This window comes from Anopheles moucheti, chromosome 3 (genome assembly GCF_943734755.1).
Source record: "Anopheles moucheti chromosome 3, idAnoMoucSN_F20_07, whole genome shotgun sequence".
Classification (NCBI taxonomy): domain Eukaryota; kingdom Metazoa; phylum Arthropoda; class Insecta; order Diptera; family Culicidae; genus Anopheles; species Anopheles moucheti.
The window spans coordinates 4,017,200-4,159,222 of record NC_069141.1 but is presented as its reverse complement, the minus strand read 5'-3'; the positions used below and the strand labels follow the sequence as shown (position 1 = coordinate 4,159,222).

General features: G+C 42.9%; 12 protein-coding genes and 2 long non-coding RNA genes across 23 annotated transcripts; 6 read left to right on the top strand and 8 right to left on the bottom strand.

Annotated features, from left to right (window-relative positions):
- Nucleotides 1-33,944: 33,944 nt before the first annotated feature.
- LOC128301757 (protein PALS2) lies at nt 33,945-61,023 on the bottom strand. Of its 5 annotated transcripts, XM_053038381.1 has the most exons (10): nt 55,342-55,380; nt 54,026-54,101; nt 49,981-50,102; nt 36,985-37,677; nt 36,087-36,344; nt 35,803-36,013; nt 35,564-35,734; nt 35,330-35,493; nt 35,071-35,145; nt 33,945-34,965 (listed from the first exon to the last, which is right to left on the bottom strand). In XM_053038381.1, the coding sequence occupies exons 2-10, from the start codon at nt 54,066-54,068 to the stop codon at nt 34,789-34,791; spliced, it is 1,914 nt and encodes a 637-aa protein (XP_052894341.1). In that variant the 5' UTR covers nt 54,069-54,101; nt 55,342-55,380; the 3' UTR covers nt 33,945-34,788. The 5 variants fall into 5 exon arrangements, with proteins under 5 accessions (XP_052894341.1, XP_052894339.1, XP_052894340.1 ...); XM_053038379.1 differs by lacking the exons at nt 54,026-54,101; nt 55,342-55,380 and adding an exon at nt 60,546-61,023; XM_053038380.1 differs by lacking the exon at nt 55,342-55,380 and having other exon boundaries at nt 54,026-54,143.
- On the bottom strand, nt 41,246-46,005 carry LOC128301759 (uncharacterized). Its single transcript, XM_053038384.1, has 2 exons — nt 45,500-46,005; nt 41,246-42,494 (listed from the first exon to the last, which is right to left on the bottom strand). The coding sequence occupies exon 2, from the start codon at nt 42,455-42,457 to the stop codon at nt 41,669-41,671; it is 789 nt and encodes a 262-aa protein (XP_052894344.1). The 5' UTR covers nt 42,458-42,494; nt 45,500-46,005; the 3' UTR covers nt 41,246-41,668.
- Nucleotides 61,024-63,535: 2,512 nt separating the features above from the next.
- Nucleotides 63,536-70,302, top strand: LOC128301746 (enhancer of mRNA-decapping protein 4 homolog). 2 transcript variants are annotated; one of them, XM_053038364.1, is made up of 9 exons: nt 63,536-63,665; nt 63,738-63,943; nt 64,024-65,664; nt 66,270-66,884; nt 66,983-67,282; nt 67,358-68,460; nt 68,543-68,708; nt 68,785-69,322; nt 69,403-70,302. In XM_053038364.1, exons 1-9 carry the CDS (start codon nt 63,613-63,615, stop codon nt 69,590-69,592), a joined length of 4,812 nt encoding a protein of 1,603 aa, XP_052894324.1. In that variant the 5' UTR covers nt 63,536-63,612; the 3' UTR covers nt 69,593-70,302. The 2 variants fall into 2 exon arrangements, with proteins under 2 accessions (XP_052894324.1, XP_052894325.1); XM_053038365.1 differs by lacking the exon at nt 66,270-66,884.
- A 90-nt stretch (nt 70,303-70,392) lies between these two features.
- LOC128301748 (rRNA-processing protein UTP23 homolog) lies at nt 70,393-71,336 on the bottom strand. The gene is made up of 2 exons (XM_053038367.1): nt 71,161-71,336; nt 70,393-71,083 (listed from the first exon to the last, which is right to left on the bottom strand). Exons 1-2 carry the CDS (start codon nt 71,278-71,280, stop codon nt 70,406-70,408), a joined length of 798 nt encoding a protein of 265 aa, XP_052894327.1. The 5' UTR covers nt 71,281-71,336; the 3' UTR covers nt 70,393-70,405.
- Nucleotides 71,337-71,800: 464 nt separating this feature from the next.
- LOC128301747 (uncharacterized) lies at nt 71,801-77,668 on the bottom strand. The gene is made up of 3 exons (XM_053038366.1): nt 77,643-77,668; nt 73,863-74,677; nt 71,801-73,421 (listed from the first exon to the last, which is right to left on the bottom strand). Exons 1-3 carry the CDS (start codon nt 77,666-77,668, stop codon nt 72,163-72,165), a joined length of 2,100 nt encoding a protein of 699 aa, XP_052894326.1. The 3' UTR covers nt 71,801-72,162.
- Nucleotides 77,669-79,490: 1,822 nt separating this feature from the next.
- On the bottom strand, nt 79,491-81,382 carry LOC128301224 (dnaJ homolog shv). The gene is made up of 3 exons (XM_053037597.1): nt 81,062-81,382; nt 80,120-80,985; nt 79,491-80,050 (listed from the first exon to the last, which is right to left on the bottom strand). Exons 1-3 carry the CDS (start codon nt 81,208-81,210, stop codon nt 79,986-79,988), a joined length of 1,080 nt encoding a protein of 359 aa, XP_052893557.1. The 5' UTR covers nt 81,211-81,382; the 3' UTR covers nt 79,491-79,985.
- Nucleotides 81,383-82,045: 663 nt separating this feature from the next.
- Nucleotides 82,046-92,632, top strand: LOC128301754 (uncharacterized). Its single transcript, XM_053038376.1, has 5 exons — nt 82,046-82,093; nt 89,831-90,345; nt 90,415-90,599; nt 90,672-91,146; nt 91,904-92,632. Exons 1-5 carry the CDS (start codon nt 82,046-82,048, stop codon nt 92,463-92,465), a joined length of 1,785 nt encoding a protein of 594 aa, XP_052894336.1. The 3' UTR covers nt 92,466-92,632.
- Nucleotides 92,633-96,241: 3,609 nt separating this feature from the next.
- On the bottom strand, nt 96,242-97,984 carry LOC128304602 (uncharacterized). 2 transcript variants are annotated; one of them, XR_008287414.1, is made up of 5 exons: nt 97,865-97,984; nt 97,377-97,497; nt 97,043-97,105; nt 96,656-96,741; nt 96,242-96,459 (listed from the first exon to the last, which is right to left on the bottom strand). It is a non-coding gene; the product is annotated as an uncharacterized LOC128304602 (long non-coding RNA). The 2 variants fall into 2 exon arrangements; XR_008287415.1 differs by having other exon boundaries at nt 96,656-96,737.
- A 3,279-nt stretch (nt 97,985-101,263) lies between these two features.
- On the bottom strand, nt 101,264-103,567 carry LOC128300186 (40S ribosomal protein S5). 2 transcript variants are annotated; one of them, XM_053036166.1, is made up of 5 exons: nt 103,473-103,567; nt 102,675-102,876; nt 102,214-102,552; nt 101,833-101,931; nt 101,264-101,650 (listed from the first exon to the last, which is right to left on the bottom strand). In XM_053036166.1, the coding sequence occupies exons 2-5, from the start codon at nt 102,870-102,872 to the stop codon at nt 101,582-101,584; spliced, it is 705 nt and encodes a 234-aa protein (XP_052892126.1). In that variant the 5' UTR covers nt 102,873-102,876; nt 103,473-103,567; the 3' UTR covers nt 101,264-101,581. The 2 variants fall into 2 exon arrangements, with proteins under 2 accessions (XP_052892126.1, XP_052892127.1); XM_053036167.1 differs by lacking the exon at nt 103,473-103,567 and having other exon boundaries at nt 102,675-102,788; nt 102,837-102,872.
- A 332-nt stretch (nt 103,568-103,899) lies between these two features.
- Nucleotides 103,900-105,562, top strand: LOC128304615 (cilia- and flagella-associated protein 53-like). The gene is made up of 5 exons (XM_053041821.1): nt 103,900-104,029; nt 104,092-104,144; nt 104,196-104,372; nt 104,452-104,614; nt 104,681-105,562. The coding sequence occupies exons 1-5, from the start codon at nt 103,982-103,984 to the stop codon at nt 105,560-105,562; spliced, it is 1,323 nt and encodes a 440-aa protein (XP_052897781.1). The 5' UTR covers nt 103,900-103,981.
- Nucleotides 105,563-105,815: 253 nt separating this feature from the next.
- LOC128300852 (peptidylprolyl isomerase domain and WD repeat-containing protein 1) lies at nt 105,816-108,426 on the top strand. Its single transcript, XM_053037071.1, has 7 exons — nt 105,816-106,042; nt 106,114-106,501; nt 106,565-107,204; nt 107,269-107,378; nt 107,444-107,562; nt 107,799-108,139; nt 108,243-108,426. Exons 1-7 carry the CDS (start codon nt 105,850-105,852, stop codon nt 108,384-108,386), a joined length of 1,935 nt encoding a protein of 644 aa, XP_052893031.1. The 5' UTR covers nt 105,816-105,849; the 3' UTR covers nt 108,387-108,426.
- Nucleotides 108,244-111,351, bottom strand: LOC128300853 (uncharacterized). 3 transcript variants are annotated; one of them, XM_053037074.1, is made up of 5 exons: nt 111,282-111,351; nt 110,102-110,264; nt 108,813-108,873; nt 108,656-108,751; nt 108,244-108,584 (listed from the first exon to the last, which is right to left on the bottom strand). In XM_053037074.1, exons 2-5 carry the CDS (start codon nt 110,162-110,164, stop codon nt 108,487-108,489), a joined length of 318 nt encoding a protein of 105 aa, XP_052893034.1. In that variant the 5' UTR covers nt 110,165-110,264; nt 111,282-111,351; the 3' UTR covers nt 108,244-108,486. The 3 variants fall into 3 exon arrangements, with proteins under 3 accessions (XP_052893034.1, XP_052893032.1, XP_052893033.1); XM_053037072.1 differs by having other exon boundaries at nt 110,659-111,291; XM_053037073.1 differs by having other exon boundaries at nt 110,102-110,231; nt 110,659-111,291.
- A 1,976-nt stretch (nt 111,352-113,327) lies between these two features.
- LOC128305299 (uncharacterized) lies at nt 113,328-133,106 on the top strand. The gene is made up of 3 exons (XR_008287455.1): nt 113,328-113,429; nt 114,644-114,846; nt 132,982-133,106. It is a non-coding gene; the product is annotated as an uncharacterized LOC128305299 (long non-coding RNA).
- Nucleotides 133,107-133,171: 65 nt separating this feature from the next.
- LOC128302028 (uncharacterized) lies at nt 133,172-141,655 on the top strand. The gene is made up of 5 exons (XM_053038741.1): nt 133,172-133,368; nt 133,705-133,775; nt 137,803-137,965; nt 138,341-138,645; nt 140,394-141,655. Exons 1-5 carry the CDS (start codon nt 133,349-133,351, stop codon nt 141,206-141,208), a joined length of 1,374 nt encoding a protein of 457 aa, XP_052894701.1. The 5' UTR covers nt 133,172-133,348; the 3' UTR covers nt 141,209-141,655.
- Nucleotides 141,656-142,023: the final 368 nt, after the last annotated feature.

Below are 142,023 nucleotides of genomic sequence, written 5' to 3'. Positions count from 1 at the left end.
ATTACAGAGTATCTTACGCTCTCGGCAACTGTAGTGCAACCTCCGCCCAACCGTCCGACCTACCAGGCCAACAGGTAAAAAGCAAACGCACTGCCGAGTGGGTTGCACTTTCGCTTCAGAGGATTTATTTATTCAATTTTCTAATACTTCATCGTCGAGCTCCTTATCGCACGGCTCGGCACGGCTTCCGGCGATGGAAAGGATGCGAAAAGGTCTTGTCTGTTTGGCAGAGAGGAATTGAAGAGGTTCATTGTTTGTGCAAGTAGGCAGATCGTGTCGGTTCAGCCAAGATATGTCTGCTTGGAAGAGTTGTTTGGCCACAATGAACCTGCAAAGTGCATTATTCCTATGTTTAATGAGCGTTTAATGGAGTCTAGAGGGATTAAGTGTCAATTACAACGGTTCCTGTGCTGGCGAGAGTTTAAATGTGTGATTTCTAACATGAAACATTTTCTTTGCGTCAAGTCTTATGCGCATTAATACTACAGCAGCTTTAAATAGTTTTAACACACCATTGCATCGTTTGCACCAATTGAAAGCCATTTCCACCAAATAATATCTCGATTTAGAGCTTTTCAAAAGACTGTTGATTAAAATGAGGTTCATCCTGCGATCAACTCATTGGGAAAAGTTTCTGCAGTGCCAGTTTTCATCCATTTCAAACCGCTTCAGTACCGTCTCAAATCGTCACGTGACGAATAGTGGCTTATAGTCCGGTTTCTAATTTTCGGCAGTCACAAAAATGCATCGCCTCACCTTCTCTAAAGCCGTTCAACTCAAACCTTTTTGACAAGTGCAATGCATGGGTAGGCATCACTCGGTACGTGTTTGGTATAACGATTGTGTCTAAAAGGTCTAAAGCGACCGGAGAGAGATATTTTCGAACCTTTTATTTTTCTCCAAAATGCATCCTTCACCACCGAACGTGATTGCTGGCGAAACTTCTGGGTTAGCAAAGCCCGGAATAATGATACGAAATGAAAACGATAAAGTTGCACCACCATCATGCATGCATCCGGTTGCATGTTGCGCAGGGATGGTGTGTGGTTGCGATTTTAATCATTTTAAATTGCAAATTAGATCCGCGATAGTGCACGGGACGTGTTTTGGCACCTGTGAGAGTTTGTCTTTTTCCGGGAAGGCGTGAGCTGGTGCTTAATTAAATCAAGAATTTGTCGTTTGTAAACATTGCTTTCCCAGACATTTGTTAGAAAAGTCATTGAGCAAACAGCAACAGCGTTTTTATCTGTCTCAACCATAGTGTTTAAATGACAAAATATCCTAATATCCGATTATAATTATTAATGACAGCTGGATTATTAATTCAACATCTGTTGCATCACGGCTGTTATTCGGGAAAGTTTTCAGATACACCTCTTTAGCATTTTAATAAGATTCAAAACATCAATGCTCCAAAAAGTGAGAACAAGAGCGCCCGGCAGGACAACCCAAAGAATGCAAATATCATCATCGTACACCTTGCATAAAAATGAGGGAAGCTTGTTCACAGCTTGTAACACAGCTGCTTACAACTACGTTACCTGTCACCCTCAGTCTCGACGCAAAATGGACGCGAATGCCGGCCAAATAATTTACATTTCGATGTTAAGCATCAGACGGCGAATTGGTCAGCTGGAAAAACTTCAAAAAAAAAAAGTCACATCGCCATTTCGAAACGATTTTGAAACTGTATTTAATTACCATATTTCCATCGTAAATAGAGCAAGCAGCTAGGCCGCGTGGTTGACCATAAGTAACTAAATCCTATCTTGCGTGGGAACAGCTTTCCACCTGTTGAATTTAATTTATTGTTAAGGCCAAATATTGGCTTGCAAAAAAAAAATCAGCAATCTATGCTGTATTTTCCTTCATTTAAAATATACATAAACTTCTGTATAAAACCATGAACCTAATACCATGAATGATACCTAATGAATGAAGGCTAATACAATTTATTTCTTTTGTTGTTCTATAACTCTTTTAAGACACTGCAAAAATAGACTGTGTGATTCAACTCAAGCACTCAGCGTCTTTATCGAGTTTACTCTTTTCATTCTTCCCATGGAAACTTTCAGACAAGCTATCTTCGTCCTTAGCGTGACACGTGTCATTGACCAAAAGGCTGAATAGTGCTTGCTGACAGAAAGATCCAAAAGTACATTCTCAGGAACTTTTTTGCTTTTCCTTCCTTACGGTACTTTACGGTCCTTTATCAGTCCCTTGAGTCATACACTCGACAGCTTCTAACAACTTCTAATCCCTTGATGTCCCTAGTGGCATGACCCGTGAAGGGAACATATGCTCGTTTCATCTTCATCAATCCCTTCCGGTTGTCCACTGATAGCATATGTTTCATTTTGTTACATTCTTCCAACAAATATAACGATGTTTTTGTCGTCCGCTTTGAAGGTACATAATCCAATCAAAATACCTTTCCACTCGTTTGTATCGACAGCATACCGATCGGAACTCAATTGAGCAGTGATTCCCCGGGATACAACAGAACGTAAATAATGGACAAATGGAAGATGTTAAACGCTGAGGTAAAAACTTGAGATAAAGCGAAACATAATACTGTGATTTGTCTTTAAATTGGTATATTCGAAAACCAATTGGTCCGATGGAAAATTAGTATATAGAATGTTATAGCATAGAGTAAATATTCCATTGAAATTATTCTTTTTTTTTCCCTTAATAATATCGAATTAATCGAACTAATACCCTTGACTTTCACGAATTATAACACAAATCCCTGCAACAGGCACATTACAACTTAATTAACACAATTACCAATCGTTATACGCCACGCGTTCTGATGATTGCGAAATCATGAACACGTTGAATTCCGATTGTCACATTTTAATATAATCACAAAAGCTTACGCTAATTAGCTCGGCTTTATTGAATTTACCGACGATAATCATTTGCACGCACCAATGCCAATGCTTTCATCGCGGTGTTCTGCAATTGTTTTTAATCTATCAACGCTGCATAATTACATGAGGAGTTGTATGAATGATATCATGATCAATAAAACCGATCGTGACGGCTGCCGAAATTGTTTCTTGTTCCAGCACATGCAGAATAATTTATTTGATAAAATAATTAATATTTGATTATTCTAGAATAAAACAAATTAAGTTCATAAATCAACTACCACAGCCTAGAACTTTCTTACTTACTGTTAATATCACTCATCGAAACCCGAATCACAACTAAGGTGACTTTTTATTTGACATCTCAATAGGAAAAAAAGAAAGTTATGCGCTTTGTTAAAGCATTTAAAGTTTACATTTAATTAAATTTCCTTAATTGTACTCTGAAGTTTTTAGCTTTAAACGATTTTTCACTAGTTTTAAAATAACTGTGGGATACAATTTTCGTATGAAAGAACAACATGTAACTTATGAAAGCACACCCTAACTAAAACGTGCTCTCATCGATGCAAGGTTGCAACACACTCTTCAGATGTTGAAGATAAACGCTCACACGAACAATTTGTCCACACGAAATCGGAACAAAAAGGTTCATCCATACAATGGCCATTCTCCCATACAATGTTCCCGAAAGCGTTACGATGTTTCTTTCTAAGCGTTTCTTATGACGGATGATCCTTATTAAAGCACCTACTTTTTGTATTGAAGGTTTCACCCAAACCATTTGGGGATATTTATTCCAAAGGTGTTGTGCTGAACGATTGCAGTCGTATACTACCCATCCCATATGGAATCTTTAAGGAGAGATAAACATATTTTTTAACCAAGAAAGACAACTTTGCTTCGTTTTTCCCGCAAACGAATCAATACGTTTATGATGTTACCAATAAAATCAATATCTGTTATAAGCTTATTTATGTTAAACAAAAGAATATTAATAGGGTCTTGAATGCTTTACCGAACATCCTAGACTGATGGTACTGATGGTATCGATGCTATCATGAACAGCATTAAAGGTTCCAAATTGATAATAAACATGCTCTTAGACATCATAAAAACTATCACCAATGCAGTAACCAATATTATTCAGCAATAGATATATTGATATTTATTTTTCATTTTCAAGTGACGGTTGGTATAAAGTTACATTTAAAGCATGGGACCGTTTTTTTCGAACAGATTCTTCTGAGTGGTTTGAATGTATGACATATACGATGTATAAGGATACCGTCACCTTTAAGACATGTTTAACCTAGTGAAATCCATAAAACTATATTGCAATGCCATATCACCTTACGGCTCTTACTTTGCTACAGGGTAAAATCTTTTCTCTACTTGCCTCCCTCCTGAAAAACACAATAACAATTTTTAATATTTCCTTTCACAGCGCAAGATAAACAACAAACGAAAAGAAAACCCTCTACAATAGCGGTGCGCGCATCCTGTCGATGCGGGAGAATTAACACTATCCATGGCGATAAATAAAGACAGACCATAAACGGCCATCTCCCTATAAAGTGTCTATTAAATTGAAAAACCATGTTCCTGTACTAATCCCACCGTCGGTCATACGGTTGGTTTGACCCCGAAGGAAAGTAAACCGAACCCGTAAACGTTGCTTACAAATCGGCCACCTTTAAGGGCACCGACCGTTCCCTCCGGTGGGTGCTAAAATGTAACCATAAAACACAGATATTTCTATATTTTCCGTTCTTTTTTTCGCCTTCTTTTTAATGTTGCCCCCTCTGCTGTGTGGTGAGCCGGCAAAAATGCTTGACGACCATGTAACGGTGGGCAGATTACAGCTAAAGCCAATCTCTCCATGGTGGCATTTTTTTACCATTTATTTTTTTGTTTTAGTAGGTCACTTGGAAGCTAAAAGCCGTAAACGTCTTAAAACCGTCTGCAATAACAGAGGACCAGATAGATGGAACAGCAACGTACCCGAGCCGTGTACCTCCCATGGTCCTTGGGTTGTTGGTCATGTAGGTGGGCGGATTTTAAGGATGCATACATTTTTTAGTTCGCATTTCTTCATGTTGCACGTTGTTCATTTCCTTTCGCAGCTGTTTGGATAGGGATTGTGTGATGCAATACAAAATAAACAAAAATATGCTTACAAATGCCTTGTCGGTATTGGTGTTGCATTAATGCGGGTGGAATTGCATTAAAAAACTGGTTGCCCTTTTATCGAAGCCAGTTTTTGATCCTTAGTAAACATACGAGTAGAATGATGCATATATAATGCATATATTATTCTAATTCAAGTCATCTGAAATGAACACAAACACTCTTATGAAAAACATGTAAATAAATGGAGACGCCTAGTGTTTTATAGAAATATGACAGCCGATAGTTACTTTTTAACACAAAATATTACTTGCAGTCCTTGCACATGAGTTTTTATAACATGAAAAAAATAGTTCATGGGAGAGTGTGGTAAAATCAACGGAGGATTCCATTCCGTTAAATAAAACGCAAAAAGGTCATACATTCTGTTACATTCCTGTGCGGTAATAAATACATGCTGTAAGCAACCGCAATACAATAGCGCATTTCATGCAGTCGAATTGAAAAAAAAAAGATCACAAGCAGACGGGAAATGAGAATTTAAACGAAATCAATCTACATACAAATCCTGGAGAGATTGAAAAGCGGTTCCATGTTGCTTCCATGACTGAAGCACTGCATGAGTTGAACCAGAGCAAAACCGACAGTCTCTAACTTGACAATACAAAAAACTCAAGTACTGGGTTTCGAAAAGCTATTCCTTTCTCAGAAGAATGATAAAGCTCCATTTTTGCACTAGGAACTCAGCTTGCAAGCAGTTAAGGCATTTTTATACATTTTTCTTTTGTTGCATAGCTGCTTGACTTTGAAGCTGTCATTTCTGAAGACTAATTCTACCGCATAAAACTCATTCGAATTAAGATTGAAATATGAAATATACTAAATTTCTTAAATTAAAATAGACGTAAATCTAAATGTTGTGCATGATACGCACAACGTAATTTATCTCACTTTGCTAACCTATTTTTGTAATATTTATACTTTTTTAGTTTTACGATTAATGTTTACCTTCAAAGTAAGAGAAAATGTTTAAAACAAACCCATCGTACTAATACATCGTTTGTGCAAGCTAAAGATCGAAAGTAACCAAGGGAGTTATCGCTTTTGTTCAAGCTTTTGTAAATACGAACGCAATACAATTTTCGAATTGTAAACATGTACGGTTGGATACGATTGAATGGCAAAGGTCTCTGTTTCCTTTCTCACTTCTCTCCAATCAGTTTCAATCTAATTTAAAGGAAATTGATTTCCAACATTTGCTTCACTCACATCCATCGCGCTAACAAACGCGCGCGATAGCTGTAGCCCGTCTCACCGTCCCTATTACTTCCGGGTGTCACTGACTAACGTTAACCCCAATCGGAGCGATAAGTTAACGATTTCTTGGCGAACTTCCGTTTTTTTCTTCGTTTTCGTCTTTATTTTTGATTCGCTCCAAAGTTCTGGCGCTGAATCCGGCAGGTGAAACCTTATCGATGTGTGTATCCGGTCGTGTCTTGCTGGTTTTTGCTGTCAGCTAGACAGATGACACGACTGATACACGGTGAAAGATGATCTACCCACATTCATCGCACGCTCCGGTTACAGCCTTCAGTCGATAAACTCTCAAATCCATCATCCGGTAGAAAGGTTTCATTTCCTGCTGTTGAGTGACTTCTGCTGGGGGTAGGCGGTCTTCGCACTGTAAAGTACCTCTTTGGTAAGCACGATCAGTTTGCATTACCTTGCGTTTTATTATGCATGGTGCAAAATGATGATGGGCACAATAACAATAAACAAGCCAAATTTCCCACCGCTCCTGGTCGATAAAGTTTCCTTTCCTTCACAACCGTTTTGTCGTTTCTTCTTAACAACGAATGTTCTCAAGTACGTATATGATTGATGCGAGATTTGGAGCTAAAACAAAAGTACATCAGTAAATCTTCTATAAACTGCCATGCTCAAGAATACTCTTGATTGATGGCACATTGTTGATGTTTTAATTTGAAAAGCAACGCACTTTTCCATTGCAATAGCTTAAATATTTATCGTTTCTAGTACCACATCGAAATCTTTAACGGTTAAGCTCCTATTCAAGAATTTTTAGCAAATTTTCTGAATAATAAATACACCAACGATAGTTCAATTCCCCTGAAAGGTACAGCGCAACCGCATCATCCAACCAAGTCACGTAACAAGTCAAGATCCTTGTCCCAAGCCACCGGTTGAACACACAACAGAAACCGTATGGTGTGAGCTGCAGATTCAATAGATTCGCCAATGTCTGAAGCATCAATCGGATTTGATGAAAAACTTCAAACTTGTTGAGTGACTCTAGCTTTTGTGCTTGTGTGTGTATGTATGTGCGTGCTGTGCAGTAGATCGTCCCAATGGTCATAGAATTTTACTCTTTCGAGATAACGTAAGAACGTTATCCCTCGTGCCGCATACTCTGTGCGGTATTTTTCATGTGGTTTTGCTCCGATTGAATACTAAACAGAGCCCCAGAGACATGGTATACATGAATGTATGACGTTTATCCAAGGAGTTTATTCGATCGGTTTCTTTTATGTAAGTCTGGAAAAGCGTTTGTGCTCAATTAGGAAAATTCAAGTGAAGGCAGTTGCATCCATAGGCAGTTGTTTACATAAAAATTAATTTCGAATATATTATTCGCAGTAAAATCTCCATTTAACCTTACTGTAGGAATTTCGGCATTATGTAACATATGTTCTGAAAATATGAATAGAAATGAAAAGTCACATCACACAACATTCACCGAATAAATATTTTCCGGAAGCAGTCCAGTCATATCCACATTCGGGTCCAATGTTTACCTGCAAATACTGTGGTTGTATGAGAGTGAAGAATAAATATTTGCACAATTTTCTTTCTACTGCAAACAAATCCCAACCTAAGACCACACCAAAAGGGCTGGACGATTCCCATATAAGAAAACCATTATTGACATCTTTTCAGTTGCTCCCAAATAAAACACGATTTAAAATAAAATCTCTACCGATGTTAGCATATTCCTAAAATAATATTGTGGTAAAATAATACAATGTCTCTTTATTAAATTTCATTAATTTTTTCTCTGTTCTTGGCGTATCGATCTACTAGGTCATGCCAGCTATTTTTGCCACACTACACTTATTTTACCACGTAGCCAGATAGTTGGTCTTTGCTACGGGGAATCGGTTTGGATAGGGTTTTGGTTCGGTCCGTTCGTGTGAAGACCGACGCCGCTACCATCATGCGGTTGCCGGTCATTTACCTTGATTAAGCATCATCATAATCATACACCAGCCTCAATTTCCCATCGAATGCCGTATTAAACGCCATCAGACGCAACATATTGAGATACGAAATACGTAAAAACGTGTTCAGTTTTGCAGGAAAATTTATATATGTAAAATAATGTATGTTCGTGGTTTACATTCAGAATAGGTAAACAAGTCAGACTACCCAGAAAATCCAAATTTCGCGGAAAAAAGCAATTAATTTTTGGTTATCATATATATTGGCCTCTGTTCAATTTTGTCCTCTGTTTTCCTGTGCATGTTATCTTATTATATATCTTACTCATTTTGCAGTGTGTTTCTCCAAATTCGTAAATTTTGTTTATATGTTTTGCCTTTTTCGCTCCTTTTTTATGCTTGCTGCTGTAGCATAAAATGATCCACAAATCGAAAACCCTCCGGGGGGTCTTTTCCTTTGAAGGCTGTGACTGCACAACAAACTTTAATGAACTTAATAATAACTCGTAGCGAACGACTAACTTTTAATCACTTGCCACTTCAAACCCTTCCAGCCGGGCATGTACTGTATCTTCATTTTCCGATGAGCATCTTGTCATCTCGTCCATTTCTTTCAAACATTCTCCTCCGGCGGCACCTTATTGCACACCTTCGAACAAAAGCTCTCCGCTTTCATTAACCGCTCACCGGTACCGCTTGTCCACCACGAAATCCTCACCTACTCGTACCCCTATTAGTACGGTCCTTCTATCACACCTGATATCCTTGGGCCTTCCTGGAAGCAACACCATCATCTTCGATCACAATTAAACCTAATTGATGGGAAAGTGTCGTCCGTCGTTTTTCGGTGCGTCAATTTCACTTCGGTTCGGGACCGGCAATGATGATCTAGTTACGTTCCCTGCCCACCACTATCTTTACCCCTTACCTTTTGTTAGCTTCGATCGGTGCCTTCAGGTGCGTTGCTTACGACGGCAAGCAAACAGTAATGTATAAAAGCAAAAATAATAACCCGGTACCGTTCTGTCCATGGACGTTCTTCGTTCGATACCCGTGAATTGCTTTCTCTGCTTTTAAGCAACCTTTTACTCGCACTTAATGAAAATGAGTAAGCAATAGGGTTGTCCGGGGAAGGCACTAAGATGCGTAAACATAAGAAAGCTCCGTGATAACATTTTATGGCAATGACCCATAGACTGTCCATTAAAGCTCCAATGGATCCAGCTCATATTTTCCATTGCACCGAACTTCTATGCGAGGTGTAAAGATTTTTTAAATTTTTTACTCAACATGACATCTTTTAATTTAATTAACACAAAATCATGACCCATGTTCTCTGACAAGCCGCAACAAAAACTGCAACGTTGTAACGAAAAGTCAGACCAAGCGGTTTCGTAACCTCATGTTAGAGATAGCTTTTAATGCATGTCGATTACGGTGCGACCAATTCTTGTTAAGGATCGAACATGTGGGCAACGATGTACGTGCGATGCTCTTTACATACCAAGAATCGAGCAAAGTTTTTCCAGTCTGAATGAAAGTCAATTTATCAAATTGAACACACCCTCAACTGCACTGCACTTCTGCATTCACTATTACCATCCGTCATGTTCCTTCCGTTCGCAAGCATACGAGATTTTGCTCGTGTTTTGGATCCTGGTTTTTTTTTTCTTCACAAGCGTACCAAATCTCTTTTCATTCCCTAAAAGCTACGGCACGAAACGATGGTCCGACTTTTTCAAAAACACACCGGTACGGAGGGAGGACTTGTGCGAACAGGGGCGAAATTCCTAAAGACCTCATTCATCTGCCGAACACACCCGTCCTTGATTGATGGAGCAGAAACGTGTTTACTACTTTGCACCCGTCAGACGCTGTGTACAAAAATTTCCATCATCAACATTCCAGACGGTAACGCTGGGATGCTGTGAAAGCCGGGGGAACACTATTCCAGCGCGGAGTTTAAGTTCAGTGTACCCAGTACTGAGACGACTAGAAACATTTCTCACCAAAGTCAACCTTCTGGAGTAGTAGCGCCGTAGTAGTCAATGGTACCCCAGTCCTACTACAACACATCTGCTTATTCATAATCACAGACATCGCACCGACTGGTTGGGCTTGCGATGGCTGGGGACGAGGTGTACGACCATTAGACAGGTGCAACACAAATGTTTCTCTTCACAACAACTCGCAGGTGCGCCTGTTCGCTTACAGTACGGTGGAAAGATCCCGAAACTATTTATTAATGCTATTAGAGCTAGCTGCATAGAATCTCAACCAACTCGTGCAGGCGAAAACGAGAACTTGGAACATTCAAGCGAAGAAGCTGAATGTTGCTAAACTTGTTTATGTAAATTAGTCTTATCCATTGCAACTCTGCTATAGTAGCAAAACGATTAAATCTAAACTCCTCGACAGTAGAAACCTTCCGAACTATTCGAAGAGCTACTCTGAATATTTCTTTAAACAACCGAATTTAAGAAGACCTTGCTTCTTAATAATTAATAATTTAGCCAAAACTGTATGTGGTATTTATTTAAACATAATAACTTCAAAACGAAGCCCTTCATACGCGTTTACTTTACGTCGTACCACAAGTAACCAAATTCACGGGCACTATTATTTATGTCCGATCCGTGCGTTCAATAAACAACACGTATCGCGTGATATTCTAGACGCCATTTCAGCAACAAGCTACTCAACGTCAGGTGTCAGCCATAAATTCATTATGAAGTCACCGTTACGCGTGTTCTCCCGGCCCGGATGTTGCCAACCTGAACCCATCCCGTTCGCCCGTGCACTTCGCTATCGTTGCGTACCGTTGCATCGATGCGTGTCACTTTTGATTACCGGGAATATTATAACATTACCACCAGCCAATGAGTGACAAATTGTAGCACTTCAGAGCGTTTTTGGCCAGAAGGTTTCCAACGGGCCCGTCCACCTAGCCCATGATCCGCCGGCCCGAGCTTAATTTCACACGAACCGTACACACGCGCATGCACAAGGGTTCGTCGTGTCCTTTCCAGTCGAGATTAAATGTACTGCTCTCTACCTATGATGAGTACACAGAAATGCTTTTTGCTATTTAGTAGTTGGTTGAAATGTAATCACATAAACGAATGCGACCCGTCACACGTGCAGGAGATTAATTATGCCATCTGAAGATGGACGCACATTACCTCGTAATGTCATTTGCCACAATTACAGTGCTGGATTTTGGAAACCTTACAGCACGTTCGCAGCGCCCTGTAAGGAAACCTTTTAATCCTTCTGTCGTTACGTTTTTTATGATAGCACTTACAAGCTTTCTATTTGGGTTCGTTTCTGAGAATATGGAATGCTGAAGAAGACGAATGATCTGTGTGGTGCTTTAATTACTAGAGAGTATCTAATGAAAACCTGCAATGCTAACATGTTTACTTGAAGAAATTGTCTGTATGTGATGTGAAATATTTCATATTTATTATCATATCGATACTTTCTTTCGATAAGCTGTTAAATAAATTCCTACATTAAACATCGTTGCCCATCAAATATCATAATGTTTGCTTCTTCACAAGATTTTAAATCTACATTTAGAACCCTGATTTCTACTTCACGTGTTATATTAATCTGCTTTTTATTTGCATGGGATCACCAAAGGCAAACAACCACAAAACGAAAACGATCAAATGTAGCTTGTAGTAGGATCGCACCGCTGCATTCCTTACCAGGTACCAGGCGTCTCCATTCCCGAACGGACCATTGACATTGTTCACATTTTCTTGAGCAATCCAACATGCCGACAGGTGCGGAAATGCGTTGATGTGGAAAGTAAATGCACATAATAAACTGTGCTTCGAACAAATATACCTGTTGCTGTTAATTTATTTCCGCTCGATTTACCACCGTGCTGGCTATAACCCAGCCACGTGATGTTATTTCTTTCACCTGATGACTACTGAAGCGTGTAGGAACGATAATGGATTGTTTTCGAAATGTTAGATTTTCACCAGAAAAATTGCTTATTAATACCTAATCCTCTTAAGAACACTGTTTGGCTATTTTCTGTATCCGAACCGCAGCGTATAACCATGCAAACATGAAAAGAAAAACAGAAGCTTAGAAGTCAACCGGCTAGTGTACCGTCTGCCAACAGACAAACTGTCTGGCATCGGATGATGGCCGGTCATGCCGAAGTCATTGGTTTTTAGTTGGCCGCTCTATCTGGGCTTATAGTATTTCCTAACCTCCGGTCAAACCATAATCCTCCATCAGCAGACTGGCCCTCTGCTAGGTCTGCAGTGCAGCATTGCGTGTTCAGTGTCGCTTGTAGAAAAGATAGTCAATCAGCTTTGCAGCGTTTGCCAGTGGCAATGATTAGAATTGTCTGTGCTTAGTGGCTAGGGTGTAGCTCGGATTTAGCCGTAGATTATCTGTCGTTTGGGCCAATGGTGTATGATTCCCAGACGCATCTGAGACTATGTTCGTGTGAAAGAAGGATATATTTGCTTGCTTTATCATTGCATCTAGACTTGAAAAGCGTTTGTATCCAATTTGAAATGATTACATTCCTTTCAAAATTGTTAATCTTATGTGTAATGCTTTTGGTGCAATTTTGCCTAACACAAAAACTGTATGAAAAGTTCTACAAAGCGGAGACAGCGCAATTCCCTCACTTGCTTCAATTGTCAGCTTACAAAAGGATGACACTAATGCTTTATGACAGCGCACATAACTCATGCACGAGTCGTGAGATACAACTTCAACAATATGAGTTCAATGAATCATGATTTATGCTTTCAACCCTTATGAACAATAGTGTCCTTTTAATTTTCAAATGAAAAAAAAGTATAATTGCAGTGAATTGTAGAAGAGTTTATCCCATTTTATATCCTTTTACTCAATTTAATGTTCAGAACATTTTCTTTATTTAAACCAAACCCCTCTTCCAATTGCACGACCAAACTGTAGCACTAAATTACGCACGCGTTTTGCAAATCCAATATATCAGACACACCTCTTTTGTTTTGTTGGCTCCGTTTTATTCGAGGGAAAATGTTTTATCGCACCAATATCATAATCATACACGCGAGTCGCTGAAGCGACGCGCTACGCACAGATAATAATACCAAACAATTGGCCCAAATCAAGCATCATCAAATTACCTTCACTTCCACGAATGTTCCCACGACTTCATCGCCAATGAAATGCTCACTCCCTTAACTTGCAGGCTAAACTCTGCAAGATAAGCACACACAATCGAAGTTGTACAAACTTCCTGGGGGCTCCCGCACCGTTCCGGTTCCCGCAACGGAACCAATCAATCTCGGCACCGCTCGTGGGGCCAAATGTGTTGGGCCACGGAAGTAGCAATCTAAACAGCCGGGACCCCGGACCCGGAGAAATCCAATCAATAAATCAAATCGAGATACACTTATCCTGCCCTCCGCGCGTTTGCGTTCGAATCATAAATCTCACCTTTTTTTCTCTCGGCACGATACTCGGGTGCCTCCATTTTGAAGCAGGCAAAGAAAAATAGCAAACTCCGCTTACAAAACACTAGGGTAGGGTGCGGGAAAACGGATACGCGGAAGAAAGGGAGTGGAAAATGGACTCGTTTTTCCCGTTCGTTTCCGATTCGCTCTGCATGAGGTACTTAACTTGCAGCAATCGTTGCTGATAAAGTTGGCTTAGAGGATAACTAAGAAGACGGAAATAGGATTGCTGGAATGCTCCCTGGAGGAACGTTTCCGGACGATCCAATAACGGTGCTGTACAGCGGAAGCAATTCAATTGGATGGGTGGAAAGGGATCGTCAACTCGTCAGCCATCGGCATCGTGTGTTGCAAAACTATCATTATAATCTATTGTCTCCGCCCGTGTTGACAGAAAAGATCCTTTATCACTGTTTATCGTTGCTATTCCTTTTTTGCATTGTTATCTAGTGTCTCTAGGCGATAGATGGAACTTCTGTCATAATGGAGCATCTGTACGGTGGACTTTAAAAAACAAAATATTCAAACAAGCTGTTTACTATTCATTGACATTCTATAGTTACGATGCCTACACGCGAAAAGACAACATTAGTAAAGCTGCAAGACATACAAAGCAATAAATCAGGGTCCTTTTGCAACATTTGCTTCAGCTACACCTGGAAATCACAATAGACGACAAATTCCCGGATAGATCATGATCTCAACGATGGAAGGGATCTCACTTCTTACGTGACGTACTGACATACAATAGGTAGAGCAAACAAATGTGGTGTGTATTTGTGAAGTGAACACCCAACTGACTCCTTCAGGATTGGATTGAGCATCAACTCTGATCCTCAAGAACATCAACATCATATCTTGATACGTCCGGTAGTCCTCGCGTCATTTTCGAGCAGGAAATGCTCCGGCGTGAGGCTCGACTGAACGCGGAACTACACATGACCGAAACTTGTCCAGGAGCCACTAGCTCTTCTTTGAGCAACGAACTAGATGAGCTGTTTGAAGGAGGAGACATTCTGACAGTGGCCAGCAGTGAAAGTGTATGCAGGACTCATGACCTATCTACAACATGGCAATCAGTTCATCTCCATGGGCGGACCGGTGATGTACATAGTAGAGGCGCCGACCTTAACGTGTTACATAAAGTTATATATCCTAGTTATGTGTAAATATAACCAAAGAAGGCAAACAAGCCTAAGAGCTGTTGAGGTGCACAAAATCAGAAGAAGAATTGCTGGTGCGTTAATTCTCTGATGTCTTTATGGCCACTACATAACGACAGAATAAACATACAATTTCAACGAAGCCACGGCAAAATATAAGCCTTCTACTCTCCGTACAGTTCACAACTAATCGATTCACAGGCAATCGATTGCCGAGAAAACACACTCGGAAAAACTATTGCCGTACGAGCCACTTGATTGAAAGTGAAAACCAACAGCATAACGTCAGCCTCACTTTCCACACGTTAACAACATTTTTCCTCCTTTTATTAGGTCTCATCCGAAAACCGTACCAACAAACCACCAACAACCAAACCGAACGAAACAACCTACAACAATCTTCCACCTTCACTTTGCTGAAGGCCACCTTTGGTGACCGCACAAGAAATGGGCTCCCAAACAAGTTGGCAAGTGAATTACGAGCACCGAAATTGGGAACGAATGGCAATGCTCTCCCGGGTCTCGGGGGCCACAAATGGAAAACTTTTCAACGCACATAAAAAAAGATAAAGTTTCCCGGTTTTTGCCGACGATGTACGGGAAGAAGCTTCATTTCCGCCCATCAGTACCTTTTTTTTTTCTTTCTCTCAGGACACTTTTTGATGAAAACTTATAGCTTATTTAACTTCTTCGCACTTTTTTATTCAACCGCTCACGCTGGAGTGACACTTCGTTGTTGGTTTTGTTGTTCGTTCTTGTGGTTGTGCGTGCTTTCCTGTGTTTCAACAGCTTTTTCTTTTCTTTCTGCTCATTTCGGTCATCCATTTCGTCACCTTACTAACGCAATAGACCACATGGGACAATTTGAAGCCTCAGCATCATCAGTGTCACACGGTTTGGCTCCTATCGGCCGGGAAAGCCATCAAGTAATTTATGAATTAATATAACCACGAGACCATGATCGCAATGAACCTGTTGCGGACCTACCCGTCGTTACAACCGCTACCCACACCATGGGACAATTCATCGTTATCACCATTACCGGGCACTACCGGGCCACCGAGCCGGAAGCCCGTTACGGCGAATGCTGTAAGTTGTTTATCGTAACTTTCCCACCAGCACCGGGCTCGGGTTGGAAATGGAAATCAAACGGGATAAGGATTTATCATTCCCTTCTCAAGGGCCGGTATAAATTCGGGCATCACAGTTTAGCAAAATGGAAAAGCATAATTTCTTGTTTATAGTCCCAAAGCAAATGATTAGGGCACTAGAAACTGCTGAAAGAAGAAGAAGAAATAAAGAAAATACATTTTAAATTTATATTTCAAGAAGCAAAAAAACAACACTTTATTATTCATGATGCCATCGGGCTCGGTTTAATCACAAATCAAGAGAAATTACTGTTCATTTGGTAAATCCACAAATCTTCAGAGAACAAGAATCCTCTGAAAAACTTGTTAATTTTCTCTATTTTATCAGTGTTATCAGCAATTCTTTAACACATTACAACCTTTCGAAAAACAAATGTATTTTTCTAGTATTTCTTCGCCAATTGCCACACTACTTCCATCGCTAATGAGTTTGGCGTGAATCAACTATAGCTACAGTTGTTCATAATACGGATGAAAAAAAAAACACTCCTATCGAGAATTGCCCCATTTCGGGCGTATTGTGAAGTCGTTCCTTAATGCCAGCGGCACCCTTTTACGACCTGTAAATGTACTTTGAGAAAAACTATAAATTCAGCACACTTGAGCGCTATTTTATCACCATTCTCTATGAAACACCTGCTTACACTCGGTTCAATTGCTCTTGCTTTCCTTTGATGCCTTCAAACACAGCCCAAGACCCTTTCGCTGGCACCTTTTATCTTCACACTAATGCAGCAAAAGAAAACTCGCGTCACGCGGTAAACACCATCTCGTTCATCTCGCACCGTTGCAAGGGATGTAAACGGAAGAACTGGGACTAAAAGTTCATCAATATTAAATTTGGTTTATGTAAATTGATGAAAAAAAAACGCATAAAAGGGTATTATTTTACACTAAATATTATTGATGTCTGTACTCTGTGGATGGATTAGACTCTACAAGTACTTAGAGATGCAAGTGTTTAAACTTATATTGCAAGCTCAGTAAGCGCAGTATCGGTAGGCGATTCCTTCTTACTGGTAAGCGATTTGAAAGCCACTTTTAACAATACCGATCGCAAAATGTCACCGTACCGGTATGTATAAAAGACAACCACCGCTCAAAGCTCTCACGCATTTGCAAAGTTTTATTGCGACTGCTTCCGAACAATCGCTTGCACGTTTGGTTTTTGTCATAAATTTTATCAAAGTTTCACCATCAATGTGCGAAGCGGCAAAACATACACGCACACACCTACACGCCCACACAACTCAATGGCAAATTCCCCCTGCAGCATGTGAGCGGACACAACTTGAGAAAGGTAAAGTTAGACCACTAGTAGCGGCAGCTGCCGAAGCTGTTGTCCACCTGGGAAACACCGGGGAAACAAGTATGTTTGATTTTTTTGTTGTTGTTTTGCTTAGTTTCATTGCCTACCTGACCGGAAATGTTGTACCTTTAAATGCTTTTCCACAAAAAAAGCAAACGAAAACTTTTTTATCGCTTCACTCCTTATCCTTTACCGGTTTATCTTGGGCCCCACTGATCGTGGCGCAAACTTTCCCAGAATGTGGCTGAAAATGAAATTGAATAACTTTGTTAAAACTTTGATCTCTTGTGAGCGGTGGGTCCAAAATTAGGTCGAGGTTTTACCGACGCGAAATTTTCCCCACCCTAGCCCTCATTCCTACACCTTAAACATTGCCAGATACACGGGGCTAGAGCACCTTCACACAGGACAGTACAAAACACTAGCCAATTCGGTAATGTTTGTAAAAGTGGGAAAGATCTTGCAAAGGGGGGAAGAAAACATGTAGGTACGGAGAAGGAAAAAGACTTACGGGGCAAGTTTCTAAGGGTGCTACTTTACCATTTTACTATCCTAATCGTTGAGCTTCCAGTACGGTGTAGCTTATTAGCCTAAATGTCTCACCAAGGGGAAAGCGCATTCCTGTCAGCATGAGATAGCCGGCTGGACAAACCGAAATTAATGTTAATTGCCCAAAGTTTTGCAGAATGTACACAAACACACTAACACACTTACACCCGACACCAAGCGAACCATCTTAATTGTGGACACGAGAGTGAGGAATAATCGTAGACACCCGATGTGTACAAGTGACAATAAGTTGGACGGTGGAAAACATTATGATAATGCGCTATGATTAGTTGGTCACTGTTGGAAAAGAAGCACGAAACGAGATCATTTTCTCGTCAAAGTACTGCGCCAAAAGTATCTCCATTATGCAAAACTAGGATTATCACAATCAATTAGAGCCGATAAAGCCGTGCCCGTAATGGAAACAGCGCCTTCTAATTACTTTCCGAGCACTGTCCAAACTGCACTTAAATGGTGCGAGTCTTACGTTTTGAATATTACTTGTACGAGCATTCTTGGGGATTTATTTTTTTTTTCGTTATCCAACTCACGCCACAAGTCATGCTAACGATCGGGGTACTATCTTTCAATGCGTTCATCCGACACGATGAGCAAGTGCAATTTTAGAGCATCGTCGCCGCATAAATGTCAACTCTATTCGCCATGGCACACTTGTGCAAAGCCTGACAACCGAGACAGTTGAGCGTATTCGGTCTAACGCTTCATCTGCTAGAAGATGAACCGCCTCGTGAGACTCATTCCAGGAAAGCATCTTGAGAGCATCACGCCTTCTGCGTACTTCGGAAAAACTTTCAACAATCCTTCCGCCAACACGCCTGGCCCAACCGCCAGCAAGCTGCAAAACAGTTTCTGCGGAACAATTACGATGATGGTTCCAAATAATGCAACAGCTTCACTGCCATACACTCGGCGTGGCTTGGTGGCTTTTCATAATGGATTAAGAACACGGCACGAAGTTTCGTTCGTTTCGGGAGTGTTTCCATGGTGGGAGAGATTGTACTCCGGGGGGTTGTGGAAAAGCTCGTTCGAAACTGCTGTTTTGAGCTGAAGTTAAAATGCTCTGAATTTGTAATTAAATGGCAAACGGCTTGATGGATCTCGCTAGCCACTTCCGGCCAAAGCGTTCCAGGATTAAGCGTACCATCGCTGTTTTTTCTAAATTCAATCATTACTGCTCGTTTATATCCCCTTTACTGTCTATTCGCTACTGTTATGGATTTCCCACGCTAGCAAGACAAAGCATCGCCATTTTCCCTTTCGTCTTTCAAATTAACTGATGATTAAAGAAGGATATTTGCTGCAACCGATTACTACGTGAGCGTATTTTTTTCTTTCTTTTCTTGTGTGTGAAGGATTGCTGGTTTTCCCCTCTTAAACATAAAAATAATATTTAACTATTCACTTCATTACGAATTGGTCACTAATCGGCCTACAAATAAACGGTCAACAACGCTAAAAAACCATAAAATTTTTAAAAAAAATTGAAAAGTACAATACAAGCATACTTTTAGACGAAAACTTTAATATCCAAAAATACACAGTCACGCACCAAACTAAACAAAACAGGCCGTACCGTCCGCAAACCACAAGCGGACATATTGTTTTGTTTCCACTGTTTACGCCTCCACAAAACGGAGTAAACGGGAACCATTTTTCGGTCTTTTGCCCCCGTTTTATGCTACCCGGGCGTAGGTGTTGGACGTGCAAAACGGAACCATATTTATGCCGTGCATGAATAAATAATGCACCCTCTTTCTTTTACGAAAACGGTTCTACCCTTTAGCAACTTCTAAATATGGGCACCCGTTTTTCATCTGACTTTCATTCCGCTTTGCAATCTCGTGGTGCCACATACACACCGGGTCAAAACGTGAGCACTAAACCACCATATATCCGTATGGAGGCGGCCATGGTGACACCAACACACTAGCGCACACATACCCACGTATACACATGCCACTACGTGCCTCGCTGGCTTTCTCTTTCCGTTCGGCATCGTGCGTCGGTTGTAAATGCAAACTCTGATTAATAAATAGGACGCTTCCTCTACGCCCGGTCCGGATGCATAGTGCCCCGTCACCCCCCGTTGGGTGGGTGTTTGTTGGAAGATTTGGATGGGTGTTTTGTGTGGAATTAGGATTAACAGGCAAATACTTGACCCTTTTGTTGGTAGAAAGATCAAATGGGCAGTGCCTACTTGGTTTTGTAGGGGAGTTAATGCTAAACACAGCGAGCTTTCGTTGCCTGAAGCCATTCAGATTAGGCTTAAATAAATAGAATTTTGACAAAAAAGCTAAAACATCAGCTTAAATTATTAGCATAAGCTTCGCTCAATGTTACTGTAAATATGAGGACAACTCTTTATTCTTTAATTCCAAATGTTTCATTCTATCTTATTAGCTTTGGACACCTTTCTAATGCTAGTTTTATGTTGATTCAATGTTTTCCTGTACATATTTTGCATAAAGCAACCAATTATCCATAAAGCACGGAACTAAAATACTAAAAAACTACCATCACCATGAAGTTTACACTCTTGTTGGCCGCGCACCAGGCAAATCTCAGTGCAACCTAATCCAACAAGCTGCCTTTATTATATTCAATCTTATTTCACTAAGTGGCCCCCTGGAAAGATTCGCCGGAAGAAACAGCGGCTGTTTTAAACTTCCATCCTTGCATCGTATTCAAATTTAAAAACAATCTGTGGTTCAGTAGAGGGCAAACTTTTGCTGGCACTCGTACTCCTGGCTCACAGCACACATAACGTGTGGAACCCGTCGCGATGCATGCCCGACGTCATGTTGCATAGCATCAACCTCACATGCTGCTGTCTTTCAAAGGCTGTCAGGCGTAGGGAAAACTTTCACATTCAACTATTGTGCTGCACATTTTTGTTCTGGTTTTTGGCTGAATACCTTATCAGATAACGTGCATCGTGCCTGCAATTGGGTGCACTTCATCGGTTAAGAGGCCCAATGTGCTTGTGATGCAATTAAAAATGTTATGCAAACTCATCAAAACCCTAACTTTCCAATGCACATTACTGCATATGAATTTAACAATTTACGTTAGTGTTTACCCTAAAAAAAAGGAGAAAAAGTAACCTTCCGCTTCTAACCAATATACGTCAGCTGCCACACTCGCACAGCTTCCACATTTGCGGCAAAACGAGCTTTATCAAACCAATGCAACGCAGGGCTTACGTTCTTACGTTTCAAGCGTTCTCATCATAAAACCGATCTGCCACGTAAGACGAAATGCTCGCTTGCTCACCCTATCGCTGCAAATCGGTTTAAAAATAATTACCAATTACATTATCTCTCCCTGCACGTACGAACCGGGAACCGGGCCTCGAAACCACAACATGCTCCCAGCGCGGCACAGCATCATACTTTCATAGTTTCCACACGAAGAAACAATTTATTGCCCCTTGGCTTAGTTGCTGCCAGCCTGCCCTCTTCAGCGTTCCTCACCCACAGCCAAACAAAAAGTGCTGTACGTGCTCAACAACCACTGTTTTGTTTCGAAAAAGAATGCACAAACATCCGTCCAGTAAAACTAAAGCAACCGGAATGATTGTAACGTACACCGCATTGCAATTACGATATGGATACAGGCGAGCAAGTGTGCGAGCGAATGAGGTTGTATGTATGTGTGAAGAGGAAACCCTCTTCGGTATGTGCAGCAGCATACTTTTGTGGTTCGGTACCAGCTGAACTTTCGCGCGGCCAAATGCAATTTTCAGCTGAAAAATTAACACTCAATTAAGCTTTGGCTATGAATTTTATTACACCCGTACAGATTGCGGGCATTACAAATGCAGCTAGATTTCGAGTGCAGAAAACATAGAGCGTAATAGAAAATTCGGAATTGCTCACAAATCAAAAGGTTAAGTGGGGAAAGTAAGAAATAAGTGTCAAATGAGATTTTCATTGTTGTACAGCTTTACATCTTACAAACCAGAAATTGCGATGACAGTATAGCAGTGCAGATGTCCAGCATTTTTTATATAATTCCATAGCAACAAAACGATCGTATGCATAAATATGCGTAAATACTATTGACGGCTTTGTTATTTTACGAGCTACTAGGCGTCTCCATTTCGTTCACTCCCTGTACTATACCGACGCAATGATGCATTGTTTAGCACTAAACAATAACCAGCAGATGTCCAGCATTCTTTACATAATTCCATAGCAACAAAACGATCGAACAAGTAATAACATCAAAGATCCTTTGCATCCAAAAAGCGTAATATACAAATTATATAGGCAAACGGATTGCATACTTTGAGGCGTTTAAAAATCAAATTTTCCTGAGTCTATAGTAAGAGACGTAAATCGTATATGTAATTAAATTGAAACACAACGGTGATTGTTAGGAACCTTACCAACATCAGCTCTACCCAAACTTAATTTTAAATCATTCCTGCAACGACCTCATTATTTTAGAACCAAGATCAACTTCAAAAGCAACCTCTAATTACGTTCTACGTCGCTTTTAATTTTAATTGCACATTAATTCACAGACCATTATTGCATCTTTTGTAAGCGGACTCGCATCACGCAATGATTCTCACCATTGTTTTAGTATCGCATGTTAGTACTATATCCTTCTCTGCCTTCATAGTTCATGAAAAAAAAAATAGAAGAGTAACCTCATTTCCTTTCCTCATGTAACAGTCAACGCTTCCGAAATACCCCATCAACCTCACTTTAGGTTCATCAAGAAACACACTACCAATCCAAATCGAATTAAAAAAAAGCAAACGGCAACATCTCACCTTTTCGCGGTAATTTATCTGATCGCGATTAATTTTCTCATTAAATCATTCACAGTGTCTGTTTACGGCGAAAGACTCACCGGGTTTTTTTTTCTTCCCACGGAGCGGAAACTCAAGCAAGCCTGACGATGATACGATGATACGGCCATCGAAACGCTGCTTGAATTGCAACAATGTACGCTGGCGAGCCCTCGCCCTCGAGTCCAACAGCGTGTTCCAATATAACCCCCAACCCCTACCGATCGATGTGCCCTTGCCGTTGAAGATCCTCTTTCATGTGCTCGTCACGGATTTGTCGTGACGGTTCGTAAAATTCAATTAACTGGCCCCGTTGCGTTTCCCGGTGCTCCTTCGATGCCAGAAACACTGGATGCCTTCGGTGTCGGTTGCCTGAGCTGGCAAGCAGGATGCTCAATGATGAAGAACCGACGATGGTTGCTCATTTCATTCCGGAGGGCCATTTTGACGAAACTAATTGAATGTCGCGCGAGTTCAATAAGGCACAATTTCAATTGAATTTGGTGAGAAAACGGTCCCCCGGTGTGGAATGTATGAAAAGTGTCAGGCACAGTCGTTTCTATTTTCGCAATATTCGCGATTGATTTTAATGCATTTGCGAATTCCCTCTCACGGTTGTGCGTTTGATGGGATATACATTGAATAGGTTTTTGTCTTACTTCTGCTAGCTATCATTTCGCTTCTGCTTCTTGCTGGTAAAGGTTGTCTTCTTCGAATTAGTGGGATAAGAACCAAACGATTTGTTGGACACTAGGTTGAACATACTAGGGACATTGATAAAAATGAAATAAATAGTAGTGGAAATTGTAGTTTGATCTCGTTCGTTTGTTTAGAGTCATTTCACTTAGACAGGATGACATGAAACAAACGTCCTCCTGGTTTTGTTTTTACTCAACTGTTGGATTTGTTTGCAAATCTCTGTTTTACCATTTAAAAAATAGAAAACATACGCATAACATACACAAAATGTTCTCCTGCCTTGATTGCTGCCAGCCAACAACTAAACTGCTGTTTCAAAGTGCAGTTTTTGTTTCAACATGCAAAAAAAACACAGCCAAACATTCGTAGTATTAATTGATATCAATAAAACATCCCCGACCGGGCTCAGCAACATCAGCAAGTGCAATAACTATTCATCATCACCGGTACGTGACCATTGTAGGCATTCGGGAACGATTTCTAACATGTTCCAATTTCAATGTTATGTTTCAATGCAAAACCGACCAGAACAGCCATTGCTGGGAGATCAAACGGAGTGCAGAAATGAAGGGGGGATGTATCCAGACAGTCCAGTGTTGCAATAAATTCATTTTATCTCTAACGAGTTATGTTTAAATGTGTGCTGTCTTTTTTCTATGTTTTGATTTGTTGAATAGAGCTGAAAAATGCAAAAAAAAAACTGTGTTGTGTCAGTGTTTAACCTATTAAATGAATCCATGGGTGGCTAGAATAAGGGTTTGTGTCATATTATTGCGTTCAAACAGGCAAGCCATATAGCATTTGTAAATATAACTTTATTCAAGGTGTTGTTTGTTGACATTGTTAAAAATGTTTATATATTGCAAATTCCTACAAAGCAGAAAATAAATTACCTCGGGAAATATCACATTCAAGAAATTTCCTATATCTTATTTTATATCATGGTTTTATTTTACAAATGTTGCAATCAAATTTGTAATGGAGTTAACAATAATAAAACATTCATTACAGCCGGCTATGCGGTACTTATTCAAAATTGATGCAATTTTCCCTTCAATCGCACAGTAAGTTTTCACAACTGTCATACGTGACGGCACTATGAACAATAAAGTTTCTATCTCTACCCTAAAGCGTCTACTTACCCCGAGACAGGGTAACTTTGCTACGTCACCTATTACGATCTACTTTCAAGAATAAAAATGCGGCCATTAAAATGAAATACGACGGAGTATGCATCTCCTTGCTAAACACAAAAAGTGTCATCAAAACGAACCAAGATATATTAGACCAGCTATATTAACCTTAACGCCTTTGTTATGATTTCACATTGAACAAGAACAAACTTAATCGTTTAGAACTTTGTGTGAAAACAACTATTAAAGATCTAAACAAACATAAAACCACGTATGCGTAAATACTATTGACGGCTTTGTTATTTTACGAGCTACTAGGCGTCTCCATTTCGTTCACTCCCTGTACTATACCGACGCAATGATTTCACGACTGCCACCTGCAAAACCGGATGTTACCCATCTTTAATGGGTTCCGGTTACGCATAGCGCGTATGCATTGGTTGTCCCTAGTAGATGAAACCATTTGGGCTTCAATTTAATTTCTACACGCTAATGGAAAGCTCAACTTATTGCGCAGTTGTAAAACTCATACATTGTTTAGCACCGAACAATAACCCTTAAAGCATTCGTTGAACGTCCAAACTCTATACTTTCTTCTTATTCTTCTCTCTCTCTCTCTCTCTCTCTCTCTCTCTCTCTCTTTCTCCCTCTTTATCTCTCGCTTTTACACTGTTTACTACACGCAAGTGAGTTCAACAAATTTCTGCGAAAACAAACAGCGCGTTACCCCAGCTATTACTCTAAATGTGTGCTAAATGAGCTCGTTACTGCTTTCGGCTGTCTCTCACTCACTCACTCACTTCATGCTAGCACAGAAAATAATGAGCTTTTTCCGTGTCTTGTGTAGTGTGTTTTCGCTTCTGTTTGCGGTAACCTCTTCCTGTCAGCTGAATGAAACTCAATCAACTACAGCCCTAACAGCCCCTAACGCAGCCAGTGATTAACACCCGAAATAGGTCAGTTCGAGGCGTCTTGACAGATTGCTTCTTTCTCGCAAACTTTCCACGCACTGGACTGCGTTGACAGCTCATCAATAAGTAATCCCCACCCCCTGTTTGGCTCTCTCGCTGGCTCCCCTATTGGACATCTTAATCATTGGATTCTTTCATTGCGACGATTCACGATTCCACCGGATCCCGAACGACGGGGATTCATTTTGAAGAAATCTTTTGTGAAGTTTTCACTTCCCGAAAACCATCAGGTTTAGACGTTCTACTGTTGTTATGATGTCTTAAAAAAATGACAGCTGTCAAGGAAGACCATTTTTGTGATCAACTTTATAATTGTTTCACCACCGTGACAAGTTGACACTTACTTTCACAAAAAAAACGCACGAAAAAAAATGCCACAAATTATTCAAGCGGTTAAATGGTGTGAAGGATAAACTTTTCGCATGACAATTCGATCCTACAGTAGACGTGATGTGAAGATCTGCGCTTTCCCAAAATCATTGGACTGACCTCAATTGGTGTCAACCGATCATTTATGGGTTTATGCAATTAACTGAATAATTGATGATTCAAGCTTTTCGTTGATGATGATCGATCGATTGAATTGATTTCACATCCATCCGTGGCCACTCTCTACTGTAATTGGGGTTCGATTTATTGTCCCTATAAAAGGAAAAAATGGATTCGGGTAATGACGATAAGCTATGATTCGAAAGTCAGAGATTGTTGTAGTGGCATTTAAATCATTTAATCATGTTTAATCGATTTCATCGCGCTAACGCTCCACCGTGCCTTTGATCAATACTTCATAGCTATTAAAAATAATTATATTCTGCAATATGAATCCAGAGTACTTAAAATTATTTTATAAGTAGAAACGGAACATATAAGTAGTTATACTTCCTCAATTTATTTTTACCTAATTCAACAAAATTACACTTTGTTGAAATGTTTCAACAAACACTACCAAAAGCCTCGGTGCCCTATTTTAGCGGTTATTCTAACAGTATCAAAAACCACTTGCAATGATGCCTACATCGAAATGCTTTACCCTTGTATTGCGTTGTTCTGCTGAATGTTTTTTTTTTTATTTTCCCTATCCATTTCAAACACTCTCTTCATACCATAAACTAGACTTAACTACAACGGAATGTAACTACATTTTCCATTTCCGTTCACGAACTCAATCACAGATCCGAATGTGAACGATGTACGCCACGGCACTACCAAACATTGTTCCGCGATTACCCACAATGAAAATTGAACCAATCAAACATGTTTACATACGCTACTTCAACTGACAGCCTGTGGAGTAGTGGAAGGGATGAGTGAAATTCCTACCAATATCCAAACATGTGCTTTGTGAGATGAAACGAAATTTGGTGAAAAAATATTGGAAATTGATACCTCTTTGCTTCGTGTTTTTTGCTCACAATCCAAACTATCACCTTAACATGACGTATCTGATGTAACGATAAGTGTCTATAATGTCATGAAACTACTGAATAAATGGTTTACATATTTTAGTATAAAGCTTTTTTATTCCGCAATAAGCACTCCGTATACCGTGTATCTCGGGGATTATCGGTGCATACATTTTTTAATTAATAAATAATACCATTGTGTTTCCCAATGTGTACAATGTGTTTCCCAACTAATTAATGCATGTAAACACGAACTAGCTTATAGGAAACAAAACTAATCCTCATGACCATAATGTGGCTTACGAACGAATTCCGCTAATATAGTCAGAGATTCGGAACAGCACCAATTCCATTTACAACCTAGTAAACTTGTGCTTTACCGTGCAGAACACTACCTACTTCCTGGAAACTTGGAAGTGATTACAATCAACCTAATATCCCATCGGTTAAGCTGATTCCAACCCTCAACGAACGCAACGGCGAACCCAACTGCATGGACGAAAGCGACGGCTAAACTGCATCATTAATTCCAATCCTAGCACGGTACCGGCTACCGTCCGATACGGGACGTTGCAGTTTGACGCTAGGAGTAATTTTCCGACAAACAAAATCCATTCGATCGTAACGCACACCTTTTAGCTTGGGGTTGGGAAAATGGCGCTACCATCCATAACCGAACCACATGCTGCTGGTCAGCGTTCCAAACAGCATCCCTAGTTTCGCCGAATGCGTTCGTACTAATTCTTCCGAACTCCCGAAACAATTCCCCACTCTTACTGTGGGCGCGTTGTACCACAGGTGAACTTTTTTAGAGCATTGTCTTGCTACCCTATTGCGCGCAGTTCGGTTCGATACGCGTTCAATTTCCACCTCGCCCCAAAAAAAAAACTACAGGAAACACAACCAAAAACACACAGCCAGCTGCATCGCAGGAAGGCTAAAAGCATCCAGTTTGGTCGGAATTTGTGCATCACTGCCGCGTGAATGCAATTCGTGCACCACACATCCAAAGGGCTTTCGGTTCTGTGGTTGCGACAGTTTTGCGTTCCACTGATTCACCATTGATGGTGCACGGTTCACAGCGGGAGAATGGATCGAAATGATGTTGTTCGAGAAATGAATGGAAAATTGTTATAAGAGCTAGTTGCATTGTTTATAGCTTTGTGTTATGTTTTTAGTAGTGCTCGAAATGATCATACAGTTTAATCTTACTCCAAAATACAATGCAATTTTAACAATTCGTTTGAAATTCAATTTAAAACAACAACGTCCTCTTACTCTGCTATAACCCGTCAGCCAACGTAACATAAATCGATTAGTTCCTGACATTGCATCTATAGCACCTTTATTAAAAAATTCCAACAGAAATACCTGGTACAATACCGTGTTCAATCGTACCGAAATTAGTACGTGCTTCATTGGAAGTTATCCACATCCCACCATCCTTCATTTCCCGCTGTACCACGCATAACTTGTACGATTTCCCGCGGTTTCACTATTAATCGTATCCGACTGCTTGAAGCTACCCGCTGCATTCGTGGGATGCATTCGGCACATTTATAAAAGGCGACCACCTGGGGCGATATGGTGGTGTGAAAGAGATAAAAAAGCTGCATGACTCTATGCTAACCGTTTGACTTCGTGTGTGATGACATGGACAAGAATTTATTGACACCAACGATGAAAAAATCAACCGAGAGAGAGTTTTGTTTTGCCTTTTAATATTGCATTATGTTTGTGGGATTGACTATAAAACAGTACATCAAGTCAATTTGTGTGAACCCGAACAAAATAGCAGTAGAATGCTGGGAAACCGTCATTTAAGCAATTTGCTGTAACTGCTTGTTTCGTTGAATAAAATATATCGCACCGTTATCCATTTTCATTCACCGCCCCAAAAAAGGCGTTTAATAAAATGGGATTTTGTGGTCTCGGAAGCCCCCAATTTAGAAGACACTCCCCATCTATTCCATCAATAGACAACCCAAATCGTTTCCCAACCCGACATCGTTGACTAGTTTCCGTTTCGTACGGGCAGTGCCGATCATTTTTCTTCCATCTCGACCAATTGTTACCGTTGGCCATTGCCGGTATCAAAAACTCCAGCCCCTCGTTCATTTATATGATTATTGATGGTGACGAATGATGGTTGCCTTCCGAAACCCTCTCGAAACCTCGAACCATCTGCAGTAGTAGAGTCCTTAGCGACCATACCGAGGATAATCGACCCAAAGTGGATGGGGCGGAAACTGAACGTCTTATTCCGATGGATTGAAGATTGATGATCGGTACTGAAATTTATTATCTCTTGCAAACACCTCCTAGCTTGACCCAGGGGCGAAGGAGCAATGTGGCCTCCGCTTTTATGCGGTATTCAAATGGAACCATCATCCTTTCATCCATAGTATGGGAAGGTAATGGAACTGACAGAAAAGAATCAAAGATCGCGTAACGAATCCTTAATTAAGAGAACCGACCCATTTATCAAATCCATTGTGTCAATTAAGGCGACATGATTTTTTGTGTGATGCACTATTGGTTATTACTTTCGTAAAAATTTAAAATCATTTTCCCAGCTACTATTAAATTTACGAAAATATTGTTAGAAAATGAATCCCCCGTAAACTTGCTTAAAATAATGGCTCTCATTTTGTGCTCTTTACTTAATTTCCCAAATGCACTCAGCGTACTCTTTTTTAAATTTTCCCTAAATTTGGCATTTTATTTATATCATAATCCCTGCCCCAAAATTCGCGCAATTCTTGGCGGAAACAAACTGCGACGACTGCCAAACTTTCAAGCACAATTGAAAAACAAGGCTTTACCTTTCAATCTTCTCATTTTTCTCACTCTATGGAAGAAGGCAAACTGCACACCGGTTCAATGGTTCACAATTATCGCACCTCACCCTGTCATCCCGGACGTCGTTACGTATAGAAACTTCCCTTCCGAAGGAACTGATGGCCAAGTCAAACCAACAGATCAGTTCCACTTGATTCTTCTACTTCACAATGTTACGCTTGAAAGTCTTTGCAAAACTAAAAAGCCCTTTTTACCACCCTCGATATGGCACTATCTAGCTAGCTTGCCGGCTCACTCGAGTTCGTAGCGTTTTTACTCGACTACCGAACAACTTTTCCACTGAATTCATTCGTGGAAAATATTACATCGCTCGCGTCTATCAGCAGCAAGCTCTCAAGATAATTGCAGTGGAAAAGCAGCGGAAAACTGGAACTGTTACGACGACGGTCATGTTTTTCTGGCGGCGAACAACTTCTCAGGAAGAAACAATTTACACGAAGAAACCCGACTCCAGCGAAGGCGGAAGTGAGACTGAAGCCCCGAATTAAAAGGACCAAATTGTAGCCGGAAGATATAGGGAAAGATAAATAGCATGATAATGAGATCTAATTAATTCAAAACCATGCAAATGGTACAATTTACGTGTTGATGGTGGAACGCGAAAGAGGAAAACAATAAAAAGTACTAAACCATTGTACGGGTTCTCATAAATAAGAACCAGGACCACTACATTTCCAAGCTGAACGAACATTTATCTGACGTCTATGTAGCTTTATGATGTTGTGCACATTATCTCAAATGGACTGTTAGCTTTATTTTATCTAAATTGAAGTTTATCAATAAAACTCCTTTATGTAGTGAGGAATTTCCTATCTTCTAAATTTGTTCTGTTGTAAGCATCTGTTGCTACCAAATCGACGAGACAAATGCTTCCGTGTGCACTGCACTCCCAAAAAGAGCATCATCTAAAGGACCACCAAATGTCTCGCCCCTTTTTGCTGTCCATTGGTTACGAGTAGACATTAAGGAGACATCTTTTATCCACTCCTCTTAGTTTGGTAAACAGTTTGTGTTAATCATTCCACTAAGACTGTTCCGATTTCGCTTCCTTCCTTTCGATCTTTATGCCCCACTACGTGACACAGGCATTGTAACTGTCGACTGTCACAGTATCACAGCATTCCTGTTCTATTCTAGCCGATGACGCACTCCACACAGGCATGTCAATCTAACAACCCACAAAACACATGTTAATCAGTAAATCAAGTGGTCTTGAAAGCTTTCACCACCTCCATGTGGACTGGTGTGTAATTGATTGAAGCGATTTACTCTGACAATAGTAGCAACCAAGGTTTATATAGATGACATTCATGGGAGCTTTCGTGGAGCCTTTTCCCAGGCGAATGTAAGACTTTTCCGCATGATAATTATATTTATTGTTTTATTTAAAGTCGAATTAGTTTCTTTAAAATCTTATCATTTTTGCATACTTCATATCAGCTGGATTTAGCCAAGCGATAAAAATGCCGCTAATAAAGCTTTTTCCTATTTATTAACAAAAACCATCTTCTCTCGCTCACATCCGGGGCTTAAATCAAACGTGTCCCACAGAATGGACACAATCGTCAAGACATTAAGACCTTCCTGAATAGAAAGCATTCCAACGCAAAGAGCGCTCAAGCAAAACCACAAAGCAAAAAAAGAATGAAAACAATAAGACCCTACACACCACCTACACATTCTCCGCACTCAAATTCATCTTTTTTAACTTTTTTGCTGGCTTTTTTTTTTGGTTCGCCTTCGCTTGACACACAAGTGGTGCCACCGGGCCGAGATGTCTTTCATCTGTCAACTGCAGGATATGAACGTCATAGCCGCTTTTCCCCATCGTGATGACATTGAGCCATTTGACTCGCCTCCATCTCCTCCCCGAAGCTCACCCAACTCTCGCACCCCGTAACAAATCTACCTTTTGCTTCCCCCGTAGTAGAATTCACCGAGGGCACACATATAGCAAGAAAAACACCTTCCGTCTCAAAAGTCCCGTCCAAATTCCATCACACTACTAAGGCAGATCCAATGATAAAAGTGCTCCGGATAAAAAGTGAGCAGGCAGACCGGGGTATGACCGGTGTAGAAAGAATCGAAAGAAAAATAAAAAGAAGCATCGTGGGAAAGTGTGCCCGATGGAAAAATGGAAAGCGGCGGAGGAGGGTAAGAATGGGTGCAGGAAAAACACAGAAACGAAACATGAAACGCAACGCAAAACAAAGCGTAGAGCAAATATCGCCCTGGTCTTCATCGTCCTCTTAGGCATAGCGGCCCCTTCTGGATAGGAGGGAGCATGAAAATCGTACCAGGGTGGGGTGGAGAGCTTTAGGGTAAAGGAATGTTAGAAGATGGGACTCTATGACGAGTTCATGTTCCACTTGGAATTTGTCCTCCCGTGATGAGCACGTCATCTGGCAACCTCTCAACTTTCGCTCTTTGCGGTCTGAACCGTGAAAACCTTTCCCGGTCCTATTTTCACCGCTCCAAAGGGAGCGAATTAATAGTGTCAGGGAAGGTTTTTGCAAGCGCGCAAAGCAAACGCAAAGGACAGGGAAAAAAACACAACAAGATTGCATCCCAAACCCCCTACAGGAGCACATTGAAAACGAGTCTTGGGAGTGAATGTCATTTTGCGCTGTTGCAAACGGCCCTTCTGCGGGAAAGAAATGCACAAAAAAGTACAACCAGCTCATCGTTAGGTGAGCAATGAAATGGATACACGTCCCTTTGAACACACACACATCCGTGAATATGTGAGTAACGAAATGATGAAACCAGTCCACTGTGCGGATATCCGTTGCTAGGTAGCGCAATTTAAACGATACACGTTTTGCCACTAGCGAGATACCCGGAAGCTCTGGATGATGTTTTCATCTGTTCTATTTAATATCATTCAATATTGGTCCATTGGTGAGTTAAATGTACGCCTTTTCTCGTAGTTTTTTATTGCTAAGAACTCCATGGAGAACACATTCTAGCTAGAGCATATCCCCAGGGACTGCTGAAACACATTTCATTAGTGCATGTTCAAATTATTGCGCACGTTAGACATTGCTAATTGATTAAAAACCGGTTCAACTGGCCCCAGTTGAATAAGAGCAGACCCGCATCCTAAACGCCGTTTTGCAGGCATTCGCTACAGATATCTCTATTTCCGAACCGTACATCACGAAGCTTATTGCATTATGAAATGCTTATTGTCAATTAAACTCACAGCACTGCACTCGCTTCTGCTCTTCATCTCTGCGATTCAACATTCAATCCCCGCAAATCCATCCGACAATTACTACCGAAGATGGCCGATTGATCTTTAGTTGCTTTAATAATGCCAATATGTTTGTGAAATTTAGTTCCCGTAAGATACACACAACTGGCACGACCATGAAATTCCTCCATCGGTCTAACAAGTGGAGTCTAATTAAGTTCTTGAAATTATCCTGCTGCAGATTTGGATGACCCGTGCACCGGCAGGCTGTATGTCGATTCGATTTATCGATTGCTTTAATTATCACAACGAACCCCATCATGGGAAACCTTGATTCAGTCGATAATCAGCGAATTTTCCCATCATTTGATGATGCGGCTCGAGAAGCGGGGAACTTGTGCGGTCGAAACTGATTGAGTCAATTTGGGGCTATGTGAGGATGAACTTGCTGGTACGTAGCACTATCGTAGAGTTAGGTGTGACTGTGTAGGATTAAAAAATCGATATTTTAAATTCTTCAATAAAGCGATCTTCAAATATGTGGTAGAAATGGTGCACAGCGAACGGTACTTAATTACAAAAATACCGATTTTATCAAAGCGCCATGTACATAATACCATTCTTATTAAAGAGTCTTATTTTTGCAATTTAAGCTGTAAAATCAATGTCGAACACCAACCCAACAAATAACAATAAATTCAATTTCAATGAAATTACAATAAATTCAAATTCTTTCGACCGTCCTCTGCGAGCGTGCTCCAGTACAACTTCATATTGCATACCACCAGGCGCTTCAGGTGTGTTTGTAGGGTAGCCCAATAGATGGCGCTAGTAACCAACATTGTGCAGACACTGCAGTTGGACTAACGTTTTCCGACTATTTTCTTCGTTTAGAATTTTAAAATACAGTATTTAATTAATAAAAAAGTACGCAAATAAATTTCACATACATTTCTAGATCTTTATTTCGCATAACATATAAAATTCGATGAAATGCTACAACAGATTTCATAAACAAACAGTTTGAACCATTCATACATATCAGCTTACAGCTAGCAAAGCAAAAGTGTTTAATTTGTTTTCGTCGTAACTTAATATTGTTTGCTTCCTACCACTCTACCCATTATAACTTTTTGTCACAACTCAAAGGACGGTACCGGAAGAGGAAACTACAAATGTAAGGTAAACAGAATAAAACTCATCTTACACGTTAGAAATACCATTGTCTAAAACCACGACATGCAGCTATCGCACTCGCGCTAAACCATGCCCAATAACGCACCCTTCGGGGTCGATAAAAAGCAAAAGTAACAGGACGAAATAAAATGTGGACGAAGTCGACTCTGATCTTAAACGCTAGGGTAAAATACTAACATCAAAGGCGTTACGCTAACGAGCTAAGGAGGATGATAAAGAGGACGTGCAGATACGTGTCGACTGATAGTACTCGCGCGTTATCAGATCCTGATGATTGCATGATAAACGTCTCGATCCCGTGCATGGAACGGTACGAAGATTTCCACATGTAAAGCGGTAAGTAAGTTTGTGATTCGCGTGTCAACGATATTGTGTATTGTTAAGGCATCTGGAGTGTAAAGAGTCTTTGAAGGCAATGTTCGATGCACCGATGATACCGATTCTATTGCCGTGCTGCTTTCACGGAGCGAACGAAGCAGAATGAATGCGTTGCTATATGGCTATTTGAACTATTACTTGTATCGATCGAGGTTTCACTAACGCATGTCGAATGATTTGAACACATATTTCGCGATCGTGGTTGGAGACGCGCACGCTCACACACGGTTCTAGTAGATCCAGTTCACCGGCACCCACTGATGCTCGTGTGACAGCTGCTCCAGTGCTTCCGTCACCTGTCGGAATGTGTCATCGAAGTCTTCGTTCACCACCACCATGTCCAAGTATTTGTCGTACTTTCGCTGGAGCAGTGCACTCTCCTCGACAGCCGATATAAGATCATCGTCCTGTAAGTACAAACAAAACCCGAGTCAGAATAATGTCAACAACGGGAACAGAGAGCTGATAACACCAATCACTTGTCCACACTCATGCAGAACAGCAGATATTACCTCGTACAGTGATGCCAACGATTCCAGGGTCTTTGCACGGCGCGAACTGTAGCGTATAGAGCTTTGACGATCAAACTGTAAGCATACGAGCCACAACAACACAAAAAGCAAGCATATTAGTTGGCATGCAGAAAATCGATTAAAGTAGTCAAACTTGTCCGTCTGTTCTATTAGATATGCTTTGTATTGAGTGTTGTGTGGTTATCCACAATCGAAAGACACAACAAACATTACTTCGTAATCAGTTTCAATTTCTTACGTGTAAATTCCTCGTGGAACCGCTAGCCGATCTGCGCTCAGAGTACAGCAACTTCAGCTGTTCCATTCCCGGTGCGGCTACAAACACCACAAATGGCATAAACTCTGGACTGTTGTGTAGCGTCTTCAACGCCGCCGGTGAACAATCGAGAACACACATTTTGCCTACAATAGAAATGGGGATCATTGCGGTATCTGGCCACTTCCCACTCCACTTCCACTCAAGATGACTAACCTTGCCGAATAACATCACGAATCGAGTCCAGATGAGTACCGTACAAGTTTCCATTGTGCTCACCAAACTCCAAGAAATGGTTCTCCCTTATTTCTTCCTCCATATCTTCGCGATCACTAAACCAGTAAGCTTTGCCCGATTCTTCCAGAGGTCGCGGTTGACGAGAAGTGTCTGTAATGTTATTAAACGGTGAGTAATTTTATTTGGATTCCACTTGAGACTATATTCCCGATACTTACGTGGCAGTACAGATCCAAACTTGTCCGGATCGCTGTTGATCAGTCGGTTTTTAAGCGTTCGTCTACCGACACCCGCCACCCCGACCAACACCAGTGTCTTTCGCTTGAAGGGAGGCATTTTGGTAACTTCTTCGTACAGCATCAGATCCGCCTTGTCGAATTCTCCATTCTGCTTTGTTTTGTACAGTATCTTTCGCTTCTTTTTTGAAATCTGCAATAAAGGAAGTTTATCTTTCAGTTAGAATTTTCTCTACAATCCAATACAACTCCTACAGGATTCATACCCTTGTGCCGCAGATGCCTATCTTGTGCACGAAATCTGCCTCCGGAGGTACGTACGCCTGACGACGTTCCTCTAGCTCCTGGGACGGTATCAATCCCGTCGGGCCTTCCTCTCCGGCGTGCTTCGCTTGCCACCAGTTCGGATCCTTCACGTTGATAATTTGCAGAATGTCACCGCGCATGAACGAGAGCCCGATCTCCTTGCATGGCAGCAGATTGTCCTCGTTGGGGTCATAGTCGAACAACGCACGCATATAACACTGAGGGTAGAATGGGGAGAGTTAAAATTGAAGAGGGAACTCAATTAGCAATGCATTAGAATTTGCAGCCATCTTCCAAATATCCTATTACTACCCTATCGCTAACTTTTTGTTTTCTGTGACTGAAATGGCCTAGAATTAACTGGTGCTGGTCCTGCGCGATACTATACACTACATTGTACATACATTGCAACATCGATGAAGTGCACTTTTAGCGTGGTTGTAGATACATAACGGTGTCAGAGACGCTTGTGTGACGCTTCGTGTCAAGCAAGTCTGCATTTATAGCACGTTAGCAGCACTACCACAAGAAGGCCTCTGTTGGAGTTTGCTTTCGAACATAAGAAAACAACGTGGCGACCAAAATAAACAACCAAACACACAAAACCACACAAAATTTAGTCAAACAAAACCATTGGTAAAAAAAATCGCAATTCGCAAATGCAAATTACTCTTGAGAAAGGGTACAGCCAGCATTAACACAGGTGTACACAAACAAGGTTAACCAGGAACGTAACACACAAACACAGCGAACTAATAAAGCGTTGGTGCGAAAAACCACACGGCACTGAACTAAAACTACACAACTAAAATCTAAAACCATAAGAAAAGCCAATCAAGGCGAAAACACTCCACTTACCGTTAGCTTCTTGCCCGAGTCTAAATTTCGTCCATTCTTTACCTGTCCACCGGCCATGGTGATGCGGGCGGATTTCATCTCCTCCTCGATGCTCGGCCCAATCTTCAACGTGACCGATTCCTTCGCAACCGATATCTCACCCTGCAACTCCTCGGGCGTGGTCACGGGTACACCGTTCACCTCCAGTATGACGTCGCCCGGATGTAGCAACCCCTGGCGATCGATCATACCCCCGGCGATGATCCGTGCCACCACCAGCTGATTGTGCTCATCCACCTCCACCGTCAGCCCGAGCGGTTCGTCCGGATTTCTCCGGATGCCCACCATCTTGATCGTTTCCCCGGGCATGTCGTTGATCGTGAACAGCTCTACACCGGAACCGTCGATCTCGCTGGCACTGGAAGGACTGTGCGGACCGTGCCCGTTACTCCCCGGACTGGAACCCGTCGGTGATGTTGATGAGGGAGCTGCTACTGCTGGCGGATGTTTAAGCTTCTCGAGCTGCGTTTCACCGATCTCGTCGTGTGCTTCGAGTAGGGCGCGAAAGTGTGGATAGCGGAAGATGCGGGCGAGCTCACGGGCGTGCGGATTCCGCGACAGGCTACAGCGATCGATCACCTCCTTCAGCAGGGGCGCGTTGTCCACTCGCACTGGACGCAGTGGCGCTGGCACTTCCTCGAGCTTGTCTTGGATCTAAACGCACAATGGAAAGTAGACACAACAAAAAAAATGTATGTGAAACACTGGTCAGCCAGGCACGCGCAACTACATCGAGCAAGTTCAATCGGTGTACTACCAACACCATTCACTACCAGATCGCTAGTACGCCCCACTATACACCCATTTGCTCGGTGGGATAAAACATCAGACAACACAACCACTTGTTCGCAACTTCGGAACATGCTCTCTGTGCGTGTTGGTGTGTCGCTTTGTACACGCCGATCAAGGTGACGCAATGTGGTACGGTATGCAATGGAACGCTGTGCCCCACCTTGTGGGACATGTGGGACATGATCACTCAAACATATGCGCAGCACGAGACAACATGCAGTACGCGATCGAGATCGAGGCTGTTTTTGTTCGTGCAGTGCAATTGACACGCTCGTTACTCCAACACGCGCTTGGGTAAGACAATTCTAAATTAATCGTTTACAGATGGAGGAACTTAAATGATCACCATGTGGAAGGTAGAATGGTGTGGAACCTCGTTCATCTTGTATGTGCTTGGAACGAAGTGATGAATCATACGCTCAATTGTCTCGATCAAGGGAATTCTCGATAATAGCAGAGAGCCAAAGGTGACTCCCTGTTGTTCCCCATTTATGCAGTACAATTACGCAAAATCGTGCAATACATTAATGGTTATATTAAGGGGAATATTATTTCAATTCTCTTACCAAGCTGCTTCCTATCTTCAAAGCACCAATATCTTTACTAACAAAACGTCCTCTTCGAAACACTTCCAAATGGCGACTGAGCTGGTAGGTTCAACGGTTTACGCGCATATCCGTGCAGTAAATGCATTCGAAATTTCAATCACACTGCATGCATGCGAACGTTTTGAATGGCAATTAAACACGCGACTACAAAACAACCCGGGGCCCGATGGCATACGAGTTCGCAAAACAATTTCAATTATCATGCCAATCCTTGTGGAAATACAGTCATGCAGGAAGTTTTTCTCTGATTTACTGCCGTGGGTGAAAACAAAACCCTATCTTTTGATCGTAGTAAAGCTATTGCGTTGGAAACTCGCGCTGGAAGTTAATTAAAACTTTAATTCAATCGAACTCAATCGGTTTTTTCATCGGCTAGCATAGGAAGTTCTCTTGGGGTATTTAAGAATTTAAAGACCCTAGAGAATAGACCCAAGGTAAGAAATTAAAGGGCTCAATACATCATCTTTAAATCCCCGCATGAGCCAGAATATTAACACATCATTGTCAATCATTTTCATTATTGCTTGTGGATAGCTATTTCCGCCTTAAAGTTCCGGTCGGAAAATTATCCTAATTATGCAGCCCACAGCCTTTGAAGATTTCTTGAACAGGACTAGGATGATGCTCTTTTCTAGCTCGCAAGACAAGACGACCGATAAATCTTTCCCTTTCACACTGTTCCACTCTATCTTGATTCATATTTTAACACCTTTTTTAATAATTTGTTACATTGCTTCGTATGCTTCGTCTGAATCTTTGTTCATGGTGGAATTTGAGCGAGAGAGAGAAAACGAACCCACACTACCTGCAAGTCACTTTTCCTAATTTCTTTGACCTTCGTCGTTTCCGTTTTGTGATGTTCCTTCGGTGCAGCAACGCTTCGAATGTTACATTAAAAGTAAAACGAACAATCATCCATCTACCAAAGGTAAGCCATCGCAAGGGAACAATAGAACGCCATACCTTTTCTTCGCTGGGGAGCGCTCGCTTACTGGAGGCTTGAGACGCGGATGCGCTTTCACCTTATGCAAAGGGCCCTAATGCAAACGAACATCTTCCTCGCCTCTCTTTATGAAATCACCACCACTAACCAAACGCACGCTGATCTCTCAGACACCTCACAACTGCTGCCGTGAAAGTCAGCAGAAGATCTTTGGCGTATTGTATGACGAACCTGCTTGCGCTACACTCGACAATTCACGCGCAACTGGCCCTTCGCCCGCTTTGTTGGGCGTACTACACGGGCGAACGGGGACGGGTTCTTGGCCTCTTGGCCAGTTTCTAGGTCACGTCTGCAAGGAATACACCCCGGTCCCGGGCGGTTTCCAAAGCGCACCACGAAAACAACTCCCAACGCAACTATCGACCAGACAAACCTCCCTCTACTGGGTCACCTTTTGCTCGGAGCGGTGTATTACGTTCGATGCTATCTGCCATGCGATGCGTTCAATGTGTTGGGCGTTGGTTGGGCGAAGTAATGAAATGCTTACTGTGGATAGACTATGTGCGCGTGTGTGTGTGTGTTTGTGAAGAAGACACCCCACGGAGGAAACATCACCATGGAAGCCATTCGTTGCAAGTCGTTTGTTATTCTAGAAGATGTATAACCGAAAGCTTCTACGTGTCAGTGAGTTTGGTTACAGCAGAAGGTAAAATTGTGCCGATCTTCTCCAGATATTTTTTACATATCTTCATATGTAATGATTTCTCTTACAAATAAACCACAAAACAAAGAGCAGGAAGCGCCGTAACTCAATCTGGTGCCCCTATATTTCTCACATACCGGCGAGTCAAGGATAATCACGACCGGAGCGCATTTTCTGTGCCATTTAAAGCGCATTATTAAGTAACATACCAGTATGCTAATGGGGTTTCGTACGGTAGAACAACATGCGGTATTAATGCGAACGATCGTTTACCACGCCGCAACGGCTAGCAACGGTGCGACAGAATTCTGACGTGCGATCGCTAATTGAAATGCATTTGAATTCCATTCTCCTGCCGCATTCGAGGAGTGTATGTCTTCTGGTGCTCTATTTACCTTCTTCCCTTCTTCCTGGGGGCCGGAACAATTACAAGCCGGGTTTGAAAGTGTCTTTCGAAATGGTTTGGATTGCAGCTCGGCAAAGCGATATCTTGACCAAGGAGGCAAGTTGTCGCTTTAAGCTTTATGGCAATCACATTGTGGCCGGGCTGCCTGGTAGAAGGTCGTCACGTGACGTCAACTGCATATTGTTATGAATGTTTAAAGCTTAAAGAGATGCTTGGCATGAGTCAACCTCACCAACGAATATCTAATAATTTTGGATATCTTGAACCAGTTCATTTCGTCGAGTAGCGCGTTGAAATACCCTGAGCAACAGATGGTAAAAAAGATGTACCATTCAAGATAAGAACACCGTAACACCTGAGAGAATTTTTCCTCTACTAGACAAGGGGTACTGTTACGGGTCAATGTTCTATGTTTAGACACGCTTTTGCCCAGGAGAGAAACCCCTAATAAACAAAAAAAAACAAAACAAACCACACATTGAAACGCAAAGAACATGAAATAAACTGTGCTAGAGAAAGTCACCGTAAAAAGAGGAACGATTCTTTAACGTACAGGTTGGGGTGAATGAACGTTGGCTGTGGAAGGTCATGAAAAGGGAGAGATAAAAGTTTAAAGCCCCACGCATAAACACCACAAGCCTAAAGGAATTCCGTTCCGGTTGAGTTGAGGTAAGATGAAAACAAAATTTAATAACAAAGGAAAAAAAACCTGCATGAAGGTTAAATAAATATCCAAAATAAAACAAAAATAAATCATAATAGTCGTTACGAGAAATCAATAATTTATTGATCACTGTGGAATGTATAAAACAAAACTTCGAGCGATGTACCACTGCACTGTCGTACCCGGTGCAGCGAGGTGTAACGGGGTTCGTCACCTATGCGCACCACTGACAGTTGAAGTCACCGCACATTACCGTCAACTTAAGAGCTACGCTATTACGATTACGAAACTAAATGTTAAAAAAATCCTCTTCGTCTTCGAAAACGATCTTCGGACGAAACGGCACTCTAAACATGCCGAGCTACTCGTTTGCTTCGATTGTTATGTGCGCGTTATTACTTTTCCCTAAAGACTGGCGATATTCTCATCGTTTGTTTGTACGGGTGGTTGTTTGCTTGCTTTTCGTTTTTGGACGGAACGATAGACAATGTGTTGGACGGATGGGCGATTTTTTCCGATGGCGGGGGTTTTAGATGAACTTCGTGTCACCGACCGGCATGGTCGAGACGGTACTGTGCGGTGTCGTAGGCCGCGAACCGGCCAGCGAGTGTGCAACGGAAGCGTTCAGCGATTGCATCGTACCCATTCGCAGGTGTGCAAGATCTTCCAGCTTCGTCAGATCGGCCAGCTCCAGATACAGCGAGTACACCATCAGCCAGCCGTAGATCGATGCGACAATGACGACGCTCCAGATCAGTGTGATCAGTATGTTGTACGCGAAGATCAGATCGTTCACGATCGAGAAGAACAGGAACGCCAACAGGCGGAACAGCGTGAAGATGGCGAACGACCACAGCCAGGGTACGATCTTCGATTCGTATTCCTTGCGCAGCGCATGCACCAGCATGATACTCGTCACCAGCACCACCAGACCACCGATCAGCGAGAACAGGGCCGCCACCATCAGTGCGTTCCGCACGTGCACATTACCAACGTACACAAACTCGTACGAGATGATATAGTAGCCGTAGTGGGATGATCCAGGCGCTGCCAACGCTAGGCAGTAGATGTCAAACACGGCCGTACCGATCGTGAAGATCGCAACGAAGATCGCAAACAGCCCCATGATGAAGGCACCCCGCTGAATGTCCAGATATTTGTTGTTGTGCAGGATCGGCTTCTGGTACCACGGGATCATGACAGATTTCATCGATCGCGATCGCTGCGAGTGTAGGTTCGACTGGGATCGGCTGGTAATGTGGGAGTATACCGACGGTGTCGACCGGTACGTCGACGGCGTTTTACGCCCGTAATTCATTCCGCTCGGGTTGGCCAGTTATACGGTGGAATGGAGACTGAAAGGAGCAAGGAAGGGTCAGTCTTGCCAAATGAGCTCAAATCAATTTACCACTGGTCTTAAAATGTCACCTTTGAAATTGTAAGCAAAACCACACACGCTGCCGACGATTGGAGAAATTTCGCACCATGAACTTGACACTTGACACTTAACGAGACAGGTGCGACATCTAGCGACAAACTACCGAACACTGTTAGATGATCACCCGATTTGACAGTGATACTATCGAAACCATGCAAATGTAAGCTTCTGCTGTCTACTTTCCTACCATCCGGCAAAGGGAAGAGAAACTATGAACACAATAAATGGCACAGACAAATAACGAGCTCATCCCTTAGCGTACGATGAACCCGAACGAACGAGACTCTTAATCGATCAAACGAGAAATTTCAAGCCAAAAAAAACGGCGTAGAGCAAGAGAAACAATGTAAAAAATGGACAACAAAAATCACTAAAACAAACTACGGGATTGCACGCTAGGAAAAGTAATGGAGTCGGAAGTAATTGGAGAAAGTTGCTCAAATTTATGTCTTGTGCCATTTTTATTTTTTTCCTTCAGAACATAAAGCGCGTGTCCATAGACTCCTCACAACTATTTACCGCGTAAGGTGTTCCTAATGGTTTGTTTCATTTGTTTTTTTTTTTTATTTTGATAGCTTCCCTTATTTACGTTTTCTATTTGCAGTTTGCTAATGTCGGTGTATTCACACATTTTGTTAGCTCATTTTCTGTCAATGTTCAATGTTGTTGAAATTTCTCGTCATCGCAAGCATGTCGTCGTTCTTTCGCGTGGTTTGTTTGCTGCAATTTCGTACATTCGTTTGTGCCATTTCAACTTGCGGTTACATAGTACACATATTCGGTTGGTGTGTTGCTAACGTGAGATGCATACAGGATGAGCAGTTGATGGTGTGGGTGGTAGCATTGTTCAGTTGAAATGTTTGAAGGTAAATACATTAATACACCGCCTGATAAATAATCAACAGACCCGTTAACGAGTATTTGCCCGCCTATTCCAATGTCGAATTCAACAAGAGAACACTTGTAAGCCTGTCAGGTTAAAGATAACACAGAGACAACAAACATTCAACATCCAGCAGCAAATATGAGCGAACGTATCCGCTGGTAAATGTCACTACTGAATTAAATAGAAGATAAAAACTATCTCTTTATGGCGCCCGACTATCTTATCCTCAGCATTATAAAACCCACTTATTGATCACTTATTCGCCATGAGTACGAGTAACAATTCAAGCCGGAGGCACTGTATAACAGTGGGAGGCGTAAAATATGGCGTTCATTCGTATCGAGCGCGATAAATTGGAATAAATTCAATCGGCATTAAAAACGTGTCACCGACCAAGCGGATGAGACACATCCGCCAGTTAAACGCGGGAAAACTCGTCACCCAACCCCTTTAAATGGTGGCTAATTGTTTACCAATAAGTCCATACGTCCGCACCTTATCCGTTTCACTTGCGTCGCGTGGAATGCAGCACGATAGGCGAAATTAAAAGTGAAACGCTAGTGCTTTATCATTGCATAACAATAAGAAGAAAATAAAAGTTTAGTATGTTAGTGAAACTATGTGCTGTTACATGGGTTTTCTTTTTTGCGTATTTCAACGGTGTATGTGTCTCGTTGCTGATTCTTTCATTTCCCTTTTCTTTTTCACCGCGCTTGGTGGTGTAAGTATGCCATCTTGCAAACTGCAGCTAGCATTCGATCTCTGCATCATCCACCCTTATCCACCCTCTCCCATCGAGCATAAGCGATCTCCACTAGACGGAGATCGATGCTTATGCTGTACACTCATACTTTCGTGCGGTGGTTGGAGCCTCCAACACATAGAACCGGCATCACAAGAAACAGGTTTTCTCATCGTAAGCGCTCGGTCTCTCCACCGGCTGTACAACGCCAACCCCATCCCAACTGAAGGCGCGCATCTGTGAAGGTTTCTGTACGAATACGTTCGCTTTGTTTTCACCACCCCTTTATCCAAGCACCCTTGCAGCACATTCCAAAACGACTTCAATGCGAGAACAACCGAGGCCTTCCATCACGGTGAAGAGACCAACAACGGGCAGCAACAGTTAACGTAAACAACTCCACACCGGTAAACCTCTCACAACTCTAATCGTACTTCTCGTCGCTGTGTGTGATGAGAATACGCGAAACGCGCGTTGCCTTCTTGGGACCCCATCGCGTACCTTCGAACCGTGGCGTCAACGTTAACCACAAAAGGCATTCTCTCTCTCTCTCTCGATCTCTTGTGGTCTTGCTCAATCTCACTGTCGTCGCTAAATGATGCGATCGGGGTTGCGCTGACGCGACGCACCACGACCAAGTTGCTCCACACAGGCCCCAACTTGGAAGATCGCACCTATACTGATGCGAACGACTGAGTGCTAATTATGGGTGGATACCTTCCTTTTTTTCTACTCCTCTCCAAGTCTATCGTCTTCGGTGACTCAATGTTACGTCGTCTCTGGCTAGATGTTTTTTGAGGCATTGGGGAAAACGCCCTTACGAAGAAAATTCTTTACCCTAACGCAGGGGGATGTTATTCAACAACGAAACATTCCCCCAAAAGGAAGAAACCACATTCACCTCCATTGTCTTTTACGATTCAGGTACGGTGAAGCGTAGACCTCACTGGCAATCCAACTTTGTGGAGGCCATTTTGAATCGTAATGACCCTTTACGGTCAGCGTTCAGTATTTTCTCTTGGGCTTTTGGGTTCTCGTTCCCCAAACGGGAGTTTTTTTTGCATTTTCCTCGAAAAATTTCAACTATTTTCCATCCATCCACCTGCATGCCATGTTCGTGTACTGTATGCACCTCACCGTTAACTATACATCTGACATGGAAAGGTGCAAGTTTTCCATGCAAACACACCACAACACTTGTCCCATTAGCAGTGAAAATAGGGGTAAGAGGGGGATGAAAACTTTCCCCCTTTTAGGGACGGCAAACCGTAGCACACAAAGCGATGGTACACACCTTAAATTTAACCTCCTTCTGCTATGGCCGTCTTCAGTGTCGTCCGGTGCGGCGTTGTGGCACTCCGTTGAGTTCGAATGCCGTGCTTCCGAACCACTTGGGTATTGATTTTTTTTTTTTGTTGCTGCGGTCCGGTATGCCCTTCTGCGCAACTATGAATCACCCGTCGCCGATGGCAACGGTCACGAAAACTGCGTACACTAGACACCACCACCACGTTTGCCAACGTCACAGTACGTATGCAGATCCGATACCAATTTCACCGCACTTCCCTCTGGACGTCGATCACAGCACTTGGGGATCGGCACCGAAGATCGTACACAACGCGGGGGTTTTTCAACAATACACTAGCACGACACGTCAAGCGTGACACGCACCATATACCGTGACACAACGACGAGGAGAACGGCACAGCTACCAGCGGTGGTGACGGGTTAAAGGGTGAATATATTGTGCTGAGGTTGCCGTTGGAGCAGCGTTCCCGAGCACACGCAACTAACCGGGTGAATGGTTCTCTCGCAAATGAACTCAACACAAACCCCGCGCTTAACGGTTCGACCGCACCGAACGCTAGGGGCGCGTGAGTGCACCGTGAGTGAGCGTGGCATTCCTGTGCGATGGTTCTCGAAGAGAGTGCGTATCATCACCCCTGGCTGTGGTGTGCTCTCGTGGTGGAAATACAGGGTTGAACACTCGTGTGGTGAGTATGCTGCGCAGGTTATGTTTTATGTTGGAAAAAAAACCACCATCGTGCAAAGCGAGGGCGAGTTCGTTTGCGTGTGTTGGAACGCGAAAGAGAAGCCTGTGAGGATTTTTGATTGTATTTGTTAACCAGCCGTCTTTGGTCTCAACTTAACCTGGTTACAGTTAAAGTTTATTATGTGTAGATATGGTTCATTATGCTCATTTAATTTTCCGTTAATTCGATATAATCATTCTATTTTAAATATATTTAATAAAATTCTAACGATCTTTCGATATCATCTTCAAGATTTCTTTCAGTTATTTTATATTCCTTCCAACAGTCATATATTAAAGCCTCTTTTTGTACTTTTTGCAAGACTTCTCGCAAATCAATGTGGTACAACACACACACTCTTTCATGAGAGTCGGTAATGATCTGTTATGAAACATCTACACCATCAATATGCATATGCTCCCATCAACAGGTTTCTGTACGATCGAATCTAGCGTGCATGTACGATGACGAAACGCAGCGCATGCATACGTCAGTGATGCATTCTACCGTCGAGAACACCTCCTTCCATCACCGACCGCACGAGAAAACACGACGTGGACAAACAGAATACATCATTGCCCAAGAGGTTGGGTGAGAAATAGAACCACATTGCTCCGTAGGAGGAAGAACCATTGGTCAGCAAATATATATCTACAACGTAATCGAGAGTAAGGAAACCTGAGGGAAGAGGGATGCTTCATCGCATCAGCAGATCACACCGACCGAGACGGTAATGCTCAGTGGCCACATAAAGAAACCACTGAGAACCGCTCAGACGTATCAAGCCATACTTCCCGCTATTTAGAAATAAGCGATCGTTTGTTCGCGCAGAGGTGACGCAGGTCAAGACTAAAGTCTTTTTTCTTCACCAGTGACTGTTCTCTCGGCACGATCTCCGCTACTATCCATGACGGTGCGACCAGTGCGTGGGGGTTCGGATGTTTTTCTTTCGCACCGACGACGATGATGACGACGTGGCAATGGAAATCATGGGACGTAATATGCGAATTGCCATGGCGCGTTCCTCACCATCCATTAAGCGCCTGCCGATTCCCGCATTCATCGCCGATCTCGTAGATCCCACCGCAGCAGGTGTTTGCCTACCATCACGATCAGCATCCCACGACGGTCAACTTCAAACAAAGCCAACCCAACCAGCGATACTGCTCGAACCGACCGAATGTACGGATAATTATCGTTGAGCTTCGTCACCTTCCGTGCGAGCGCATCCGAAGCATTCCGTGAACTGATTAATTGTTTTATAAATATGCTATGATCACCCGAGACGGGGCGTGTGCCGTGGAGAAGCACAACCATAAACATGACAAAGTTAATGATGTACCGAATGAGTCCCAAGTGACCGGGACGGGTTTTGGGCAATTAATGTAGCGTTCCGAAATTCTCAGACGGCATATTGGGACAAATTCTTGGTGACGAAAGGCGATGAGTTTGACCTTTTTTTTTTTGGTTGGTGGGATCAGGTATAATGCACTCCAAGATAAGTCTGAAATTGCTTCATCTCTTCAAGCTGCAACTTTTAGCATTATGAAACGAAAGTGAAATCAACTCTGATTTCTATTATACGCTACATAAACGTCGTTACGCGAACTCAATCTCCGTGACCACCCTGTCACGCCGTCAAACTCCATAACATCACTGGATACTGGATACCTCCGCAAAAGAGACATATCTCGCTGGTGGATAAATGTTTCGACAAACAGAACACCGTTTCACAACCTCAATGGAAATAGAAATACCTTTCCCAACTCAAAAAGGGCTCGTGATACTTACCTCCCTTGCTTAGATGTATTTACTTTAAGGGTTTTTTCACTTTGCCCTTATGTAGAAGCAGGTGTTAATAAGTTTCATGTGTTCTTTTTGGTATGTTGGATCTTTCACTCACCGTGCGTGGTCTAACAGACCTAACAAAGGAACCAAAGGAACCATACCAGTCAAGAATCGGTTTAAAACTTCACAAAATTCACTTTAAAAACAATCACCACCGGTGGAGTTCTGATGTCATTTCCAAACTTAAAGAAAGAACTTGTCCAGAAAATCAGCCCCAAATCTCTTTTCACCATCCGAAAGATGGGCCCAACACCAACACGCGTAGATCGAGCCTTAATTGTGTGGGTATTAGCAGGCTTAAGCCGGTTGCAACTCAACCGCAGCTTCACTGCAGCCCTTTTCATTTCGGCACACACGCCCCAAACACCGCAAACATTAATAAAAAAAAAAACTGCTTATGTAGCGCTCCAACCTTCATGCACACAGCTACAAACGGCGTACAACGTTAACGAATTTTTGGAACCGGTTTTAAAAACACGGATTGGAGCTCATCAGCGATGGAGAAGAAAATGAGTTGCTCAAATTGTGTTGTGTGCGTCGGGTTTTTCGGGGGAACGCCGGACCGGCACGAGTGTTTCTCGGTTTGTTTGGCAAATGTTTGGGTGTGTTGGAAACTTTCATTTCGGCATTTTGTTAGCGGCAGAAGCCTTCTAAGGCGTGAATACATTAATGTGCTATCTGGAGAATTGGATTGTTCGTTCGCTTTTCGGTTGGTTGAAGCGGAAGAAATAAGGGAGCAGAATAAGAAAATTGAAACAAACCGCTTGAATTCCTGTTTTCTCGTTACACACATTAAGAACCTTCCACTGGTAGACAATTCACCCATATGTTTTGGCCAAACTTTTACTGGGGAGAATTTTATGATGGTAAGGGATGTAGGAAGAACAAGCTTTACTTTACGACACGACTAATGAATATATGCTAAGATATTAAATATCGGGTTTTTTCAGCTGCTAAGGAAAGTCGACAACACATTCTGAGCATATTATTGTTCAAGTATAATGTTGTAGTACATAAGAACTTCATTGTAAGGCCAAGATATCTTTATCTAATTTAACAAATCTCTTAAATCATTCACATCATTACATCTTAAGACATGCTTAAGTGTTTAAACCATTCCATGTTTCCACAGACGCTTTACATCAATCCGTCTTTGTGACATTGTGCATCGTTCCAAGAACATCCTCCGCCAAGTTTTAACCAATTTAAACCAATCTGATTTAATTGCAATTCATCAATGTACCAGCTAACCTCCGCCTGGAGTCAAATGCTGCCTCGTAGGTGATGGAAGGTCACTGATTCATGACCAATTAGCTTTCCGTCGCACATTTACACGCATCAACCCGTCAGCCAATTTACGCTCCCTCATCCAAGAAACGACCACATCACACCCCGACGGTCGACACTGCTGACATAGTTCGAACAAACGGGACGGTTAGCCACACACAGTTGCATCGAAATTGGCCCCAAAAAAAAAATAGCACCCCACAGCACGTTCCCATCTTCCGTCGGTGGTTCAATTTTGGAGACGAAGGAAATATGTGTCACTCGACCAATTAACCAGCGCAACACTTTATGTGCAACGAAATTGGTTCCGCAACCAATCCAATTAGTGAAAATAAACAACCCCATTTCCCGGTGGGATGTATGCATGCCACGCAACGACGCGAGGACGCTTCGTCCTTGCTAAAACACGTCCAGAGGGACCAATCCCTCTGGTCTCGCCAAGGAGGGGTACCATCGACCCATCGAGTACACACTCCAAAATTGGACGCACGGGCATGTACACGCGTGTGCTGAGTTATTCAATTAACGATTGAACATCTGGTCGGCGGCTACCTTCCGCAAAGGCAGACGTATGGTGAATCTTCCCTTGCCAAGCGCTAGTACCTACCTTAATCAACTGCGTAACGGCCGGATTGGCCAGTATTCCTTGCAGAAACACAAGGTCCGTATCGTTCGCTTCCGGCCGCCCATTGAGATCGGTCAAATTTTCACGCACGTGTTGAAATGCAGCTGGAAACGAGAAGAAGCGATACACAAGCCATAAGATTAGAACGACAAATCAATCCACCTTCTAACGAAGGCACACACACACATTCGCACCGGATCGACGTAGTTAGTTGTTAGTTATTTTACCACTATAACCACCATCTAATGATTGTTCGAATTCGGCATCGCGCCGTATCACGTTGCCACTTCCGAACGGGGAATAAAAATAATGCCTGGTCGAAGATGTCGCACACATCGGCCACTCCCTGTGCGAACGTTGCGATGCGTTCCCTGCTTTATTGGGACATTCTTTCTATCGCTTCATGATCGCACACTCTAGCCGGGTGAGGGAAATTGTGTAATTGCCCCATTACCTTTCCGGCCATGTCCAATATCCTTGGACGAGAACGCATAGCCATGGGAAATGGATCGTACGTTTACACCCCGCAATGGCTTTTATGGGGACGTTACCGAACGGATGGTTTTGGGGCGTAAGACCGCCAGCCTGGGGAAACGATAAGTAGAGCTTAAAAGGGATTGGCGTTAATGGTCCGCTTGCTACAAAGTTACTTTCTGGTGCGTCTCGTAAGGGAAATAAAGTTGAAGTCAATAAAAATGTGATACTATTATCCGCAGTTGAGCTGCAAGAAGTATGTAAGACTTTGGGAGGAAAACGCCTTACCTTGCTGAAACATTGAACTTTAAACAACAGTATGACTTAGATAAGGTGTAGCAATTTGCAGACAAAACTACTGAAAAGTACCTCAGCAAATAGACATCTTAATTGGAGTTTAAAAGCGGTAACAATAATTATCACAACGCACATGAGATCATATCTCATTCCTTTCGCAAATATGTATGTATGGGCCTATTTATGCCTATCGCTTCCTTTCATCGCCCACGGATAGTTTAAAGCCAAACAAATCATTCCACTCGACACTTTGAAGATGCTATTCATAATAATATTTATCTATATGCGCACATCCTCTCCATCCGTTTGATGTTCCGTACTGGACCACCAGCCATGACTGCTGCACCATTCTCCATTCATGTTCAGATATTCCTCGCCAAGATAATCACACCGATACCCAAAAAAAGCTACAGTTGTTGTCTTTAAAATACAATATTTCCTTCGTACAAATAAACACCGAAACAGACGATGGCGACCGATAGGCGGGGGTCACGAGGCTGTTTTCGGGAAAATCGTTTGTCTAAATAAAATCCTAACTCCACATAACGCGCATTATGGATGCCATCGGCAAAAAAAAAGTTACTGCAGTTTGAGATTAGCATGTACCATCCCCGGTTCACTTCATCCGACGGTTGGAATCCTTCCTCGCTCGGCCGTAAACGCGAGCGTTACCGCGAAACCACTGCAAGTGCTGGCAACGCCACACCACACGAGAAGTGATGGTTTGTTTACAACATTTCTCATCTGTGTGGTGAGCTTCGTTTCCTTCCCCTTTTATTGTGGTTTACGAGAAAAGAATTTTCTTTATAGTTCAAATCCTAACCACCGGCCACCAAATCCTTGCTGTTGATAATAATCCTCTTTTGCATATTTGCTGGTGCATATTTCTTCTGTGCTGGCGGCATGTCGGTCACCAAACCTGTCAGCTGGCGGGTATTTGCGATTTACGATTCGATTCCCTTGCCGAGGTGTTGACGGTCGACATGTATCAGTTGTAGAGCAACATTGCGAAAAAGTCGCCCCCCACGAGACCGTCAGCCGTCGTTGTCGTCGGACCGTCTGCAATGGCGCTAATGCGTTAAGCTAAGCGAACATACGAATGCACTCGGGTAGTGTTTCTTTATTTTCCTGCGTATGGATTTATGGGTCACAGCAAAACGATGTGTGACCGAGGGTGTGGTTGGAAATTGTAAAAGGATGATCTCTCTCCAAAGGGCACTGCTTTTCTTCTTGGCACGACGAAGCTAAACCCTCAATCGCACAATGTACGATAATGGATGTCGTAAAAATTTCGTTTTATTCAAAGCTCTTTGTCACGTTGTTTGCCGACTGCCACTGGTGGAGTCGCTTGATGTGGATCGTACTCGGATTAGCATGGTATCTAGTGAAACATCTCTGACAGGACGAATCCGAGAGAAATATAAATTTTCATCGTTGCAACATATCAGATGATTTATTCTATACGGAAATGTTTAATAATTTGATTTCTAAACTTAATTAAAAGACTAATTTTTTTACTGCATAAGTGCCATTTTTCTACAATTGTTACTACAATTTACAGTGCTGGTCAATGTAATAAGATCACCTAATATTTGAACATTGGCTAAAGTATTGCTATTTATCCATTTAAAAAATTATTATTACCGTGATCATATTAACAATACCATCGCTTTCTACATGGAATGAATGAAAATACACTATTCAGTTCCAATAAGATCAGTAAATTTCCATAATTTTAGATCTTTACAGGGGTGAGAAAGTTCGAAATATTTATGGAGTATCGTAATATTGAATTAGAACGTGTTTGTGAACGGCTGGACATACACCACTCCGTTGCATATACAGAGCATAAAGCAATAACCTACTTTTCTATGGTATATTCTTTGTCCAGTTCGTAAATAAGATTAAATCAAAGAAAATGTTGTAATCTTGTTGCACACTTTTGAGTAGAAGATATTAAATTCACGAAGCAATTTTGCCACTGAAGACACCCCTCAACTAACATCTGATACTATTTAAAACGTGATGGACACTTTAGGTTATTAAATACACCTTTCAATTTTTTTCTGGTATGGTATTTAATACGCTGAGATGTCATGGGTTAAGACAGTTCCCAAACCTTCAAAATTATATTACTGTCCGGTTTTACTTGAATTACATTTTCATATAGGGAACTGTAACCAATATTTCATAGTATTTACCTAACTATATTTTACAAAACTGTCGTTAATTACATTCACTTTATCATCATCAGATAGAAAAATTTTACAACCATTCCAGCTCACTATAAACCAAGCTCTGTAAATGTGTTTAATGATGTAAGTGCTTGCACTTTCGACGGTTCACCGAAAGCAGTTCCGATTCCACCATCGTTCAAACGTAAACCCCTAACTGAAATACTAATCATCCCAAAACATCTTGCAAACAAACAGCTCGTACAAGCATCATGGGCCAATAAAACCCGAGCATGTCTAATTTAATTGCCTACACACCATCCATTTGCAGACCACGAAATAAAACATCCTCTCTCCCCCGTTCTTCTTATATTCCCGGTTTCTATCTCGGCATACGATCGGCATTTACTAATCAATTAAATCAAATCTCACTCGCAGCCACACTCACAAACGCACTACCGGAGGTAACATTAAAGGAGCACTTGAAAAATTGCAGATGACCGCCATCCTGAAATCATCGATGCATGATTGAAGTACGCCAGACGGAAATCAGCGTAGGCCGTAGGGTTGAAAGAAAATAACACGGGAAAATCCCTGCCAAAGGAACTAGGCCGCCGGTGTCAGCCGGCACACAGGAGAGAATGGGGCAGAAGAAAATTTTGAAAAGAAAAACGACGGTCGTCATCATTAGCGCGGCTTTTCCCGAAAACGGGATGATGGGTTGGGGGTTGAGTGGCGGATGGTGCACACACACACACACAGCCCCTTAAAACCATACGGTGAAAGAACAAAACTTTACGCACCGTGCGACGAGAAGTGGTACCGAAATATCGTAATGAATCCATCTTACAGGAACACACGGCAAACAGGCACACGGCTTCGCGGTGGATTTTGGGACGGTGTAAATTTACTTTCTATTTTCATTTTCACTCTCCACCGCCGCCTGGTGGTACTCTTCCGACAGCGGTTTTTCGCGCTTGCACACACCATTAGCGAAGGCAAATGGGAAGTTTGGCCCTTCGGATAAGCAGGATGACCACTTTTGTTCGAGACGGTTCGAGGTTTACCTATATGTCACTTACCGTTGTCTAGCTTTGTGCTGCCGTATCGATGCATCGAGTCCATGCTGGCCAGCAACTCCCGTTTGTCGGTGGATTCCTTTTTGCCAAATCGAACCATCGTGTACGGTGGACGATGGCCGGCATGTGGTGGGCGCGTTTTGTCACCGGACGAAAAGGGAAGGACACGGAAGGATATGATTTAAAGTGCGATGGGGAACACGAATTTTGATTGTTTTTTTTTATTCAAACCAGACAACAACAAAGCACACTATACTCTCTCACACTGGTTAATATCTAGCACACTGATAAGAAAAATAAATAACAAAACACACACAGAAAAAACACAATTAAATAAGACACTTCCTGAAAGGAACTTGCATGAAAAATGCCTTCCGTCACGGACGTTTATGAGCGTTAATAAATTTGAAACGACTAAAATTAAAATCACAATGCAATGAACGAAAAAATAAATTAACAGAACACCATACATCATTAAACCATGCGCCACATGAGCGAAACGAAGCGGGAAACATACAAAACTAGGGGCTACGGTATATGAAAACTCACTCAAAAAAAAATTACACACTCAAACTAATCCATTTCGATGTCATACAGAATGGGTACAAGTGTCAAAAGGAAAAGGCTACACATCAGTCCGTGCAGAGCGTGGCGTGTCCGTTCGGACCGCCTTCTGATGGGAAACATATGCTTACAAGCGGACAAGCCAACACCGTCCCCAGAACACATGCTACTGGTGCTGGTGCTTATTAACCCGACATGATGCTGCATGCTTTTGTAAGTTATGGGACGAAACCCGATCTACTTAGAGGTGATTAAACGGAGAAGTGCTCCTTCCCGATGGGCTTTAACATTTTACTAAAACATGCTCGCTAGTAAAGCAAATTTGTTCCTTAACCATCGCAACACCGCACCAAACACCGATACGAAAGGACTAAAAATAAAGGAACGGTAAAGAGTCAACGGGGAATCATCCCTGAAGGTGCGGAATCGGGTTCGTGTTGCGCGCGAAGCTTCCGGCTAATCCGAAAACGTTTAAATGATCGTTCTGGTGACGAATGTCTGGCGCAATCATTTCTCGACCAACGCGCAAAGAAAGCGTCAAAACTATGTAACAAATGTGCTATGCGAAACATGCCATAAGTGTATAACAACAACGCCCTCCCCCAAATGCCGTTCAATGGTGAGATGGTTTGGTAAAGTGGTGCAAAAATCGCTACTCTTAACACCCGACGACAATAGCGCGTATGGCGGTGGTTAAGCGCAACAAAACACACACACACAGAACAACGTAACGCCGGCGACAAACAATCACGCACTTGAGCCGGGATGGAAAGGAATTTTAAATCCGTAGGCGATTTCCGTGGCCCCGTCACACGCATCGACGAGAGACGGTTTTCCCCCTTCAGTCAAACGTTTCGTTTGGCTTGCCTTCGACTTTGCTGCTCCGCAACGACCAAAACACACACTCGCACACGTCACACAATCCCGGGATGTGCTGCACGAAATGCTTCCTCGACCGCGCACTATCGTCAACTGGTCGGTGATCTGCTCTGGGGCGTCGATTTTGGTAGCGCAAAAACGGTGAATGCCCAACAGTGTGTCCGAAATCGCATTCCGCATCCGTGACGTCACGCGCGCGCACATGCACTGAGATGAACAAAGTCACGCGAAACAGAGAGTCAGATGGAGAGATTGAGAACGATAGAGAGAGAGACAGAGAGAGAGTGTGTGTGAACGATTTTCCATCTTGGTTTGAGGAAAATCTACGAACCGGCAGCGAGATCGATGACGACATACGCACCAACACACAACGATGTAAGGAAAATCCACCCGGTAGAGTTGTTTCGTGCGGAACGAAACACTACGATGACCTCGTGTTCAGCAACACCTACGACATGAGGGCGCGAAACTGTTCGCGAGAGTCAAACGCTGGCAATTTGAAATGAATGGGTGCGCTTTTCCTCTCACAAATCCCACCCCATCCCATCCCACACACATGGAAGATGGCAAAAAACGACCACCGAGTGGAAATTATCGATGACGACAAATGTGTTTACACATTTTCGCTTACCCGTATCTGCTACGGGGTGGCAAATCAAACAACAGCATGTTTGCGAACAATTTGAAGGTAAACAATCCCTTTCCGTTTTCCGACTGCCACACAATAAACCCTTGACCGTCCCGTATCTTTGTGGAAAACTCCCCCAACCAAACGTTGCGTGGGATGTAACAACACTTGCCAACCCCACCAACCAACACCGATCCCTCGATCGATCTTCTCTCTGCTTGTCAAACGGCGTGTTTTGACATGTGAGTAAACTAACACCAATCAGCGGATGTACTAAGGGACTGTGGCTAGCTCGTACTAATAATCAACAGAACAAAGAACAGAACCATGTTAGGAAAAACACATTGGTGTTGGAAGTTTACAAACAATGTTTGTTTTTTTGGTAAGTGATAGAGCGATAGGTTATGATTCGTCAAAACGTTAATCCTTTGATCGTTTGCGATTAGAGGAAAGAGTATATATATTAGGAAAATATTGTTAAATTGAGATGATGAGGGATCGTAGTTGTTATCGTTTTATCAAAGAGGGCGCCACCGTCAGTGCTACTAAAAAGGCTGGCACCGAAAGAATTCATAGTCTCATAGTTTATAGTCTTCATAGTTTAAACTAATATTTTGACAGTAATCATAATAGTTATGGGTACTTTATCATTATCAAAATTGAAGTATTATAATGCTCCCATACTGTCAAGATGTTTTTTTTTTAACTCTCTTAATCTAAAAATGAATCAGAGTATCTTCTGATAATAACTTTTGGTAAACACAAGGAGACCTGCCTATTGCATTTAGGCAAAGGCCATTGCCCCACATTCACAAAGCATTCGGTGTGTCGGTGTTATCAGTAAGATACGGAACATACATTAGACGTCCGCATATGTTTTACATAATTGGGTCGTTTACATTTCCTAACCCAAAAACACATCTTCCACCAGCTTTTCATCACATTACTACCCTCTCTTTCTATCTCTAAGCTGGCTAACAGGAATGATAAATACTTCCAACTCTTTAAGCTACTCTCAATGGCAGGGGCATCACGGGTTTTGCCTCTTTAAGCACACTTTCTTCACAAACCACACTACACTGCATCCTTCATTTGCATTCACCGCAACGACCCGATGGGGTTTTCTTTCAATTTCCAATGAAAATCTTTCATTTCCGAAGACGATCTTCAACGCTTGCAGCGAGCTGTAACCGGAGCTGCCCAGCTTTGTGCTTACCGAACGGTTATTCCAGCAGCAAAAACAATCTCAAAACATACCGCCGTCTGGATCGTGCTGGCTTGGTTTCTCCAACCACAGACATCGTGGTGTTTTGGGGGAGTTTGTGTGGGTGTGTGGAACTGGCCCGAGTCGTGAATTAAATATGACAGAATGAATTACCAGTTCTTCTGTCCAGAAGCGAGGGAAAAATACAAAATGCAAAAATAAACGAACCATAGAACGGAGTTTCGCCCACATCCGATGTTCCGCATGCCGTAACGGCGAGACCCATCGTGTATGCGTATGCTCAAGACTTCAACGTGCGTTCTTTTACATGCCGCATGCACCGGCGGACAGTGGCTACCGCTTTCCTCTGTTGCACACTGCGCCATAAATCACCGAGACGGACGTGATCGAGTGTGTACGAGTGTGTGCATATACGGTGCAGCAGACGATGATGATCATGCCAAAGGAACGAACGCACAAAACGCGGACGCCCCGATCCACCCCAGACGCAGACGGTAAATTAATCGATCGGACGGCAGCGGGCCGTAATCTTAAATTATCCGGAAATCATAGATAGATGGATGGGAATTTAATTTTCTTAATCGATTCTTCGCGCCGCTCAGCACCGATCCGTCATGGGCGTCTAGCTCTCGTCTACGGACGAATTTAAGTAACCTCGGGGGAAAGAAAGTAATCCGGCACCGGACGTTTGATTGACGGTTTGCGAATGGCTAAAACCGGCCACGGGTAGCGTTCCTTTCTTATGACGCATACACCTGCCTAGGCGGGGTCGATGCAGAACAGCACTCGGAACCATGCAACATTGGGAGCACATTATCTGGAGCACGGACACGGTTCACATATCTCAGTCGCAAAGATCGTTGTCAGATGCGCGACATCTTCTTCTGGTAATCGACACAGCACAACAAGTGTTCCACTTTTCGCCAGCACATGGGACAGACCGGTCATAAGGTGACATTTATCTTCGGCGAAAACCCGATTTCCCTCACGTCCCGGATGCCAGGCTGCAGATCGGTTCAAGCGCACCGAAAACTCAATAATCACCTCGTCCCACACAGCTCTCTTTTTCACTTCTGCTGCGTACACAAAATACTCACACACAAACACTTGTCTGCGCGTTCGGACATCCAAACGTGCGGAAGTTTGTTGACAGAAAAGTCATCAATTCAAAGAACATTAAGCGAGTTTTTCCCCAACAAACCGATGAAAGGCACCTGGTTAATGGGTTGTTTTTCCAAGAATATTCCAATTTTCCTACACATCCACGCACCGACACAACACTCGACTCATTTGGCACCGAGAATGCAGCGAGCACCACCAGCTTCCAACACTATCGATCACCATTCCACACCGAGCGATGCAAGAACGATGCTAGTCGATGCGAAATTCTCCGTACCTATCGCCAATCTACGCGAAGGAACTCGTCGAACAGGTTTTTTTTCATTCGTTTCCTTTTTGCTCGGTTGCTTCACGTTGAAATGGCGCGATCGCCGCGTACCCGGCCGTGTGCGCGAGATCGAGCGAGTTCAACAACACCACCGTCACAACTGACGGACGATCGGCAAACCAACATCCAACGGAAGCCTGACTCGGACCTTACGGGGTCCCGGGGCAAGAACGGTTCCCGGGCTGTGGTGTGTAGCGACCGACAGAGAGCGAGAGAGCGACCGGGTGGACTATGCGGGTTTCACGCAACGAAGCCTTTCGTGAGGGGGAAAAGCGCAACATAACCGGTTGTTTGTTGCTGGCGGCGAGACACGTAAAGCCCCACGTGGTGAGATGGCTCCTCTGTACGAGTACCCCAGAGCACTCACTCTCCAGCTCTGCTTTTCGAGCAGAAGTACTCAGCAGGTGTTGAGAGTTCCAGGTAACAACAAAAAAACAACTCCTCAGTAATCAACCACCAGCCCTAAACGCTCCCATCACTTCATCGACAGACGACCTGCGTGTTCTTCCCTTTCTGGGGGGATGTTTTCCTTCTAGGACCTTTTATGGATTACGCTCACGACACCAAAAAAGGACACACACATAAAGGACCTCCACCGTTCAACATTGAAGCGGAGTGAAATACCACACACTACAAGCCATCCGGACGGCCTGGGAAATGGGTGGTCAAATATGGGAAAAGGGTCGTCTCGGATTCGTTCATTCACCTGTTTTCCAGGTCAATCGTAGCACGTGCAGCGTGTGGGCTATGTTTGGTCTCGGTGTAGTAAACAGTGTGCAACGATGGAAACGTACTCCGTACACCGGGAAGTGGGACGAGAAGTTCATTATATTTCATAACCGTAGACGAGCGCGCGTGTTATGCGTGTTCCCCTAATGCCCTGGGGGGTGAAGGTGACCACCAAAACACCCTCTCAGGGGTAGTTTAATTCATATCGCTTATGCTGTAACGAACATATTCTTTGTGAGGCTCTTGTTACATGAAGAAATACCTCTCATGACGAGAATAATTCTTTTAAAGTTACAATACAATTAAATAAAAGAGTTATAGAGTTATAGTTTATGCAAAGAGTTATGCATTCTTTTCTTTGATTTGTTTTGTGTATTTAAACTCACTCTCTAAATAAATGAAAAGTAGCTACTCAATTAGGCGTACGATTCTTATCCATCTTCTCTCTTCCATTTAGCGATTGCTTGAACACACCATTTCCAATTTCGCACCTGGAAGATTCGCATGCCTTCGCTGACCGTTGCACCCCAAACCCCGAATCCTAACCTTCGTCTCGTGCGGAGATCCATCTACACACATTTCATACCCCATCCACGGCGCTTATATTGACTAATCAGACAAATGGATAAACCGCGAAACTTCCTTACAGCGATGGGCTGATTTTCTTTCACACCGCTCCGGCACGATGAGCTACGGCGCTGCGTTCTAATAATAAGCGATCGGATATACACAAACCCGGACGAATGCAAGTAAATAAACCATACACAATCGATATGCTTATGTCGACCAAGCTGCCGAAGACGGAGAAGAAACCCGTCAACCTCAACAACAGCTGTGCCAACAATGTATCGCGATTGCAAAGCCCCACTCCACCATTTCGATCCATGCAAGATGGAGACGCCCAGTACATGGAGCGAGGTGTGAATAAAGGATGTACCGGGAATGGCACCCGTCTTGCGAAACGGAAATTAAATTGCTTTCCAACCATTCGCTATCCGCGAGGTGTTGAAGAGGTGGCGAAGAAGTAGAACTAGCTAGCAACATGACTCACCGTGACCGTTGGCAAACTCCACGATACGCTCCGAGCTACGCAGCAATCCAAAGTTGCTCCACAGGTTGTTGATGCGTTTGCCGAAGGAGCGCCGCTTGACGGATTTGATCGCTGATTTGGCGCGCCTTCGATCCTTACGGCCGTCTTTGGGTGGAACCGCCGTCGCCCTGATGTCGTACCGATTGTCACCGTGATGGGGCAGCTGTAACGTTACCGTGCGCTGTACCGTCAATGGACGGGTGGTCGGTTCTGGTGAGCGTGGCAACACTAACGACGACGGTTCACTTCCCGACTCCGGTGAAGCAATCGGTGCCTTTGCTGATGAGGTCCCGCCGGTGGTTTTACCGAAAGTGCCCATGTTGCTGCCGAGCTTCGACTGACTGGTGCGGAAAAATAGTCCCTTAAAGTTCGACATGAAGTTGCCTGTCTTCTCCTTCGGGGACCGTTCCGTACCGGCCGTCTGATAAAGGTGCACCATATTTGCATGCAATCACGTATGGGTTGTGCACGAATGGCCCGAGCAGCAACAAAAAAGCGAAGGGGGATGGAATGGGCAAATATATTCTTAGCTCCTCAACAACCCGTCACGATACAGACGACAAACACGGAGTTCACTGAACTGTAAAATGCTAATTTCACTCTTATGGTTGTGGCTGGTTTAATTCGATTTAATACTCGCGGTATAATACTGCCCGATGTTGGTCACTGTTACAGCTCACATCACGAAGAACTACACTCGGCTAACTACTCACTGGAGATACTTTTTCTTATCATGAAAGTAGCTGTCTTAACTGGAACTTAGCTAGCGAAACACACAACAATATTTGAATAACACACCCCATAACCGAAACACCTTCAAACAAGCGCAATATTGTTCACAACAGCGCCGTCAATTAGAACTAACGATGCTTGAACTTTGAAGCACTCGATGTCACACGTTGCGTAGTTGCTGTCGTTAAACGAACAATCGTTCGACAATGCGATAGAGCAGAGCATGGGCCGGCCAAACGACTGGTGGATGCTAACCGCATGACGATACTACCGTCCCTTCCAAGGTCTACTAATAAACATCGCCCAGAGTAACGCAAACGGTTGCGTCTTCCTACCAATATGCTACACGTCCCATTCTTAAACCACGTATCGGTTGGACATGCTAATTACATTTACGGTTCCAAAGCCACCGCAAGGGACTACACCGAGCGCAGCGCAATATTTTTTTGCTATTTGTTTTTTTCGTTCTTTTCTTTTTTCCGTTCACTACCAAACAACTCGTCAGCGTCGTGGGTTGGATTGGGTCGTTACCGTCTCCATGGAACCCAAAACGCGCCAACCAACAATAGGGAAAAGTCACCGGAATTGAAGGATCGATCGTTATGTAACAGCGCCAGGAGCACACTGGATATTACACACTCCGATTGATGCCGCTTCGAATAGCTGACTGATAGCAGTAGTGAGGTGTATGTTTGCGCGAAATCTATCGCTACCACCTGGTATGCATTGACCATGTGCTTGAACGCACATGGTGAAGGTTATTTTACGATTCACGCGAAGGTAGAAAGGAAACGACAAATTTGTTTCATCTGTGCTGTAATTATGATATATCACAGATACTATTGTACATAAAAAGAACATGCAAATTTAGAATTTTACTTAAATATATTTCATGCTGTATAAAAAAACAAATCCAATTCAAATTGTAGCTACACTTCCCAACTAACTTTTATCACAGAAAGCGTCACCTATATCTCAGAATTGGTATCAGATTGATGGCAGACGGAAAAATATCTAGTGGACGCATGAAATAGCATTGTTGGAATTAGAGTTGTGCTTTATAAAGTATTTAAAAGATATCATTCATATAAATCATAGGAGTCATTCATACTTCAGTGAGGTGTTTTTCAAATCGGCTCTAGATTCTCGGCTCTCAAAAAATTAATAGTTTTTGAGAATTCTTTCACAGAGATTCAGCGTCATTCATTTCCCTCAAAGATTTATGCAGCTGTCCTAGATTCACTCAACATTAGTTGAATAAAGGATTCAAGGACAAAATCACAAAAGTCCTGCTATTTTGATCTGAGTGACAGCTGAGCTCGTACTGTCAAATGACTTCCACCAAAATTGCTCCTTGGGTACTTCCATTTTGACAGCGATGACAGCAGCATAAAAGCCAATTTTTGCATTTATATTTTTGCTGAAAAAATCGAAGCGTTCCGACGAACCGGGAATCGAAATCTCGGGAAAAATCTCCCCCATTTCGTCCAATCGTGTCTATCCGTATTGTTTATTCCAGTAGGCCTTTGGCGAGCCGATTTCATTCCGTGTGCGAATTTGTTTTCCTTCCCACACGTTCACCCGAGCACGCTCTATCGCTGTGCGCAAACCGGGCGAGGACGACCTCCGCGGAAGGATACCGAGACGAGGAAACGAACGCATCATAGCAAACAGCGTACGAAAGTGCATCATCGTTAAAAAAGGCCAAAAAGAAAGCCCCTCAAGCGAGATACTACGTTAAACGAGCCACCAATTGTAGTCGTCTTCCCGTTGGCGAAGAAGTTTTACTTTAGTTTCTACCTAGTTTCCGTTGTTTCATCATCGTCACCCCATCCCTCCAAAAGAAGGCTAGCCACCCGCTGGAGAAGGCGCTCGGTGTAAGAAAATCAATGTTTTAGAAACAATTCCCATTTGACGCAGTTTGTGTGTGCGCGTATGTATTGTTATTAGTAGTAAGCTTGTGAAATTCACACCACCAATTGCTTTAATGCTGACGAGTTGGAAAAGATACACAACGAATCAGAAATACGGCATCTTTGTAATAGGAAACCATCGATCTGAAGTTTAGTTCAGACGCACAGTGTAGAGATTTTACTTTTACGTGTTGACGATACGTGATGTTATGCTAACTTTCGCCATCATCACCACTATTGAGTTGTTTGGGTTGTTGCGACGCGTCTGCTTGCGAAGACTTTTACCTTATCAACCCACACCTGCTGGACAACAGCAGCAGCAACCGCATTTGTGATCGTCCTTGTTACATTCGAAGGGCACTACAGACAGCGCTGAATTAACCATGGAAACCACCGAACGGACCGTGTCGACCGTTGCAGGCAGCAGCCGGAAAATGTAAGTGGAAATACGAAATGCTTTCTTTTGTCACTTTTATGCCATGGCAATGAATTGATCTTCTCTTTCCAGTGCTTTCAGTGTGGAAGAGCCTCAACATTCCTTTAAGACCACCGATAAAAATATTAGAGTGGTGTGTACCGAGGGCAAACATGATCGTGGCAGCTCGAAGATTAAGCTGGTCAATGTGGTCAACTTCAAATGGGAACAGAAAAATTACCCTGGAAGATTGATAGCCTGCCACAAGGACTGTTTTCTGCTCGCATACTCAATTCGAGGTACAGCCAGTTTTGAAAGAAAGCCGATGATGTCATCCACTAATGATCGTTCACGCTCTGGTACATTTTATCTTCCACAGTAACGAAGCAGTCCAAGAGCGAAAGTATGGTGCGGGTAGCCCATTTGGATCTTCCCGAACGAGGTCTGATTAAAGGACTGTCAGATGAAATTCTTGACCTGCAGTTCTCGCACAACAACACCTACGATTGTTTGCTCGGCATTATCGAACGGACGACACTGCACGTCCACAAGGTGCTGGTGAAGGGTGAAAAGCTAACCACCGCGCTCAAGGTTAAAATTGTCGATCCGCTCGATGGGCACGTCCCTACATGCGACCGTATTACCTGGTGTCCGTACATGAGCGATGGTGCCGATTATAGCGATGATTTCGCCAAGGAGCTGCTCGTGTGGACCCGCGGACCAACGTTCCAGTGCTACAGTATTAGTGCGCTGGCAAAATCGTACATCGACACAACCGACCTGAAAGCGTCGGATATTGACGAGGGTGGCTTTAAAGCGAACGATGGGGATGCTATCATCACGGGCAGCGTATTCTCCGACGATGGTACCACACTGGCACTCAGTTCGAACGACGGTTTGATCCGGTTCTATCAGGTGTACCAGCACGCGAACGATCGCTCACCGAGGCGGCTGCATATGTGGAAACCGCACGATGGCAAACCGATCACAAGCTTCTTCTTCCTGGACAATTACACCGAAACGGTGAATAATAAAACGATCTGGAAGCATGCGATCACCTGCGCGGAGAACAATTCCGAAATCAAGGTGTGGTGTTGCGAGTCCTGGGAGTGTCTTCAAACTATCCGCCTAACGTCCCCGGTCGCCGATGCGTCGCTTCACTTTAAGGCAGAAATCGATATCTCCTCTACGTATCTTGTGCTTACCGAACGTAACACGCGTCAGATTTACGTAATGCAGATTCGGAAAGGAAAAGGTGCTACCTCACCCGAGGCCGAACCGGTGGTGCAATCGAAGAAGAGCATCCTTGGCAAGGACGGTACTAGAACGATCGTTCAGCCGTACATTGTGTCAATCGCGGAGTACCCACTGTCGGCATCCGTGTTAGGGTTTGCCATACTGTACGCAACGACCGGCAACTCCAAGTACGGCTATTATGAGGACGAAGATGATGACGATCAGTCGGCACCGAAGTGTGTTGTCATTCGTATGTTTTTAGTACAACCAAACAATCTGCAGGACTGTACGCTGATGTACGATGCGATACCGGAAAGTGAGAGCGAACCGCTTACAAAAGAGCTAACAGAAGAACCGGACCGACATGTGGACGTGACGGAAAGTCAGGAAAATTCTTCCTCTGCGTCTTCGTCCGCCTCGAACGAAACGACGGACAACAATGTATCACATCCACCATCGGAAGAAGACGATCGTTCATTGGATGGCGGTGGTGGTGGTGACGGTGGTACGGCATCGAAAGGGAAGCCGTCGAAGGTGGACGTTAAGAACGGTGATGCCCAAGATGGTGACGGATCAGACAATGCCAATGTGGTGGATGACCCGATAGTGCTAAAAATGGCTGAAGCAGCACAAAAATTAAACGAAGTGTTTGTAGGAATCCGTACGACACAACCATCGGCGGTCGCTGGGGGTACCAGCGCACCGACAACACCGGCCAGTAGCACCAAAGTGAATCTTATGACACCGGATTCCTTCAGCACGCCTGTCAGCGGTAGCAGATCAGGTAAGTTGTTTTTATTCTATGTTGGTTGAATATGTTGCGTAGATTATTCTGTTTTTGTATTTGAGTTTGTTCTCTAAGGTATAGCGAATGTTTTACGTTCAAGTTTTTGTAGGCCAAGTGATGTTATGTTTAATTTTGTCGTAATGTAACTGGCTGGTTGCGTATTTACTAAAACAGTTCAGTTGCAAAGTGTTGATCACTGTAGTGTATTTTGAGAATAGTTATTTGAACTTTTATTTGTTTTGTTTGCCCCATTTTCTAGTATATTTTTGTTGCAAATACGATAGGTTTATATCATTTTTAGAAATTAATTTGCAACTTTGCATAGATTATCTGTTCTGGGGAGATATACAGCCGTCATGTTCGAATACTATTTGTTGTTTCTACCGTAGTAGATAAAATTGTTGTCCCCGTATATTTTGAAATAGTTTTGAGCATATTTGTTTATAATTTCCTTATGTGCTTATGCTAGTATTGCTAATTATTATTTATACAAATAGCATATTACTATCGATTTTACAACACGGCGGGGAAGATATTTTCCTTTACCCGTCTCGTTCAACGATGTTGGCTAACGGTTCATTTCCGTACGTTTGTTACTACAGCGGGAAAGGAGAACCTGAAAGATGTGCGCATAATCAACCTTTCGGAGCTGCCCTATCCCGAAATGGAAACGATCATGAATCAGTACGATCGGCGAACTGCCGGTAGACGACGCGGCCGGGGGTCAGCGATCAACGTGACCACGGCCGCAAAAACCACCACATCGACCGATGGTGCAAGGAAGCCCAATTCGTCTGCCACAAGCACGGCCAGCGCAAATGGCAGTGTGTCTAGCGATGGTAATAGCTCCGACGACGAGGACGAACCAGAAGAAGAGTGTGGTGGCAACACTAGTGTCGCTTCGGTGGCCGGTTCGGAACGAATCGCTAACATTACCGACGATCCGGACGATAACGGGGAAGACGAAGAGGAAGACACGGACGTGGAGCCCAAGGTTGTATCCACGCAGGGCAAGAAGAACTGTGGGAAATTAGGTTTTGCAATAGCGAATGATGTAATCGGAAGTACGGTCGAGCAAAAGAAAAACAGAAAGGGAAGCCACCCATCAAGAACGGGGCAACCGGATGGTGTCCTTAATGTTTCGCGGACACCACTAAACATGGAACACTTTACCAAAATTCTCACACTTGACGAAACAGAACCACCGACGGTTCGAGGTAGTTAATTTGGGTTTCTTTTCAAAACTCTTTGCTTACACATCACGCCCATAGAAAGATTGCCTCTAAATCACAATTTCTTTTGGTTTTGTTTTTAGAAAAAATAAAAAGCGATGAATCAGTTAAGCCGGAAGTGCTCAACACGCTGTTTATGCTGGCAAAGGCCACCCAACAACATCAGCAGGCGGAGCCGGCAGCTGCAGTTTCGGAGTTGTTGGCATCAGTTGATGCAAAGGCCAATCAACCCATCGTGCTGCCGACGGCGGACAAACTCGAGCTCGCGTTTGTGAACATGATGAAAAGTCTGACGGAGCAGGCGGATGATAATGCAAACGGTAAAACGAAGCACCGGAACCCAACCAACGGGCCAGCCAGTATGGCGCCGGAGAGCGCTATAGGTAGGCAGAAGTGATCTCTCTGAGTGCAAATCAGATCAGTCGTGTAACTTTCAAATTGTGCGATCTCTTTTAAAGATACTCCAGGCGTACCACCGATGCCATCCGCGGAAATGCTCGCAAGCGGCGGTTCAAGCCCAAGCCGGGAGGTGCAACAAATCATGTCTACCAAGGGTCCAGTAATGAGCACGGTCGATGATCTATTCATGTACGCGTGCGTGGAAAGGAAGGACGATTACGAAGACGAAGATGATGAGGAGGAGGAGGGCGTCGTTAATGTGACCGATCGATACGATGAAGAGGACGGTGTTGTGGTCGTTGCCAACGGTACCGATGACAATCCAGATGAGGTTGATGAGAAAAATGGGGAACCTGTTGCGGTGGACGCGAGTGTGTTACTGTCTGAGGAAAAGGCTGCGGCTGCAGTTTCAGCACTTAAAGAACCCATCCCGGATAGCCAGGACAGTTCTCCGGCTGTCAAGCGCAGCAAGGAGACCACACTGGGTCACAGTCCATGCGACGGGAAAGCACGAGTGGAAGCAAACGATGAACTCTCCTCGTCTAGCTTTTGGCCAGCGAAAGTACCGACCGATGTGCCAACGACCGGTCCAACGAACGATCCAAAACCATCTCCGGCACGGGAAACGTACGCCGTCGTACCACCAGCCACGGTCGTCCAGGTGCCAGAAGGGTCGAAGCAGATTGCCGACCTTAATGTCAAGCTAGACCGGATGATGGAGCTGCTGCTAATGCAGTCACAACAGATCGGTGAACTGAACACGCAGCTGGACGCGATGAAGAAATCGAAAGCGGAAGAGCAACGGCGGTGCAGCACGGCCCTGAACCGCTTCAGCCAAACGTTTCCGAGAACGATTGAATCGCAGATGTCCGCACTGCTCGTGCAGCACACGCTGAAAGTGGAACAAACGCTGCTGGCTTGCTTCAACTCCCAGCAGTCCCGGCTAGCCGAAACACTGACGCACCTACCTCAGGCGATAATGGGCCAGCTGTCAACCAAGCTGGCACCGGTGTTGATGCAGGAGATGCAGAAAAAGCTGGTACCGACCATTAACGGCAAGCTGGACGTGGTACAACGTGCAATAAGCATGGAACTGGCGGAAAAGCTGCTCGCAAACGAAGGGACGATGCGTGAAACCGTCCAGCGAACAATACGTAGTGAGGTAGTTATTTTTTTTTCAAGCGCAGGTGTCAGGCAACTTTTTGTTTCTTCAATTATCTTTTCTTCTTCATCCCGTAACACAGCCTGTCACGAAGGTGATGACCGCTGCTATACATTCCGGAATGCATACAGTATTCACGGATGTTTACAACCAATCGATGCGGGAAGTCGTACTGCCCACCTACAGCCGAGAGACGAAGGAACTTTTCTTTCAACTTAATACATCCTTTGGCCACGGCATAGTGGAGAGTAAGTATATTTGTTTGCGACCTTTTGCTGGGACTACAAACGGTACCAACTGCTTACCTACCTTACTTTCCTGCAGTAATGCGAAAGATCGACGATCACCTGGACAGGGTGGTAAAGATGCAGGAATCGACAAACGGCTGTTTAGATATAATACGCAAACTGCCGGAAGACCTTTCTACAGCTGCAGACAGTATCTTTAACACGTGTGCCCGACTCATACGACACGGCGCGGAGAGGGATATGCGGACACTGGAAACGACGTTACTGAAGTCGATCCGCGAACACATTGGAAAGGAGATTGAGAAGGGCTTCGAGGCGCAAACATCCTCGCTGGAAGATTCCGTCCTGTCGGTGGTACGGTCACAGGCACAAACGCCCGCACCAAGCAATATGGACGTGCAGGACCAAATCAAGCAGTACCTCAGTGGTGGCCAGATCAACAAAGCGTTCCACAAGGCGCTGCTTTCAAATGATTTGAATCTGGTGGAATTTTTGCTTGAGCGGGCCGACTACAAGCAGGTGTTTAATCCGTGTCCACTCGAGCAGACGGTGCTGCTGTCGCTGATACAGCAAGTATCGGCCGATATGAGCAACTACAATGAACTAAAACAAAAGTGTGTAGCATAACAAGACGACGTAGATGTAGCGGTTCGCGAATTGGAACTGTATTAACCCGGTTTGTTTGCATTCTCAGGTACTTGTCCGATGCGATAGTTAGCCTGGACTTTCAGGATCCGATCACGAAGGAACACTCGCCGAAGGTGATATTGGAGCTGATAAACAACTGTCAGAAGTTTATGACCGACAACCCATCCAATCCGCTTTGTACCGGTATCAAAATGTTGGTCATTGCCGCGCAGTACATGGGCTACAAGAATATCTGATATCTGCTCAAGTAGCAGCAGCAGCAGCATCAACAAAAACGGCAATCCAAGACTGACGGCACCTGAATTCATTCAAAACAAACCCAACATCCCCTTCGAAAACCTCAAGCAATCGATCAATCAATGCAATTTTAAACCCCATTTTCATACCGACAAAAGACAAAAAGAAGTTACACAGGTGAGAGTAGGAGAAAGCAGTTTGGAACCGTATCTTAATTTTCTGTACTCTGTACGATCATAACATTTTTTTCTTTAATTTGAGTATAACTTTCACATTAATTTTATTGCTTTTTCGTCGAAATTGAGACGAAAGAAACCCTATTTCTTTCAAGTTCTCGTCAAAAACAGTCGTAACCATGCAACAACCTTTTGTATATCGCTCCGTACGATGAGCTTCCTTTGAAACATTTAACCCTTTTATCCATTTTGACTAAAGCGCACCGCTTTTACTTCCCTGAGGCGAAAGTAACATGCGCTGCTGTTGTGTTGTGGTGAGTCGTCCCATGCCGCTTCTGCCGTGTAAATCCCAAACCCCTCCCCATCTGTGAGATCAGGGCAAATTAACTGATTGTATGGTATATCATTTTGTCCGTGTTTCGTTGCCGGATAATAGAGGGACGAAACAGCAGCAAAAAAAAACAGACATCATTCTGGATCATTTTTAGTTTTTAACAGAAAAAAATAAAACCTATCATAACATGTCCATGCTCCACAAAACACAGAGGTCATCAGGAGAGGTGTTTTGAAAGAAATGCCCCTAGGATGCGCGTTGCATTTTTACACTTACCAACTAACGAAAATGATTAATTTATTTTAGTTGCTTTCTGTATTTTGCACTCCATTTGATTTTCTCAAATGCTCTATAACGTGTTTCGGTAGCTTTATACGTTTTCTGCTCTTTTTCTTAACTATTCCACTATCTCTAACCGTTGCCGGGTTTCGCTCTGATTCATTCCTCTCATTTGTTGCATCGTTTTTCTTTTTCTTCGACTTTTTGCACGAGAGAGGATTAGGATTTTTTGGTTTTTTGGGCTTTTTGCGTACGGGCGTTTCAGGCGCGGCGATACCTTCCTTTACCTTCAGCGCTTGAATCATCTTTTGATCAAGCTCACGAATACCAACCCGATTCTTCTGCCCATCGGCAGCCGCCTGACGATGCACCTCCGACGGTTGTACCAACGTTGGCACGGACCCATTGTGCAGATAGAACAACGGAATGCCCGGATTGCCTCGTACCCATTCCTGCAGCGCACGATCCTGCGTTGCCACGATATAGTGACACGATTTTGTCATCGTTTTAATGCAAGCACCACCGTCGAGCGGTCGCTTCTCGTGCCCGCAACGGTGGACGAGAAATTTCTTCAACAGCTGACTGGTGCCGATGAATGCCGGACCGAGATTATCCGTCTCCGTGATGATGCATGCCGTCACGATCGCTCTCACCTCGCACTGAAAGTACTTTTTTAACTGCTCTTCTATTTGGAGCCGTACCTGGTGGATACGATTAAAGCATAACGTTAGTGAACAAACTCATTACACGCTGGAACACGCTTTCATTGCAGCTTTACCTTGTACGCAGCGTGGCAGAAACTTCCATCGATTAGCACAAGCAATGGTTCCCGGAATCCGAAATTGTTTATGTAAAAACTCATATACTTACGAGTTTTCTTGTGTTTTGTAATCTTCATTTTTAATTATTAAGCACTTTTGCTTGCCTTTTAGCGCGTACAAAACAATAGTTCACGTTTCATCGAATCACAATAATAACAATCGAGGTTCGCATTATATTTGACACTTCGTCGAATCATCGATTTTTTGTTTTTTTTTACTCCTTGTGCACAGCGAGAAGCTTCCATCGATAAAATTATCATTTTAGTTTCAGTATTTTAAAGGAGATAAGGATAACCTTTACATGTTTTTTAGAGTACAAAGCAATTTACAATCATATAAGCTTTTATAATTTACACCTTTCGCAAAAAAATTGCTTGTAAAACCAGCAAATGTAACAGTTAATGCATAGCACGACGAAAACGCTGCTTAAGTGCTGTTTAAAAGTTTCATACCCTTAAGAGCTGATTAATTGTATCCACTTGAACTTCCACTAAACGGCTGACTTTTTATTGTAAACGGTAGAATAAAAGTTCATAATTAAAAAACCATTCAAGACCATTTTTATTGTAAAATAATACGTTTCTCTTTATTTCCTGCAACGCGTTGTACAACGAAAGCACACTACTAAACAAAAAAACTGCAAAATATAAAACAGCAACTATACATTTTACACTTTTCTACGCCCTTTCCTCGTCCTAACTAGACCTAACTTCGCGCCTAGTTTGTAATGTAGACCAAAAATGTTGAGGGAAAACCTCGTATCTCTATAGCTATCACTTGTATTCGCAATGAATCCGCCAATGAACGAATTGTTTGATTTGCATGATCGTTTAACGCCTTCACTAAAGCTACGTCTTCTTCGGTTTTTTTACGGACTCTAGCCCATGTATATCTATCTAATACGGTTACAACTTCTCCGGCCAGTGGGTTTCGTACATCCCGTCACCCGTTTCAGGAATTCACCGTCCACAGAAGCAGTACAACTTGAGCCGATAGTCGTCGACACAGAAGCTTTGCTTGCCGTACAGATTGGTGCGGCTAACTGTGCCGGTCAGGAAGCTATCGTTGTTGGAATCGATCCGTACCGTTGCCTCGAACTCCCCATCTCCCGGTTTGGTAACGAACCGCACGCTGATGTCGCTGAACTTGTGCTTCGCGGTAATATTTTCCGGCGACATACCGACGCTCGCATCCTCGATCGAGTTCAGATGCAGCACACTACACTGTGGATACTCCAGCAGCAGATGGTTCACTCGGTCGACCGCAAATCGCGCAGCCTGTATCACCTGATGATCGTTCTTCGCTAGCGCCTTGTGATCGTGACAGGTACACCAGTGTGGCGCAATTCCAGCATCCTCACACGTACGCGTAGCCGGAATCGGCAGAAACAGGCTGATACCTCTTGGGATGGGTCTGATATCCAGCAACTCCTCCGTCCGTTCACGAATCGATTCCGTCGATAGACCGGAGAGATCCAGGAATTCTTTCAACGTTTCGTACAGATCGAAGTGCGTCGTCAACCGCAATCGGTTCCGACGAAGATTGTGGAAAGCGGAAGGATACTGCGCCCGGAACCAGGCTGGCAGTACGAAGATCAGAAACGGTTGCCTTTCCTCCATCATGCCCTGGTAAGTGTTCCGGAACGATCCCCACCGGATGCCGTGATCACTCATCAAGATCAGCACCGTTCGGTTGAGATAGTGCTGCTGCTGTTCGTTCATGAACTCCAACAACTGCCGATAGTCGTCATCGATCAGTGAGGGATTGTTGAAGAAATCATGCGTCATGCCGACGGCCCACAGCAGGGAAAACACCGGTTCCTTCGCGCCGAACGTTTTCACCAGCTTGCGAGCATAATCTAACAGTACGCGGGTAGGATTCCGGCCGCCCAGACATAGCTTGGCGTTAAGCTTCTTATTGTACCCCACGCTCGACTCCATCTGGCGAAAAAAGTTTCTCAGGTAGTAGTCAGTCGGTTGCCGATGGAAGCCCTTCTTGCCGTAGTTGAACGTGGCCATCGCCGAACTATCCTCGGCGTACACCGTTCGATAGCCCGCTGCGGCGAATTTGTTCCACACAAACTGACACAGGTCAAAGGTACTGCTGGCGTTTGGAAGACATGCTGCACCGAGCTCCTCGATGTCCAGCCCGGTTAGGGCCGGTACCATGTTGGGAAATGTATTGTCGCCCACTTTGTTGTATCCGAACATCTCAATGCCTGGAAGTATTCGGGAAAGACATAGACACTCTTTAACTCTGCCACTGATTATACACCATTTATACTGGTTTTGAGAATAACTGCTGCAGATTCATGCTTTCATGCAATTCTGAATGAATCTAAATCTCAATTCGGAATTCTCAAGGTTGTAAAAATCCCCAAAGATACAAGAATCCTCACGAAAATTCAAGATTCATCCATTTGGTGGATGATTCTGTGAGGATTTAAGAATATTCGAGGATTCCTGATTCTATGAGGATTCATGATTCTTTTGAGGGTCGACTTCTTCTTTTGAGGGTGTTCGATGACTCCTCATTGAAAATAGTACAGTCAAGTCTCCCTTAGCTAGTATCTCTCAAAGATAGCGGTCCCTTCAGCTTGCAGGTTAGAGAGACTTGACTGTATATACAACACAATGGCACAACACTGGTTTATACCTACCGTTTAAGGTGTTGAGTAGATAATCGGATGTTTGATTCATCTGGCGGTGTAAATTCAATCTCGAAACCGCATCTATGCCCAGTATCATCACATTCAGCTGCTGTTGATCGCCCATTAAAGTGGGATCTTCCTCCTGGTGGTGATCTCTCCGGTTTCGTAACCTCTGCTCGACTGATTTCTTCGACGGCACGAACGCAAAGTAATCCCAGTAGAATGCATCCTTCGATCCGCCATGGTGACAGTTGGCCATCACGAACTCTTCCTCCCGCACGGTAAACCGTTCCGGATAATCGAAACAGCTTTCGTTGCCAACCTGATGCTCCTCCTGATCGGTCAACCGTTCGAACGGCCGTACACAGCACTGTATCATGCTCGCGTTCGTCACGTTGTAATGGCGCTCGATGTCTTCCGCCGACAGCTGAAACCAAATCCACCGTTCGTCGGCTTCCAGCAGTGCCGGAACACACTCGATCGGTTCCGGACGCTCGATAAACTTCTGTATCCGTTCGTTCGTGACCGGAAAGCTTGGCATTTTGCAACCGACCGTATTGACGAAGTACGAGCTGTTGTAGTTGAAGTGCTGTTCGTCGTCACGCGTTTCCAGCGCTTCGTTCCAGAGTGGCGCCTCCAGTGCGTCATAGTCCCACCAGAACGGACGTTCGATCGCGTACAGCAAACAGGCGAACACGGTACCCATCATCAGCAGCACCTTGAAGCGGGTTTTCTTTTTCCGTAGCGGTCCCATACGTCGATCGTTCGGGAGTAATGGTTTGTAGTGATGAACGCTATGGCTCGACCGGTAACGATGTGCAAAGCTGTAACGAAATGTAGCAAGAGGGAGCTTTCCTTAGAGCTCGTCTATAAACATCAAGGTAATACGGAGTATAAACAAATTGGTTCAGCTCTAATACAATAATTTCTTATCAAATTCGATTGCCTTCTTGCAGTCGGTGCAGTAGCAAACAATTAAATTTTCAACTGCAACTTCAGCTCTTCCACCAATCAAGTGCCATTGCTATCTTTCCGCTTCCAAATGCATTACTGATTGGACAGAGTTCCTATTGATCTTTCGTTCTTTTCGGTCACCGAACTCATCATCCAGTCTCCGAGGGATACAGGGACAAAAGTAGAAGCTTAGCTCGGACAACATTTTGGCATTGGAAGCTGTCGTTGCCAACAAACATTCGCTCCGTACCCTCGCCAATTCCGTCACTTCCCGCTGTAGCAAATAAATCAGTAAACTTTTCCCCCAGTTGGAACAACGCCAAGTCATGCTCCAGTTTTGAGTTGTTTTCGTGCCATCTTCCTATTGCTCTCGCTCGGATCGGATTCCTTGTAAGAGCCGATGCCTTTTTTGTTTTTTCTTCTATTGCTTTCTTTACATTCTAAAAGGCAGAAATCCAACTTTGGCTCCGGAAGAGCCTACCGAACTGTGCAAAAATAACAAGAAACCGGATCGTGCGGCTACCACTTTGATCCAAGCAGACGACAAATTGCAGCAAACCCAACAATTCCGGCCATGAAAGGCTATAAACGTAGATTTATTGTGCGTCTGGAATGAAATTGTTCGGTGAATAGAGATCCGGCCATTAAAGCACTATACAATAAAGGAATATGTTACGTTTAACAGGATCGTCATGAACGAGCACTCATTTTCACTTATCTACAAGGAATAAACGACACGTGTTGGTTCAAAAAGATAAAGTAAGTACACTATCATCCTTTAACACACGATGGTAATTAATAAAAGCCATTAAAACACAAATTATCGCAATTTGACGTACAACGAATGCATCGAATGAATTTCGTTTTTTTATGATTTTAACTTAGCGGGGCTTTGTTGATTTTGTAGTGATGTTTTGTTAAAGTTACTATTAAGTTAAAAAAAAACTTATAGAAAAGCTTAAGTTATTTGGATTTCATTCGGACACAGAGAAACACATTAACTATTGGTGCGCCTAAACGAACGCATCGCACTGTACTGTGCACCCCACCTAGCAGAAGCGTGCAGAACTCGAAGTGCTAAAACACCACGTGCTTTACACAACTGCATGCCCACGTGGAGCTTCTGCCGTCGATATCTAACCGTGAAAAATGATCTTTTCTTGCAGCATCGTAACCGGTCACCTTGTCCTCAAAAAGCGAACCCGTGCAGATTGATTCCGTTGACACGTCGAGTGTGTGGTGCTGTGTGCAAGCATCATCAACGGAATAACCATTCGATGGCCAACTTGCGAATTGCAATTTAAATTATCTCCCGCAAGGCGTACAAAGCGTGACAGAAAGACTAACGTCGGCCAACAATAACCCAAGCCCAAAGGGTCTTCAATTAATCAGGCGCAAAGCTGTTGAGAAGAACATCAAAGAGGAAGCAGTAGAATAGCGGAGCAGGATAAGCTCTTGGCGAATAGCTTTTGACGGTTGTCACTTAATTAAGGAGAGTCGATATCATTAAATGAATGGAAGAAAACTGATTGGCGGAGTTGCGTTGAGGCATCTGGAGAATTCTTCTCGCCGGAACCTAAGAGCCCCTTGATGGAATTACAGCACACTTCAAAGCGAAGGAAGTATTTGCTCTGCTTTTGATGTTATTTACTACGTCAAGAAGATATAGTTTAAATCGTATTATAAGTTCTTCCCTTCTTAGATCAGTGCTGTATAATATTGCGATGGGTTTAGTTACTACCGCATCACTAATCCCCTGCAACGAAAAAGAGAACTCAACAGGAATTTTTCAAAAAAAAACACGAAATGCATACCCCAACTAAAAAAATGGAAAAACTTCCCTTTACGTCAAAAGGATCTCGTCAGCGAAAGGAGAAAGTTTCATCAATCCTTCCCATGAAGCCATTCATCACCGGAAATCGCAGATGTTTGCACTTTGGATCTGGGACTCCGGTGGGGTAGTAGCATCAGAACTTACGTTATCTGCTTACCTTGTTTTCTCAGCCATCTCTGGCCCGAAGCGAACCTCGAGATGAAGGTTGTTGACGTTTGGTAGGGCCGCAACGGCCACACAGAGTGAGTGTGTGTGTGAGAGCTTTCCAACCTTTCCCCCCTTCAAGATGAGCTTGCCTTCCCCAGATGGGCACAAACGAACGTGATAGGAAGGAAACTTCGGGTTGGTCGTTATTTGTGTGGTGAAGTAGCCAACACCTTTGTGTGCACTGTAAAAATAACGACATCCGAAACCGACCGATTCACTGCGAGACGAGTATTCTCATCCAATGGAGTCACGAGGTCGTTAAAATTCTTCAGCCCTCAGGACTTTATTCCTACCGAGCGCTGGTGTAAATCCTTTCGGATTGAATTTTAATTCAATTCTATCACGTTTCCCATCTACCGTAAACCGGAAGGGTCACGAGGCACACATTTCACTGGTGATATCAGCAAAGGCACCTGGGCGCGGGATACATTCGCTGGAATTGTCGAGTTCTGAAGGCGCGGAGAATTCTGTTTTCAATTTGCACCTTGCTTCAAACCAGGACCCGAGGAGGTCGAAAGGGACATCCCATTAGTATTCTGGAATGGGGAAACAATATGCGACTTTGTGGCACTGCCACTATTCGCCGATTAGTCTACAAACACACCCATACACCGATTAGACGTTCCATTTCATCTCGCTCTGACTGACACACGGTGTGTTCTGGTCGAGTAGTCATGTTTATTTTTCCCATATTTTCCACCAATTGATTCACATGAAAGCATTATCCTTGAAGGGCTACTAGAGCTGGGTATGGCAGGACACAGTACGGGCGAAGGAATAATACGCTTCATTACCTTTCGGTATTGTATAGACTCCCCATTCCGGTGGCGTTCGGTCCCCGCCTTTTTGTTTGCCTATTAGCAGACGTTCCGCAAGCAGCACCAACGTAACACCAGCAAAAATGTCATTTTTGAATAGAAAAGCACCATAAATAGTGTTGCTTCCACACACAATAAAATCCCTGTAACATTCAGCCTGCTTCTTATCCTGCTTGTAATGGACATACACACACGCACGCACTCACATTATGGTTCCAAGGGCTCTCGGAATTCAGCAAAGAAAAACACGCACGGACCTAAACTCTACCAACCGGCGGCGATGGTGGTACTTCAACAACTGAGCTTGAGCAGATATGACGAGATATGCCGAGAGATTCCTGGAGATTTTTATCATCGCACAAACCATTTATACCCATTCGCTCGCGTTATCCACAATATGTCGCGATTCCTGGTACGGGCAACGTGATCACCATGCGCCTCCACCGGTACCCTTCACAGGGCGGGGGATGAAAAAAGCGAGAGTGAAACGGTACAATCATCGCGAAAGCCACAAGCAGGAATTTATGTGCGATTTATAAGCGCTTCTGTACCGTTTGCTCCTGCAAGCGTGGTTTCGTGCGGGAGAACCACGGCTTCTCATCAGCTTCACAGCTACCCAAAACCGGAACCTCGTGGAGTCTGCGCCCAGAGAGTGCGCCTCTGGGGCAAGCAGATCGAAGCATCCACAGATTCCGGCAAACACAGAGAATGGGCGAGAGAGCGAACGCCAATGGCAGAGCGCATCTTCATATCGTCATGGTAACATTCCAATGCATTGGGCGACGATGACGACCCTTCTAGAACCACGGCACGGCTAGTGGCGGTGTATCCCTTCACCAAAAAGCGCGCTCTCTCACCATGAGATCATAGGTTCGTTAAAGTTATGCCGCTCACGACTCGAGACCGAGCATGATGTTCGTGAACCGGAACTTTGCCACTATCGGAAGATGCCAACGAATGCATGGAGCCGGAACGGTGGCAGCTTAGAACGGGCGCAACGGAACGTGGTGTGTTTTGTTTTCAAAACAAACAGATACATGTGCAGAAAAGGAGGCGCGCATACACACGAACCACACCATCCTGTGTAAGCTTTTTCGCCATCGTACACACGGTAATCAGCGCATTTGTGTATGACAAAAACGTCCATCCTGGAAACGACCTTGGAAAGCATGGCAGCACTGAATGTTTTGGTGGTGGAACGCGTAGGGCGAAGGAGCTGGTTGCAATTGTCACGTTATTTCCGGCCCATTCATTCCGGCGTATTGTGCTGGAAAATGTATTCATGATTCCATGGGCTTGGGTAGCCCGGTAATTGATTTCCTGTGCTCGTGCCTTGAACTCCACATTTGGTTGGCGCTGTGAAGATGTTCAAATCCGTTTGGCAGAGCGCGCAAGATGATTTGGTTTGGAAATTTAATTTAGAGCACAAAAGGAATGATTTGAGTTGATTACATATTTTCTTAGTTTTCTTGTTGTCCATAAATTAGTTAAACTTTTCTATCATGTGTATCTAATGGAGTGTTTAAATGTTCACTGTAGCTTTCAAATGAAGAAAACATTTGTTCAAGAAGTCTTTATTCAGGAGTTCCGTATTGCGGAGCTTGGAGGAATGAAAGCCCGAATCAGTAACAATAATAATCACACATGTTTGAACCTTCTGTGTTTGAAGATAAAGACCCCCTGACGGTGAAATTAAAGCAATTGCCTATTAGCAACCGACATTTTTTGCGCTTCTTTCAATGCATTGCATTCAATGCATGCAATCAGATCATGCTTTACTTATATATTTGTCTCCGCGTTCTAAACTGCCTGAAAAAGCACCGCTTTTACTCTCGATATTGTTTTATTGACAGAAATTATATTTACACACAATCGTCTTACAAACATAGGATCAAAAGAACTAAGGAAGGAGGGGGAACAATTTCTATTTTTAATTGCTGAGCAAAACCTAATAACGTACACACCCAATGCAATAATAAATATACCACTTATAGGGACACAAAAACGGTCCAAATGATTTCGGAACGGTAAGGAAACAAAATCTGGAAGAGTTTTTTCACGTTAAATTGATGAAAAAGCTTTACATCAAAAGCCATGTTCTGCACCGGTGTGTGCGACCGGTGCTTTATATCAAACACCTGCTATCGTAGGGGATGGTATCGGTCGTTGAATCATTTACTGACGATGCCTTTTGATCTAGATGCAAAAACACTAAATTTGTTATCAGCCTATTTCGTTCGCACGGTTGGGGTAACCGTGCGTTAAAACCTTATGGGGAGCCTATCGTGTGTCAACGCCCCGCTAGCATATTGGTGCATTTTATGAGTATCTTAGCCCATTGTATACCCGGTTGTTCGAGGGTTGATTAAGAAGGTTCTTAATATCTGCAATACGGAATAAGAAAATGTTATTAGCTTTTGCCTTTCCCTTATCTCCAATAAAAGCTTTCTTACCTTCTTTTTCCGTATCGGTTAGCTGCGATTTCGGGAACTCGACATCAAACGTTATGTACAGCGTACCGTGCAGGTTGTTGTTCTCATAGTTGGGCATTCCTTCGCCATTCTTGCGTATTCTCGCACCGGGCCACGTCACCTTTTCCCGCGTCACCGTCACCTTATGCCCGTCCAGGTGCACAATGTCAAGCGTAAACCCGACCAACGCATGCTGTAAGCTGATCGTGATGTTCGTGTACAGATCATCGCCGCGCCGCTCGAACCGGGTATGCGGGACGGTTTTAATCTTCAGTATCAAATCACCCGGATCACCGTCCATGTGGGGTTCACCCTCGCCGGAGAATCGTGTCTCCTGGCCATCCTCCATGCCGGGTTCGATCTCGATCTCGATCGTGCGCTCCTCGTTGACGAGTTTCACGTTCGGACATTCGTCACATACCGTTTGTTGCATCATCTGGAACCGACCCGGTCCAAGGTTACGTGTCACCATTTCCTGCCGACAGTTGCACTTTCGCGTACCGGACGCAGGTTTCATCACCGGTTTGTTGCGCGTAATCTCCACAAAGTTCCCGCTGTACAGCTCCTCCAGCGTGACGTGCAAGTCCATTACAATGTTTGCACCGCGAGGGGTTTCGCGCTGCTCCTGGCCACCGAAACCGAACCCAAAGTCACCGAAAAACTGTGCGAACGGATCCGTGTTGTCCATCATGCCTTCCTTTTTCACGCACTCCTCCCCACACCGATCATAAAGCTTTCGTTTGTCATCATCAGACAGCACCTCGTAGGCGGCACCCAAGTCCTGAAACTTTTGCGATGCATCCGGATCGTCTTTGTTTTTATCGGGATGTAATTCCTTTGCTAGTGTTCTGCAAACAAAAACAAACACGTCATCAATGAATGGTGGCGTTCGGGTGCATGATTTCTAGTGCGGCAAACACTTACCGATAGGCTTTTTTAATTTCATTTTTGCTAGCCGTTTTCCGCAGTCCTAGAATTTTGTAGAAATCCCTTCCGGCAAGTGCATCGTCAGCAACGAGCAGCAGAACCGCAGCACTGATCAGTAGAGTGTAGCAAAAATCGAGTGTATTCATGCTTGCTAGCGGTTAAGCGTAGTTCCCGGTTGTAGTTTTTTACGCTAATACACCCCGGTCTAGTTTGAAGTAAGTTTTACTCAAAAGTTCATTTAGAAACAGATTAAAACTTGCCCACTTTTATCACAGTAAATCGGTCTAATGCGGCGTGGTGGTTTCGCTTTTTTGTTTAGCATTTGCTGGTGCTTTCTGATTGGTCGGAGATGTGTCAATGCTCGGACGCAAACGTCAAAGTTCGTGTTTGTTGAAGATGTACGAAAGAAGGGAATAGAAGGGCCGTGAAGGACGGGTCGGCGATGTTCGAAATCGACACGTGAAACAATTATTCGAATTTAAACTGAAAATACAATATTTTTTTAGAAAATAATTTACGTATTTAAGAGCTCCATTGTTCATGTTTGACATGTCACAGGTTTGACATGTTTCATATTAATTTACAGTTTTAATGGGTTCTGCAAAGGGATAGATCATATTTACACGGTTTTGATGTTAATAAACCGCAAGTGCGCTCCATCTGGCACACGTGTACGTTCTACGTAGAGTATTTTCATTTATAAACACTGAATTTCTCAAGGAATTGTCTATAGCATTTATGTACCTAGCATTTATGTACCTTTTACAGTAAAATTATTTGAATCTTCCTCGAGGGAAACTTCTATTGCTATGAACTTGCCAACAACGGATGAATTTAATAACTTTAAAACTTACTTTTCTTCAAAGTTACATCTTCAACTGCATCCAAGCAATCGGCGGCCCGCTTTCGTGTCGTAATTTATCAACGTACACCAGACCCGGAACGTCAAAAGAGCCGCTTTCTTCTTCTGTTTTGCAGGAAATGAAGTCCGTTCTGCGCAAGGACATTCTCCTGTCACTGGCACCGTTGGTAAGTTTGCGCTGTAACCACCATACCATTCATTAAGCCCCATTTGCACCGACGTACATCATTATAATCGACCTGCTGCTGCTGTTGCTGCTGACTTACAGCCTGCTGCTGTTGCTGCAACTGTGAACTGTGTATGGGGGTTGGAATACTGCAGCGGTGGTGATCCGGAACCCTTCTTGTACTTCTGATTCGGGTGTATCGTAATTTACTCAACCCCTTCATCCACCTAAAACTAGTGTTGGGTTGGACAAGTGACCGCAATGCCTTTGACAGTGTGTGATTAGTGAGTGTACGGAGCACAGTGAAGTGGCACAGAAGATTCCATCCCATTTTCTCTGCGGATAGGCACAACTTGTGTTCAAAAGTGGCATCCAGTGGTAGATAGCGGTGCTGTAGAGTGCTTTAAGAATTACGGTGTGAATTCCGATTGTGTCCGGTGGTGCTGTTTCTGCATAAGGATTAGACGTAATTCGTATCCTATATTACGGCGAATCGGTCGACCTTTGGTTCGGGCAAGCGGTTTTAACAGGAGTACACTACCCTTAGACTCTGCAGCAGCGAACTTCGCACATTTTCGTCCCAATCATTTATGAAAGAGGATTATGAATGTGGACTAAATCGATTAACATCGAGGTAAGAAACCCAATCGCACACATACATACACGCGAGCTGGTTAGACAGGTTCCGATTCATTGAATTCCATATCAATAATCACCCTGCACCTCCATTCGCCATTTTGTCCCTCTCTGGTGTGGGACAGAAAAGGATAGCCATGTTATTGCATTCGTTTTTATTAACTTCGCTTTTCCATCCCTTCAAAGTGAGAGTCACGAGGAAAATGGAGTGAAAACCTGTAGTGTCCAGGAGTTTTTCTTTTTTTATGGGAAACAAGAAAAGCGTCTTTTACATCGGGTGGAAAAACTTTCTACCATCGCACATTATTTTATGCAGCTCGTTTTTTTTCTGTTTCATTTGTTATTACTTTTCGCTGCTGACTGCCAAACCTTAACAGGTAGTCGCCCCCCAGAGGTTGGAAGGATTACGCGTAATAAACTGTTGAATAGATTGAAATCCAGTAGCCAGTGGTTTGTATGTGGTAAACCACCACCCGTTGAGGGAGGGGGATGGGGATTGTGTCGTTACTGCCAAAAACTTTTCTAATTGTTGATCCAAGCAACCCGTCCGTTGGTTATGTGTTGCAGACATCCATCGCTTACTGTGTGCCTGGACATGCGAAAGATGTCCAAAGAATCGACTTCCGAACAAATTTGCTGGCAGTGGTTAAACTGCAGAAAAAGTGATAGGATGTTTTTCGGAAGATTTTATGCGATGACCGAGATACAGGCAGACCATAAACTGGTGCTTCCTGTTAGCCGTGCTAACGCTGCTCTAAAATCGTTATGGATGGTGGCCAACTATTTTGTCACTAAGATCGCGGCAGCCTCCTCTCACAGTGCGCTCATTCTCACTCTTGGCACCGGAAATACATCAAAAACGGTCAAACTATGAAATGATCCCTGACGGCAGGACGCAAAATTTGTAGGAGACAACCCTCCTCCAGAGTGTGGCCGCCCCTGTCGTGAACAAGAGTGGCAAACCCCCGAATCACTTCGTACGCAAATTGTGGACTGGGACATGATGAGGTCGTCCCCGTTTTTCCGGGCTCCACACGGAACAGGAAGATTTATTTCAGTGGATTGAGGCTAATAAGCCGCTAGAACTGTGGCCTTTATACAGTGTTCCCAGTGGAGGCGTTTGTTCCGGCACGCGTAACCCCAGCCAGGCACGGCATCCGGAGCACGGCATTGGGAATGGATCGATGGCGGCGGGGTCGTAAATTTTGTATATACTCTCGAGTCCCCGTTTGCCCGTGACAACCGGACACGAACGTTTGCTCCCATGTCCTGCCCTTGTCCAGAACACGCGCGTATCCTGTGAAGCCCCGGGGTGATATGCGCGCAAGTTTTGATTTGAAATGAATTATTTTTAGCCTCTCCCACCCACACACAGAGGTCCGAAGTCCCACACACATACACACACACCCACACGCAATGGAAAACTATCCAAAATGTATCGCGTAATGCCTGCTCCGTCCTTTCTGGAAAGGTTGTAGAAATTAACGCACCGCCCAAACGTAGTGGGAGTGGGAATTGAATACGGAAAAACGACGGGTACCCTGTTTTGTACTTTTTGGAAATAGAACTTATATCCAGATATCCAATGGACGGGGAACGTTTGAACAAGGCAAATAAAAAACGCATTCCACCGATGGTACATAAGGCTCGTGCGGTGGCTCGGTTGGTTTTTTGTGCCTGAACCACAAAATCGATTTCTTGTCATCGTCTCCACCGTGTTGGGGCACAGAGATACACACGGAGCAGCAAGTGAGCGCCGAGTGAGACACGGCACGGACAAAGACCGCAAAGCACAAACCACCTCAATAAGCCGTTCTCGCTACAATTTGATATTTTCTTGCCCGGGTTGTTTTTTTCGCCTGTACTGCACACGACCATTCGCGCTCCGCTGGGTAGTTGCGATGTTTGCGCGAGATCGCGCGGACACAGGAAATTCGCAGTATCGTTTCCGGTCTCGGAAACTCTCGGGAAGGGGAAAACATAGTTGGCCTCCTCCTCCTGGTGCGTGCCGGTTGCCGGTTCCGGCTACCTTCCGGTTCGGTCGGATTTTGGTGGATGGAAAGTGGCAGTTTTGCTAATACTTTGTTAAGCCGTGATACCCTCCGCCCGGTAAAGTGAAAGTGGATTCCGTGCGCGTGATGTGTGGTTCGATTTTTTAGGTCAGCTGTCCAACATAAATAATATATTGTTGATATGTGTGTGGTCGAAGGAATACAACGGGGTATCGAGTTTCTTACCACGACAAGACATTGCTCAGCATTGAAGAAAATCAATAGAAACTTAAAAGAAAATCGGTTTCTATAGCAAAGGTTTTCCAATATAAAGCTAAAAGTGGGAGATCTAGAAATTCAATATATTATCCTATTCATATTACAGTTTATATTAAGAAATTTCAACGAGGAAATATCGACGCCTACGTTTTCTAGGAATTGTTTCCAAAACTAAGGAAGTTCGTGAGGAACGATGTCTCATTGTTGAAAAGTGCTTCAGAATTGAGATGGATTCAGAATTTTGTCTAACACGCCGGTCTCTGCTTATATCTGGTGAGAAAGACACCAGACAAACAAAGTCCGAATTGAAATATCTCGGAGATAACTTTTTAAAAAGCCTCAGATGCAGTTTGCGGGATAATAAATAAGAAACTAAGCAAGTTTTTCAAAAGAACTCCCTTTGTGAAGCTTTCTTTTTGAGGAAGCTCAACTCTAATGACTATTTTAACCGTTCTGCTAATTGCTGTATTATTTCAATTTCTACACCTAAAAAAATGTTCATAAAAAGAGCAGAGAAAAAATCATTACCGCACCAACCCAATGTTCTCGCATCTATTTATGCATTTAAATGCATCGTTGGTTTTTTTTTTGCTGCAAATTCCTTGTCGCCACTGCACCGGCTTGCTCTATAATCACATCGTGGGGCAAAATGTGCGGAACTTTCTACTATTAATTCAGTTTTGTTGTTTTTTTTTTCTTGTTTGCACTCTCTGCTCTCTGTGGCTTTTTTGCCCACCCTTGCTGCATGCAAAAAAATCCTGCGTTCAGCACGTTTAAAATCACATGATGCACAAACACCATCGTCCTTATCGCACACCGCAGGAAGAGGAATGAACACACCGCCGGTGGTAACCTCGTTCAGTTAGCAAGATGTTTGTGGATAGAGGAGGGAAGGGATGGGGGGGGGGGAGGGGAGAAGTGTTCTCACACATACGCGAGGTCTTTAACTTGTTGGGGGTTGAAAACAGTGAAGAGTTGTAAGAGCCCTGGGAAATAAAGGCCGCGAACGAGCGAGCGAAGCACACCGCGTTTTTAATGCGGCATTTACTGAGCAATTTAAATGTTTGCATAAATTATACATGCAATTCTGTAGCCCCCCACCCCACCCCTCCTCCTCCACAAACACACACACACAGACGGGTGACTGTGAGTGAACCATTTGACCCCATCGAAATAGTGGGGGCGAAGGGCATCGGATAGGAGAAAGAAAACAAAACTAGATAATGGATACGAGGATGGGGAAAGGATCATCAAGCAGCTAGCGAGTTTATAGGCTGCCAGCCAGTCGACCTAGTTGTTGATCGATTGGTTTCAAAGCTGAAGAAGATTTAAAACGATCATACGAAGTCGTATGTTTAATCTTTAATAAGAAAAAAATATTACAACAATTATCTGATTAACCTTCCTACCACATACCTGGGTGAACAATTTTCCAAACTTCAAATATTTAATCTAACTCTCGACAAAGCAAATAACGCAACAATTCCCCCCTTCGAGCAAGCACTATTGGGTAAATAAACAATATTTACACAATGGAAATGGTAAATAGTTGACGTTCAACTACTCACCGGGATGTAATTTGTTACAGTCAACAGAGTCAGTTGGAAAAGGTACGTCATGGGCAAGCAGCACGTGTCAGAATCCAACAAAAGCGGAGGGATCGTTTAGGTGTTTATGGGCGTTTGGTATGAGGAGGAGGATGGGGTGATGGGTTGAGGGGGTCCAAGCTGACGCCTAAATATCATTACCACCATACGCAAACCGGGAGGCCAAATGGGAAGGAACAAATCGAGCAGATGATTGAGTTTGCATATCGTTCATTAGCTCATTAGCATTGCGCTTTCGTGTGGGGCATTGCGCTTTTGTGTTCATGGTTTCGGAAGGAAAGGTTACAAATAGTGGAAATTTACTACACTCGGACCCTAAAGAACTATTTGCTATTGCTAGGGGTTAGTCACACCCCACCAGCAGCAGGGTGTGCTAGCCAAGGTGTTAAAGGGGAAATTACCCGCCATTCCTTATGCTACATCTTCGTGGGTCTGTTATTTATTTTGCCACTAATAACTGTACCACCTCTAAGGCATGTACTTCAAGATATTTCACCTTCCTTTTTTTGTTTGTTTGTTGCATCATTATTGCGACGACGGGAAGTTGACTTTGAAGGGCTTTCCCCGCCGGGCTATAACCGTACCGGATGGTACTACTTTTAACAAACCGCCGCACGACACTTCGCTCTCGATGTTTACTTACGGGTAGGGTACGACGTCCAATTCCAACTCTGCCTGATGCCTGATGAGTGTCAAAAATAAGTGAAGGCATTATGACCACTCTCACTCTAGACATTTGCCCTACCAAAGGCAAGCTCAAAATAAGAAACCATAAAACGGAAATGGCGTACGACAAAGCCCTGGGTAGGGGACCCCCCGTCAAACATTCACCTTTGCTCTAGCTGCCTCTAGTGGGCCTTTTGGCATTCGCCTCTGTCGTCCTTATTTTTTATCCCTCAACTCTACCGGTTCTACTGATAATATCTGCCAGCGAACGCCCATCATTAAGATGACCGGTGAGAGGAAACTCGGTACACCCGCGGTTTAACCTGTGACCTGAGGGCTTACGGCTTGGTACCGGGGCGTAGTAAATAGTCTCATCATTGGTGTTGTTTTCGAGTGGGTCGTGAAGCTCATTTAAGCAACTTTATTTACACAAGCGTTTCGAGAGTGGTGCGCGGATTTTCTCTTCTGCACATGTTTTTATCCTCCCTCAACCAGGCGCCTCCATTTGTTAATGATCCTCCGGCCATTCTAATCATTCATCCAGAGCGTCAATCATAATGATAGACATTAAGGTTCCGGAACTGTTAAAGATCCTATTACACGGCTGTGGGTGCTTTCGTTTGGGGGGTGAATAGAATTAAATGGGGAGAATTTTACTCAAAAGCCAAGTAGCGCCTCAGAGACTTCACCGTCATCTGTTGTAGGGTGGGTTCGAGTCCAACCCTCGGACGCACTTTGTTGACGGTTGAAGGCGACAGCGAATGTTTTAGGTGAACACGCACCAAACCTAAATCCCTTGTTGGTTCATCATGGCCCATGCACACACGATTAATAACGTACACAGGTTGACATTCTCTTTTTTTGTGCGAGCATTAGTTCCTGTTTTTTTGTCCGTTCTTGAATGCGAAGTAAATGCTCAGCACCGCTCTTTCCTGTCCCCTCCCCTTGTGCGGACACATGGTCCGGCAGGCGCACGACTTCCGTTCTGAAGAAATAAGCTGCAGCACGGAATCAGGCAAATTTTAATTTTGCCTGCTCCAGCACTGGCTCTAGCGTCGATGGGCGTCCGATGGCTTCGGTCCCATACGGACCCCGTGGTTGATTGTGTTTGCGATTCTCGTTCGCAGTTCCGCATGGAAAGTGCAACAGTACGGATCGGACCCGGAGTACGTTAGAATGCAATGTGCTGCCTGTTTACTCGATCGTACGCTGTGTTAATTCTGTCCAAGGTGCGTGTCCGATGCGTACGAGCAGGCCTGCTGCAGTTTTAACCTCGGTGACCTCGGGACCGTAGCACAGCCCCAGCTTATCAAAGTTTGCAGGGCTGTGGGCAAAGCAAAACAAAAACGGCGAACTCAATAAAGTGTGCGACTCGTCCAGAGTAGGTCGGGGTGCATACGGAGCGTGTTGAAACGATAATGCAGCAGCAGCAGCGGCTGCCAGCGGTTTGCAATCAATCCGACAGAGATTGTCGCCGGCCGGTTGCGGTGGTGGTGTTGGTGTGGAAGATGCTGTATCAGTTGTGCTTTTGGGGCAGCATGATGCTAACCACCTTCTATGTAGTGACTGTTTCACCGCGAAGGAAACCATTACCGTGCCTCCCCACCGACTGTGACCGTTGCGGGAAGGAGATGTGTTCGCGCATAGGAGGAAGTGGCCATTGTACGGTGCTTACAAGGCGAAAGTGAATCCAGGATTATGTGAATGATGGATTGCAATAAATCGGAGTTTGTTAGTTTTATCATTTATCTTAATTTACATTTACGGTTTTGACACTTTGATAATACACAACGTAAATAGACAAATCGATAACTAGTGCGTTTCATTGATCAACCGCTCAGACGCACGAAATTATTGTGTAGAAAGACGCTTGGGCTCTTCAATTCGGATACGAGTCATCTAATAAGGCCTCCCAAACCACAATAAGATTATTTACCGATGTTCAACTACCATTGTAATTACTGTGCTCATGTAGATAATGAGTTCCAATGTATTTCTGAAGCAATGCCTGTGCGTTTTGTAAGACCGCCTTAATACAGGTCCTTCTCCTCTTACACTTTCCAGGCTTATCAGGCATTACAATCGCTTCGAGAACTATTTTGCTGCAGTAGTCCTCTAACAGGGTTTTGTCCGTTTTGAATAAAGTCCGTGGCTTAAAGGCTGCTGGAACTATACACGTTTCATATAGTCGCAGTTTCGTTCGCCGTGAGAGGTGTTTTGTCAGACTACAGAAAGACCTTTAGGCAGCCAGGTGACGTACCTAGCCTGTGCGTTAGAAAAGAAGGATGGTGTTGAGGCATCTGTCGAATGTGCAGGATGCATTAGACATCATTTAGCTCCTTGATCTTCCAGAATTCTGATTTCAACCGAGAACCTAAACCGAAGCCTTTTCCTGCATTCCGTATAAGCTATACTCAATCCAACTATTTTTAAGTTCTTCACAATCCTTTCACCTGTCCAGAGTTATAATATAAGATTATTGGTTCTGGTACTGGTATATAACAAAACATTGTCATCTTACACCAATGCTTCATTCGTTGCCACTCTCCCATTCTCCAGGTGATAGTCATTTGCTTACTTTCGATCATACCGTGGCCGGGTCCGAGTGTGTTCAAGATATCATGCTCTCGCGAAAGTTCGCGCGTAGTACGCAAGATCGTACATTCGCGCTGGCTGCCCATACTAGAGAAATATCAGGTAAAGCTACCGCTCGAGTGTCCGTTTCATCCGCTGCGCGACATCTTCGGTCCACAGCAGAGCGCCAAAAAGCAGCATCGGCCGAGCCAGTGGACGTGCGGCTTCTGTGGCAAAAGCTTCTTCGAGGAGAAGCATCTCGACATGCACTTCGAGAACCGGCACCGGACAAACATCAACACGGCGGAGGATGCCGTCTGTCTGGCGGACTACTGCGACATGATGCGCTGCGAGGTGTTGATTGCGAAGGATGCGACCCTGGCATTTGGCAGCGATCCGAACGCCGTCACGACCGACATCGAGGTGTGGAGTGAGGCGACCGCGTACCGGACGGCCCTAACTACATCCGGACCGCGTGATCTGGCTAAGGTGCCGGAAAGGTAAGCGACCTCTTAAGGAGATTAGGGTGCGGGACTATCTAATAGGTGGTGTGGGTTTCTCTCTCGCAGGAAGTCTCTGCTACCGAAGATGCTGCAGACAATTCGGGACGATGTGTTTCGGAATCGGCAACCGCAGCAACAGGGAGTAACCTCAATGCTGCACGCAAAGGGTACAAACAACTGCGATAAGAATGATGCGACTAAAACGAAGAGCGGTCGGAAAGGATCGAAATCCAGTGGAGATGATAGAGAAGGTTTGCGTAGCGATAGTAGCAGCTAGGTAGACACTCACCGTTCTATACTTACACACCACATTCCCATTTCAGCTAATGATAGTCCGGTGGAAGATGACGATGAAGACGACGATGAGGATGATGATGAAGATGACGAGGACGAGGAGGAAGAAGAGTCGGAGAACGACAGCAATGCAACGTCACAGTGTGAGCAAAATCTGGTTGACTCATCGCTGCCACCGGTGGATCGTAAGCAGCAGCGCCTGTCGGAGATGCAGCGCATGAAGGCGAACTGTAATGCGGACGAGATCGGCCTCCTGAAGACACGGTGCGAGGTGCTGGTGCGCGATTGTATCGTCGGTTTGCTGGTGCAGCTATCGCTCGAGGACTTCCGCAGCATGGAGGAGGAGCTGAATCGGGCAATCTGCTGGTACCTGACCTGCGATCGCTACTGGGAGGATGGACCGCTTGAGCAGCGCCCATTCCCGTGGGGTCTCGTCTTCGTGCTCGTCATGGTGCTTTCGATGGGCGTATGCCTGTGCTACTACATCATCTGGATACTGTTCGAGTGAGTATGGTTTGGAAAGGTGGACTAATCCCTTCGTCATATTATAGCGCTGTAACAGTACTTCGCATATCGCGTACCTTGTAGCGTACGATTCACACCTCTGCTTGTTATCATTAATTCAGTTTGTGAATGGTCACATCCTATTTTTTCACTTCCTGCCGCTGCCAACCATTTCATTGTTGCTCGTATTTTACTAATATTCTTCGGTTACTTTATGGACACTCACACACATTTGGCTACATATTTCACATGAAATTCACAATCACACACGTGGCTTATTCGTCCATTGAGGACATGTGTCGAGACTCGTCAACACTAGCGTTGTGGTTAATGAATCTTTTGAGAAGAGTCATTCGTATGATTCACCGGTTAGAAGTGATTCGAATCAATAGTCGACTCTCAAAAGATTTAAGAATCCTTGTAGAAACATGATTCCTTCATGAAGATTTATTCATTCAATTTAACGATTCATTCAGATTCACTAGTCAATACCAACCATGCAATGGTTGTTCTACTACTCCTGTGTACTCTCCGTTACTATTTCTTGATTTGTCTTTTCTTCCCATTTTGTATCTCTTGCGCTCTCTTTGACTCCCATCCCTATTGATCCGCATTTCTTAACCCCTGTTCTTCGTGTATATGTATCGTTCTTCCCCTCTTCCTTTATCGATGTGCCTCCTTGGACAAAAATGAATTGCAAACTCCACAAAAAACCCCAATCCTTCCTTCGCCTTCCCGTTTGAAATGGCGAGCGCAGCAGCGAAGATTTCAGTCCCGCAGCAGGTAGCCAGCTGGCGGCACATTCGAGCTCCGCCGCACACGGAAGCGGAGGCGGCCATCATCTGCACCACGGACGGCACTATCTGCAGCCAGGATCATCGGGCTCCGGCATTTATCGGTTACAGGACGGTGGACATTCGGCCGCCAGTCTGAACAATCTCGGCTCGGGGACGGCGAGCGCGAACGATATTCAGCACACGCCCCAGATACACGCCTCGCCCGGTACCGGATCGGCTGCCGGTATGCTCTACACTACGGCCGACGACGGCTACGGCTATGCGGCGGGTTCCGCAAGCGGTGCTGCTCGAATGATTGCACCGGTCGATGGGCATTCGTCGTCCTCCACGGGCGCGGTCGGTGTCGGGGCCGGTGGTGGGTCTGCCGTAGCGACCGGCAGCGGTGACTTTGGCGAGCTGGGACAGAGCGAACACTACATTTACGTGACGTATCCACCGGAACTGAAGCGACGGCTGCTGGAAAGGTACGGTAGAGACATCTATATGCAGCTGTTGCGCAAGGATGTGTACGATTACTACTAGCTGGTGTTGTGTTTACTCGTTGTTCCTGTTTACTTTCTTGCTCTGTCACTCTTATCTTATGTCGATGTGTTGTTACACCCGTTTTCTTTACACGGATTTGTGTTTCTCTTTTCTTTTTTCCGTCCTATGCGTGCGCGCGAGTGTTTCCTTCGTATGTATGCTCTGGTGTGATGTTTTATTTTTCTCTTTGTTTTTATAGTAATAAGTTCTAGCTTTTCCTTAATATTGTTTTCTGCTCCCATACGTGCCTCTATTCTCTCTCGTTGTTCTTTTTAATGCCTATCAAATCCGTATTTTGCGTTGCGACAATAAGCGAACGGGAAAACATTCTTTTTTAAAGCATCCTTTTTTACATGCTTCTGAGATACCGGTGTGTCGGAGGGAAAGAATTAGTAACAGCAGGAAAACACATTTTTTCGTGCAAAATAGAACAATTATAGACGATATCCTTCTTCAATTACATTGAGGTATTAAGATTACCATACTGTCTTCAAAAAACAATGATACCCGAGAGAGCGGTTCCGAGGACAGGCGCAGCAAAAGACCAAACCATTCCTTATTCCCGTATCTAAGACCAATCTTGTATTAGAATAAAGTGACTACTCGACAGTGGTTTCATTATTACGCAAACCGTAGAGACGCAGAACCGTGGCTTGGATTAGCGGAGCAAGTCGGACACTTCGTTACTGTACATACAAGAGTGAGACATTAGACATTAAGCGACCTTCCCCTTTTCCCTGTACTTCTCATGAGGCTCGTAAACCATAGTTTAATCTTACACTAATTTAAGTCCACTTGCTTAACATGATAGGTTTGATCGAAAAGTGATCTCTCGTTAGTGACTAGCGCCGTTAAACACTACAGTATTTTAATGCGGTAAGAGCGTTTATATAGTACTAATTAGAATATAACACATTACAACACAGTAACTAAAGGACGGTGACGAAGGCGGCACTTGGGGCGTAATGCGTGTTACTCCTTACGCAGCTTGCGGCTCCCAAAATTGCGCGTTTAGAGTAATATCACCAGTACAAACACTATTGATTGGTCCGTGAGTTATAATAACGTCAAATTAAACCTTTGCTAGAGGAAAAGTATATCGTATAAAGAGAAAAAAAATGGTTCAGTAAGTAATAAACGATCCGTGTTTCACTATGAACAAATGATTCCTATTTATTTCTGTAGAACATTCAACCATATCATCCACAAAAACACACACGCATTATGCTGTATTGCAAAAGCAAGCAAGAAGAGTTTACGTAGACTAGTGGAAATTAGTAACTAAGAAACACTCTTTGGAACAGGTTTAGATAGATGAATGGTGCATCCATCTTGGGTGCGAAGTTTAACATTCGATGAGGTACGCATTGCGGCACAGAAGTACACGCATGGCTTAAATGAGCGCGCAACGACTCAATCATACTGCTATTATCACTTACGTTTTACTTCCATCCGTATCCCCCAGTATTACATTGCTCCCTTTGTAACGTGTGCTATCGTTCTCTTTAGTTAATACACATCGTCAACCGTAACTGAAGGCTGTGTAGTGTTTGATGTAATTCCAGCTAGTTTATAGCTTATCTTCTCTCGTAAGGTAATGTTCTGTTTCCCCTCTATCGCGTATAGCGCCCTCTGTCGATGTGATGTATTAACGATATCTTGTTGTGTTTAGTTAGTGTGTATTAGATGTGTACTGTTTTCCGCAACATCAAACAAAAAAGAACAAGAAATACACTGCGTGTTTAATATATAATCTTTTTCTTTTACTATCTCCTTTGTATATTCTATTATCTATCGATCCTTTTAGTTCCCTTTAGCCGCCACAGCTAGGTTTTGCTCCTCTGCTCGTCCCACTACTACCACCTTCGACCGCTCTTCTCTTCATCTCTTCTCATCACACCTCAGTCAAAATATTGTTGCAACCATATAATATGCCCGTCCTGCAAACAGTACAGTGCGCAACCGAAATAAAAATCTACACACGCATAGCTTTATTGCGCCACAAAAAAAAAATCACAATTTCTGCGCAAACGAACTCTCGTTTTTCTCATGTGTTTTTTCTCCTCTTGTTTTCTTTCTTTCTCCATTTTTGCTCTTCTTTTTTCATCGTCTTACTTTCTTTCTCTCTTTCTCTTTAGCTGCTACAATAGAACGACACGGCTATGAAGTTTTAGATGAAATTGATTCTGAGATTAAGTAAAATAGTATAGAAAAAATAATAGTGAAAGTAATAAATGGCGTGAACGAAACTAGGATGAATTGCACACCGTGAGGAAGAAAGGGGGTGTGTGCGTACGAAAGCGTGGACAGAATCGGTACATATAATACCAAGAGGCTAGACAAATCTTACTGTTTCGAATACTTTAGCAGGGGGTGGCACACGTGATGCACGAGAGGGCCAGAATACAGAGCCACACGGGACGAACGCGGTCCTCAATTTTGCAGAGAGAAAGAAAGCTAATTTAACTAGTGAAAATTAACGGAGAAGCATTATATCCGCGAGGAAGCAAGCGCGTGATTAGGGCAATTTAATGTAAAGAATGATAATGTAATTAAAAATCAGACAAGATAATCTAATTGCTAACGTGCGTAATTCACGCACGTTTCTGTGCTGCACGAGAAACTGTGTATCGAGAAAAACAAAAACAAACCCCTTTAATTTGATCATTCATCCTTGTTGAGTTCAGTTCGTTCCGTTTGTGCACTAGAGGTAGAACAATTGTGTAATTATTATAGCCGTATTCTGCACCTACTTTAACAGTGTGAAGGATTGGGGGGTGTGGCAGAAGGTACTTAGAGGCAAAATGCTTAATATTATTTAGAGCATGAGTACTAATGCGCTGACTTTTGTACATCGGCCAAGTTCATTACATCTGCATGAAAAAGGAGGTAAGAGAAAAACAAAACCAAGACTGACACTACCGTTGTGTACATGATCCTTGTGCCCGGTTTTCAGAGAGTAATCGACGGATATTGAATGATGCGCGAGTTCCAAAATGAATGAAAGACATTGATGTACAAATCAGGCGTTTCTTCTTGTGCTAGAGGGCTAGATAGTAAGCTTCCTCTGTCAGTTCATAGTATGTTTTGCTTGTTGCTAGTATTAAATTGGTTCATCATTACTTGAATTACTGTGGAATTAGTTATTCCTGTTTCTTAAAACATACATTGGAACACTACCACCACCATCGCACACAGCAACGGGTGCAATACTAGTGCATTTTTACCAAAATTCGAATAGTTAGTAGCTTTTTATGACTGAATACACAACCCGAATTCATGATCCGCAGGAGCTTTAACATTTTCGACAAATATCAACGATCTGTCCCCCACAGCATCAGCAGCAGCAGTTTGCGCACACTGCACACAGCCTATTTCTAAACTTAAGTAACGAAAAACAAGCGCATTGCCTCGTCCGTTTTCTACTATCTTTCTTTTCTTGAGAGCCCGGACCACACCTCTCTTCAGCTCTAATGCTACCAAAGAGCCCCATTCAAAGGACAGTTTTATCACATTGCTCTTTTTCTATTGTCTTTTATATACCTACTTCATAGTACAAATAAATAAATCGAAAGGAAGTTTCTCATGGGCGTATCTCGAATGGAACCAAATGTGTTGTTTGCGATGTTTTTAAACTGCTGATTACAAGTGATGACATTGTTTGTAAACTCGGTAAGACATACGAACTAACTACGTTCAGCCGTTTAGGGGTCCCCCCTTTTCGGATTGATGGCATGCATTTCATTTAAAATTTTATCTTTCAGCTAAATGTATCATTAAAGTGTTCTTTTATTAAATTCAATCATATACAACTATGCGTTGCGGGATTAGGTTCAAACCTCGACTGGACTCCGCATGCCTCCCTCCGTACTGGTAACTCAAGTTTCAAATTACCAACCGTTAGACAATGGCTGGCCTAGGATCGACAACGGCTGTAGCGTAAAATAAAACGATATTACTTACCCACATATCTGGAGCTCAGTTTGAAGCTTAACTGAAATAATAAGAAAAACATAATTTAATATACTTGAACAAAGAAAGAATTATATATCCTAAGGCTCAAAATGAATATCAGACAGCCAAGGAAATTCAAATCAATGACAATAGTGTATCTCATATTGAAATATTTAGCGAAACCTTTAGCAAAATCATCAAAAAAAGAGAAAGGTTGTGAAATTGATGTTTCCTACCTTTAAAAGACAGTGAATCCAAAATGCCAAACTTTTCAGCTGTTAGCTGCTATGGTACTGTCCGGATCGTTGACATTCGTTCCTTCCTGTAAATAGAAACCAACGGAAACGGTAATCAATCAGAAACTGTTATACAGTAAAAATAATGTAAAATGTAGATCATAACGAATCAGCGAATGAATTTTCTGTCACCGTCGTTCAGACAATGTAGGTAAAGGATAATTTCGTTAATCATCATAAGGGATAAGAAACACGTCAAATATACAAATAAGTCCAGCATCGACAACCAACATTTGCTGTGCATATTTCGCACGATTTCGATTACGCCGATGTTGTTTTATATTCATATATATGATGTCGAGTCATATTAGTGTCATATTTTCTCACCTTATTTTACGAAACCAACGCCAATATAAACAAGAAAGTCCAGATGAATCGCTGTCACTATACCTGAGAAAGATAACATATTATAGGCGAGATTAATAAAAACATCAGTACTAATTTAACTAAGAAAAAACGACTTTATGGCTAAAAATTAAATAGTGTGCTTTGGATGCATCAAAAGGCTGTGAAAATTTCATATTGCATCGCCATAACTTTGAAGCCAAAAGTCGCAATTACTATTTGTCCATCTTGAGACCTTCCAACGAATGATACTATTGAACGGCTCTAGTCATCAGGACAATCGTTTGAAAGCTACGAATCGTAATTAAAAGCTTACCTTTAATGATTTATATGCCTTTTTTGTTGTACAATATTTGAGTCACAAATAATCTGAGCCATTAATAAGTCAATTCTAGGCCGATCGATAGCATTCGTGTAGAGCTACACATCGCCAACACCTATAAAAAACAGGACAAGGAAAGTTGTATGTTAAAACACTTTTTGTTTGCTTTACTTTAATATACGCGTTCGTAAAAAGTGATGTCGATACTAAGAAATATGCTCTAGACACAAAAACACACATGCCTAGAAACAGAAACCATTTTGATCTCGATACCATTTAATATAGTCCACTCTATGGAGATCATTTAGCTCGTAACTGAAGCAATAAATGACTGACTGTTAATCGGGACATATTTTTCGATAACTCAATTATATTTTTTATTAGTTTCGTCGTATCCAAAACAAAATTCAGATTAGACAAATTCGAAAAACTTACGAAAGCAAATTGAATAAAAATTACAAGTGAGAATATTTTTTCCTTACCTCAAAACAACCAGATATCATCTGACGTTTCTTTTGGACGATTCATTGATCTATCCATTTCAAGGGGAGCTCATACTCCGGATATTATTTGATCATTACGTTCACACGTTGAACGTTCATTCACAGCACAAATTGAGTTTCCAAAGCTGAAAATAAGAAAGTGAAAAGTGATGAGAGGTGTGCCATAGCTGCCAACGATATTCATGGTATTTGTGGTGATAAAACATTGGATCAGAGAGGGCAAGTCCGAAAAACTTGATATGTCCGCATAAATTATAGGACATCGTGCGTATATTAAAGGCATCATTTCAACGCAATTTGTTTTAAACAAGAGTTAAATCTGAAGTTTGAACTTACTTTGCATTTCAGATGAGCCAGATAATCTGCTAGATGCCTTTACCTTCCACAAGCCGCATAAATCTGCCAAAGAAACAATAGACTATCAGTAAAAAAATCCTTTTCATGCTAATTTGACAGTCATATATGCTAGGATTTAACTAAGCCAATTGGACTAGTAACATGTACACCGTTCTAAGAAGCCAACACCAATCAAGAACACGAATGGACGTTTACACACACGTATGCATGAACAATCACGTGAGTAATGCTCACAGAGAACGCTAACTACAATTTACGTCCCATTTATCGCTCCTACCGTCGAATTACATGCTAAGAGAAGCACGTGTAACGATAGGAGAGTAAAGCGAAGGACGCAACATTAACACACAAAGCGCGGCACGTGTATTCATTGAATTAACCTTACCTTGAATACAATAATTTGCACCAATCCTTCGAAGGCGATGAAATGATATACCATTTCAGCATAAACCTACGTAGTTGTACCCTGTAAATAAAACAGTATACATTCGTATTAAAATATTGTTAATTTTTGACCGTAGCTCAGCTGGGGTTTACTAAAATTAAATTTCATGTTACAGAATTTTCCACATTTAAGGAGTACAGATTCTATTAACTCAATAAATAGGATGAATAATGTTCTTTTATCTAGTCCATAGCGAAACAAAAAACGACATGACTGTTGGTCTGTTTTGTATTGAGGAATGGACAAAAGTAGAAGGAGCAATAATAACTTACATTAGAAATGCATCAAATATGTGACAGCTCCCAAATATCTACTCCTCTCGAAGCACGAAAAATACTGCTCTACCTGAAATATATGTTAAAAAATACAAAATTATTAAATTGCTATGGAGAACATGCAAAGGCCGAGTAGATAAACAATTTCTTCAGAAAGACCAATCGTGGTATCAACATTAAATTTAAGAAATATATACATATGGCTCATCATATGAATAATAATTTATTATTAAATCAGTTCATTCACTGAATAATACCTACCTCAGTATGTACGAGCCTGCAATACCAAACAATGGTGATCTGAAAAGAGAAATTAATTCATTAATTAGAAAATAATAATTGTTCTTGTTGCGCATATCCTCACATAAAACCGGTGTATTTAAAAAAATGGTTCAGCAAACATAAAAACCAATCTATCATTTTGTTTCAGACTGGGGCGGTACGTAATAATCATCATAAAAACCGGACTTAATCACGGATTTATTGAACAGGTCAACATAGTAACTAAAACTTACCAATTGTTCAAATGCACACATCATTTCAAACTGCTTCCCTTTTGTAGGCCGGGATGGAACCTGTAATACAGAAATAATCGAACAATTAAACAAATATAACTTATAGCGTCCACAATTGCAGCGAGTGAACAAAGAAAGTAACACATTAAAATGTGTTGTCAGAATAAAAAATATTTCAGCATTGTGTTTATGACAGGGATAACTGATAATAAATTCATCATTTAAATGTATGATCGCAGGAAGAGCATAGGATCACGGATCACGGAGAATCACAGATTTATTAAACAGGTCAACATAGCAACTAAAACTTACCAATTGTTCAAATGCACACATCATTTCAAACTGCTTCCCTTTTGTAGGCTGGGATGGAACCTGCAATACAGAAATAATGGAACAATTAAACAAATATAACTTACAGCGTCCACAATTGCAGCGAGTGAACAAAGAAAGAAACACATTAAAATGTGTTGTCAGAATAAAAAATATTTCAGCATTGTGTTATGCCAGGGATAACTGATAATAAATTCATCATTTAAATGTATGATCGCAGGAAGAGCGTAGACTGTCCTTCATTATTCGTGTACTGCTTACCTTTTTTATGATTGCGAGTGACGGAAGCAAATCCATAGCTGTAAAGCCTATCTGCAAATACAAACACAGAGAAAACATAATTAACAACAGAACTACATTGAAGAACTTGAAAAAGATCATGTGGGGCAATGTGTCATTGGACTTATGGGGGGTAAAAAAGATACACTTCCATACCCTGCAAAGTGCCAACTATTGTTTTCGTCCAACGTGGAATGTTACTGGCTTAGAATGAAGCATTTTCTCTAAACAGATTTTATTGAAAATAGCTGGACATTCTAGTGAACTAAGCAGTGCTAAAGGAATTACAACTTGTTCTGACTTACCTTGCATAATTCCGTGAATAAATTTGAACTCCTTTTGGATCATACACAGCGTAATATCGATTAAATCTGAAAACAGAAAAAAGATTGGAGACATGTATTACTATGCTTTATGAGTATTAAGGTGTAATGGAGAAGATTGAGATGTAGTAATATACAACGACAGGAATTTAAGCGTACTGTAAATCGAGCTAAAACCATATCTTGGTTCATTACCCATTTTATATTGTCACATTATCCTATCGAAATGAACATTTTTTTATCATTTCATTTCGATTGGTATTATGTGACGAAAACTATCTCCTACCAATCTACCTATCACATGAAATAGATTTTAAATTCTTACCTGTATTTTAACCAATTACATGTAACTCCAACCCATCTTAATGTATAATCTGCAAAGAAAAGATCACAAAAGACGATTAGAAAAAAAAATTGTCAGTATCGCATAACTCTTTGGAACGTAATGTTGAATAATGTAGTAGTTACTAGCGATGTAGAGTCGTGAATATAGTCAAGTCTCCAAGATACCTCGAGAACAAATATGCTATTGCCCAACAAAATCATTTGCCTAATCGAATTGAAAGTGGAGAAAGCGTAATAAAGTTGCTGGGCATAAACAAACCGATGGAAAGATTGGCGGAATACTAGTTGAAACGCTTACCTTTAATCAATTACATAGCATGTCCATTGCTCCGGTCCGGCTTTACGTGTGGGACGTTCAACGCAAGAGTAATTCTCGACACGATCTGGATCGATTCCTAAATACCTAAATTTAATCAAGAACAAAACTTTCCACTCCCCAGAATCCGTCCTTCGGCCATGCACATCCATACAAATTCAACAACTAAATCTTAAAGAAACCGAACACACCCTTCAGAGAGAGCCAACGTTTTTTTGGATTTCTTGTTTTTATTCCTCTCCTTCATTCTCTGACGGTGATACGTGTGCTATTACTATCTATAGCACACGATATACACGTACAAGAAAAAAAACCCAGTTCTCCTGCGATGGTATTGCAAACATGGGTGTTATGATGAGCCAAATCTCAGTTATCCCCAGGTTGGATGACGATTATGGGGAGGAACGATCAGGTTCTTTACCGCCAAGTTGTTTTGACGGAATAAAAAGCAATACCACACCCACCACGTCCTCCAAACAAACGACAAACGCACACACGTGAAGGAAAATGTTTATCGGTTAGACTTGGCGACACGCTCCAGCTCATCCTTCTTCTTAATTGCGTACGAGTTCGACGAACCCTGCAGAAGGTTGTCGATCAAATGGAGGATATAATCGACAGAAAAAAAAATGGCAATATGGACGCGAAAATGGCCAACGAAAAACGACGGAGAAAAGAAAAAATACACACAATTAGAACTTAAAATTGGTGCAACTTTTATGCCGCGTGGACATGAAACGGTAATTGGATTTTGCCACTTACCTTAGCGGCGTTGATTAGCTCATCGGCTAAACATTCGGCAATCGTCTTGATGTTACGGAATGCAGCCTCACGAGCACCGGTGCACAGCAACCAGATAGCCTAACGAAGAGAAAGAGCAGAGTGAGAGAAAACGTGTTAACAACCAAGATTCGTGTTAGATTTTTTGTACAGGGTAGACATTTTGTGGCAGATCACTCGATCACACCTTGAACCGATTTCGTTTTACAACGCATCAGCTCAACGTAAATCGAATCGAGCAGACCATGCCGTGTATACTTTCCGATCCAGTTGGAATTGTATGTAGATTTAAGAGTATCGATCTACCCAATATGCCTTATGAATCGGTATCTCGCGGCCGCGAGCTAAGACAATTGATCTTACCTGATTGACACGACGCAGAGGAGACACATCGACGGCCTGACGACGGACAGTACCAGCACGCCCGATACGGGTGGAGTCTTCACGTGGGCCAGAGTTGATGATGGCATGAACCACGATCTGCAGCGGATTCTCACCGGTCAGCAGATGCATGATCTCGAAGGCGTGACGCACGATGCGCACAGCCTTCAGCTTCTTGCCGTTATTGCGACCCTTCATCATTAGCGAGTTGGTCAGACGCTCGACGATCGGGCACTGGGCCTTGCGGAAACGCTTGGCAGCATAGCGACCGGCCGAGTGGGGAAGATATTTGGCGTGCTTCTCCTTCACGGCGATATAATCCTGTGAACATAGAAGGTCAAAACCAGTTAGGAAGGTTAGGAACAGACGCCTTTCGGGAGGATGATTCAAACACGTGGTTGTGCCAAATACAAAAATATTAAGGAAAAGAAACCCATGCTTACCGAGACGGAAATGTCGGAGATATCGATATCATCACTGCTCCAACGGCCGAACAGCTTGATTTCGGGAAGCTCAGCAGTCTGGACTACGGGAGCTTCTTCGTAGACCTGGGCTGCCTGGTCATCATGGACGGTGGCATCGTCCATATCCTGTGGTACCGCCGCTTCCTCATCGAAATTTTCGAATGCTTCGTCAGCCATGGTGCTAAAGATGTTTCGCACAGGGACAAGAAGAGAGAACCGCACACGCTTAATTGCCAGACAGAAAATGAGGACTTCCGGTTGCTTTTTAAAACCACGCGGTCAACACGTAGGAGGCAAAGCTTGGGCACGAATTCTTACGCGAACGATACGATAAATTTTCAACCGTGCAGATGTGGTACGTGAATTTGGAACGTCACTTGACAACTGTTTTAAAGTTTTTCAATCCCTTGAAATAATGTATTAGGAACATTAAGTCTTATCTCTTAACTTAATATCGAAGCCGGCAAGAGAGAACGACACGTGCGCTCGGATGGTCGAAGAGGAAATGAACGAATAGACGGACTGACATTTACCATCTACCCTGAGCTTCTGCGCACTGCCCCATCCCCTCGAACGATCCTCTTCGCTCGCTACCTGCCGCAGTCGGCTCTCCGTGACCCAACATTATCACGAAATTTTGCAATCAAGCCGAACGATTTGCACACCAAATTCACGACACTCTACACGTTGAATATTTACGCGTTCGACTGCATTGCACCATTTCACGAATTCGTGCCATTTTACCGGGGAAAATAGACAAAGTATCATCTTATTTACTTTCAACACGTCTGTTTTACAGTGGCGTTAGCCGGAAAGAGAGTTTGTCAGTTTGCTGCCAGACCATTTGCTTCGCCATGTTGGTACGCGGTACGTTTGACAGTTAGCAGGAAGTCGACATAACGTCGACATAACAATATTGCGTGCCGCACAGTGATCGATTTCATTGCAATCATTTGTTTTGGCATTTCCAAGGAGCAAAAATACCAGCAACATCTACAACACGAAACTATTATCGATCCTTTGTGCCAGATAACATCCGGTGTTTTAATTCAATTAATTTTATTTATTTAATAACTCCAGGCGACTGTGGCTACATGGCAATCGTCGTTGCCCCTAGCAACGGCAAAGTCGTTTCACAAAATAGCATGGCAACCATATCAAACAACTTTGAACTTGGTTGATCCGTTTGTACGTGCAGTGGCAGGCGAGTTTTGTATTGCCGCGAAATATCGGATCATATTGTAGTGTTTTCATTCACGAGAGATATCCTCTAGTTGCAGCTGAACATGCTTTTCTATCCAGAAATTAGTATTCAAAATGAATTGAAAAAATTGGTGAGAGATACAATACCTTCGGCGGTCCTCATTACGTGCACTTATCGTTATTTTTGTTACAGATGTCCTGCGCCGATCAACAATATGACCATCTTCTAAAAGAGAAACGCAAAAGGTACAGAAAGGTAAAATTTTGAGTGCAATTATATGCAAGTCCATTTTGTAGGTTACAATCCTTGCTGCAATCAGAGGAAGAGCAACAGGAGCGGGAAATAATGCAAAAATTCCAAGACGAAGAAGCAATGCGTATGAGGGACAAAACAAACGCGCTTCTCAGTTCTAAACAAGATCAGGAACGCCAACGATTAGAGTTTGTAAAAAGCAAAATGGTACAACTTAAGCTGTGAGTAGTATTTCTCCAGTTCTGAGCCACCGTATGGGTTATGTGACCATTCTATTAATGTGTCTGTCTGGTTATGTAGAAATAATTGCGACGAAATACGATCGTTTCTGCAACAAAAGTATCATGAAGAATCGAAAAAGTGTCAGCTAGCACAAATTGAGGATAAGATAAGACTGAAGCAAGCCAAAATGGACGAAGAACGCATGTGGACCGAGGTACACGTTAGGAAGTATAAAATGGAAGTAAGTAGAACCACGTGGTACTCATTTTTAAAGTTCAGCGTTAATGATCTTTTCGTTATCTTGCAGCTGCAAAATGAACAAAAGGAGAAACTCGAGCGGAAATCAATGGAACAAAAGACGCTACAAGATATTAAACATCAGATCAAAGAAAAATCGCTCAAAGCCATGCAGGATAAGGTTGATCTGCAAAAAGTAGTTTGTGCGTCCCTGCCGTTCCCTGATCATGATCCAAAACTGAAAGCTCTTGGTAAATCGGAACTGGCCGAACACTTGAATGAACAAATTGCACTGCGGAAGGAGCTGCAACGCAAACGGGAGGAACAGGATATGCAAGTCATACGGTTGCTAAATGACACCACAGCCAAACAGCTTGAGCAGGAGCGGCAGGCTCGCATAGCAGAAGACATTGTGCTGAAAAAGCAAAAGGATCAGTTCTATCAGTACTCCAAGCATGTTTTGCGGCAGCGTCAACTTGAAGACGGCAAGCTGGAAAAGCTCATCAACGACACGCGGGAAAAGTTTGAACAGGAAAAGTTAGAGACCTGTCGCCGGGAAAAACAAAAACGACTACAGATGGCTTCCATTGCTTACGAGGGTCAACGGATGCAGATCGCTGAAATGGAAGCACGCAAGGCCCGGGAACGCGAAGAACGTCAGCAAGAAGCGCTTCGAGAGCGGGAACAGCAGGAAAAGAATCGTGAAGAAGCGGAACGAGCCGATTGTAGGATACAGACGGCAGTCCAGCAGTATCGTGATTCGCTAAAAGAGCAAATCAAATCGGCATCGCTTGACCGGGAGCGCAGCAAACGTGCCAATCAGATGGAAACGAACCGATTGATCGAGCGAAGCTTTAATGAGCTGAGTTTTGTGCAAAGCTACGTGAAGGGTTCCTTCGAGGAGCACTTCAAAAAACATCCGAACGTGTCACTGATGAAGCGCAAATACTGAAATCTCGAGAGCGATATTTTTAGGTATCAAATTTATTGAATATGAATATTGGAAAGGTAATGAACTTTAGCTAATTTGTATTTAGGGGTTTCACACGAAGCAATAAAATTATGTAGTGAGCGAACTTTTTCTGCAAAACGAAAAATCCGATACCAATTCAAACTGTCAATGCAATCTGTTGACAGCTGTCAATGGATTCCGCTTACCGCAATTTGTTTATGTTTGGCGCTCTGCCTGTGTTTTATATTAAGCTTCCGGCGCGAACTATAAAAATTCCCGAATTTACCATGAACGAAAAGGAAAACAGCCGTCGTAAACGTGCATCGAGCGAAGCGGAAGTAGAAAAGCACAATGAAGATACAAAACAATCGTTGGAACAACCAGAACAGGAAGAAAGTAAGGATGTCGATGGTGAAGATGATGACGGCGATTGGATAGGACCGATGCCATCGGCTGCGGCACAACCGAAGAAGAGAAAAGGTTTGGTAGTAGAATTAGAAATGCAAGTTTTATGTATCCCGTATACTCACTCTTCCATTTACCTGCTCCAGTTTTGGGATATGAAAAGCTCTTCATTGAAAACCTGCCGGATGCGGAATGTTACGAGAAATCCTTCATGCACCGGGACACCATCACACATCTAGTGGTGACGAAATCGGAATTTATTGTAACAGTCAGCGTAGATGGGCACGTAAAGTTTTGGAAAAAGATGGAGCTGGGTATCGAGTTTGTGAAGCACTTTCGCAGCCATTTGGCGCCGATCAATTATTTGGCCGTTAATTGCAGCGGTACATACCTTTGCACGGCTTCAGTGGATAAAAGTATCAAGGTGTTTGATGTGATTAATTTTGATATGATCAACATGCTAAAGCTGGAGTACGTCCCGTATCGGGTGGAGTGGATCCATCGAATGGGTGATGTGATTAGCTATCTGGCAGTGTAAGAGAAACCCGGCCAGTTCGATTTGCGTTACAAAAATAAAAAAATATCTTTCTTTTGTAGAGCGGACCAAGATTCTCCGGTGATTAGAATCTATGACGGCAAAGGAACAAACATTCCGTTGCATACCATTGAAAATCTACACACTAAACCCGTGGTGATGATCCGCTATAATCCCACCTTCGAGGTAACCGTTACGATCGATAAGGCAGGAATATTGGAGTACTGGTATGGACCGCGTCATGATTTTAAATTTCCCACCAAATTGGTACACTTTGAGTCAAAGCTCGATACCAGTCTGTACGAGTTCGCGAAGAATAAAACTACCGTAACTTCGCTAAGCTTTTCGCCTGACGGTAAGAAGTTTGCCACCATGTCCACGGACCGGCAGGTGCGTGTGTTTGGATTCCTAAGCGGAAAGTTGCTGCGAGTGTACGATGAAAGTTTGGCCCGTTATAGTGAAAGTCAGCAGCTTTCGCAAACATTATCGAACATGGAATTTGGACGCCGAATGGCAAACGAGCGTGATTTGGAAAAATCTGACGCATTTGCCAATATGAATGTGACATTTGATTACAGTGGGAATTTCATACTGTATCCGACGATGCTCGGCATTAAGCTGGTAAACATAGTGACGAACCGATGTGCAAAGATTATAGGGAAGAATGATAATTTGCGCCCACTGAATTTGGCCCTTTTCCAGGTGAGTTTCCAGTGTGGTGTGAATTTTTGGATTGTTATATATGTTGTTTTTGTTTGGGTTACAGGGCAAAGTAAAGTTTTCCAAGGCAGCTACCACACTTGAACAGGAAGCTTCAGAAAATAAGGCGGCACAGGCAATACCGAACGACCCAACACTGTTTTGCACGGCTTACAAGTAAGACTGGGAATGGATAGAGAAGAGAAACAATTAAATCATGATTTTATTTATAATTTATGTAGAAAGCAACGGTTCTACCTCTACACCAGACGGCTGCCGTCCGATTTGCAAGATATGGAACGCGATGTGTTCAACGAGAAACCTTCCAAGGAAGATATCATTTCTGTTACGGAAGGACAGGGTAAGTTTCGAAACTCTGCCACTAGTGCGAGTAAGAAAAGTTGTATGTTTAAACATGATTATTTATATAATCCCGCTATGCATACTTTCACTGCTAGGCGAAGGTAAATTAGCTATTTCTATTATCCCCCATGTCTGTGTAGTGTTGAATAAGGGTTTTGTTTATTTGTTTTCTATCGATATTTTAACATTACGATTTTGGAAATATTTTCTCATCAATTCGTTTGTTCGATTTAGGCGTACAAAAGATTTACGACAATGCTGTACTACACACGACCATGGGTGACGTCCATATGCGTCTGTTCGGCAAGGAGTGCCCTAAAACGGTGGAAAATTTTTGCGTGCACAGCAAAAATGGCTATTACAATGGGCATCTGTTCCACCGTGTGATCAAGGGCTTCATGATACAGACCGGAGATCCAACCGGCACCGGTACCGGTGGACAATCGATCTGGGGTGGTGAATTTAAGGATGAGTTTTGCTCAACCCTTAAACACGATCGTCCGTACACGGTTAGCATGGCGAATGCAGGACCGAACACGAACGGAAGCCAATTCTTCATTACCGTATTGCCTACGGTAGGTTCTTAGTGTTGTTAAGGTTAAGAGTATTCACTACATTTCTTCTACTTCATTTTTTTTCTATTTTCTTTCTAATTTTCCATTCTTCCCCTCAACGTAGCCCTGGCTGGATAATAAGCATACAGTGTTTGGACGTGTGCATAAAGGTATGGAAATTGTGCAAAACATATGCAATGCCAAGACGAACCCGAAAACCGACAAACCGTACGACGAAATTCGGATAATTTCAATCAATTTGTCTTAAATTAAGCATAATTGAATTAATAAAACGTAGGAAAGTTGATTATGTTGGTAAGTTTTCTTTAAATTACACTTTGTTTTTATGTTTACGCGTAGACCAAGTTTTACGCTTCGGCAGTCGCTGTATATGGTGGAGGTTTCTGGAACAGGCCCGGTGTTTTTATAACTTCATCATATTTTGGTGGCGGTGGCGGTTCCGTGTCTGAAAAAAAGAAAGAAAACGAGTATCATGCATAATGCTATCGGAGCGACGAATTCTCGGTGAACTCTTACAAGCAGGAGGTTGGCTACGTTCCGTTGGTGGAGGCTGTTGAGCCGTCCGGAGATCATTCTGATAAATAGTGAATACTGCGAAGCGTTGTGAAGTTTCTGTTAGAAATAAGGTGTCGGTTAGATTAGGTTTAATCTGACGATTGCGGCGTATGCTTACGACTGCGCGATTGGTTTGTTGCTGGTCGATGCACCTGCAGCCCGAAGTAATATATCCGTCGCTGAAATGAGGCATTGCAATGTCGAGGTTAGTTCATTAATTAAAAAAAAAATCTTACGATATATATCTTGTTTGCTCTTGTAAGATCGTTAAAAATGTTTTAAACAACTCTTTTGGACTGTTATTTCTTGTCAAACGATGCTCTATAATTATATCAACGATTTCGTCAACTTAGTTAATAGCGTTCCACATCTACGAACAGTAGATGTAATGAGTCACACTACATTCAATAGCGAAATAATGAACAAGTTTCTTTTGTCACGTCTTTTTGAATTTTACGACTGATTTTGTGATCTATTTATATCTATTTTTATTTAACTACTCTCCTAAAACAGTGTGATCGAAGAGATCCCCAATAAGAATGTTATTGTTTAAAACATGGATAATGTTTGGATTTTGAAGAGTGATCAGTAAAACTGATAGACTAAACCTGTTAATCGATATGTCTTTCACATCCTTTGATAGGTTTTGTCATTTTGGAAGCTTTAAAGTAATAATGTTACTTGTTGTACTCATGTCTATGTTGTTCATCTAGATCTCAGCTCATCTCAAAGCCTAAGATCAAACTGTAGCCTATGTTGCTCAGCTAGACCATAATCCATGGAATAGATCTGATGGACATACATCATCTTGAAAGTATATTGAGCGTGTCAAAGCTAGTCAATTTACTACTTCCTGTGCTCACCCATTTTAGTGATCAATATTGTTTTATTCTACTGCGAATTACTAAGCGATTTCATAATATAATAACGGTAGCGATTTGAGGTCTTTCAAGGTGATCTCTTTACAAAAAATTGAAACTCTAGCTGCTCGCTCAGAATATCACTTGGCAAGTCCATTATTGATTCACAAATACAAATCTTCAACCCTTGAAATTCTTAACCTTATTGTTTCGTTAGACCTCAAACTTTAATCCTTTTTCCATTTTCCCATAGAATGTAAAAGTGCAAACAGGCAAAATTAGGAATATTCCAATCGAACAAAGATAGCGACAAAATGTATCATATGAAGATTTGTTTGCCCCAAATTGACGTGATTTTTGTTGGAAGTATTCATACCATAGTTATGATTATCCTTAATGACCAAACGATTACTTTAATTGTTATCATACAAGATGTACAGTGGAAACCTCGTATTTTTTTTTTTGAATCTCCTACGCCCTACATGTACAATTAATTAATGATCATTTTAATGCTTCTTCTATTCCTCAAGCACACCCTTGCGCTTACCAGAACGATGAAAAACAGCATCAGCACCAGAAACATCCACAGCAGATGAAACACCCAGGACATGTTGGTGGCGTTTTACGTGCGGTGGTAACCTCGTGGTAGTAGTTGGCAGCGGTAAGTGAAACGTAACCTTCGCGTTTTAACAGCAATAACACAAAAAGACCTACCACGGGGTTTGATGCAATACGAAACCAAAGGAAAGAAAAAAAAATCACAGTCAACAAACGGACTTTTCACGATTTTTGCTTCCCTTCGCTGTGTATGAAAATATGATAGGAGGTGTTGGTGGTAAGCAAACAAAAAACGACAAATCCTTAAAACGCGCTAATTGACTATTCAATACGGGTGAAAAGTGGATTGGCTTGTGTGAACCGTGTGTGTGTGTGTGGGAAGCATTGGTTTTGATGTGATATCAATATATGCTTTTTTTGCTCTGTTGTTGTATAAATCTCTTTCCTGTCTGTTTATATCCACTTTGCGTAATGCTTCGATTGTTGCCTGATTTAACGATGTGTATGTGTTTTTTACTGCTTGTTTTTCGTTGTAGCAAAACCTACTCGTCACATCCACAGGGTGGCTGGATGCTGCTGGTCAACTGATTGCGCATAAATATGGTCGTGTTTTGCCGGATTCGTCGAAAAACCCTTTCCTCGTGCGCTAGTACCCCACACAATTAAGCAGATGTTTGTTCCCGTTCATGCCGGTGAGTGAGGGGGGAAATAGGTAGAGATGTGTGATAAAAATTATGATGCGTAGTTCAGGGTTCGCGTATTTTTTTCTCGTGCTTTGTTTCGTGTTTGATTGCTATTTATGCCAATTCTCGTCGTTCGGTTGGCCACGTTTCAACTGAGGCATGTACGTGCTCACGGGAGTTTTTTTTTATATTAGCACCACTGTTTAACAAGTAATTTTAACTGTAATTGTCACTTCAATGCTCCGACGTCCCACATTCGATGTGCACTGGAAATGTAATCAACCGTCGAATGTGCTGGAATAATTTCGTATCGATTGAATTGTTCTGTTAATGCGTACTGAACGATCTTTTGATGGGGGAATTGTTTTAAGTCACTATTTAATTCAGTATTTTCAAAAACGCACTTTCGGTTGCACTTGTACACGGAAATATGTTCGTCCCGGTTACTTAGCTAGTTCGATAGTAAACTGTGCCTAAAGACCGTACTAATAGTTAAACGCGAAGGTATTCCATCATGGGTGATGCCCGTCCCCACCGTTCAGCTTGCCTGTACTGTGTGGCAGGATTGTTGTCGAATCGATCGAATCTATCCACTTGGAGCAGTTTGCGATTGCAAGTAGAAGGGAAAAAAAATACCCCAATAGTATTTGCTCTTATCATTCGTCCGAGATAGATAGTCCGAGTGAAACAACGAATAGACCCTCAACGAAAAACCCTTCCTCCCCCCCCCGAAACGGACATACATTGCGAATGCGAAGTTAATCGATTTTCGATCATTTTCCGTCCCTTGGAAGACGCTTGTGCCCGATAAGCGGGTAGCGTACAGCAGCATGCAATACCACTGGGGGACGTCCCCAAATTGCGTCCCCGACCGTTTCTACACATATTTCACCCATGGTAACCCAACCCGCCAAGGGGCCGGTTCGCCACATCCGTGCAGTTCGAGTACCAACGGGATTAACTTTCGTTTGTAGTGACTCTCGATGAGGTACTTGATGTTATTTTCAAACTCTATTGGAACGATTGCATTGCACTTGGAAGAGGTTTTCGTACATGCGGATGAAACAGAGGTGTTGATAATTTGCTACACCGATTCACTTGCTGGAGGAAGTGTTCTGAAGTGGTTTGACCGATTGCGAATGGAGACCGTGTAGGTGATAAGTGGATGAGAGAATGAGAAACGCATTGATACGCGGTTAGAATTTTTGCTTTTGGAATTTTATAAACTTCTCGCGCGTTACGCTAACAAAGCTCAGCAGGATCTGCTTAGGAAATGATCAAGATCTATTCACGTGATTTCATGTTTCTGATGTGCGAAGAACCCTATTGTAAAAAACGAAATTGCTTGAAAGCTCTATTTTTATCATTTCCGCCAGAATATCGCGTTAACTCGTGAAATGTTATGCGAAATTATAGCCAGCAGTTATGAACCATAAATTAGTAGTCATCATGTTGTCGATGAGATCGAATCCGCGGGAAAACCGACGGTTGAAATGAGTTATAGGGAAAAGATCATGATCGCGGCTGGTTTTATGAATCACTCGAAGAAGAGTGGGAATTGGAGAGAGCTAACAAAACAATATCTAAAGCGAGCATCTGAGAGAGGAAAAGAGAAACGGAGAGAGAAGCTGAGCATTCCACGCATGCAACTTTAGCAAAGATCAATTTACAATGAAGTCGAGAGATCGAGGCAAGGTATGTTTCAAGACAGGGGTTTTCTTCCGCATGTTGTTGAATGGAAAAATGTTGTCTTCTACATACAAGAGGAACGCAATAACATCCTCAGGCAGACTAGGTCTGTAATTTCTAACGTTTTTGACATTTACCCGTAGCTCTTTTAAATAGTATTTGCATTGGATGACTTGGGATTGCCGTACATGTCAACAAGTTGTTTGTTTTCTCCAAATAGATTCCACCCAAAGTATTCCTTTCCTTGTACATCTTTCTGGTACCTAAATGACTTTGAAATTGTTCCGACAAGCGTCATTTATTTGCTTTAAAATAAAATCCCTGATAAGCTATCTGTACAGTTTATAGCCCGGTATAATTATAGCTTCGGTTCCGCGGTGTATTGTCTCTTCCATCCCCGAATAAATGAATGAGTGTCCTTCCGAATATAAATTTCTTCTTCTTTATCGACACAACAACCTTTAGAGACCTGTATATGTTGTCTTTTTTAAATTAATTTTCCCGTCAGTCAGTCCTACGTATGGGGGATTAGTCCAGATGGGATTTTGGACCGGTCCTGTCGTGTGAAGACCGGCTCCGCTACCATCATGCCACTGGGTCGCCCAAATCGATAAGTGATTATCAGAAAATGTCGCTTAATCCTCGATTGAATCAAATGTGATAAATTACATAAAACCCTTATGCAGATCATGATGGGCAGTCAACGAACCCTGCATAAGGGCCCTCTCTCCAATTTCAACAAGCTACGCACCAAAACAGACAGATCGCCGCTTGGGGAGCTTGCGTATCTCGCGGCTACAGTATGCGCATCGCTTATGCTCACCTTTCTCAGTATTGTTTCGGTGCTTGTAAAGTTCGCAGGTTGCGCGGACCATTTTACCCGTTTTTTCCCCAAATATTTCTTGCCCTTTTCGCTTCCGGACCGGGGCCCGGCCATTGTTTGTTGTAAGTTCGCTTCGGGGTGGCTTCGCGCATTCAGCTTCCACTGACCGACCGTGGCCAATAAGACAATGGCATCATGGTAGCAAAACCGCGTGACCCATACGTGACGCGTCACAACAGCGTTTGATAAGTTCCCTTCGATACGTGTTTGATAAAGGGAGCCACACCGGAAAGTGGTGGTATGTGTGTTAGACCTTTTTTCGCGTGTGTTTGTGTACGGTGTGATGTTTCCACTGGTGACAATCATTATCACTTATCAGAGATAAAAAGGGGAACGTACGTAATCAGCAGCAGAGCGTGTACGTGATCGATCTATTGCTTCGACTGTTTGTACGGTGTGAACAACAGTGTGTTCCTTCGATTGAAAAACCTTCAAGGTGGCTAACTGTTGATATACGTACCTTCTTCGCGATCTCCCTTTCTCGTTTCTTTTCTCGTGTTGTATTACAATCTTTCTTTCTATCATGCTTTCTGGGCGTTTTTAATTCCCATTCCGCGTTCACGTTTTGCTAAGCCCTCTTCTCGCATTATTTTCGCTGGTGACGGCGCTGGTACTCACGTGTGTATTGGTTACTTTGATAAACGACCCTTTCACCCTCCCACCCCTAACTGTTCAAACACGCTCACAATGCTGGAGTCTGGAGTATTTTCGACGGGCAAGCGTTTGTTTTCGACGCGTATTTGTCTCTTAGATCACCAGAAAACTTCGCTGCGTACAGGGTCGTAAAATACGGTCTCTTGCAAACATTTGACTGTCTCTCCGCCAAGAAAGTGTTCACAAAAAAACAAAACCACCACGAGCAAACAAGAAGTGAAGACGTGGAAAGAATGTGCGTATTGTTATTTGCTGCAAAAGTTTAAAGCAAGAATATATGATCGGAAGTTTGTGCTGAAGAGAGAATGAGCAAAAGTTCGTATTGTTGAGAATTCACCTTGAAGGGAATGGTGTCCCGTTCGGAAGTGATTAATTTAGAAGATCGCGAGTGAAACGCATTCCTGCTATAAGAAAGGATAATTCCAAAATAACATCCACACTTTTTTCTACAACTTTCATCGAGCGTCGTCTATGTTTCGATATAAAGGATAAATTTCAGTAACAACATGTCGTGCTCAGGAGGAATCATAGCGTAGTGTTTTATTTTTAACGTTTTCCTTCACGTTATCAACTGCCATCGATGCGTCAACGGTGCGTTTTATGCGAATGTTTATCGTTTCAGTGATGTGAAAACAGAGCAACCATTTGTAATCGATTAAGATCAATTATCTGAAGACGTGAAATGTCGATTGTGCCAAGTGTGTGAACAAGCTTCTGCGACTACACCTCCCTGTATGGTTTCATCTCGGTCAATCAACACGGGCACCTGCTTGACTTGATGTACTGTTTGCCGTAACGAGGAGGAGGACATTCGACTTAAAATAGGTAAGAAATGCTAAATGTTCCATCTATGGCGAAACAAGAGCAATAGCGAGAAGATCGTTGTGTACATGGTATCAGATATGTAGGACGATCGATGCGTTACTTTAAATGGTAAAAATGGACTAATATGGTGTTGGTCGACAAACGATCTAATGTCAGTTAATGCTCAACTTGAGTTCAAAAAGCCCTCTAAAATAGATTGTGGATTGCGGATACAACACATAAACTGATGGATATTATTAGGAACCAGATTACTGATTACTGATGATTACGTACAGGAAGAGGACTACTGAAATAAGTTTAATTTAAATTAAGACATTAAAAACTTTGTACTTTTTCGAAAAATGACCCAACATAACATGGGACGCAGCGCGACACTGGTCGCGTGTGCGTTTATGCTTGCGCGAGCGATCATTGCCGATCGACGTTGTTCGGCACAGCTGATCGATTGCGTCAACATTGCAATCGAACAGTCGATCAAACCGGGCTAACAACCAACGAATCACTATGCCAATCAAGTTCCATTGTAGGAATCAAACCGCTGTTGAGCGACGATAGCGTCAAACGCACCATGTGATCGTGTATGGTGTGACGCACTGCTATTGGCACTTTTGCCACTGCTTGCCATATTGTTTTGGGTGCATTTGGTCGGATGGATAATTACTATTACAATCACGTGCGAGGCAGACAACAGAAAAAAACCCACTTACAAGATATTTAATAAACACTACTTTGAACAGATTACGCGGGTATAGGAAAGATTACCCGGCCGCACCCGCTATTTACAGGTGAACTCGTTTCGATATTCCTCTTTGCTTGCATCGTCTATCGGAGTGCGTGTGGTGTATGCGGCTTATTTAATCGGTCAAAGATTCACTACATTTGCCAGTGTTATGTACAACGCAACCAAAAGGTGCAACTGTGAGTGTTCCAACGCAATAAGGGTGCAAGGCGAAAGGTGTAAAAATTAAACAGAAAAATGCAGTTGAATTGAATGAATGAGGGTGCATGCACCCGAGCAAGAATGCAATACTATCTGAACAATTACATTACGACAAGCGGATGATACATTGCCTCGCTGACTAGTGATAGTGTGGGGAATTATTTTTAGTATCTAGAATTTAACGGTGGCTTTCTTTTCTTCTTTTCCTACGAGTGACGAAACGCAACAATCGTGTTGAAACAGAACACACAGCGAAGATGCTAAGATTGTGCCAAATGGTCTCGTGAAGTCAATTCATGATGCCGCCACCAGCTGACTAAACCATTTGCTCTGGGCATTCATTCGTAAAGGGTTAGTCATAGATAGAAGCAGGTAGCAAGTAATTTGCTTGTAATTTGATCAAAATATAAATGTTCGTGTTGTGAGTCCAACCATGAATCTAACCCATTTGTATCGGTATCCTGTCTGGCGCTAACTAGTGTTGTGCTTAATGAATCTTTTTGAGAAGAGTCTTTCATACGAATCTTTTGCGAGGAATCATTCAAATCAGCAATCGACTCTCGTGAATCCTCAGTTTAGTAGCGGATCATGCTCTTTAGAGACCTTGAGCGGAATGGTAGTTGGGTCTACATTTGGCAACGGATGAGCGGGGTTGGGTGGACACGACGGACTAGCTGGAGGTATCAAATATTAGATGATTCATGGATCATTTAAATAGAGATTCAGATTCATTTAATCTGTTTAAAGATTCATTCAGATTCATGAACACTAAATATTTTTATCTCGTGTCGTTTAAGCTTGATGGCTGGCCTTGTTGCATATTTGAGATTAACCCGTATTCTGTTAAATAATTTCCCTAAAGCAAACGATCCACCTCAAACGTAATTGGCTTGCGGAATAAAGGATAGAAGTATCGCTTCTCATAAATGATGCTTTTTTATGGCTCGAAATGTCCAACTGTTATTAACCGTGTGTCTGCAACAGGAAATGGATTCTGTACATTCCTAATACACACGAGACTTTTTATTAGCAAAATGGCAGAAACACGTCATCATTAATAAGCAAAATAATCGATCGCTATTCACGTGGATGTCTATCAGATCGTTTAAACTATGACGAGGCCATTCATTAGCCAGTGTCGGCAGGCTGGAAACAAAACACGGCCGACAGAATTTAATCCTCCAACTTTTCCGTTGCCACTGCTTGCCCATCACGAACAGCCTACCTGAAATTCATTTCGCTGTAGAAGTAAAACCAGCAAAACCTGGCCAAAACTACGGTTGATGGTGCAATGCTAAGTACAATCGGTATAATCACCCCCGGTGGATGACACTGTCACCGTCGAACCGCAGCCATCATCGTGCATCGTTAGAATGTGTAGCCGCATCGACCATATTCGCCCCATTTAGCTCCAACCACCAATCAGGCTAGTTTCAGGAATTTTCCCCGTTCCAAGCTTAGCGTGATGTTCAATGAGCACTGTGGGTTTGTTCTGCATTGGCTACGTGCGAGCAAGGTGGCTATGATGGGGTGAGCCACATCGACTCACCCGTATGTTGGTGGTTGCATCCGAAACCATGCCGACCTTTCTCTCGCTGCGTTAACCGACGGAAATCACAAAATTTATAAATAATTACACAATTATTTCTAGTTGTGCCTGGAAGTGGGGTAAAACGGTATTGCGATGATGAGCTAATGATCCATTGCGGGATACACACGGGACGGTAGTGATAATGCACGGTTGATTTAACAGATGAGCAACAGCATTTTGTTCATGTGCATAAAAATAAAATGGAAAATATGGAAGTGCGTATTTTTGTCCCGTCAGGAAGGACTCTGGAAGGATCAGCCACAGATAAGGGACTGTGACTCGTCGTTGGCAGAACAAAATTATTATATTATTTATTAGTTTGATAAAAAGTTCGAAATGGCAATATTGTTCAATAGTTAATATGGAACCAAAATAATAACGTTATATTTTTCCTGACATTTCAAGCTACTCTTGAAGAAATCTTTTGTCAAAGCTCAGGACTCTGACATTGTATTATGTAAATAGTCCAAGCTGTAAACTAGACCGGATCAAGATGAGGTCGAACGTGAAGTATGAATATTTTCTTGTTTATCGGCACAACAACCTCAACAGTCCTAGGCCTGCCATAGCAAGGTAGTCAGTCCTGTGCACGGCGGATTGGACTGGATGGGATTTTGGCCCGATCCTGTCGAGTGTAGACCGGCGCCGCTACCAATACACCACCACCAGGTGACCCCATACATTCATGATCAAAATATGCATTTCTGTCCACTGTTTTCTAGTTGCTAATCGTACTTTAGTTATTCGTTTTAGTTCACCAACAAAATCATTACCAAACCATTTAGATCGTCTACGATTGGATCTAGATACTTTTTATTTATAACTCTCCGGACCAAAACTCCACCCTGATTGACATCAGCTTTCAACTGGAACGTGTCCGACAACGTGTTGGCAGGGAATCAAAAAAAGTAAACCAACTTCCCCGTTCTCAATTTACTCCCTTTACTGTGGGGCGCGGAATTGGATTTGCGTTCGTGTTGAGTTACTACTGTCGCTGTTTCGCTGCGTGAGGAAATTTAACATTCCTCAGTTCCGATTCGGTTTCGCGACTGCCGTTCCACAACGGTAGGTGATTCAATGGAAAAGAAAAAAAAGGACAACAATCTCGTGCCACAAGCGTGCATGTGCATGCCGCAGGCAATTAGGGTACCGGTAACGGGCACAAACGATGAGACGGGTTTAACATTTCAACCACATTTGCACCCCCCGATGGTTGTAACGTAATACAAGAGGTTAAGTTTTGCGATTTAGTAAATTTAGTAATGTTTGACTTGTTCGAAGAGGCGCAATGTTGACTGTACATGTTGTAACATACTAGTTTATGGTCCTGTTTAGGTCAAGCACTTCCTAGCTGAGTCCGTTGTTTTCCTTTCCTTTTTCCTAAAATTATCAAAATGGTATAGTACATTTACATTTTTTTAAAGATTAATTATATGCTTCGGGATATGTTGAGTGGGTTTGATAACATCATCTATTATGAGTTGCCATGGAACTCGTCTAAATGCTCAACAACTCCACAGCTTTTTAGCTCAACGATATCATTCAACTCGATAGTCTTTTATAGGCCACCTTGCTCACCGATTCCATCACCATTGCGGTTGTCTGTTAGGATAGGGTCGAATCTGTGGTTGATGACTTCCAGCATCCGAGTAACGTACGGTGTAAGTAAGCTCTCTCCGCTGTTCACCTGCTTACGCAAACGTTGGTTCCATTTCAGGAGGACATACTGAAAGTATGCTTTGGCGAACCGCACGGAACGAACGTGATTAAACGCCAACAGGCTAACCAAGCATACTTAGCGCAACTACTCATCGATTAGCGGTCTGAAGGGGTATGATTTTATCCCAGGAAAGGGATACAGTAAACACGAAGGCTGCTGCTTTTATCAATACGAGGTAGTGTTGCGGTATATAAACTGTTAGGAAGTTAGTGCCACCGGTGGGAGAAAGTTAGACTTTTACGGATTTAACCATAGCAAGCAGACACAGCTGTAGGATGTAGGATCTGTTTCTTCCCGTTTACTTCACGATTTTGATTATAAATATTTATACTATATTTATTATATTATTATATTATATTATACTACTATTGCTATGTTTTTTTACTATTAAATTATAAGAGCAAATAATTATTATCAGCAAAAAATTGTCTTATCCTAAGCTATGTGATCAAAGGCAATACTTACCCCAAACCGACTAGACGTTGGGTTGTGATCGTATTCCATATCTCCCGTGATCGTTCCCTCAAAGCCCAGGCTGCCGAAAGCATATCGGAATAAAAGCAAGTGTAACCAGTGTTGCCTTTGCAATTAGCACATTGCGTTAGTGAGGAAAACAAGTTATATACGGTGCAGCGTCTTAGAAGATGGTAGTTACGTCTCTCTGTACGTACCTCGTCTATTTGTCCATTGCCCATTTTCCAGCATGTGACGGTCGCGACCATGATCGTCACGATTGGCTGGGCACTAAACGGGTTGTTTGTCGGGGGCAATGTGACGAATCGTCGCACCGAGTGCACCATGTCGCCAGTGGAGAAATTAATCAATCGCTTTAAATCATCGCCCGAGTTGACAAGGCAAACAAAATGAATGTCTAATTTATGAAACAATGGCCCTGACGTTACGATCATGGGTTATGATTTGTTTTTCTATACCTTAAGGATATCTATTGCAAGGCATTGGTCTGTTCATGAAATGAAATTCATTGTTTAGAGCTTTGTTCGATGAACAGGTGATCGGAATGATCTTTGCCATGACATCATTCCGGTCGTACATGCTGCTGTGTTGGTTTGAACAAAATAGTTTAGTATTTAATTTTCTCATTTCACATAAAGTTAGTTGTAGTTTTGCCTTTAAAGGTGCTAAAAACCACACCCTGCAGGAATATAATCTCATTTGATCCAAATGCATTCAACCATTAAATTGCTTGCTCGTCGATGCATCCATGGGGGACCCGCGACGATCATGACTTATGGTGGTGTAAAATTAATTTGACACCCCGCAATACATGTGTCGGATAGGTGGCGGAAAATAAAAATATGCTGATTTGTGCATATTATTCGTCTAGCTTGTTTCAGGCTGAAAAAACAACAACACGAGAAGGTAATAATTTGATCTCATTCATATACCGAGAACTTTAGTTTGGTGGATGCTGAACTGATTGAAATAAACGAGAGGTTTAAAGCGTAGCTGGATCACGAAGAGGTAATTTAAATCGTACAATGTTTTAATGAATTGATTTAGTTTGATTTTGTATAATATATTCGCAGCATTCGCTTATCCCGCCAAATGTTTTCGAAAAGTCGAATGACAAACGCTGATTAATGGCAGAAAGGCGAACCACAATTTGTTTGGTTGATTGGCTCATTTAATAATGGCCGTACATCAATTATCCCCTTCGCACTGATTTTTCCAACTTTAACTTTAAATGAAATCAACCGCAACCAACCTCGAATGGGTGGGAAAAAGTACAAACATCAGCTCAGATAATGTCACGGTCGAGAGTCGAGGAATATGGCGCACGATGCACGTTGATGAGTGCAGTTTCTATTTTTTCTATTCTTAATTGTTTGTCTTTCACTGCGGGGCGACATGCGGTGGTGCACGCTGAGAAACAGTACAGTCAGCATATTTGTCATGTGGCATCATCGATCGAGCCATTGTTCAACATTAAGCATGCGGCTGCAGAATGCGCTTGTTATTTACGGTTGAATGTTTACCACCGTAAGCATTTGGTGTAATATCCCATTGGTGGAATATTTTGTATCTGGTCCCATATACCCCCTCGAGTATATCCGCGGAGGTAAATCCACAAATCCGGCCTGCAAAACAAAAAAAGAACGTGATAATTTTTGCATCACATTTCAAATGTTGCATGTTGGACGGGCGGTGCATTGTAAGTACAGTTCCATTGAATGATTTTAGTACATTCCTGCAAGCGAAAAGAGCAAAACGGATTGGATTTTAAATATTCACAATTTATGCATCGAAGCAGATGCTCATTTTTCTCATTGTTTTGAACGATTGAGTAACAACAAACATCTGTCTGTCGCAGGGTTAAATTAATTGCTATATTGTTTCACAAATGGGTTCAGACCGAGCTTTTCTTTATTACAGCTTTGCACACCAGAGCTTTTTTAACGGATATAAGTATCGGTCGATTTTTGGTCGATTTTTCTGTACTTGTGCTGGTTTTAGCACGAGATACTTTCTTCGAAAGACACGTGGAATTCGAACTGAATTTCGACAAAGGTGTTCCGCGTGCGGAGGAACTTTTAAATTCCTTTACTTTCCGGGCTATGGTGGGAATGTTTAAACCGTGTTCCTGGAACACCTGTTCTACCAGCGATTTGAATGTAATTTTACTGTCTGCAGCAATCCAACGGCAAAAGCTTTCTATTGCTTCCGGTGTTTTGGGTCTGTTCCCACCACGCTTTTTAGCAACAATTTGTCATATTTTTTTAAAACTTTTTGATGATTGGTATCTGACTAATTTTAGTTGGAGTTGCTCCGCTTTTGAATGTTGTTATTCTTTTTACATTGTTTATGCTGAGTTATATTAGATTTGGAGTTTGAATTACTTTTCAGTACAAATTTGGACTTCTTGTTTGTGCTTTCAATCATCACAATATAACTATGATTCCTGTTAAGTAGTACATTTGTACATGTGAACTCGTAGACTAATATATATACCAAACATTTGAATAATTTCCATGTTATTTTTCTAAACACACACCAGTGGTCCGTTAACATGTGATGAATAAATTTATCTCAAATCCGCGTGGGGGGGGCTCATCCTGATTATGCAGGACATCAATAACATATCAGCATATCGCTTTTCCCGCTTGGATATAAAAGAGACATTCGATACAGTTAGGATTAGTTACAAAAAAAAGGAACAAATCTACCATTCCATTATCCCATTTATCGCACTTAACGCATATAAACCGGCAGGCCGGTTGCATAAAATGGGCGTTGAAAATATTGATTTCAGTCCGCTTGCATGCACTTTACCACCATAACCCCAAAAAAGTAGTGCCAAATGAGGCTCATTATCATATGATGGGTAAGGAAAATTGAACAAACTTTTAGAACGATTTTTCTAAACCGAGAACGGTGTGGTGCGGAAAATTGTGCTGCGGAAGTTATTTGTTTTCGCGCATAAATAAAGCGAACTGTTTGTGAACGTACTCAATGCATTCGGTTTGCAGTTTGCAGGCAAACATGGTTTCTATGCAAACGAGGTGCTTTCTCCCGTCAGCATGATGCACACGTATTGGCAAAGTATGTGCGTAAACGATATGCTCCCCAATTCCCAATTGCTGCTTTGTAGGATCATGGTTATAGAAATGGCGAGAAACCGGGTGCCGTAAGGACACGCCGAGAATGGAAATGGACAGAGGCCAACGACCACACCAGACCCTCTGGTTGGGTTATGTATGGGTGGGTTGAGATGGGAAACCGGGCAACCGGGAATGGTGCCTGGGAATCGGTGCAAATGAAACATAAATACGTGCGCTAGAGCATAAATTTAAATTTCTATAACACGAATAAATTCTGAATCAATGATCATTTGTTTCCATCTATATTGGCCCATCTATATTGGGGCGGTCACAGCGGAAAGCAGTCGAAGGTGCGGGGTGTGGACAAACGATGATAGAAATGTTCAACGCTTTCTCGCCTTTTACACACATTTATCGTCCGTTTATCATTCTCACTCGGTAGCATTTTTGTCTGTTTCGTTTTTTCATTTCTTTTACCTTTTTTTTTAATGTTTCACAATTGAGTTTTCCTGTTTGCTTTTTCCAATATTGAATACCCAATGTGCCCTTTTTCACGGGGCGAGAGCACTTTTTGTGCTTGATATGATTTCTTGCCATTTTTATTTGATAGCTTTTGTTGGCTAGAATTAGAAAAAAGGTTTGAAGAATTATTTGAAGCGTAATTTTCCTTGCTTGAGCCTCCATAACGGCATATCCGGAGCCTGATTAACCGACGGGCGGATTATCCGTGAGCTAAAAAACGTCAACTAGCTGGCCGACCCGTTTGGCCTGAGAGAAATTTGATAGTTTTAATAAAGAATAGAAAGGATAGAAATAAAGATATAAATTTAAGTAACGTTTGGTATGCACATATTTTATATTGATGTAGTAGTGGCGATTTCTGTTGAAATGATCCAATAGTCCATTTCTTGTATTAGTTACGCCAGAACGATTTCCGGTAAACTGTGCCCCAAACTCAATTACGAAACCATAAAAAAATCTGAATCATCGCTGGAAGTGTGATTCTTTACCTTCCGATCGATCGAACAATTTGGCAGAATGTTAAGCGGAGTGTAAAATTTTCTGCGAGGAGAAAAAACCCTCCCAAGTGATTTCTCCAATGAATGTAATGATCACGTACACTCGATTTTCAGGTACCCCATTGACACTAATAATGGCCAACAGAATGGGAAATCCGGAAGCGGAAGGCTATCGGTGTTTGTGGAAATGCCTTGCACCGTCGGTTGAATTTAGATGCCCTATTTTAAAAGTATCGATTTGGGATGCTGTCTGTGGCGCAGATTAGGACGGCCAGAGTAGTTAGTAAAAGGATTTTGGATAAGCGTTAATGGGAATTGGATTGGAGTCCCAGTTTTAGAGAAGCTATAACACATTTTACAAACAATATGTGCATAAGTACAGTAACGTTTAGTTAAGTGATTTATCAATTATAATCATTGCTTAAAAGCTCAGATGTCCGGCAGTTATCCAGCGAATTGTATCCTTTTATCGATCTCATTTCATCGCCCAATTAAAAATGAAAACCGTTCCCCCCAAGGCTTTCTAAGCACCTAAGGCTTTCTAAGTACTACCACTAGAGTTGGAGTTTAGTATATTTTTATCCTCTCGTATTATTATTTCTGTTTGAAGCAACACCCCACCCGTCTCGCCTATGTTTACCAATTCATTCGCATCGGATGATGTTGATGAAATTCCGAGAATAATTATCACCACTCCATCCGGCATGCTTTTACCATACACGCTTTTAAGCTATCCCAGTCATTGGCCCGCCGACGTGGGATGATGCGATCATGCACCGTCTAGCGACTTGAGACGTCGCGACTGAAGAGCTTCACCAACGAACGTTTCTATCACATTCTACCAAAAAGACACCCACCGCCAAGGTTCGGCAGCCAAGCTGTCGGCCTCTTTCAAGGTAATGGCGTCAATGGTAATGTAACGTTGCTCGTCACAGAGCGGCAGCCCACTCGATTCGTACGGTGTAACGTTCTCGAACACATTGGTCGTTGGTTTGCCGCACACCCGTTTGCTGCATTGCTCACACGGTGCGTGAATGCATTGAGCATAACATAAACATAAACCCCCCTCCCCAACAAACCCGTGCGGTCTCGCACTAATCAGGCACCGAAACACAGCACCGAGGTGTCGGCAAGGGCAATCCATCAGCATTATAGCTTCCATTACTATTGCGACTGCAGCGACGTGTGCAATACCCCCGTGTTGGTAAGATTCGTTTGAATACGTCCGAAATGTGTAACAAGGTTTCGGGTCAAATAAATGGTGTAGTAATGGAAAGAGCAATGTTGCAAGTTTGGCTACAGCAAAGCTACCGAATCGTACTAGTATCTGAGGTCAAGGGTACATATTAACTTGCACATAAAGTTTACTACAGAGTATAGCAAGTAAACACGGCCATAACTTGTTTTACGGTTTTCTATATTTGTAGCTTATTAAGTTTGAAAATAAAATTCCTTACCGGAACTCATTGCTATCCATGGCCTGCGACTATGAAATCTTTTAGCCCAAATATCTCGTCTTAAGATGGGTTTAATTCGTCTTAATTCGTCTTAATTAGTCAGCAACAGTAAGATTTTGCTTTATTTCTTGTTTGCTCCCACCCGACCAAAGCAAAGCTCCGAATGAATCACGCTTAATTTGTATTAGTTCCACGTGCCATGGTAAACGTTCGCAACGCCCCGCATTGTTTAACGTTTAGCAGAAAGGCACACGACCGTGGCATGACCATGCCAACCGGCCACTCCATGCACTACCGGAAACGCGGTCGCGAAATTCAAGTTCAAGTTCGGTGTTGTGGCATAAACTGGAAGTGTGGTTTGCGAAGAAAAATAGTTTAAGGCTAAGGAGCAACACAAATAAAAGAGCTGCGTTTAGTGCGAAGTCGTAGAACCATGCATGCGCGATTATAGGGTGGGAATTTCTCACTCAATTAGAATGGTGAGAAAATGATGATGATGGTGTGGTTTTTTCCCGGTAGAGTGCATCGCCTGTGACGGTGACCCAGTGGGCGCAACAAGAGTGCTGTTGTGTAGTTTTGCCATAGAGCACAATAGTTGTTTGATAACAGATATATCCCGCGCCATGATTTCTGCTCAAGGGCGCACTCCGATCATGTTCAGTGCGTTCTACTCGCGATAGTACAGTGTAGGTGACAGTGTTGTAAGAATTGGAGTGGTCCTCAAACATCACACCGAAATTCGGATGCGGTTCAACCGGGATCAATGTGCAACCGTTCGGTACGTGCATAGTGGAAATGTTTCATTAATAAGAGCCATCCATGAAACGGTTGATCTTCTCGTGCTGTTCCACTACTGCACCCGCATGCAAATGAGCGTACTCATCCCGACGCACCATGAAGGTGAATATTTATTTTTAATGTGTTCATTTTCCCTGCAAAAGCGAACGGTTCGATCCCGCCGAACGTTGGGTTGTGTGGGGCAGCAACCGAATAAAGCGTCCTTCACGCGCCGGACTGTGCCAGTGGGCGCAAGTGTTAAAAAATTTAAGTCCATTAAATCAACATCATTAAAAGCGTCTGTCTGTTCCTGTGCCTGCAGTGCCACAGCACTTGAGTGCGGCATCCCGAGGGGTTTGATTTGGGCGCACGGAACTTTCGGCAGCGCTTACCTGATCGTTAATGAGTGCAGTTGGGCATGAGTTTAGAATGCAAATCACGTGTGTGTGTGGAGCACTGAGGAAAAGCACTTGACCGGACTAAACGTGGATTGATTAAAATTGTACAATCACGTCGGAAATAATTGCTGCTGTATCGAAGCTTTTTGCTTTGCTGTGCAAATAGACGATGTGTGCGGGAGATTAGGGAAATGTTTCGCTGTGGAGTATGGTAAGCTGCTTTGGATTTAGTTAAATTGATTTTCTCTTATCGGTACATTTCTAAACACTTCATATTTAGCGCATTTGTTCGGTTGTACACATTTTGTGTCTGTTCAAACAGGTACCGTAGTGTGGTTTGATTAACGCTTCACTAAACACAATGCACGTGCAGAGTTTGGATATTGTCCCAGCAGTAATACTTATCGTCAATGTTGCAAAATTAAAACACATTATGCTTTACTTGTAATAGTGTATCTATAGTCCGTGTGTCTCACTATCGTATAACGAGTTTAACTCTTCACGCGCCAGTCGACTAGTCACGTTATGAGAATGACACCGGACTAGCTAGTTTGCATATTGAGCACATCCGCATGAGCATAGGTAGTAAGCCTAAATATATCCGCCAGAAAGCCAGGATAAACATATTCGATTGGTTGACAATGGCACTCAACCATGGATGAAGGACACCTGAGGTAGGTCAAGAACTCTTGGTGGTTTTAGCACTTTCAACAAAAATAAAGAACATTATAGCGGCGAGAATTAGATATGTCAGGTATCAAGAAAAGACAAATCAATCAGTGTTCTATTGGATCTATTTCTATTGGTCTATAGTTTAAGATCGCCCTATGAATTAGGCAATTTTCATAATATCACGGGAGATAAAACAATGCATAAACAAAAGTTGCAGGGACAATATCAATCGCGATCTTGACCTGCTGCAGCCTCATCACTCGCGGCCGATAGCCTTTCTGGGGAACGCATCCATGCTATAACTCCGTCACTCAATTTGGGCCCTCCATGAGCGCCTTCTTTGCCCATGCATGAGAATTTCCTACCATTTTCCACCATCACAGGGAATAACTGAATATGTTTTATATATTAATAAAGCTTTTAGCAAGCAGGTAGAGATCTTCGGATCCGTATGCCTGGCACGACGGATAGCATTTGTATCGATATTTCTATATTAATCTGATCGAACTTGTTTGTCTAAATTGATGTTAAATTTTATCAGAAAGCAGTTTGAAGACATTAAATTACAGATCTCTGAGAGGTAAAAAAAAGCGATCTGCTAAGTATTCGTGTTTATCTGTCATAGTCGCATAGTATAGCTTGTATACCGCAAATTACTAAAATGCCGAGGACATCTAGATAGCTTGATATCTTCTGTCAATGTTGAGATCTTAAGTTTCATTCGGTCGGGCATTGTATGTGGAAGATTGCCCACCGTGTCACATGCCTTGTTCCTGCAACCTGTATGTATGCAACCACACCGTCGTCCAGTCTGTAGTAAGGTGTAGTAAACGGTGTTCACTCAGGATCGAAATTCGTTCGTTGACAATTTTCGCTCGTTTGGCTAACAGCAGCACCTTGTTAACCGGGTATGCGACGGTAATTTCCGCAATGGACATTTTAAAATATACATCACACAGACCGTTTTCTCCATCCGTCCATCCACCCGGGCGCTGCTGTCTGACCTGCAGCGCACCATTCCAACTGGGGGAGGGCTTCCGTCAGTTCGGTTGTTAATCGAAGTCCTGTTTCTAGCAGTTTCACCCGTTCATTTCATGTTTGCAATACATTTCACGATTGCGGGCGCAGTACAATTATACGCCACCGAAATGCGTCCCGTGAATATTTTTGGCTGCGTTGTTGCGGTGATGACACAAAAAAAAACGACGCGAAACTGCAAATAAGGGATGTAGATGGCCGGTGGATGAAGTGACCGGGGGTGGGTTCTTTCTGGGTGTGTGTTTGTATTGCGCTGCGTGGGGGCTAGGTATGCTTATATGCTCCATTTCCGGAAGCGGAAATGTACAGCCATATTGTTGAATTGTGCCACGGGTCGCCAGTTCAGGTGCGTGGTATTCGACACAAGGGTAGTGGAGTCGTCGGTAGTGGAGACTCCACCGTCCTCCGGTTAGTCGAGCCGACGAGCTCCTTTAGGCTTGGTTTGTTTTCGGCTGTGGGTCCATTTGCGTTTTGCGGTGATTGCACCGAGAGTTGCTTCTGGTTTTAATGAAAACATTAAAATTTCACATGCATAATTAATAATTATAATTAATATATTCATAATTTTATTTCAACTCCGCAAGCGGACCATATTTTACTACTTGCTTTTGCGCTGGTGGACCGTGTGGGCTGTTTCTTTTCGTCGCTGTATTATGAATGTTTTCAGTGCAGTTACACCGAAAGCATATGCAGCCGATTGGTTTATCGTCGCTGGTTCCGGCGATGGCCAAACAAATCACAGTGGTTATGTTAGGAGATGGTCAAAGTAATTGTTGATATTTGATTGATTTGTCCTTGTAATATTATTGTTTTCACCTTTATTTGGTGTTGTTGTTTGTTTGTTGTCTTTTTTAAACTTATTTTCTTCAACTTTTACTATTATTTAGTTTATTTTTTATTTACTTCTATTTTTATATGCAAGACTTGCAAGACACTGTGAGACTTCTGTTAGCTTATGTTTGTGCTATTAGTCATACTTACTAATAATATTGTTAACGAAGTCACCATGAATTAACTCAGAGTTTGTAAACCATTTCCTCTTCCAAGCCATGCAAACAACATCCAAATTAGATAATTCAAAATGTTTATCTATATATTGAAAGTGATCTGAACTGCGTTAACTATCTTTTAAATAAAACTAAATGATGGTTGAAAATTCAATTTCAATTAGAAAGAAACTCCTTCCAGTGTGCATTATGGTCACGTGGTACAACGGCCGCTGCGGTTCGGTTGGTACAAATTGAGCGATAAATAAACAAACTATCCTTTTATGCAGGCACATCCGGGGCGTCCGGGTTTGGGTTGCCGCTAGTTGCAGAAACAGCTCAGCGTGTCCATTTCGTATGCACTGGTTGGCCGCAGAGTTTGTTTGCAATCCGGCCCTGGCCCTGGCCCTGTCAATGGGGCAGGTGTCGTTATCGTCGTCCCAGAACGCGCTTACACTTTGCGGAACGCACACAGTGCCGGGTTAGTGTGTGGCGTGGTTTAGGAAAAATAAATGAGCATAAAAGCAAACAACAAGCAGATGGGCAGATGAATGTAGTGCGCTTGGGCACTACGGCTGTACCGCTGCAGAGCCGGAAGTTGACCGTAACGCAGGTTATCAAACTGACATCAAGCATTAGTTCGATCTCCGAGCATCGCTTGGTGGTGGTGGCCGCGTTTAAATTGCGGCCTGCACGTGGCACAGGATGCAAGGATGCACAAGCAGTACCATGCACACGTACACGTCCGGTTTGCGAGCGGTGATTTGCAGGATTCTAAGCTCGCACGAAAGCGACGGCGGCCGCCAGCATAGGCAGCAAATTTGGCATTAGACACCGTGCGAGATTCGGACGAACCCGGGGCCCGTAACTCGCATAAATCCTTTCCCGGAATATATGCGGAGGTAGCAGTAGATCGACTACCACTACAAACTTTCGCGCTAATGATGCTCACGTGACTTTCGTGAGGTTTATGCGAACGTGAAGCTGTTCGTAAGTAGCTTTGTCCCATGACCACTGCGCCGTAGGACACCACATGGGATGGGAAATCTAAACCACCACTGATTGATTAGCATCGAATTGCCGATGTCAAACGCGTAACGGTCGTCCGGTGTCGGACAGATTGGGCGAACCTTGGTATGGGCGAGACCTTGAAATAGAACCGAGCGACGCGTACCGAGCGGAGACAGCTGAACGTGATACGGAAATTAGTGCTCCCCGTATGCTACACCATCGTACGGAAATAGCGACCATTCCGTGCAATGCTACTTATCGATCTGTGCCCGACGGAGGCTGCCATGGGATGGGATGAGGGAGTTTTTGTTGGTACTTTTAGTAAAACAAAATACGCTTTTTTAGTTCCGCCCAATGGGCGCTATTTCACGCATGTGAACGTGGAACTTTTAATGCGTGTATTCAGGCGGTGATTGATTATGGGTAGTTGTGGAAGTTTATTTTACTCGTCTGTAGAATTTCGGTTGATGAATGAATGCTGGAATGGGTAGTTTAGTGTTGCCTTTTGCCAGTGAATAGATAAAATAGCAAGTTTTATATATTTACGTATTAAGGTCATCGGATAGACTGCTGGAAGGTACCTAAGGAATTGCTAGAAATGCTTCATGACCAACAACATATGTATTCTTTTTGCGTATTTTATTTGCAGAAAAACGTAATTTGCATTGTTAATGTATTGCAAACACTAGCGATTGGTACGGGACTGCTATTGCGACGAACCGCGACGCTGCGAATATTCAGTCCAAACAACCGAAATGCAGTGTGAAGCAGTCGTGAAGTTAAATATTGATTCGCCTCATATGGAAAAGATGACCCACCGTGCGTGGAATACACAGAGGAACGGCAAAGGAAGTGTAAAAAAATGCATCAAATATCCGGACGGCAATCGTACAAATTCGGCATGTAAACAGCTTCACACTCTGCGTCTCTGGACCGGGTACGCCGTCGTGTGTATGTGCGATGACAGTGAGTGTCTAGTGCGGTAAAAAGGCACAAGCATGACCGGTCGCTAATCAAATTAACTGCGGGCTGCAAACGAACAAACAATATCCTGCTCCTTCCAGTGCCCTTGGTGGTAAAAATACGATTCCTGCTCTCGCGAGGTTACTACTCTACCAGTGCCCAGCTCGGAATCATCCTGTGTAGTGGTGGAATCGTCCTCCGCCATAAATCGCGTGTGACCTCCATTCCATGGAGGTAGCTGGTGCAGGAGTTGGCAGTAATTAAAGGAATCAAGTTTACAGCCTGACAACACGTCACTAGGACACTTCGCTGATTGCCGTGGTGATGACGGGTGTCTGTTGATGGGGCTGCCACCGTTTTATTGTTGCCGTGAGTGCAGGAAACAGAAGGCTAATGAAGAAGCAGAGAAGGGCCAATGTAATATTCAGTTAGACTTTAGTAATGAATTATCCATAAGAATCTCAAACCCTGTGGTGTTGACTCGCGCCGGTTGCGATAATGTTTGTAGTAACACAGTGATCTTTGTAATCGCGCTGTAAATCGTTGATTTATGTGTAACTACTTCAGGAATCTTCGACACAATGTAGATACTAGTAGATACAATGTGTAGCTTTACCGCCTGAGGGCTTTGAGAATTTTCATTATCTAAATTGAATATCTTTAAACTTAAGTCAGTGGCGGGTTTAACGATAAGCGGACCAAACGCATGCACCCCGAGCTTGCACCAGTCCCCGAGCTCACTCGAAGTGCACATCTCTTTATGTATCGACGATTGACATCTCTCTCGTCTTGGATTAACGACCAAGAACTTGGCCGCCCCAAATTTCTCCTCCTAGACATGATAACTTTAATTAAGGAGTAACTTTCAGGAACTTTAATGAAGGAATGACAAAAGGTGAAAAAAACTCACGAGCTCATGTAAGTTTATCCGTCATTTGCTCAATTCCGTTTTAAGTAGAAGCTAGTAACAAGTGCGTTTTTAGTATAAGGTTAGTTGAGTTGAGATACTTCGCGAGGAACTTCGTCTCGCTGATAATAATCACTATTTCACAGGGTCCTTACAGAGTCCTGTTAATGTTTTTGCCTGATCGATGGCACTATGAACTTGGCACTATCAACACATCCTTAGACCTCTGGCATGATCGCTTTTTCCGTGTCGTCTATATCCGGATGATCAAATTCACTTCTTAATGTTAGACCATATCATCGATTAGAGAGCGAATTGGGAACTTTCCATTGAACTTAATTTCGAAACTGATGTATCTCTATATTGTTTATCTAGAATGTTAATTAGAAGTGATAAAGTTTCTTGATATGATGTTGAAGTGATTAATAGTATAACCTTTTCAAATGCCATTAATTAATACGCTAATAAAAAATATTAAATATTCCCTTCTTTCTTATCACGTTCACCCGTTTCGATGGATCCGACGCTGACCGATAACGTATCACAGACGTATCTCAGAAAGCACCCTTCAGTGGCCTACCTGACTAGCTGATACCGAACGCAGCTACGGGTGCTCATTGTAGGTGTACGTTTCAATATTGATTCGCTGTGTTAGTTTGCACATATTATCCGTTCCTCGTGTGTGAATCCATCGCCTGTTTCTATCCTTGCGACAGGTGCCACCCCTCAGGCACCCAAAACGCACTGGAATTTAACATTATCAGTAATGTGGCATACGCATACAACCACTGATTCTGGTGTCATATTTTACGCGTAAGAAACGGTACAATTTTCGTCACTGCCTCACACAATCTGCGAGGGCTGTGGTGGTGCTTTCTGGGCCAGGTTTGTTGTCGTCGGTTGTCGGCAACCATGTGACTGATTTACGATACGCAGTCTGATTTCCCCCGGCATGGTCTGGTTGTTTATTGGATGTGATTGAGTTGTGAAGGTACCATTTCGAAGCTGTTTGCTGCTCGTTTTGTAATGTGTCTAGCGACTGCGAATTGTCGGCTTATGTTTGCTAATGGTTCCTTTTTGTTTATTTCTTCTACAGATTCATCATAGCCGTGGTAGCGAAGACCAATGCCATCAGTACCCACGTGGTAACACACGATGTGGTACACCGGTTTGCGAAGGAGGCGGAGAAAGTGATTTTTCTAACTACTTACTACTTATAACGTCGCGCTACTTCATTGATTCCAGTGTGTTCGTGAGTGTGTGTGCTAAAGTCTGTGATAGTATTGACCACCGTAAGCTTTATCCTGAACCTTAAAGCATTAACCGAGTGCCACACCGATAGAGTGATTGAGGGAAACGTAGTATTACAAGGTTACCGTATTCCACCGGTTCATTAGGCTGTTTGCAGTTTAGTGCTAACTATTTAGTTTGAACTGGAAGTAAGCGTGTAAGCAGCAATCACAATGTGTAATTGCTGCAAATGGTAAGTTTACTTTACCTTTTTTATTTTAATGTATAGAAAAGTCTTATAAATCTTGTAAATTATGTGCGGAGTTCAAATCTCTTCCAAGGATTCTACTGAAGTTGTTTGTTGCTTTTCAATCGCCCTCGACAGGTCGCAAGCACTTAGCAATTAATGGTTTTGCATAAATTTAGGCGTTAGTAAATTAGCAGACAATCTATAAAATCTCAGTATTGCAGTTATTATTGTTTCTTGCAAGCAAATGCTTAATTTTAAACGATTTGTGGTTGTAATTGTTACATTAAGAGTAAGGTTTTATCTGATCCTGCTAATTTGTTTTTTTTTGGTTTTTTTCAGTATTTTTAGCTGCTGGGAAGACTTTTATTGGAATTGTATCGAAGAGAAGTTCTGTTTCGACGAATCGTTGGGTAAGTGTTAGTTTGTTTAATTATTAGTTAATTTTCGGATAACTGCAGTAAGAGTTCTCCAGTTAGGTTTTTTTTCAAATAGCTCACAAAAGAAGAAGTTTGCTTATTTCGACTTCACATATAGGTAACCCAAGTAATTGCTTTCGCCGTTTATTGTTCCGAGAAGTACAGGAGCAAATTCGTTGGTCTCTGCATAATAATTGGTTTACTAGGTTCATTCTAAGTGAGCTTTGCGGTAACACAATTTCATGGGAATCGTACTGTCTCCATGTTGAGTGGAAGGACTTTTGCTGTCCGCTTTCAACAGCCGCCATGGACATATTTATTAGCGTAATTCAATGCTCGGTTTCCAATGAATGTTAACTTAATTGAGTCTGTCCCTTCTACACCTGCATGAGCAGTATTGCTATTTTCGCAGGACAATGTTTTGCAATGGTTAGTAATGTATTTTTTTTTCTTTTTTACTGCTCCGATGGGTTGGATATCGGTTCGTAGGAATGCACTTTTATTTCACTTTGCATATTCCCACGCATAGCGGCATGCTAAAAATAAAAGTACGCTGCTAATAAAATCGTCTTTCCTTCGTGGGATCCCCTACAAGTGCATGGAAGGGTTAAAAAAATTCTACTTCCCATTCAGTTACTAAATTACGTTATCGAAGCATAGTCCCACCGCTAACATATTTCTGGCTGGCTGGCTGGTTGGTGTTGTTTTTTTTTGCTGCGCAGCAGATAAAAAGCGATTTAGCCAGGCATGAATATAGAGCTGGCAGAACAACACTTTGAAAAATAGCGTTATATGTATAAGAGCAGAAAATAAACCGAACAAAAACTACAAAAATTGCCAACCTTCCGAAAATTATCGATTGATGACAAAATTGATCGAAACGAACGCACTGCTGCTAGCGTACAGTCTCCGTATTGGGTTTTTTTCGAAACGAACGGCCAGATATACCAGGTTTTTGCTGCTGCCTCGAGCATGGTTGGTGGGAAAGCACCGACGTAAAGCGCTCCGGTATCGTTGAAGATGTACCTTTGGGAATTTTTGCGCAAGGTGTACCACTCGGATGGTGCACGCGGATGTCTGGCGAGAGAATTGTGCTGCGTGACTCTAAATATATCGATAAGTCTTTACCGGCAGTAGTAGTGCATCCATTTAGGCAAAGTTTGTGCAAGATTGTAAAGTTTATAACGGGGGAAAAGAATATAAGGGAGAGAAACAAACGAAAAATCAATTGCTAGACTAAGCGAAGTGGAGCCGTGGAAACAAGAAACAAGATTAGAAATAGAAATAGAAATGTTTTAGTAAATTCCGCTTTGAATTTGTACTAAACACGAGCGTACTTGAAACATTCTCGATAGCAATACGCCTAAAAGTATGCAAATGTGCTACACGGGTTCCACCTGGTTGATCGCGTTTATTTTGTAATAAGTGAACAAACTATTAAATAATTTATCATTCTTCACACTTATCAATCCATTCGAATTGCGCGAGAAAATCGATCAACGGTGGTGTTTCGGTCGGATCGATTAAAGTGTACTAGCATTTGATGTTGATATACCGAAAAACTCACCACGGCTCATCCCGGTCGGTGTCTGTTTTGAGGACAGACTTTGCGGGCCGTTTTGTGATGATCGTTCGCCGTTGAGGGATTTCGTTCCATCGATGGGGGGAGCCCAGTCGTATTTCCCAGACTGTGCTGTTGATATTTTTTGGAATTCATCATGCCACTGGTTTGTTCCCCCTTCCCTGGTACTGCGTGTGCTACCATTTCGCATCTGCTAGTTTATCAAACATTCACGTTTGATGTGCCTGGCAGTATTGTTGTGTCTATTATTGTTTTCCCCGTAGCTTCCTATTGCGGTACCACAACTGTCGCTGCGGTACAATCGAGGGCACATGGACACACATACACTAAGCATAGGAATGCGTTTCCCTTGCGTTGCAAGTTGCATAGCTGCCGTGTGGAGTGTGGCCGACAAATTTTACCGATCAATGCTGTTGATATTTAATTTTGCACCGAATTTCGTGGCCAGTCAGCGGTACCGAACATATTTTCGGCACTTTCTACGCGCTCTCTATGCTTTGGTGTTTGGTGTTCCAAGCATCCTCTCTGTGTTCGGCAACGGTTCCTGCCCCGTTGCCCAATGCCGTACTACGATAATTGAACTGATAATTAATTTCGTCTCCCCACACACAACTCAAAAGCGGCTGCTTGATCGAGTGTGTATGCGCACGCCAAAGGTTCTGCGTATGGGATGGTGGATGGTGTGCATACGATGATAGGCGATACCGGCCCGGGAATCCTTTGCCAACTGACGGTCCCCCCCCCCCCCCCCCCCCCCTAGCTTTTCCTTTTACAGGCGCCCGTACAAACACAACGCGAAACACAACGGTTTCGGAATGACATAGATATAGCTGTACCGTTTTCTCGGGTTACCGGTAATGATTTTATTAATTTCTTGTCAAGGCCTTTACCAGCTGGATACCAGCACCGGGATAAACCCCGGGTGAAGCGATCGGTAAAATTGGGGGGCCTAGAAAATGAAATAGCGAGAGTGGTTTCCACCGGTGGTTTTAGGATAAATTTGCTCCACTTTTTCTCTGCGCCTCCATCGGTCTCCAACTCCCGTGTCTTGGTTCTTTGTTTCGTTCATCTAGCAGGACTAGTTTAATGAAATTCGATCGTGTGTAGAAGGCATTTTTAGTGTATGTTTATGTTCATTAAAATCATTTTAACATATTTAACTTTAAACTTTTTGTATTATTACATGAACTTCTCAAAAGCTTAGCAGATGGCAATAAATATTTCAGAACGGTAATGAAAGTCCCCATTCTGTTAAATTCACACTAAGCAATAGTTCGATAATTTTATGACATTAACTATTCCATATTTGATTATTAATAATAGTGTATTGTATTTTTCGTAAGTATTTGTATTTTTTACAATAAATTTAAAAAATAACTCAAAATCAAACAAATAATTCATTTGCTGCTGAGAAGAGCGCTTTGAACAAGGTTTTCCGTGTCGATGCGCTAGCACAATTTCAGTTCGAGCCGAACCGATCGATTGATTTTCCTCGCAGAATCCAATGCGTTCATTGGTGTTCGAACTTCCTATCGGGTGGAAAATTGATTTCTATCGCTATCGCATGGCAGGTCGCTTGGCAGTGGCTTTAACTCTCTGGGTTAAATTATGAACCCTTCACACAAGTGGGGGAAGGCATGGCATCGTGGCAAAAAGTGGTGCTCTTTAGCTTTTATTTTGAGTTTCGGCTAAATAAATGGGATCATTTATCGGCCAGTGGCAACTGCCCCAGCGGTCAAGGAGCTTTTGTGTGTGGAACCGGGTGCAATTCTTCTTCGCTAGCTATCCTTTTGAAGCCACAGCTCGTGTCACAGAGTGTCGTGAGAAGGAAGAATCGAGTAGCGTTGAAAAAAAAGGGATAGCTCCCAAAAAACAAACGTCCCCGAAGGAGTAAAAGGCGAAGATAATTATTTCGCTGCGGTGGCTTTCAATTAGGAACAGAATCTTCACACACAGACACACACTGTGCGGGTTTCTATCGAAAAATTGAACAGCCACTGCAGAAGGAAGATTTTTCAGAGAACGACGAATCGAAACGATGCCGCATCTTAAAACCGCGCGGTCCCGACGTAGGTTAGTGGGAAGGGTAAAAGTGGTCCGTGTTCTTGCTTTTTCGGTCCCCACTGTTGGTTTTGCACTGGGCTAGATGCACTCTGTCTGTTACCAAAACGGACTTACCAGCGGGTCAGGAGTTGGGCAAAGCGTTTAAGAAAGCGTAATTACATTCGTATCACGTAATTAAGTAAGAAGAATGACCACAGCACAGCTGATTAAATCGGGGAACTAAGAATTTTAGGGTTTTGGGTAAGATCTTGAACCAGTTTTTTTCACATTCCGCCATCGATAAGAACAATTTTTATCAAACTGTCGCCATAGAACGGCGCCAGTTATGTGTAAAACTGCCTATTGCAAGTATGTTTCGTTCCTTATTTAATGCAGTTAACTACGACCCGGATGAGGATGAGCATGCGGCTAAGAACAAAAACAAGAATGGATATTACGGTGGTTCGGCGGGTGATTCGGGAGAGAACAACAATGCACCGATCTGCCGGCAGCCGGGCGTTTCGTCCGGTGGAACCATTGCCCGCAATATGTCCATGAGGTAATACACTTTAACGAGTCGGGAAGCTGTGGTGTAGGATAAAAATTAATGAATTAATGTTTATCTCGTTTATCAAATCAAACTTTAATCTTCAATTTACGTCTAATCTTCTATTTATTGCGGTGGTTGAAAGTTATCTCCAAATACTAAAAATTATTATAATTCCCATGTGCTAACGTGCACTATGATTCGGGTGTACTATAATGTACTAATATTTAAATTTGCTGTTATAAAAAGTTGTACCAAGATGTCCTGGTCATTATATAAAACTTAATTATATAAAAATATATATTAGTTTATATAAAACTTAATTTCGGTTTCTTTGCCACATCCACTTTATTTATACACCAGTTCTCGCTCTCGCACAATCCACAGCTCCAAAATACACGAGGACGACCTGCGCCGTGAGATTCAAACCAACGTTCCAATGCTGGCACCGGAAGTGATGGCCATCTTTGCTAATTCGCAAATTTTCCAGTCCAGCGCACCGCCGAAGCAGCAGACGTCAAAAGCGACCTCCCCGGCGTCGGTGAAGTTTGCCATTTCCGATTCCGGTTCACCGATCGAGGTGACACCGGTGGGTAACACCGCAGGCAAACAGGGCATCGATGAAACGTTGCGCGAGGATGCTGCCGGCGGTCGGGAACTGAGCTCCGATAAGCTACTGCAGCGGCTCGAAGGTAACTAGAAGTTCCAAACTTCATGTCGATAAACTGTCTCATCCACCTGATTGACCTGATCACCGAAAAAAAAAAAACACACACACAAGGTGTGGGGAAATGGAAAACAACATGAACAAACAAACAAAATATTCGACCATCATGTAGATGCTTCGACCTGAGGTGAAGCTGTTCCCATCTCCGTCAAGGGTGGCATATTTGTACAAAAGCGGCACTCACACCACACCAAACGATCGGTTCCCATCTAGGCAACATATCGAACCCGAAACCACCGCACAGAACCGGGCGGGAAGGGAGAAAAAGTTCCATCCGTCGTATCAGGGTCAAAGCTTCTTGCTTTTCGAGCGTACATAAAGTTTAACGAGTTTGAATGGCTAGTCAAATAGTTCGATAGTGGTCGGTAGGATGTTTGGTAGAGTTATTATATTATGGGGAAAAGGAAGGTTAGCCAACCAGTTCCGATGTGAGAGTAGTAGACAATCGCCCTCGAAACCGTTTGTGAGGTCACAGTTCTCTTGTATAAGTAATGTCTAATCGCATGCTAACTAATGTACAACTAGTATTAAAGGTGAGACACGTAGCGTATAGTCGAAGAACCTAGAACAACGACAACATGAAAGGAATACACAGACTTGCATGATGCATGACGCGTACTAATGCAAGGAAGCCCGTGAGTTTCCAGGCCGATTTGCCACAACCTTAAGCTCTCATGCAATACACATACTGCATGAACTTCGCCATTTATCTAACATCGATAATAATGTATACTAACCCCGCACGGTCATGGAAATGGCAATAATATGGGCTGTAGGATATATCTTACTAGCAAAGTTACGGTGTCGTCACGGGGTTATGGGTATAAGGCGAAAAAAGGAATATGGATTGGCTGCGGGACAGGTAAGTGTTTCCCGTTGCCCTACAAAACAGTTCGGTAGTTGCAATTGGCTTTGGGATGTTCATACAAAATTTCCCCCTGTAACCGTTGCTGTCATCAAATTAACACCTTATTTTTGAACTGCTTTTTGTTGGTGTTAGCTACCCAATAGTACGTTGTTTGTTTTTAGCTTTAAGTTATTTATGAAGCTTGTTTATTTACCTGTTTATTATTATTGTTAGTAATACGATTATAATATTTTGATTATTATATTTGTTAGTTTTATATCAAACGTAAATCATTCTAATTTAATTTTCAAATTATTTTATGCATTTAACATCACATAACTATCCAAGGGTTTGATCCAATGATTCGTATTCGATAGTAATTGATCGTTGAAAAATTTTCTAACGTGAAACTATAGTGCTGCTACTTCGAAAAACCGAAGAGCTGTCATTATATCTACTAGAAGCAACATGTATTTTAATTAAACTTCATATTGTTTAGAATGCAGGTTAGGTTTGCAGCTTAGAAAGTAATTTAGCTTAATTTGTTATTTAATTTAAAGAAAGATATTTAATTTGCAAGCTTTTGTACATGCGGGATTTGAAAGAGCTTTCAGTCAGTCAATTTCAGTTAATTTTCCTACACTTTTAAATACTTGTGCTTTCTTTTTACGATTGCTTGATACATTATGTTGGGCTAGAGCTAGAAATTATAATGCACCTACCCATTCCTTCATACGCACACGCATCAATACACAAAAAGCTCCGGCCAGTCATGAATTTTCTCTAAAGGGCTTTCAAGGAAACTTTCATAATGAATTTTTACCAACCGTATCCCATTAACGTATGATGTGGTGCTTTTATTGCAGGTACTACTACTACGACTACTACTAGCGGCAGCCTGTCGGACGAACGTGACAGTCGAGTCGTCGTCATACCAGCCATCGTAGAGGAGGAAGACGTATCAGACGAGCAGTCGGGAGATTCGGAGGTCGTTTTGCGACCACCACGCAATTTCTCCGACCTGAGCCTTTCAAAGTCGATTCCGAGCAGCAAGACGATGAGCCATCTGCAAGCAGAAATGCCATACTTTTCGATCCGGCCGGCTAGTGAGAATGATATCTTTACGATTTCGTCCGGTGCTGGTGGTGGTGGCGTTGGCGGTAGTGGTGGAGCTGGTGGTGCCGGTGGTAGTGCGTACAACTCCATCAGCATGACACCAGAGGTTCCGGCCATCTCGTACTCGAACCTGCCGAAGAACTACCTAGAGACGCCCGTTATCGAGAAGTACCGGGAATCGGTCAGTCTGTACTCGATCCAAACTGCCGGCATTAACAGACAGTCGCAGACGGATGATCTGTCGATGCCGCGATATTACGGCAAATCGGACCTGTTTGTGTCCGGAATTGATCGAGCCAACAGTCGCAGCGCCGATGCGGTGGAAGTAGACCATTCGGATGACGGTAGCGGTTCGCTGTCGCTTAGTAGCAGCTCGTTGGCGAAGGGACGCTCCAGAAATGTGGAACGTAGCAAGCGCCTGATGAATCTACGCACTGCATTACCTCCGTTGAATCTGGGACTCGTTCGTGGTAGTTCGGCATCAAATTTGCGCGATCGGCGCGAAGATCGAGAATCACGCGAACGTGACAAATCGGCCAAAGCGAAGGAAGGGCTACGTGTTTAAAGCATCTTTTTTGGCTACATCTACTTAAAACGGGAAGAAAGGAAGAACTTTGTGTGCCACGTACAGTATACGCGGAGGTGTTTCACCATCCGATAAACGATTGTTGCTTAAAAATTAGTTGTTTTATTATTATGTAATTGATTTGTTGTCGTAGTTTTAGGAAAGATGCGCAAGCTGTTAAACAAATTTGATATACAAATGTTCTGTCAGGTTTACCTCTTTCAGGGGTGACCGCGATCGAATGGATTCCACAGCTACAATTGTAAGATACATTTCAATAATTTTTGGTATTAAATACTACATAGGATTTAATTATAACCCATAAATCAAAGCTAACAATTCACCGTTTTTATATACTACATTTTTGAAAATGTTGTGATGACATTTTGTGCGTAGCACCGATATTAGAGTAAAAAGTATCCATTAATTACGAATTTATAGCAAGAAATCCACAACACAACAAGATTCAACTAATGGGTAATCTTGCTTTAGTCATGCAAGTAACATTTGATTGAATATGATTTGTTTTATTCCCAAAATTTGTACGAAAACTTATAACAGTAAAGCCTAACGGTTTAGCTTCGGTTCTGATTAAGTGCTGTTTAAAAGTTCTTAAAGAGCTTCTTCGCTGTTTATCATTTTGCTCTACCTGTGTGCTGTAAAATTTGTTTGCTTTGTATCAGTTGAATGTTAAAAATTATTTCTTCTTTAAAATAAGGTAACATTTGAACCTTGAAGACGGAATAGCATATAAAAGAACGGCACGTGATAATGTTTATAAATACGATATAAATTTTTTACCGAATACAAATTCG

Bases quoted from the DNA above. Each gene is read 5' to 3' on its own strand.
- LOC128301759 (XM_053038384.1), bottom strand. From the start codon at position 42,457: ATGAATTACGGGCGTAAAACGCCGTCGACGTACCGGTCGACACCGTCG.
- LOC128301757 (XM_053038379.1), bottom strand. From the start codon at position 61,023: ATGGTGCACCTTTATCAGACGGCCGGTACGGAACGGTCCCCGAAGGAG. The intron at 36,014-36,086 runs GTATGAATCCTG...CCTTTATTGCAG, and splicing joins TAGGCATCTGCGGCACAAGG to ATTTCAAAAAAGAAGCGAAA. The intron at 35,494-35,563 runs GTTAGTCATCTT...TTTCTATTGTAG, and splicing joins TCGTGATGTTATTCGGCAAG to GCAAAATGTGTGTTCTCGAT.
- LOC128301746 (XM_053038364.1), top strand. From the start codon at position 63,613: ATGGAAACCACCGAACGGACCGTGTCGACCGTTGCAGGCAGCAGCCGG. The intron at 66,885-66,982 runs GTAGTTAATTTG...TTTTGTTTTTAG, and splicing joins AGAACCACCGACGGTTCGAG to AAAAAATAAAAAGCGATGAA. The intron at 69,323-69,402 runs GTGTGTAGCATA...TTGCATTCTCAG, and splicing joins TACAATGAACTAAAACAAAA to GTACTTGTCCGATGCGATAG.
- LOC128301748 (XM_053038367.1), bottom strand. From the start codon at position 71,280: ATGAAGATTACAAAACACAAGAAAACTCGTAAGTATATGAGTTTTTAC. The intron at 71,084-71,160 runs GTAAAGCTGCAA...CGTATCCACCAG, and splicing joins TCTGCCACGCTGCGTACAAG to GTACGGCTCCAAATAGAAGA.
- LOC128301747 (XM_053038366.1), bottom strand. From the start codon at position 77,668: ATGGGGAGTCTATACAATACCGAAAG. The intron at 74,678-77,642 runs GTAATGAAGCGT...ATTTCGTTACAG, and splicing joins AGTCTATACAATACCGAAAG to CTTTGCACATCGTTACCGGT. The intron at 73,422-73,862 runs GTAGGTATAAAC...GAATACTTCCAG, and splicing joins TCTACTCAACACCTTAAACG to GCATTGAGATGTTCGGATAC.
- LOC128301224 (XM_053037597.1), bottom strand. From the start codon at position 81,210: ATGAATACACTCGATTTTTGCTACACTCTACTGATCAGTGCTGCGGTT. The intron at 80,986-81,061 runs GTAAGTGTTTGC...TTTTGTTTGCAG, and splicing joins GAAATTAAAAAAGCCTATCG to AACACTAGCAAAGGAATTAC. The intron at 80,051-80,119 runs GTAAGAAAGCTT...TCCGTATTGCAG, and splicing joins AACCGATACGGAAAAAGAAG to ATATTAAGAACCTTCTTAAT.
- LOC128301754 (XM_053038376.1), top strand. From the start codon at position 82,046: ATGAAGTCCGTTCTGCGCAAGGACATTCTCCTGTCACTGGCACCGTTG. The intron at 82,094-89,830 runs GTAAGTTTGCGC...CCCATTCTCCAG, and splicing joins TCCTGTCACTGGCACCGTTG to GTGATAGTCATTTGCTTACT. The intron at 90,346-90,414 runs GTAAGCGACCTC...TCTCTCTCGCAG, and splicing joins CTGGCTAAGGTGCCGGAAAG to GAAGTCTCTGCTACCGAAGA.
- LOC128300186 (XM_053036166.1), bottom strand. From the start codon at position 102,872: ATGGCTGACGAAGCATTCGAAAATTTCGATGAGGAAGCGGCGGTACCA. The intron at 101,932-102,213 runs GTAAGATCAATT...TCTCTTCGTTAG, and splicing joins CTCTGCGTCGTGTCAATCAG to GCTATCTGGTTGCTGTGCAC. The intron at 101,651-101,832 runs GTAAGTGGCAAA...AACCTTCTGCAG, and splicing joins AGCTAATCAACGCCGCTAAG to GGTTCGTCGAACTCGTACGC.
- LOC128304615 (XM_053041821.1), top strand. From the start codon at position 103,982: ATGCTTTTCTATCCAGAAATTAGTATTCAAAATGAATTGAAAAAATTG. The intron at 104,145-104,195 runs GTACAGAAAGGT...TCCATTTTGTAG, and splicing joins CTAAAAGAGAAACGCAAAAG to GTTACAATCCTTGCTGCAAT. The intron at 104,615-104,680 runs GTAAGTAGAACC...GTTATCTTGCAG, and splicing joins TTAGGAAGTATAAAATGGAA to CTGCAAAATGAACAAAAGGA.
- LOC128300852 (XM_053037071.1), top strand. From the start codon at position 105,850: ATGAACGAAAAGGAAAACAGCCGTCGTAAACGTGCATCGAGCGAAGCG. The intron at 107,379-107,443 runs GTAAGACTGGGA...TAATTTATGTAG, and splicing joins CTGTTTTGCACGGCTTACAA to AAAGCAACGGTTCTACCTCT. The intron at 107,563-107,798 runs GTAAGTTTCGAA...TGTTCGATTTAG, and splicing joins TTCTGTTACGGAAGGACAGG to GCGTACAAAAGATTTACGAC.
- LOC128300853 (XM_053037074.1), bottom strand. From the start codon at position 110,164: ATGTCCTGGGTGTTTCATCTGCTGTGGATGTTTCTGGTGCTGATGCTG. The intron at 108,752-108,812 runs GTAAGCATACGC...TATTTCTAACAG, and splicing joins AACAAACCAATCGCGCAGTC to AAACTTCACAACGCTTCGCA. The intron at 108,585-108,655 runs GTAAGAGTTCAC...TCTTTTTTTCAG, and splicing joins ACGTAGCCAACCTCCTGCTT to ACACGGAACCGCCACCGCCA.
- LOC128302028 (XM_053038741.1), top strand. From the start codon at position 133,349: ATGTGTAATTGCTGCAAATG. The intron at 133,776-137,802 runs GTAAGTGTTAGT...TATTTAATGCAG, and splicing joins CTGTTTCGACGAATCGTTGG to TTAACTACGACCCGGATGAG. The intron at 138,646-140,393 runs GTAACTAGAAGT...CTTTTATTGCAG, and splicing joins GCTACTGCAGCGGCTCGAAG to GTACTACTACTACGACTACT.